This window comes from Phocoena sinus, chromosome 1, assembly GCF_008692025.1.
Source record: "Phocoena sinus isolate mPhoSin1 chromosome 1, mPhoSin1.pri, whole genome shotgun sequence".
Lineage (NCBI taxonomy): Eukaryota > Metazoa > Chordata > Mammalia > Artiodactyla > Phocoenidae > Phocoena > Phocoena sinus.
Genome location: NC_045763.1, coordinates 106,545,238 through 106,689,416, shown reverse-complemented (window position 1 = coordinate 106,689,416; position 144,179 = coordinate 106,545,238). Strand labels below are relative to the sequence as shown.

At 39.4% G+C, this 144,179-nt stretch overlaps 1 protein-coding gene across 2 annotated transcripts; it reads left to right on the top strand.

Moving 5' to 3' along the window:
* Positions 1 to 43,083: 43,083 nt before the first annotated feature.
* WARS2 (tryptophanyl tRNA synthetase 2, mitochondrial) lies at positions 43,084 to 130,486 on the top strand. 2 transcript variants are annotated; one of them, XR_004346080.1, is made up of 7 exons: positions 43,105 to 43,210; positions 84,617 to 84,874; positions 109,321 to 109,401; positions 113,027 to 113,112; positions 126,511 to 126,629; positions 128,357 to 129,101; positions 129,530 to 130,486. XR_004346080.1 is itself a non-coding variant. In XM_032607382.1 (6 exons), exons 1-6 carry the CDS (start codon positions 43,121 to 43,123, stop codon positions 128,803 to 128,805), a joined length of 1,083 nt encoding a protein of 360 aa, XP_032463273.1. In that variant the 5' UTR covers positions 43,084 to 43,120; the 3' UTR covers positions 128,806 to 130,486. The 2 variants fall into 2 exon arrangements, 1 of the variants encoding a protein (XP_032463273.1); XM_032607382.1 differs by having other exon boundaries at positions 43,084 to 43,210; positions 128,357 to 130,486.
* Positions 130,487 to 144,179: the final 13,693 nt, after the last annotated feature.

The window sequence follows — 144,179 nt, the reverse complement described above, 5'->3', positions numbered from 1 at the left end:
TAATGTATAAGTCACTTAACCCTCAAAACAACTCGATGAGATAGGTACTATATTTTATAGATATGGAGACTGAGGAAAAGGGAGGTTAAGTCCCTTTTAACTCTAAGATCACATAGTAAACAATGGAGCTGGGATGCTAATGCTGGCAGTCTTATTCTAGGGTCTGTGCTTTTAACTACTGCTTCCCCTAAATAGGTTTTTATTTGTCCCCCACTTCTTCCCATTAATTGGTCAGACCTTGCAATCTGGCTTCTTCTCTCTAGCTCAATCAACGAAATAGTACAAAAGTTTGTTTTCAAACTTTAGCCTACTAAATCTCTTTGTGGCATTAATTCTGATAACTCCCTCCCTCTTAAAGTGCTTTCGTTTATTTTTATAAGACACTCTTCTGTTTCTCTTCCCACTTCGTTTACTAGCCTTTTATCATTTCCTTTGCAGATTCTTCTTTCTTCAGTCACCCTTTCCAAAGGGCTGTTCCTGAAGATTCCATCAGTGATCCTCTTCTCCATCTCCATGCCCCTCCTGAAGTGAGGTCCCATTCCATGCCACTCATCTCTAACCCTGCTTATTCTGTGAACTCTAGGTTTATACTCTCTTCAGTGGATATCTACAAAGGGGTGTTTCCTGGTCACCAAACCAGTAACTCCAAAAATCTCAAACCGTATCGATCTTCCAGCTCCTCTTTTTGTCTTCCTTATACTTGTATTTTTATCAATTAGGTCGCTCAAATAGAAACTGCAGGGTCACCTTTTAATATCATTCTCCTCCTTCTTATCCACTTGCTTTAGTTCAGGTTGTCTGACTATACAACTATACTATGACAGTACCTTCATTATTATCTTCCAGTCTGTCTCACTTCCAAGATATACTTCACACTGGTGCTAGAATATTCTAAAAAAAAATCTGTTCCCTCTACTTCCATATTTAAAGTCCCTTGATGTCTATTCATAGTTAACAATGACAATAAAAAGCCAACCTCCCTAGCTTATCATTCAAAGAATTAAATTATCTGCTTCTACATACCTTTCCAGACTCATCTCCCATCAGTCCTTCTCACCTGCCCTAAGCTGCAGGTTCCTAGAACTACTTCCTTGTCGCCAAGCACATGTCCCCATGTTTTCACACCACTAGGCTCTTGCACTTGTTATTCCCTCTGCCATGAGTTGCTTCCATTCTTTTCATGGTTGGAAAATTCCTGATAATATTTTAAGACTGGGTCAAATGGTGCTTCCCTCATGAAGACTTCTTTAGATTTATTCGTCATTTTATTCTTTCATGTAAACCTGGCATTATATACATTTATCTATTATAACATTTGTTATAGTTTACTTAAATTACCTGTTTACATGTCCATCTCCCCACTAAACTCTGGACCCATTGTTGCTAGGCCCATATCTTATTTAGTTTTATATTCTCAGAACCAGGCACACAAACTTCTTTCTGTGATTTTGCAGAAATGGTAAATATCTTTGGAAAATATTCTAATTGCATCTTAGGTATGTCTGCTAAAATATGGGCTCAAGTCATACTCTATCCAATTTGTAAAAACACACAACCAAAACCTATTCATTCCCTAGAAGTGAGAGATCCATAAGTTCATTGGATTTTGAGTGAGATTTTTCCTCAGTTCCTATTTTATCTGGATCACTTTACTCAATAACCCACACTAACAAGCAAGTAATAAGCAATAAACTTGGCTTTGTCGATCAACAGCTTATTTTAGGTAGTCTTTGCAGGGAGGTAAAATTGGCAAAGGTTTAACGATAGATTAAACACAGCTGAAGAGAGTATTACAATGAAATAGAATCAAGGTCAGCAAATCTTTTTAATGAAAGGCCAGATAGTAAATATTTCAGGCTTCTTCATAAGTAGTATTCAACTCTGCTGATGTAGCACAAAAAGAGCCATGGACAATACAAACACAAGTGAGTGTGGCTATGTACTAATAAAATCTTTATTTATAGGTGCTAAAATTTGAATTCTATGTATTTTTCATGCATCACAAAACATTATCTTAAAAGTTTTTTCAACCATTTAAAAATATAAAAGTCAGTCTTCATTCATGGGCTGTAAAGAAAGAGGCAGTGATTCAGGTTTGGCCATTGGCCATAGTTCACTGACTCCTGAACTAGGAAAAAAAAAATGGTTCTTTGCACAATTATCTAGAAATACAAATGGAGAGACAAAATGATGAAAAAATACACAAGAGATGGTAAGATACATAGAGAACATAGTGAGAAGGTCCAAAAGATGTTAATTGTGAGGCCCATAAGGAAAGGAACGAGATGACTGAGATTTTTCTAGAACTGATAAAAACACCATCCACAGGTTCAAGAAGTCCAACGCTTCCTTAATGAAATAAGTTTTAAGTTTATATATAATGTTGATATATCATACTGGAACTCCAGACCATCAAAAAATAATGAAAAAAATCATTAAAGCACCAGAGAAAGACTTAGACTTACAGCTGATATTTCAACAGCAATATCAGAAACCAGAAACCAGTGAAATGATAACTTTAATAGGAGAAAACCAAATAACTGCCCACCTAAAATTATTTAGCCCCCAAATCCATCCTTTGAGAATGAAAAATAAATGAATTTTTAGACAAAACCAGAGTCTATCACAAGTTTTATATTTATATAAAACTATAAAGAAAAACAAGGAGGGGGAGGATTGTGATGAGAAAGGTATACACTGTTCTGCGGGCTGGTAATGTGCTATTTCTTAATCTGAGCAGAGGTTACCCATTATGTGCTTATTTTTATACATTTAAGTTTTGTACATGGTTCTATATGTGTGTGGCATTCCAAAACTTGAAAAGGACTTTAACAAAAAATAAGCCAGTCCAGCTAAATAACACTATCACTAAATTCTGCTTCACTTCATAAAAACATGATTCAGAACAAATTTTGCCCCTTTGCATCATATATTATTCTATAGTCAACACTGAATTCCACAGACAGGAATCACCCACAAAGCTGACTGATAAGGCCCAGACTATTTAGATTCTCAAAGAGTCTACATCCAATAAATAAGAAATGATAGGAACGGATGTTTCCTACAAAAATATCTGACTTTCAATAGTATCAAGCCAGTCTTTTCAACCTGTTTTCCAATATTTCAATCAATACTTTAAATTCTGTAATAGATGTTTAGATTAATTTTAGTCTTAATTTTTCAGATAAAGAACTTGTTATCACATAATAATAATGAAGATAATAGCTATCACATACTGAGTGCTTGAGTTTTTAATGAGAGTTTAAAATGCATTGTGTTCCTGCTATGTTCTTGTTGCATCGTATATGTGATCTCATCTAATCGCCACTGCAACCCTACAATGTAATATTCATAACTGTTTTGCGAATGACACTTACAGAGATTAGGTAACTTCATATATAGCTAATAATCTAATGACTCTTAACTAGGATTTGAATACAGATCTTTTATATTTCAAACACTCTGTCACGAACCCAGCACAATTGTACATATTGTAGAAAATGTAAAAATGGCACAACACAGTTGAGAGTGTTAAGAGGGTTACAGACATGATGCCATGCCTTGAGGAACATGTCGCTATCCCTTCAGGCTTGAGATGCTATTACTCAAGCCAGTGGAGAAGATGGTGATCACACCGCTGAACAGCTAGAGAACATGCCAGACACCATACAATGAAAATCGAAGGTGTGTGATACAGAAGCAATAGATTCCACCTCCTTCTCTTTGTTACTTTTAATTTTTTTTTTTTTTCTGGCTGCACCACACAGCTTGTGGGATTTTAGTTCCTCAACCAGGGATTGAACCCAGGCCCTCGGCAGTGAGAGCACAGAGTCCTAACCACTGGACCGCAAGGAATTCCCTACTTTTAACTTTTAAATTCGTGAGATTTCTATCTGTGACTGACTTCCACGTGTAGCTTGGCCATGAACTATGAATAATCATCACTTCCATGGCTACCTCTAGGCATTGTTTGTTCTTAGAACATTGGGCTTTAGCTATTTCCATTGTTGTGATTAGACCCAATAGTGTCTAACAGCGCAGTGGGTTAGGAGCAGGTGGAAATAATGAAGACCTTCCTTGGATTATGGACTAAAACAATGCTTCTTAATTAGAGGCAACGAGTAGAGGTAAGGAATGCTGCTAAACATCCTACAATGCACGGGACAAGACCTCCATCCCCACCTCCCCACCACCCCAGCAATGAGAATTATCTGGCTCAAAATGCCAATAATGCAGAGTGGAGAAACCCTGGCCAAGAAGAACCTCTGAAAGAAACTCAGACAGAAGAGAATTTGGGAATGTGCCTGGTGATTACAAAATTAATCAGGAGAACGCAAAGGCACATACACACACAATTGGTTAGAAGAGATGATAAAAGATTTCAATTTATAGTGGCAACCAAAAAGATTAAAAATTACCAAGAAATGGGCACAATTTTTTTGTTTTTTTTGCAGTACGCGGGCCTCTCACTGCTGCGGCCTCTCACTACTGCGGTCTCTCCCGTTGCGGAGCACAGGCTCCGGATGCGCAGGCTCAGCGGCCATGGCTCACAGGCCCAGCCACTCCACGGCATGTGGGATCCTCCGGGACCGGGGCACGAACCCGCGTCCCCCACATCGGCAGGCGGACTCTCAACCACTGTGCCACCAGGGAAGCCCGAAATGGGCACAATTTATAAAAGTAAAACTTTAAAGTCTTACTGAGAAACACACACACATGAAAAAGTATATCATGTTCTTGGAAAGGAGAGAGCAATATTGTAAACATGCCTACTTTACCTAAATTAATCTATAAATTTAACATGTCCCTGATTTTTTAAATGCCAAAATGATTTTTTAAACAACTTTATTGGAGTATAACTGCTTTACAATGGTGTGTTAGTTTCTGCTTTATAACAAAGTGAATCAGCTATACATATACATATATCCCCCTATCACCTCCCTCTTGTGGCTCCCTCCCACCCTCCCTATCTCACCCCTCTAGGTGGTCACAAAGCAACAAGCTGATTTCCCTATGCTATGCGGCTGCTTCCCACTAGCTATTTTACATTTGGTAGCATATATAACTCCATGCCACTCTCTCACTTCGTCTCAACTTACCCTTCCCCCTCCCCGTCCTCAAGTCCATTCTCTACGTCTGCGTCTTTATTCCTGGCCTGCCCCTAGGTTCTTCACAACCATTTTTTTTTCAGATTCCATATATGTGTGTTAGCATACAGTATTTATATTTCTCTTTCTGACTTACTTCACTCTGTATGACAGTCTCTAGGTGCATCCACCCCACTACAAATAACTCAATTTCGTTTCGTTTTACGGCTGAGTAATATGCCACTGTATATATGTGCCACATTTTCTTTATCCATTCATCTGTCGACGGACACTTAGGTTGCTTCCATGTCACAGCTACTGTAAATAGAGCTGCAATGAACATTGTGGTATATGACTCTTTGAATTATGGATTTCTCAGGGTGTATGCCCAGTAGTGGGACTGCTGGGTCGTATGGTAGTTCTATTTTTAGTTTTTTAAGGAACCTCCTGTTCTCCATAGTGGCTCTATCAATTTACATTCTCACCAACAGTGCAAGAGGGTTCCCTTTTCTTCACACCCTCTCCAGTATTTATTGTTCATAGATATTTTGATGATGGCCATTCTGACTGGTGTGAGGTGATACCTCATTGTAGTTTTGATTTGCATTTCTCTAATGATTAGTGATGTTGAGCATCCTTTCATGTGTTTGTTGGCAGTCTGTATATCTTCTTTGCAGAAATGTCTATTTAGGTCTTCTGCCCATTTTTGCATTGGGTTGTTTGCTTTTTAATATTGAGCTACATAAGGTGCTTGTAAGCTGCATGAGCTGCTTGTAAATTTTGGAGATTAACCCTTTGTCAGTTGCTTCATTTGCAAATATCTTCTCACATTCTGAGGATTGTCTTTTTGTCTTCTTTATGGTTTCCTTTGCTGTGCAAAAGCTTTTAAGTTTCATTAGGTCCCATTTGTTTATTTTTGTTTTTATTTCCTTTCCTCTAGGAGGTGGGTCAAAAGGGATCTTGCTGTGATGTATGTCATAGAGTGTTCTGCTTATGTTTTCCTCTAAGAATTTGATAGTGTTTGGCCTTAAATTTAGGTCTTTAATCCATTTTGAGTTTATTTTTGTGTATGGTGTTAGGGAGTGTTCTAATTTCATTCTTTTACATGTAGCTGTCCAGTTTTCCCAGCACCACTTATTGAAGAGGCTGTCCTTTCTCCATTGTACATTCTCGCCTCCTTTATCAAAAATAAGGTGACCATATGTATGTGGACTTTCTATCCTGTTCTATTCATCTATATTTCTGTTTTTGTGCCAGTACCATACTGTCTTGATTACTGTAGCTTTGTAGTATAGTCAGAAGTCCAGGAGCCCAATTCCTCCAGCTCCGTTTTTCTTTCTCAAGATTGCTTTGGCTATTTGGGGTCTTTTGTGTTTCCATATAAATTGTGAAATGTTTTGCTCTAGTTCTGTGAAAAATGCCATTGGTAGTTTGACAGGGATTGCACTGAATCTGTAGATTGCTTTGGGTAGTATAGTCATTTTCACAATGTTGATTCTTCCAATCCAAGAATATGGTATATATCTCCATCTGTTTGCATCATCATCTTTGATTTCTTTCATCAGTGTCTTATAATTTTCTCCATACAGGTCTTTTGTCTCCTTAGGTAGGTTTATTCCTAGGTATTTTATTCTTTTTGTTGCAATGGTAAATGAGAGTGTTTCCTTAATTTCTCTTTCAGATTTTTCATCATTAGTGTATAGGAATGCAAGAGATTTCTGTGCATTAATTTTGTATCCTGCTACTTAACCAAATTCATTGATTAGCTCTAATAGCTTTCTGGTGGCATCTTTAGGATTCTCTATGTATAGTATCATGTCATCTGCAAACACTGACAGCTTTACTTCTTCTTTTCCGATATGGATTCATTTTATTTCTTTTTCTTCTCTGATTGCTGGGGCTAAAACTTCCAAAACTATGTTGAATAATAGTAGTGAGAGTGGACAACCTTGTCTTGTTCCTGATCTTAGAGGAAATGGTTTCAGTTCTTCACCACTGAGAATGATGTTGGCTGTGGGTTTGTCATATATGGCCTTTATTATGTTGAGGTAAGTTCCCTCTATGCCTACTTTCTGGAGGGTTTTTATCATAAATGGGTGTTGAATTTTGTTGAAAGGTTTTTCTGCATCTATTGAGATGATCATATTTTTTCATCCTTCAATTTGTTAATGTGATTTATCACATTGATTGATTTGTGTATATTGAAGAATCCTTGCATTCCTGGGATAAACTCCAATTTATCAAGGTGTATGACCCTTCTAATGTGCTGTTGGATTCTGTTTGCTAGTATTTTGTTGAGGATCTTTGCATCTATGTTCATCAGTGATATTGGCCTGTAGTTTTCTTTCTTTGTGACATCTTTGTCTGGTTTTGGTGTCAGGGTGATGGTGGCCTTGTAGAATGAGTTTGGGAGTGTTCCTCCCTCTGCTATATTTTGGAAGAGTTTGAGAAGGATAGGTGTTAGCTCTTCTCTAAATGTTTGATGGAATTCGGCTGTGAAGTCATCTCTTCCTGGGCTTTTGTTTGTTGGAAGATTTTTAATCACAGTCTCAATTTCAGTGCTTGTGATTGGCTTGTTTATATTTTCTATCTCTGACTGGTTCAGTCTTGGAAGGTTGTGCTTTTCTAAGAATTTGTCCATTTCTTCCAGGTTGTCCATTTTATTGGCATATAGTTGCTTGTAGTAATGTCTCATGATCCTTTGTATTTCTGCAGAGTCAGTTATTACTTCTCCTTTTTCATTTCTAATTCTGTTGATTTGAGTCTTCTCCCTTTTTTTCATGAATCTGGCTAATGTTTTATCAATTTTGTTTATCTTCTCAAAGAACCAGCTTTTAGTTTTATTGATCTTTGCTATTGTTTCCTTCGCTTCTTTTTCATTTATTTCTGATCTGATCTTTATGATTTCTTTCCTTCTGCTAACTTTGTGGGGCTTTTTGTTCTTCTTTCTCTAATTGCTTTAGGTGTAAGGTTAGGTTGTTTATTTGAGATGTTTCTTGTTTCTTGAGGTAGGACTGTATTGCTATAAACTTCCCTCTTAGAACTGCTTTTGCTGCTTCCCATAGGTTTTAGGTCATCGTGTTTTGTCATTTGTTTCTAGGTATTTTTAAATTTCCTCTTTGATTTCTTCAGTGATCTCTTGGTTATTAAGTAGTGTATTGTTTAGCCTCCATGTGTTTCTATTTTTACAGATTTTTTCCTGTAATTGATATGTAGTCTCATAGCATTGTGGTCGGAAAAGATACTTGATATGATTTCAATTTTCGTAAATTTACCAAGGATTGATTTGTGACCCAAGATATGATCTATCCTGGAGAATGTTCCCTGAGCACTTGAGAAGAATGTGTATTCTGTTGTTTTTGGATGGAATGTCCTATAAATACCAATTAAGTCCATCTTGTTTAATGTATCATTTAAAGCTTGTGTTTCCTTATTTATTTTCATTTTGGATGATCTGTCTACTGGTGAAAGTGGGGTGTTAAAGTCCCCTACTATGATTGTGTTACTGTCGATTTCCCTGTTTATGGCTGTTAGCATTTGCCTTATGTACTGACATGCTCCTATGTTCGGTGCATAAATATTTACAATTGTTATATCTTCTTCTTGGATTGATCCCTTGATCATTATGTAGTGTCCTTCTTTGTCTCTTGTAATAGTCTTTATTTTAAAGTCTATTTTGTCTGATATGAGAATTGCTACTCCAGCTTTCTTTTGATTTCCATTTGCATGGAATATCTTTTTCCATCTCCTCCTTTTCAGTCTGTATATGTCCCTAGGTCTGAAGTGGGTCTCTTGTAGACAGCATATATATGGGTCTTGTTTTTGTATCCATTCAGCCAGTCTATGTCTTTTGGTGAGAGCATTTAATCCATTTAAGGTAATTATCAATATGTATGTTCCTATTCCCATTTTCTTAATTGATTTGGGTTTGTTATTGTAGTTCTTTTCCTTGTCTTGTTGTTTCCTGCCTAGAGAAGTTCCTTTAGCATTTGTTGTAAAGCTGGTTTGGTGGTGCTGAATTCTCTTAGCTTTTGCTTATCTATAAAGGTTTTAATTTATCCATCAAATCTGAGTGAGATCCTTGCTGGGTAGAGTAATATTGGTTGTAGATTTTTCCCTTTCATCATTTTAAATATGTCTTGCCACTCCCTTCTGGCTTATAGAGTTTCTGCTGAAAGATCAGCTGTTAACCTTATGCAGATTCCCTTGTATGTTATTTGTTGTTTTTCCCAAGCTGCTTTTAATATTTTTTCTTTGTATTTAATTTTTGATAGTTTGATTAATATGTCTTGGTGTGTTTCTCCTTGGATTTATCCTGTATGGCAATCTCTGCACTTCCTGGACTTATTTCTGTTCCCATATTAAGGAAGTTTTTAACTATAATCTCTTCAAATATTTTCTCAGTTCCTTTCTTTTTCTCTTCTTCTTCTGGGACCCCTATAATTCGAATGTTGGTGTGTTTAAAGTTGTCCCAGAGGTCTATAAAGCTGTCCTCAGTTCTGTGCATTCTTCTGTCTTTATTCTGCTCTGCTGGAGTTATTTCCACTATTTTATTTTCCAGGTCACTTATCTGTTATTCTGCCTCAGTTATTCTGCTATTGATTCCTTCTAGTGAATTTTTAATTTCATTTATTGTGTTGTTCATCATTGTTCGTTTGCTCTTTAGTTTTTCTAGGTCCTTGTTAAACGTTTCTTGTATTTTCTCCCTTCTATTGCCAAGATTTTGGCAATCTGAATTCTTTGACAACTCTGAATTCTTTTTCCGGTAGACTGCCTATTTCGTCTTCATTTGTTTGGTCTGGTGGGTTTTTACCTTGCTCCTTCATCTGCTGTGTGTTTCTCTGTCTTCTCATTTTGCTTATCTTACTGTGTTTGGGGTCTCCTTTTCAAAGTTTGCAGGTTTGTAGTTCCCGTATTTTTGGTGTCTGCCCCCAGTGGCTAAGGTTGGTTCAGTGGGTTGTGTAGGCTTCCTGGTGGAGGGGACTAGTGCCTGTGTTCTGGTGGATGAGGCTGGATTTTGTCTTTCTCATGGGCAGGACCGTGTCTGGTGGTGTGTTTTGGGGTGTCTGTGACCTTAATATGACTTTAGGCAGCCTCTCTGCTAATGGGTGGGGTTGTGTTCCTGTGCTGCTAGTTGTTTGGCATAGGGTGTCCAGCACTGTAGTTTGCTGGTTGTTGAGTGGAGGTGGGTCTTAGCGTTGAGATGGAGATCTCTGGGAGAGCTTTCGCTGTTTGATAATATATGGAGCTGGGAGGTCTCGGGTGAAGCAATGTCCTGAACTCAGTTCTCCCACCTCAGAGGGACAGGCTTGACGCCCGGCCAGAGCACGAAGACTCTGTCAGCCACACGGCTTTTGGTAAGTCTGAGGTCTTCTGCCAGCATTCAGTAAGTGTTCTGTGGGAGCTGCTCCACATGTCGATGTATTTCTGATGTACTGTGGGAGAAAGGTGATCTGTACATCTTACTCCTCTGCCATCTGAAGGTCTCCTCCGATTTCTTTTTTTTTTTTTTGAATAGACAACCTGATTCTAAATTCATTTAAAAACCAACAAGGAAACAGGAAAATTCTGAAAGAGAAGACTAATGAAGAAGAACTATTTCTATTAGATAATAAAGCAATTCTTAAAGCTATAGATAATTAAAATAATGTGATACTGGCATGACATAAATGGCATGGACTAGGAATATCAAAAGAGGTACAAATGCCATGGAGATTTTATATATTGTAAAAGTAACATTCAAATCTGTGAATAAAAGATATCTATTCATATTGGTAAACTTTCTTTGTGCCCTTGAAAATAATGGTATATGTAGTTTGGGATATAGTGTTTTATATATGTCAATTAGCTAAAGTGTGCTACATAAGTTTAAATACTCTCTTTTTCTGGATTTTTGTCTACTTACTCTTTCAGTTATATCGAGATGTATATTAAACTTTTACACACTAAAAAAAAAAAAAGATATGCACTCAATAAACAACGTTGGGACAACTGGGTAGCCATCTGGAAAAACAAAGTTTGATTTACTTGTCATTTATATGAGTACCAGAAGAAACCATGGAATTTCTTAAAAACAATATCAAAATAGGAAAAACTTATGTATGTATGTCACAAAACCAAAACCCAGAAATCATGAAATAAAAGGTGAATATATTAATATATGTAAATAGAAAAGAATGACAAATAGGAAAATATATTTGCAAATTATGTCACATGGATCTAATCTCCCTAATTTATAAAGGAAATTCAAATGGCTCTTAAATTTGTGAAAAGAAACCAACCTCACTTGCAATAAGGGAAATACACAAAAATGATTTACCTTTCCCACCATCAGATTATCAAAGTTCTAAAATTTCTGTATTTATGTGGGTATGGAAAAAACGGGATTTATGTGGGTATAGAAAAACACCATTTATAGTGATGGGTGTATAAACTGACAAACCGGCCAGCTTTGAGCTAGACAGCCTGATGCACGTACCTTTTAAACAGGGAAGTTCACTCTACATATCTACTCCCACATGTGTAAAACGTTTTAAGTTATTCAGTGAGTCACTGTCGGTAATTTAAAAGAATGGTAAGATCCCTAAATGTTCATTGATAGTAACCACAAAAAATCAGAGAGGGCTTCCCTGGTGGCGCAGTGGTTGAGAGTCCGCCTGCTGATGCAGGGGACGCAGGTTCGTGCGCCGGTCCGGGAAGATCCCACATGCCGCACAGCGGCTAGGCACATGAGCCATGGCCGCTGGCCTGCGCGTCCGGAGGCTGTGCTCCACAACGGGAGAGGCCACAACAGTGAGAGGCCCGCGTACCACAAAAAAAAAAAAAAAAAAAATCAGAGAGAATATAAATGTTCATTAATTGTGGTCTACAAAATTAGAGCACATTAAAGATACTTTGTAGCTATAAAAAGTACTTAAGGAGCTATTTATGTGTGAATATGGACCAATCTCCAAGTCTCCAAGATATATTGTTAAGAAAACGCAAAGAGGAGAGCAATGTGTGTAGTATATCACCATTTGTCTAAAAATGGAGGTGGAGAGATACATGGACACACAGATATAAATATATATTTGATCACGTGCATACAATGTCTCTGGAATTATACGTATAGAAACAAATAACTTTGGTTGTTTCTTCAGGGTTGGTGACTAGGTAACAGGAATAGGAGCAATACTTTCCGTTCATTTTATATACTTTTATACCTTCTAGATTCTGAACCAAATGTGACTATCACCTATAAACAATCAACCAACTAATCAGTCAATAAGAAAATTTAAAAACAAACCCAGCACAATCAGCATGGTCTTCCGCTGTGGCCAGCAAAGTTTCTTGCCCCTTTTTCCTACCTCCCCTGGCCTTTTCCAGGCTGTCACTGCTGAGGAAAACTGGGAATAGAGAGTTTAAAACATGGGCTTATCTTTCCTCTGTACGCACCAAACCCAGGCTAGAACTCTGCATGGGTTTGCAATAGCCTGCTTTTAAATCCACAGGGGTGGAGAATTTAGCTTATTTTTAAATTGGGTGGAATTCAGAGAAGAACTGCCAAAATGATTAAATAGACTGGAGAGACTGGTTCATAAAGAAAGATGAAAAGACCTAAATGTGTGTAATTTGGCTAAAGGACAGCAGGGCCAGGCCGTGGTTAGAGCATACAAGTATCCAAAGTGTTCAATCACCAGGAAACGAGAGGAATAGTTGAGGATGTTAATAGGAGAAGGACGAAAATATGAAAAGAAAAACAAAGTGTCTCCATCTTTCTGTCTATCTCCAGAGCAGCCTCTCCAGGAAAGCCATGGATGTTCCTTGGATAACATCCTAGGAAAGCTTTTCCTTTGCAGTTACAGGCCCACACCAGCTCCCAGACCAGAGGGTGAGATGTCACCGCAGAAGCCTTTTATCGCTAGCTAAGCTCCCCTTCCCCACTACCCATCTCCTTGAACCGCTGCTGTCCTGGATCCAAGTGGGCAATTTGCTTGCTTTTACTCTCTTCCCCATGCATACTCAATGAGGGTCAGTCTTTGGGGTGGGGTGGGGGGTCTGTGCAAAGTACATTAATCATTCATTCATATTTCAAAATCTTGCTGGGTGCCTATAATTAGGCTGGAGAACAAGATTGCCGTTCCTTGCTACTCTCAGGGAGTTCACAACAGCTTATGAGAATTCTGCCAACAAGAACTGACCAGTGAGATAACCAGGTTGACACAGACCAACTTAGCAACAGCACTGGGCTGTGCATTAAGCCCATCTCCTTAATCAGCCTCTTACTAAGCCTATCGCTGGAGTATATACAAAATTTACTTTACTGCAATGCCATTAAAATTAAGTACCATGGGTGTTGCTTTGCTCTTTTGTCACCTCCCTGCCTAGCCTTTTTAGCTGCTATATCTACTCCATTCCTTACTTTTCCTATTAACTAAACTTCAATCCATATTCCTTTGAGCTTGTGTATCAATGTGTCAGGGTGTATATATTGATGAGGGAGTATATACAAGCATCTATGTGTGCATGTATACTCATGCACCAGTCTGTGTGTGCATTTCTGGGCTCGTATTCATGTATTGCTGTGTATCTAAGAAAATGCACGTATGGGTAGGAAGAGCCAAAAATAAGATGAGTCGAAAATAAAATTCAAGAAGCACTCTGGTAGGGAGGGATCCCGAAACTAATACCTAAGAGGATATTTTAAAACCACTTGTGGTTTATATTTATTTTAAATGTTCCCCATTTATCAGATGAAGGAATTGAGCTGTGGCTGAAATGTGAGCCCGATGTGCTTATTACTGGCAGAAGCAGGCGAGGCCACACCCCTGTGGGCAGAAAGTAGGGTCTGGGGGAATAATCATTATAACTCAATTATCCTAGGAAAGAGGCAGCTTCTGCATCAGGAGAGGAAAAATTGGCAGTTGGGCCCTTCACTGTGGGTAAGGAGTTCTCTCTGGGCTCTGGTTCTCTTGGGAAGAGGCTCTGAAAAGTCTAGAAGTGCTGAAGCGTGTTCCTAAACAATGGAGAGAAACTGGACTCTGCCATATGCAACCAGGTCAGCAGCTAAGCAGCCTCGTAGCAAGGGAGGAAGCAGGCTCATCACTGCTGTGCCATGATTAGGGTTGCCTGTAGATTACAGAAAACACACACACACACGAAGAAGTACAGAATTAATTATTCCAAGGATTCTGTGGTGACTTCACCAAGTAACTGGTGACTCCACCTCCTTCTCTCTGCTCTAACATCCTCAGCATTTGCTTCCAGCCTCAAGACCACCTCATGTTCCAAAATGACTGCTATCAATTCTGTCCTCACATACTCAATTTCAGGTATCAGGAAAGGCAAAAAGGAAGCATCTCCTAGTTGTATCAGCTCCAGCAAGAAGCCTTTTCAGAATTCCACCTCTGTTGCATTAGCTAGAACTTAGTCTTGTGACCATACCTAGCTGCAAGAGAGGCTGGGAAAGATATCCTTTTAGTCTGGTTCATCATCATCTCAAATGAAATTGTTTTTCTACAGTGAAAGAAGAGGAGAGAATGGATATTGGATGGAGTTTTTCTGCAGTAGCTGGGCAGAAATGTGGCCTATAGCAAACTGCATGAGGATGTATAGTTGCCAGCTAAAGGATGCTTTTGGTGTATGCTTCCTTTTGGTTATACCCGAGCCTGTACAAAAAAAAGTAATATTAAGTTCTGTTCTTGGCCGCTCTGTGGGGTGTTAAAGAGAGTTTCTGTGTCCACTCTTGGGCAGAGGGGAGAGCAGCACTCAGATGCTTTGGTGGTGGCTGCAGTGACCACAGAGAGCTTTCTGGAGCAGCAGAGCCACTTCACACTCAGAGACAATGTGTCTACACTGTTACTACTGATGGCAGTGGTGGGGGGGGGGGGCGGGACACAAGCTAGACATCTCCTGGAGACTCCCTGAGACATACCAGAGGGTATACCACCTCAGAAGTCAGCTGGGGTCCTACTGTCCCACAGGTGAGGGTTACCTGGTTAATGAACTTTGTGCTGAACCACATATGTGACCTCATTTATAACCATGAGCAGGTGAGACCTGGAGGATATTTGAGTGACTTGAAGTAAAAGACATACTTCAAAATCATATGTTTTGTAAAGAAGGAATTGGTTAACAAAATGTGGAGGTATGCATTTTAGACTAAGTTCCGACTTTTTTAAGAGAGTGCTAGTTGGTGCTCACTTTGGTGATTGGTAAACTTGGTGATTTTCAAAGCACATTTCATGGAACCCTTGTTTCATGGAATACCTCAAAGGCCAGAGTGAGGCCAAATGAGCTAGGTATTGGTCCCCAACTCCTACCGCTTACATGATATTCATGTTTTTGCATTCCACATAACTTTGTATTTGAAAAACAATTTCCACTGCTCAAAAAATTAGAAACTACTGGCTTAAGTATTAAACTTATTAATAGTGATCATCAGTAAAGCTGGTCTAATTATCTTAAACACAGCAGTATTGCAGAAAAACTGAATAAAAGGACATGAATATACCTACTCTTCTAAGGAAAAAAACCCCAGCCTATAGCAACATTAACTGAGATAAGCAATACCAGTCACCATGATTTAAGTACTAAAATAGGTTCTGAACATCATCAACTAAAATATTTAGAAGGAGAGAAAGGGATTCTCCATGAATTCAAGTTTTGAAAATTCCTATTTATCCACCTGGGAAGATGAAAGTGGTGGTGGGGGGAATGGACAGATGAGTGGAATATATAATAAAAATCTGATTAAAGTTTTCCAAGTCATGAAGGATATAGAAATGGGGAACCATAGATTCTTTAACCAAATCCTGGAATATGAGAACTTGATGAAACTCCTTGAGTTTGAAAGAAGCAGATACACCACAAAGAAGAAGAAGTACTACCCTACAAAGCAGGTGGCGAATTTATGAATCCTATTATTTCAAGGGAGCATACAAGGTGAAAATAGAAATTGGATACAGAAAAGATTTAGATACACGAAGGGCCACAGCAGTTCTTCAGGTCCTGACTTCAGTGAATTGCTCTTGGAAACCTGAAACAGGAATTTGAGATAAGCTCGAAATGTCTTGAAGTGTATTCTAACCTTTTGGGGCCAGTATTTTGTAGGGTAATCATTACTTTCCACACACAATCCCATAATTCTACTTTCAGACTCAGATACTGGTCTGGGTGGACCACAGACTGACATGGATTCTTATGAGTGTTTATATAATGGGAAGTACTGGCATTTCCTCCATAGCCAAGTTTTGCTAAAGCAGTGGGCTATAACATCAATCAAAAACACAATTTATAATATACTGCTGTTACTCTCAGTGTAAGAATATATGCCTGATTTGTTCGATTGGCTTTGTGCTTTGTTTATCATAACATGGATGATAATTACGACAAGCAAGTATTTATGTCACACTATGTTAATAAGAGCGCTTTTAGTAATCACCATCGGCAGGTCATTCCTCCTGATTAAAAGTGAAATGTCACTGAATGCTGGCTTTGTACAGTGAATTAACATATTACAGCTATATACATATAGTTTTTATTAAAACTACTTTTGTTACTGAAATTCCAGCAGGAAAAAGATGAATTTTGTTACTGCAAATCCAAGCCTCTATCTTCTAGCACTGCATTTCCTTCTGAAACAATGGTATCTGGGACACACGAATATATAAGAATATAATTATTGCATGACAACAGAGCTGCCTGCAATTGGGACTTCGAGTAGGTAGCATATCATAATCAGCAGCAAGAGATAATGATTCATTAAAGAGAAGAGCAGGCTACTCTCTTCAGGATTCAGGATACTCTGGAGAGACATGAGTAAATCCCCTTAAGACGGACTTTGCTCCAACACTGGGAGAAGTGTGGCCCTTCACAGAAAAGAAGGGGATGGCTGCTGAATTTAAAAGCTGCAAGTGACCTTCCAAGGTCATCCAGTTCATCCCCTTCAGGCAGAAACCCTTAGATTCCATAGTAATTCGAGGATAAGGCAGCCTGAGAGAGAGAGGGCGCCTGCATTCCAGAATCACTCCAACATTAAGAACTTCACTGCCAAGAAATTCTTCTTGTATTTAAACATAATTCTTCATTTCTATGGCTAATTTGCTTTCATTTTTGTTTTCTCTTTTCTTCTCCTGAGAGACAAATAAGCTGGTCAAGTAAGAGTAAAGAACCAAAGAAGGACAACCTGCCTAGAGATGGTGAATTCAAAACTAGAGAACTCGCTATGTACCCATTCTTTCCCTCAGGTCTGAAGAACAGCAGATGCTTTTCTTGGCAGGCAGAGGGCACTGGCAGGGGGCAGCTGGTCTACCTGTTTCTAGATAACTAAAATTCTTTAAGGCTCAGGGTACAACACACCAGGGAATCATTTGCTAGTGCCTACCAAAAAGAAAAAGAAAGAAAAGTAGGCAGAAGGAGAAGGAGAGCAGCAATGTAAAAGTCTATAAAAATACTGAGCTCCATGGGTCTGAGCCTGGTGCTTGAGCATGGGGGTGAGCAGGAGGTCTCTTTTTCACCCAGGTAATGACTGTATAGGCCCCATAAGGAGATGGTTAAATCAAACACTGAGATGACTGCTCTTAAGAGGGGAAAAATATGTCAATCACACTTTGCCTTTGACACAAGGAAATTCCTTGAAACTGAGAATGGAGAGTGGAAGGGAGGGAGAATGTCTCCTGATGTGGGTGGCCAGGAAACCAGGGGCCAGGAAAGCATGAGAGGAGAGAGGGAGAGAGAGAGACAGAGAGGGGAAAAAAACACAAGATTGAATTCTAATCAAAATGCTATGAGGCGTTCACACCAGGCCTTGAGAGAATATTAACAAGGTTACCCGAGGGGGGGCCTTTAGCCCCAGGAATTATTAGTGAATATGGAATTATATTTGCACAAACATTACCAGATGCAAGGAGCTAAATGTCCTGCAGATGTGGAAGGAGCCAGCGTATGTTCCAAATAGGCAGCAACTTTATTTGCTTTACCCTTCTTACGAGAGCCTGGGCAGCACATTTCTGAGGGGTTACATTTCTGGAATGACCACCACGCCACTAGGCCCTGTTTTCTAATGGCTGCTTGCACCAGCCTTGAAAATACCTCTGCCCGGGACCACGTGGAGTGGCCCTGAGGTACAGCATGCCTCCACCACCTCCACGTATCACAGTGCTCCAAGGGGGTCATGGGGCTCTAAGAACGGATTTTCTGAAAGAGGGCAGAGTTCAGAGTCAGGTAAATCACAGCAATTTCAAAGAGGAGCTTTGAAATCAAATGTAACCAGCTGACATTGGGGTGAAAAAACAGCAAAATTCAAGAGAAACAAAGAGCTCCTTCTGATGTGCCACCATCAGATCCTCAGGACTCTATTTAATTTAGATTCCCCACTGCTGAAGGGGACACATCCCACATCTGTGGGTGGACAAGCTGTTGCCTTCAGGGAGTCTCCTGAATTTGTTACCCCAAGTCCCCACCACCATCTTGCTCACTTCGAGGAAGACTTGCCAGTAGGGGGGACAGAATTGTTCTGCACGTCGCTATCGCATGTAGGGGCAGTTGACCACGAAGCTAATGGCATGAGACCCTTCCAAGGCCCTGCTAGGGGCTCTATCAGTGTGTGGGCATGGTTATATGTTTTTATAAAGTTTACAAAATTAAGGTATTTAACGCCAACTAGTTAATACTGCTCTGACGTCCCCTCTGTCACACTTGCTTTTGTGTAAGTTGGCTTCAGAGTTCAGTTGAAGATACATTCAGCTTGAGTAGAGTGGGATGTATTATGTGTGATACACATTGCTTCTGTGTATAATTGACCCTAGCCACCCAGTTATAGGAGTGGAGTCCAGAAACACTCCTACCATTGTCTGTTCACTCAAGGAGCTGAGACCAAGGTATGTCATGCTGAGGTGTGAATGCATCCTATAATGACCAGCCTCCAAATTAGGAGGATAATGGAGGAGAAACAAGATTTGACACGTATAGTCAGAAGCTAGTCCAGGAAGACTAAATCTTACAACACTTTCATGAAAAACCTTCGTAGAAGTTTTCCCAAATTTGACAACAACCGTAAACTTTTGCAGACAGTAGAAGCAACAAGTTGTGCTGAAAAAACTTTTCCCAAACTATCAGTAGTTAAAAACAAATTTTGATGAATCATAATAGAGGTAAGTTGAAATGTTTCCATTCTCTCTATACAACGTATTACAAAATTTTGGTCATATGAAGAGGCCATCAAAATATATACACAGACATACAAACACACACATAGCAAATAGAGATATTTCAGGTAGTTAATAAGTTAAAACATCATGATGTAATGTTTGTGGATTCTGTGATATTTGTGGTATTTATTGGTTTGTTGGGGTTTTTAAAAGTGTGATTTCTTTTCTCATTCTAAATAAATATTTGCTTTGATTTGATAACCAGAATTGTGTATTCTTTTTCTTAAAAAAGGCCTCCAATATTGTAAAAGCTTCAGACTCAGTATAACCCAGATTTGCCTCTGGTGCCATGTACCATGTAAACATACTCTCTTTCATTTCACTCATCAACTTATAAGGTAGTCCTTGTTTGTACCATTTTAAAAAGGAGGAACCGGAGACTTTTAGTCATGCAGCTTCTAAATAGATTTGAATCCAAGGTCTGTCTTATGCCAAAGGAAGTAATGAATGCTAGTCCTAACCATATTCCCCACCCGGGGGCACACTGCTTCCTGAAGTCACCATTCTGGGCTTTATCTAGTCTGGTTTAAATGGGCTCTACTGACGCCTCCCCTGCCACCCTAACCATCTGCCCCTGAACTACCTCATTGTTAATAGATCTGAAAGATCTCACTGTCAGAAAACGTTTCTTCATTTCCTTTCCATTACTCTGAAACGTGCCCTTGTGGACCCCTCAGTCGAGTCCTCCTTCTTGTGATATTTGACAATTTTTTGGTAGTGTTTATGCTCCTTGGAAAGAGACAAGAAAGATATTTCAAAGATTCTGGGCTGAAGGGCATACTGTCTTTGAAATCTTTTTTTTTAATTGAAATTCAAAACACCGCCCCCCCTCCAGGAAGCCCACCAGATTAATTCCAGGCAGCAAAATTCCCCTGCTAACCTCTCACAGTCCCTTTATAACTTGCTATTGGCTAAACGCAACCACACTGGACGTGTTTGCTTATATTTTTTCTTATTAGAAAACTCAAGATTAGCAATGCCTTACAATCTTTACAACTTAAACGTAAACGCGTATTTGTTTTCCAAATTTTTTGTAGGAACTCAGTAAAATATTTACACTATATTAGGTAAGGAAGTAAAGCCTGTTTTTTTCTTCAGCACACCTCAGTATCCATCATGTTGCTTTCAAAATGAAAAATATGCAAATTCGTTTTGTGTAAAAACAGAAAACCTCACTTCTATGGTGGAACAAAAGTTCGTCAAACTCCCAGTCTGGTTTTCCCAAATTCTAATGTATGGCTTTACCTCTTTCAGTGTGTACTAGTGGCACTAGTGCTTCAGTATGTCTCTCTGTAAAATAAGAATTGTGTTATTTCTTTCCCATTTACTTCACAAAAGTCTCATGGGAAACAAGAGTTAAATGATTAATGACCGAAAGCTCTTGCACAAACACAAAATGCTTAATAAAAATAATCCCTCATTGCCACAGTGATAGGCACCCATGACCTGATGCTAAGCCTTGACTGAGATTGAAGGCAATTCAGATAAACTGTGGGCCCTGTCCATGAATCCAGGTTCCTTTTCCCTTTGTGAGGACACTCTGGGCTCATGTTCTTTGATCTCCTCCACGAACAGGCCCCTGTTCATGACCCTCCCAAGCTCAAACCCAACCCCCAAGTAACATGAAATCTGGCTTCCTGGTCGTGGAGAAGTAACATGTGGGGAACTGTAAAATGCATCATTGTGAGGGCAATATAATTTTATCCTCCCTTTCTCAGGGAACGCGCCTGCTCAGCCCACACCACAAGACTATTAGGAAAACGATGTGAGATCAGAACTCAATTTTTTGTCTAGTTTAGGCCCTTCCTGAGAGAAGGCTTTGCGTAGCTACGGAAAGAGTCTCTAGGTGAAACCATGTTCTCTGTCGTGACTGCAAGAACTGGGGTGTGCTTGAAGAGTAAATACATCTCTATGGGTAGAAACTGCAAAGGTTATTTTACAAGGGAACAAGGGATTCTGGCATATTCTTAGTTTATTGTCTTGAATGAACGTAACCTATTCCTGGTCTGCAGGTGTAATACAGCCATGTGAAATCGCCCCGGACTCAAATCTGATCCCTGAAAAATTCAGAAAACTCAAGATGCATACTTACTCAACTGCCTTGTCCTAAAACAACTTTCTTTTTATTCCCTTCCGTAAGAGAATGAAAGAAAAATGAGAGAGTTCCTGTTAGAGAAATGAACCACTAAGCTTCGTTATGCGTTATGAAACAGCGTAAGTAATATGAAGTAATACAAGGAGCTTTGGCTTTGGAATCAGATAGAACTGAGTTTGGAATCTCAATAGTGTCAGTTACTAGCCGTGGGATCCTGAACAAGTTATTTACACTCCCCTGAATCCATTTCCTTGTCTATAAAGAGAGACTAAAAAATCTCTCTATCACAGAGCAATAGTGAAGGCTGGATTAGATATTATATAAAGTGCCTGGCAGAGAGCCTAACGTAGAGTAGACAGTTAATACACAATAGCTAGTCATAATCCTAACAGTGAAAATAATACTATATTCCTGTACTACCAACAAATTTATTATAACAATTCAACAAATGATTTGGAAGATCTATGTGCCAGGCACTACAAGGGGAGGAAATAAAATGACTCACACAAAATGAAACCTACCCTCAAAGATCTGACCAGTTAGTTTCAGTTTTGAAAGTGTTAGTAAAAACATATCTTTTTGTATTTTCTGCTTTTGCTTAAGGTATATGCCAACCATAGCATATGTCCTTAAATTGTATAGGTTATAACTGTTATACTACAATATACTCATTCCTCAGAAACACTGTATACCATAAAATTGCAGGTTAAAATAGAAGGGAAATAGAGAAATAACATATTCAACTTTGTAACTAACAAAAAACCGTAATAGTCATGTGGGAGATAACTTGAACAGCTCAGGAAAAGCCGATCAGCTGGAGGTTGCCTCAGGGGAAATTTTAAAATGCATACAAATTTCTCCTGCTTCTGCCAAGATGAGTGTCAGGGACTAGGTTTGCTCTGCTGTGTAAAAAACAATAACAACAAAAGGCTTGGACAAATATATGAATCAAACAATAGCTCTCAAGATATTGGAAATAAGCAATGAATGTCAGTGATCTCTGAGAAAGCCCTATGATTGCCTAGCTTACTGTCTGAACAGAGTTTCCAGTCTGCGATGCAGAGAGAAGAGTTGAGGAGATAGAGCTGGGAGTTCAGGTAAGCCAATGTGGCTAGAATTCTCAGAGCAGAGAACTAGAGAGGAGAGAACTGCACAGAGAACTGAGAACTACAGTGTCCCTTTCGAGGTTTCAGTAGGTAACTGATTAAACATGTCAGTGGGTAAACTACCTGAGACTAGGAAATGAACCGCCTTATGAAATAAGAGCAAACTATTCAGGGGTTCATACAGGGTCAGGAGAGTGGCCATTCCCATCATCCAGAGTGGAAAATTTCATAATTCGTGAAGCTGAGGTTAGTAATAAGATTCTTGACTCAGGAATGGGCAAGAATTAACCCTAAGCTAAATATTGTTCTGGTCCCACCGAACAAAGCCTAGAAGCAAGACCCAAAAGTATCAACTGTTTCCAAATAACTTAACCATATGCCAGAACAAAGAAGGACAAATACTGTATGCTAACACATATATATGGAATCTAAGAAAAACAAACAAAAAAAATGTCATGAAGAACCTAGGGGTAAAACGGGAATAAAGACTCAGACCTACTAGAGAATGGATTTGAGGATATGGGGAGGGGGAAGGCTAAGCTGTGACAAAGTGAGAGAGTGGCACAGACATATATACACTACCAAACGTAAAACAGATAGCTAGTGGGAAGCAGCCGCATAGCACAGGGAGATCAGCTCGGTGCTTTGTGACCACCTAGAGGGGTGGGATAGGGAGGTTGGGAGGGAGGGAGACACAAGAGGGAAGAGATATGGGAACATATGTATACGTATAACTGATTCACTTTGTTATAAAGCAGAAACTAACACACCATTGTAAAGCAATTAGACTCCAATAAAGATGTAAAAAAAAAAGAACATAAAAATATCTGACATCACGCAAGATAAAATTCATAATGTTCATTACCTAATCAAAAATGTCCGGACATGCAAAAAGTCAGAAAAATAAAATCCATAATTAAGAGGAAAAACCAATCAATCAAAATATACTACAAAATGACATAGATGATAGCACTAATAAATAAGGACAGTGAAACAGTTATAACTGTATTCCATATGTTCAAAAAAAACTAAAAGAAAGATTGAACATATTAAAGATGTGGAATTTTTTTTAATTGAATTTCTACAGATAAAAACTAAAATGTCTAAAATGAAAAATACCCTGGATGGGATTAACAGCAGATTAGACATCATGGAAGGAAAGTAAGTGGACTTGGAAACATAGCAATAGAAACTATCCAAAATGAAGCACAGAATTTTTTTTTTTAAAGAAGAAAAAAATAAACCATGGGACAACTTCAAAAAGCCAACTATGTGTGAAATTGGAGTTATTAAAGGAAAGAAGGCAAGGAGGAAATACAAAATATCTGAAAAAGTAATGGCTAACGTATTTTTAACTTCGATGAAAAATATAAACCCATAGTTCCAGGAAACTCAATGGACTTCAAACACAAGAAACATGAAGAAAACTACACCAAGGCACATAGTCAAATTGTTAAAACTAGTGATAAAGGGAAAATGTTAAAAGAATCCTGAGAAAAATGATTCTTTACATTCAGAGAAACAGCAATAAGGATGACATAGATTTTTAGATAATGTAGAGCATCTTTAAAGTATTCAAAGGAAAAAAAAAACCTGTTAAACTAGAATTCTGTAGTCCATAAAAATTCCTTTAAAAATTAAAGTAAAATACTTTTTTAGACATATAGAGGCAAAAAAAAAAAAAAAAAAGACGAAAAAATGATCTATCGGCGCTTCCCTAGTGGCGCAGTGGTTGAGAATCCGCCTGCCAATGCAGGGGACGCGGGTTCCAGCCCTGGTCTGGGAAGATCCCACATGCCGCGGAGCAACTGGGCCGGTGAGCCACAACTGCTGAGCCTGCGCGTCTGGAGCCTGTGCTCCTCAACAAGAGAGGCCGTGATAGTGAGAGGTCCGCGCACCGCCATGAAGAGTGGCCCCTACTCACCGCAACTAGAGAAAGCCCACGCACAGAAACGAAGACCCAACACAGCCAAAAATAAATAAATTTATTTTAAAAAAATTAGGAATCTGAGCTAATGTTTAAAAAAAAATGATCTATCTATGATTACCTCAAAAGATACAGGGAAAAAACATTTCACAAAATCCAATATCCATTACTGATCAAAAAAAAAAGTTTCAGCAAACTAGAAGAAAAGAAAACTTTCTCAACTTGATAAATAGCATCCACAAAAACCTACAGCTAATATCATACTTAATGGTGAAAGACTAAATACTACTCCTCTAAAATCAGTAAAAAAGTCAAAGATGTCTGGGCCATCACTTCTATTCAGCATCATACTGGAGGTTCTAACTAGTACCATAGGGAGGGAGGGAGGGAGGGAGGAAGGGAGGAAGGAAGGAAGGAGGCAGGGAGGGGCGTTCCCTTGGGAAGAAGTAAAATTGCCTTTATTCACAGATGACATGATCATCTATGTAGAAAATCCTAGGGAAGCTACAAGAAAGCTACTAGAACAAATGAGTTTAGTAAACTTGCAAGATACCAGATCAATACACAAAAATCAATTGTACTTCTATGTACTAGCAACAATTAGAAATTTTAAAATACCATTTAATATAAATACAAAATAGTAATAAACCTGACAAACGATGTTTAATATTTATATACTGCAAACTGAAAAATATTGCTGAGAGAAGTTTTTAAAGACCTATATAAATGGAGCAATACACAGAATTCACGGTCACAAGATTCAATATTGTCAAGATGTCAAACAACAAGGTCCTACTGTATAACACAGAGAACTATACTTGATATCCTGTGATAAACCATAATGGAAAATAATATTTTTTTTAAAAAGAATGTATAACAGAATCACTTTGCTGCACAGCAGTAATTAACACAACATTGTAAATTAACTATACTTCAATTTTAAAAATGTAGGAAAAAATGTCATTTCTCTGCAAATTGATCTATAGATTCAATGCTCTCCCAATCAAAATACCCACAGGCTTTTTTGTAGAAATTGATAAGCTGATTACAAAATTTATGTGAAGTTGTACACCTGAAACTAACATAATATTGTAAGTCAACTATACTTAAATAAAAAATATAATAAAAGTTGGGTGAAATGACAAGGCCCTAGAATACTTAAAACACTTGGAAAGGCAGAACAAAGTTGGAGAACTTATGCTACCTGACTTTAAGACATCTTGCAAAGCTGTAGTAATCAAGACAGCGTGTGGTACTGGTGTCAAGGAAGATAAATAGGTCTATGCAACAAAATAGAAAGGCCAGAAATAGACCTACACGCATATGGTCCACTGATTTTTAAAGGTACAAAGGCAATTAAGCATAGAAAGACAGTCTTTCCATAAAAGCTGCTGAAACACTTTTATAGTCACATGCAAAAAAGTGAACCTCAATCCATAACTCACACCATATACTAAAAAATAACTCAGTATGGATTATACATCTAAATGTAAAACTGCAAGAGGTTATTTATTCACTAAACCATTTAAGTTACAGACACAAATCATGACAATCCAACCCTAAGTACTTCAGCAGGTATCAGAGAAATTAGGTTATTATTCTATGGGTTGGCCAAAAGTTCGTGCGGGTTTTCTATGTTAAAGAAAATCCCGAACGACCTTTTTGGCCAACCCAGTATCTTTCCATGTTGTTATCACACCAATAAAATTAACCCTGACACAATAATATTATCTAATCTACAGCCCATAGTTAAATTTTCTTAATTGACCTAATAATGTCTTTATCTTGCTTTTTTTTCAATCTAGGAAATCTAGGGTTTCAAATCAAGTCTTATGCACTGCATTTAGTTTTCATTTAGTTTTCATCTCCTATGATCTGAAAGAGTCCCCCTCCCCCAAGTCTTTAAAAATTTTTATGGCATTGACCTTTTTCAACAATCCATGCCAGTATCTTGAAGGATATTCAACAATCTGGATTTGTCTGACTGGTTCCTCAAGTTTGTATACAGGTTGGATATTTTTGGCATGTATCCTACATAGGTGATATACACTTCCCACTATAGCATGGTAGATATACCTAATGTCATTTGTCCCATTGGGCATGGTAAGTTTAATCATTTGGTTAAGAGGCATTTGCTGAATTTCTTCATTGTAAAGATATCTTTTTCCCTTTGTAATTAATAAGCAATCTGTGATGTGATATTTTGAGTTGTATGGATACTCTGCTCTCCAATAACAGTTTACCATTGGTGATCTTTTTTTGTCTATTTTTAAAATTGAGATATAACTGACATACAACATTATATTAGTTTCTGAGGTACAAAACAATGATTTGATGTATGTATATATACCGAAATGATCCTCACAATAAGTCTAGTTAACATCCACCATTGATGAGCTTCACCTGATTCAATTATTGCACTGATGGTTGCAAAATGATAAATTTGTACTTTTATCATCCCTTCTATATAACTTTCCTCCCACCTCCTGCCTTGCTTTTTTGTAGTATCACTATGGACATAAGGATTTTTAAAAATTCAATGTGTTACATTACTATATTAATGTGTTGTATGTTATTCTTTGGGATGCTCAAATTGTCTCAACTGTGGCCATTAGCAGTCCCTTCAAGACCTCGTCTGTGTCCTTCAGACATGTAATTTTTAGTCTTTGAGCACTCCCTTGATTTCTGGTACTATATATTCTGGGGTTATCTTATGCTTTCCCTGCTCCAAACCTAGACCTGACCAACGGCCCAAGAAGCCTTGTTGTTTTTTGACAAATGGTATTTAGAAACTAAGACCTAATTTCTAGGTGTGCTAGACACAGAGTTCATAACGGTGTCCTCCAATTTCAGGGTTCTTTCTTATCTTTCTTCACTGCATATTTCGAGTTCCCAAGTATCTCTACACTTTTTTCTTGCTCTGTCCTACAATGCAAATAAAATTATTTCAGTACTCCAATACCAATGCTAACAACAAACCTACTAAGTTCCAGATTTTGTTAAAGATCTTTAGACTGCATCCCATTCAGGTTACTGTGTTCAAAAGTTACCTTAGTTCTTTTTAGCTGCATGGTTATGTTTATCAACTTGATAAACAGGTTTATTTTTTTTTCTGATGGTATTCAATTTTAGGGTTAACTTCTTTCAGGCTTTTCTTTTTTTATTAATTTGTATTGGAGTGTGGTTGTTTAACAATGTTGTGTTAGCCTCCACTGCACAACAAAATGAATCAGCCATACACATACAGATGTCCCCTCCATTTTGGACTTCCCTCCCACTTAGTTTAGCACAGTGCATTAGGTAGAGTTCCCTGTGCTATACAGTATGTTCCCATCAGTTGTCTATTTTATACATAGTATCAACAATGTATAGGTGTCAATCCCAGTCTCCCAATTCTTCCCACCCCTCCCCCTTCCCCCCTGGTATCCATACATCTATTCTCTACATTTGTGTCTCTATTTCTGCCTTGCAAATAAGACTTTCAATCTTTTCAAATTAATTTATTTTTGAATTTGTAAAACACCTATGTAATTTAAAAATTCAAACTACATGAAATATATACTCAGGGATATCACACTCCCCATCCCTATCTTATTGAGCTCATTACCTACCCCTTACCCTATATCAAGTACCATTGCCATTTTTTAAAATCTTTCCTCCGTGTCTGTTTTGTGCAAAAATAAGCAAATACACATATTTTTATTTCTCCTTTCTTCTAACACAAAACGTAATATACTACATATACTCAGATACATCTTGATTTTTTTGTTTGTTTCACTTAAGAGTATATCCTGGAAATCACTTCATACCAGTTCACAGAGGTCTTCCTCACTGTCCTTTATGGCTGCATCATACTCCATTGTATGGATATACCATAGCTTACCAGTCTCTTGTGGAAGGAAATTATGATGTTTCCATTTTTTTTTGCTATAATAGATATTATCACAATGAATAATTTTAATTATATATTGTTTCTTTTTTTGTGGCAGTATATCTCCAGAGTATACATCCAAGAGTGTATTAGTTTGCTAGGGCTGCCATAAAAAAATACTACAGACTAGGTAGCTTAAACAACAGAAATTAATTTTTTCACAGTTCTGGAGGCTAGAAATCCAACATCAAGGTTTCCATAAGTTTGGTTTATTCTGAGGCCTCTCTCCTTGGCTTGCAGATAGCCACTTTCTTGCTGTGTGCTCACATGGTCTTCCCTCTTTCTGTTTGTTGTCTGTGTCCTAATCTCCTCTTCTTACAAAGATACCAGTTGTATCGGATTGGGGTGCACCTATAGAACCTCATTTTGCCTTAATTACCTCTTTAAAGGTCCTTTCTGCAAATACAGTCACATTCTGAAGTACTGGGGGTAAGAACGTTAATATATGAATTTGGGAGGGGACACTATTTGGCCTAAAATCAAGACTAAATGCTAGGTGCTGTTAAATGCCACTTCATTGGTTTATACAATTTTGTACTACCACCAGCAATCAAGCACTTATTTTTAAATTTCTTAAAATACAGCTGAAAGAACTATTGCTTAGCAGTAGCCACACTAAATTTTTTTTCTTTCATACTGAAGGTTATAATTTTATTCCAGCTATTCTAGCTCTCCTTCCCTAGGAAAATCAAGTTTGAGTTCTACAAATTCCACGTTATTTTCTTATTTATCAATTGCATATGAGATACTTGATGTTGTAGAAACATCTTTGGTAGCAGACCAGATTGGGCTTTAAATTGTTATGACTCAGATATTTTACCCTGAATCTGGATACTGTTCTACAAAGAATTCTTGCCCTGAAAAAAAAAAAAAACACAAACTCTTCTACTACAGTAATGATTCTAAGAGTGGGACATGTGGATTTTCTAAACTAAAGAAAATTTGTAAAGCTGGGGATAGATCCAAGTTTTCCAGTCTATGTGAGGAAAAGAGGAACTGAGCAGACTCTATTCCCAAAAAACTTAAAATGAGAAGCATAGATTGTATTGTCCTTAGACTTGTCCTTTGCATTATAGGTGTAGCTTGTAAAAATAAGCCCTCATTCCAGGGATTATGACCTCATGGGAAAGATAGTAACATTGCAAGAGATTTACAGCTATCTCTGGGCTCCTACATCTTGATACCACAGAGTTACGTCCTGTAGTTCTCACAGGTGAGTAGCTTATAAGGTGTATTCCCTTCCCCTCCATCAGTCTGCTCGTATCAAACAGAACTCTGCCTCTGACTGCTCCCTCCCATGGTCTTCTTTTGAGAATGGTCTCATATTCTGGGCTTTACTTTACAAGTGAAATTTTATCGCCAAACAGTTACAACCAAGTGTTCTGAATCTTTAATCTTTTTTAATTACAAAAGAAAACATCATCACTGTATTAAACTTACATAGTTCAGATGTCTATGAAAGCAAAAAGTAAAAGTCCTTTCTTGAACCCCAGATGTAACCTATGATAGTGTTTATATAGTTATTTCTAAAAACAAATTTCTAGTGATGAGAGCAGGTGGGAAACGCACTCTCATGCACTGTTGCTGTGTGTACATATAGGTTAACATCTTTGGAGATAAATGAGGAGATAGTTTTCAAGATGCAAATACACATAACCTCAGAATTCACTTTTGGAAATTAACCCTGTAGATATTATTTTGTCATGTGTACAAATACTTATTTACAAAAGTGTTCACTGAAGTGATGTTTGAAATAGTAATGATCTAAAAGCAATCCAAAATGTCTACCAAAAAGAGATCGTATAAACAAATAACGATACTCTCATTTAATGGAATACTATGAAGCATATCATTTTCTTTAAAACTGAGTTATAAACATTTGCTGACACGTTAAGATGCTCATGACACAATAAGGGAAAAAATGAAGTTGTAGAGCTTGTAGGGAAGAAAAGCATGCGGGTTTTGTGACATCTTTGTCATATGCACAGAATACTTCCGGAAGGATGCATAACAAACGACTAACAGTTCTTCTTTGGGCAGCAGGATTCAGGATCTGGGATAGGATATTGGAGAAGAGAATTTTTACTTCTTGTTTTGTATTTTCCTTACAATTTGAATTATTTTTGTTTACCATGTGCATGCATTCCTTTTAAAATTGAAAAAAAAGATATTTTCAAGAAGCCATTTCCATGTTCTTGTGCATGACTCTTACCCACAGTTCTCTGTTAAGTAGATCATGATGCATTTGTTTCTCACTGTTTCCTGAAAGTTTTCTTTTTTCTACATCTTTCCTTTTCAGTAGCCATTCTACATAATGGAAGAAAATGGCTGAGTTTTGTCTAAATTATAGTAGGACTGGAAGGGAAAAGAAAAGCAAGTTGGGCTTTGTCTCATGTAATTTTTTTGTGTTATAATAAAACATCTAAACTCCCAGGCAACACACCAAGATAAGCTTAAGCAAAAAGTAAAAAAGAGCAAGAAATCTGAGGTGGAGAGCTTGGGATGGAGATGCACAGAATGTCTGCCCCCCCGACCATGATTCTAACATTCCTAATTGTTTGTTATATGTTTACTTTCTATACTCTGGAGACCAGGAAATAGTTTTCTCATACCAAAAATTACAATACAATTGTAAAATGTGCTTAGTTATTTTGTTATTGGAGAAGATTTGACGATTATTTGAGAAACATTAAGAATTACTAGAACTCACTAGAATAAGGCTTTATGAAATAATATCTGACCATCTTGGACCTATAAAATTTTTTACAGCCACACGGAAAGATAAATATGGGTTAACCCGCACACTAGCCAAGGTGAAAATCGGACAGCACTGGACACAGGGCCATCAGCATCTTATTCTGAGAACTCACAGCTGTATTTCAGAGCTGAAACATATGACGGTTGGCCATGTCATTCCACAGTACTGACATCTTCTAAAAGTACTGGATGGCATATGTAAATTAAAATAAAATGAATATTTAATTTCATTTTTAGAATATTTAAAAGTATTTTGCAATTCCCCTGGAGAACTGCAGGCTCTCTGGACTGTCGCAAAGCCAGGGCTAGCGATCCCTGCCAGGGAAGACAACTGGCGCCAGCTGCTTCTGAGAAGTCAGGGATGGTATGAAATGGCACTGAGACGTGTCACTGTCACTTGTAAAAAAACGAAGCAAGCAGTTGACTTCTCCAAGTAGGTACCTGAACAGTGTTATCGTTCAAAGATTTCTTGAAGGCCTGCATTGCCAATTCAGTAAAAGCCATGCCTAAGCGCTTCCCCCACCATCCCTGACCAATTCCAGCAATGGAAAACCATCTGCATCCTGGCTAAGCCCAGAACAATTGAATTCTCTGTGCAAAAAGTAACCATTCCTCCCACCATTCCTGTATCCCATCCAAACACTGATGTCTGCTTCAGTCTGCAAGGGACTGAGGGCATAGGCGGTTTCTGCTTTAGTTGTGTGAAAACATAAACTAACATCTGCAACTCACTTTAGAGTTTTCAAAGCATTTTTCCCTCATATAGCCTATGTTTCTTCTTTACACACAGCCAAAAGTTAGAGGGCAATTAAAATATAATTTTTATATGTACGCAACCTACATTCCCTCCTCAGCCTCTCAAATCAAGTTGAAAATGTCACTGGTGAATATTAATTTGAGAATTGTGGGAACATTTTTGTTTTCTTAGAAATAATATATTAAAATTGAAAATGATTTTTCAGCCTTCCAAAATGAGAGCTTGACTTCAGATGTTTCAAAATTTGCCCAAACTAGTACCTACACTGTTTTATAGTATTCAGTACAATTAAGCAAGTATTTATTGAGCATTCCCTGTGTGCAGGGCATGTGCCATACAACCTCAGGCAAGGCTGGTGGATGCTCTAGAAGGATCTTAGGAGTCCTTAGGAGAACACAGACAGTCTTGGGATTGGGGTAGGGTATGAGAGACTCTATAAAATATGGGCGCACGTGGTGCTGAAGGAAGCACCAGGAGGGGTGCTAACCCCATCTTGGGAGAAAAACATGTCTCATGTGGCTTTACAATAGATAGCCACCACATCTTCACAGTATGTTAAGGAGAAACATACTGTTTGAATTATGGAAAGTGGTGTGAAAGCATCTTGTTTGGGTAAAGCAAATGAAAACATGCATATTTCCCCGTTGGCTTTGTCCACGTTCATTGTGTTTTCTTCCAAGTCCCTCCCTTATCTCACCATGAGCTGTGACTCCTCTTGAGCTGTACAGGGTGCTGGCTCTAAACAGATTCATGGGAAAGGGGCTGAAAATGCCTGTGTCATGCCAGGGCATGGGAGGCAGTGAGTGAAGGGACCAGGCAGGGACAGCAGGACAGTGGGGAGAAGGCATCCACAAAACAGCTGGCTCTGGTTAGCAAAACACCGGATGCCAGGGATAGGCAAACCTTGATAAGGATCAGACTACTCAACTGAGATATTACTTTTGGGATTCTCTACTCACCACCCCTCCACTGCAACGCTGTCCTCCAGGCAGGGTTGGATTCCCCCCTCTGGGCCTCCACCGAAACCCTGCTTCCCTCCCTGGTAACATTTGCTTGAGGTGGGGCAATCTGATTCTCTGTTCACTTGTCACCCTTATAAAACTTTAAGTGTGTGTAGTTCAAGACTTTTCTTTCTTTTTTTTTTTCTGTACGCGGGCCTCTCACTGCTGTGGCCTCTCCCGTTGCGGAGCTCAGGTTCCGGACGCGCAAGCTCAGCAGCCATGGCTCACGGGCCCAGCCGCTCCGCGGCATGTGGGATCTTCCCGGACCGGGGCACGAACCCGTGTCCCCTGCATCAGCAGGCGGACTCCCGACCACTGCGCCACCAGGGAAGCCCCGCAAGACTTTTGTTTTATCTCCAATATCTACCACAGTGTGTGGCTCAGAGTATCTCTCAGAAAATATTTTTTTTCTATCTTTTAAATTAAAAAACACTAGAAATCCCCAAAGTAAAATTCCATGGCTTAAAAAACACTACATAGAGATGTAAAAGTGACCCTTTCATATCCTCATTTTTCTTCTGCTAAAACAGATCTATCAATATATATATAGTAAATATTGGTTGAGTGAATAAATAAATCTAAGAGTTGAAGAGGCTGAGGGAAGGAATGTCAGAAGTTAAGCCAACAATCCAAAGGATCTCCCCATCTCAAGATCCTTAACTTCATCACATCTGCAAAGTCCCTTTTGCCATATGTTTCTGGGCTTTAGGATGTAGACATCTCTGGAGCCCATTATTCTGTCTACCATAGAGTCTGTGGAACAGAGAGACAGAAGATCTAAGTCTTACTAAGTCCAGACTCTCCTTCTAAGGAGCACTTTGACCTCATTCACTTTCTTTCTTTGGATCTTAGTTTCCTAAGCCACAAACTGGAGAAATTCATTTAGCAAGTATGTTATTAGTCATGCACTTTCTAAATTTTAGATACAGGATAAAACAGACAAAAGTCCCTCTTTTTATGATGCTTACATTCTAGAGAATGAGAAAGTAAATTAAGTAAAATATGTTAGATGGTGATAAGCATTGAGGGCTGGTGAGGAGACCAGAGTGTCCAGAGCAGAGCAAGGTAAAAGGAAGGCAATAGGCAAAGGAAGTCAGAAAGGGAGGCTGGGATGGAGAATACAGATCATCTGGGCCTTATAGGTCTTGGGAAGGACTTGGGAAGCCACTGGAGGGTTTGAGCAGAGGAGTGACCATGATTTACGGTAACACACAGTTTTTTGTTTTTTTGTTTTTTTTTTTTTTTGTGGTACGCGGGCCTCTCACTGTTGTGGCCTCTCCCGTTGCGGAGCACAGGCTCTGGACGCACAGGCTCAGCGGGCCCAGCCGCTCTGCGGCATGTGGGATCCTCCTGGACCGGGGCACGAACCTGTGTCCCCTGCATCGGCAGGCGGACTCTCAACCACTGCACCACCAAGGAAGCCCAATAACACACATTTTAATGGGTTGCTCCGGCTGCTGGTTGAGAATAAACTGAAGGGGACAAGAACAGATGCAGGGAGACGTGTTAATACCTTATGCCCCTATCTTCACTCCTCTGTACGCCTTTCTATTTGCATATCCATGCTTCCTTCACGCATGTAGCTATCCCTCTTAAGAGCATCCTGCTCCTCTTTCCAATTTGAAATTCCATTCACCAGTCAGCTCAGTGCTCCTCTCAGAGCTGTCGGGGCACTTGGGGAACTTGGCATCTTTGGGTGAGGAAAGTGGGGCAAATACCCTTCGGAAGCCTGTCCAAGGTCATCCAAATAGTAAATAGTGGACCCAGGGCTGTCCCTAAAGTGTGATTTGAAGGAAATTAAAAGATCTTCTTGCTATAAAGACACTTGCCCTGTAATAGTTTGTGTTTGCAGTTTCCCTCATTAAATTGTGATCTGGAAGAGCACAGATAGTGTCTTATTCGGCTTTGTGTACTTAGTGCTTAGCGTGGTGGCTGGCACGGGATAGACACCCAGTAAGTTTCTGCCAGATGAGTAAATAACAGAATGTCAAGCCCTGATGGGTGTGTGTTATTAGCATCGTGTTGTCAAACTTCACCCCACCGCCTCCTGGTGTTGAGTGTCAGACAAACGGAAATGTCTGAGAATCTATGAGACCTAGGCTGAGTGTTCTAGGAAGAGAGACTTATTAACAAACGGAGCCACAACAGGATGGGAGAGGGATCCTCCTAACCCAGTAAAGATCAGAGCCAGAGACCCCCTTCTTTACCTTCCCTCCTTGATTCCCTAGTGGTTCTAAGACAAGAGGGATAAAATAAGTTCTAAAGGGGTGTTATTCTTTGAGGAGGAACCACAGTCCTATTTTGTGTGACCTGTGCCCTAGGCATGTAGATTTTGTTTTTATTTAGGTGACTACAGTGACAATAGAATTGACAGGTGTAGCCGGGGCTGGTGTGGGAGCCGTGCATGTCGACCAGAAGGGATGTCCCAAGAAGTGCATCCTTGTTCTGTCAGGGGCTTTGTGGACTCATATTGAGTGATCTGGTTGCCACTTTTTGGAAACTGGGGGACCTGAGTTTACACTACCATGTCCATGCTCTAGAATGGCACCTATACTATTGTATTTTAGCAAGTTTATAAGAAATCTTCCCTGCAATACTCAAGCTTCTCCATGGTGGAATCCATGTCTTTATCCTCCATGGTTCCCCAGTAACTTAGACAGTCTCAGGTTAACAGCTGGTGGTCAATAAGTGTGGGAAGAAGGTAGGAAGGAAGGGTGGGAGAGAGGCAGGGAAAAATGCTGGCTTTCCAAGTCCTTTGTCTCTGAGGTTTCAGAGTGGGAACTAAGAAACTAGAGCCAAGAAAAGAAGGCGGTACATGTGATAACATAGAAGAAGCATTGCATGGTACCTGCAGTGACACAAAGATTACATTTTTAGTCCTTCAGTTTCATGGGCATGCAGTAAGCATACGTTAAATGATTTTTGAATGAGTGAATAGTATGAATCAATAAAAGTAACAGCACATTTGCTGGACAACCTTTACAGTTAAATGATCTCCCATCTCCTCCAGTTCTTCCTCTGCCTCTAGGTTCTCTCCCTGGTACCAGCTTCCAAACGCCATCTCCCCCTACTCCAATGCATGTGATAATATCAGAAGACTTGTTTTTCCACCTTTGTTTTGGATTTATCATCTAATGATTTTCTCACTAACAACACTCTTCAAGTTAGTCAGTTTGGTTCGATTCCTCCAACACGCTACTCAAGACACAGTTTCCGGATCTTACACAGATTTAGAATGGAATGATTAAATAGTCACCGAGGTCCCAGTGGGACCATCTGTCAAAATGTGAAGATAGTTCAGCCTATCAGCCTGTAGATGTATTTCCAAAGTGCTGGGAGATCTTTGGGTTAAACATGTAACACCTGCTTGAGTGTAAGCTTATATAGTTAAGGGCAGGAAGGAACCTTGAACATCATCTGCTTCAACCACTCCCATCTTTTCAGATAAAAAGCAAGCTGAGAGGTTAAGGACTTTTCAATGTCACTTTACAAGTTATGGCAGAGCTGGGACTGGGAATAAAGTTCAGTACACCCATTGCCTCTTGGGACACAATCTCTTCTCACACCATCTTTCCTCTCTTGCTTCCGGTTGCTTCAACCCTCCTGTCTGAAGTTTATCCTCTGAGATGCAAAACTGATATCGACAAATCCTTAAAAAGAGATGCCAGCAAACAGAGAACTTGATGATAAATAGGGAGATGACGCAAGCACAAGGACTGAACCCAGAAATAAATCATATCTTCACATAGTGTTTACTGAAGTTGCATTTTGAATAATTTCCATAGAAATTATTTTACCCACCACAGGAATGTTACTCCCTCCCACAGGGATTTGACCAGACAGAAAGAGAAGCAGAAGGGAAGAAGAGCGGTAATTTAGATTTATATATAAAACATTAGCTGGAACCTAAGTAATAAGCCTCAACTAATCAGAATATTTTATGCATTCTGCCTGTTAGTGGAAAAAGCAAACCACAAGAAAGCAAGCATATATCAGAGATTTAAAAAATGCTTCTAGGGCTGATTTTAGGCTTTACATTTTTTTCCTAATTCCCTGCACTATCTTTAAAATATCCCACTGCACACCTCCCTCCTTCTCCTCAGGTGTTCATTTGTTCATTTAATCAATCTGCCAATATTTATTGAGCCCTTTTCTGATGTCCCAAGTACTCTGCTAAGTTAGAGATGAAAACATGGTTTTCCATCAAGTTTAATGCCTGCTTAAAAGTTATCCTAAGAAGACTGGGAGTTTTTTCACTTTGTTTTACAGTTATATTTCTAGTTCTATAAATGGATAGTTCTGTACTGAATATTTCCATTTGGCCATCCAGATGCACTGTGTACCATTTTGCAACCTGTCGTGTACTTCTTGGGGAGTAGGGGTAAGGACTGACCCTTATGGAGCAGATAAATCATGTTCCTTTGCCCTGGAGTTCAGCAAATGAGAGGAACCAACAGGTCAGAAGATCAGAGTGTGGGAGGAGAGACAGGCAGGGCTATTCCCATTCCCCACACCTGCCAAGCTGTGGATGGACAGTGGCTACATTCCTCTCCTAAAGATCACAGCATCTGTTAGGTAACCCTTCCTAAAACTCTTGGATTAGCAACTGTCCTATAAATCATTGTGATTGACAATTACAAAATAATGAGTATATTTCTGAGAAACAACAAAAAGCAGTGTAGTTGGGAGGTAAGCAAGCTGCTACCTAAAGTAGCTACAGAGGATGAAAACAGGTCAAGATACTCTTCCCACCTACCCTTTGAAAAGTGATCTTCGAAAAACCACTTCATGTTCACAGTTGGGTGAGAAAAGGTTCATATTCTCTGTTTTTCGTAAACCTAACCCTGCCATGCCAGGATGACAAGTAGGCCCAATTTTATTCGGTTGAGAGTAGCTGCCTGGGGCACAGTCTTGAAAAAATTGTGAGGCCTGTTCTCAATATCTGTATGTCAGTATCTGCCAGGGACATGGGGTCAGGGCATATGCTTGAAATATGGATCCTGACTCTAATACCCATCTCTATACTTCTAAATGAGTCTGATTTGGGACAGTTAGATTCTGGGACAAAAACTAGTTTCTAGAATCACAAGAGTTACAATTTATGTCATTTAGCCCTCCTACTTTTTACTCATTTTACACAAGGAAAAGAGGCAAATGAAGATTAAACGGTTCACTGAGATCAGTAATGGAACCACCATACAAATTTTCTCCAAATTCATGCTCGGTTCTACTTATTAAGGACAAAAAGTGAAAAAAAAAATCACTGATTGCAACTGTCAGTTGAGTTTTGGAAAGTCCAACAGAATCTAACTGGTTAGAGATGGGGTTTGACAGAGACAGTGAGGGTAACACCCTCCCTGTTTTTAGAGAGATTAAGCTATCTTTTGGTGTTGTTTTTAGAAAGATCAAGACCTAAGGATTATGTCTGACTTTCAGTGGTCACAGCTAGGATCCTAGAATCACACCAGACAGGTACAGAGTGGGCAGGAATCTGATGTAGTTTGATTACATAGACAAAATAGAAAAGAGCTTATCTAAAGACACTCCAGGAAGCTTTTTGGAGACCTTGCTATAGTTCTTTTTGTAAAACATAAATCCAGAAGAAGGAAGCCTACTCACCCTAGTTTTGAAGTAGCTGAGAGCAAAGGGTGGTAATTTAAAAATAGCGTGAGTGTGCAGATAACATATGGATCTTGTCTTTAGGGCCATACCACCTGGAAAAGATATGGCATGCAAAGAGAGAGAACAAAGTAAGATGTCCCTTCTAAACTTTAATTTGCTCATTGCTAAGCTCCATTTCCTCCACGGAACATATGTCCTAAGACTGCGGGTAGACAGTGGGGATGGGGGACATCGAAAAAAATCTCTTACATTCCTCCAAAATTATGCTCTCCATTCTAGATCTATACTTAAATAAGGCAGCAATTCTCTGTCTTCTTTGAAGATCTGTATTCTAATGTTGAAAAGCAGTTTGAAAAAGAGTATGGAGAGAAAACATGAAAAATGAACAGGAATCCCAGGGCCTGCAACACCCCCATATAATCAGTCTTCTTCCTGGTACCGCACACGAAGGATTCTACAAGTAATGGAGTCAGTTGTCTGAAGATCAATAACTGTAAGTTATTCACTTATGTCTGCTCTGGCTCTGCCCATCCTCACCACCTTCTCCCAACCCTGATCAAAATGTCTTCTTTGTTGTGGAGTAGGAAAGAGTCCTTAAGGTAAGAAGGCGAATCTAGAAAAGACTATGGCATTGGCCCTTAATTTTAAGAAAAAGGTACTCCGAGAAAAATTTGACTTTGCTATCCACATCACCCAGCCTCTCCCTTGATTTTATTTTTTTACCTTCCAGGAAAAAAGTGATAGTAATGCCACCCTTCAAGCACCTAAGCAGCCTTCCCAAAGACCACATAAGCCTCTTGATTACTACCCTCATACAAAGAAGATGCTACAATTTGCGCTTCCCCAAAAATTACTAGGGAAAAACAGCATCTTTTAATGTTAGGGGTGGAGAGATGAGAGCATCAACCCTTTAAAACTCAGCCATTTAGTTGCTCTGACTTTGAAGCATGACAAGGATGTGCCCTTAGGTCAAACTGTTCCTTGCTTGGACCAGCCCCAGCCTTAGCTCCTTCAGCTTTACAGTGGTGTCACTTAAAGGAGAGCACTCATCTGGAGATCAAAGTCCTTCCTATTCCTGCTCTTATTTGTTGTGTGATTTTTCATTAAGGTACTTAATATCTCTGGACCAGTTTCATCAAATATAAAATGAGGGGTAGAACTAGAATTAAGCCAAAGGTGTAAAAGAACAATCTCCAAATCATTATTTTTGTTTCCCATGTATTTTAGTGACTCTTGGAAACTATCTCACTCTAAGGGAGACTCTGCCTCAGTTCGATTTAGGTCACAATGAGTCCAGCATAAGACAGTATGGCCAGAGAACTGTGGTTGTACCCCAGATTATGAAGCAAAAGGTTTGCCTTCATTGTGGAGTCTCTCCCTCTGTATTTGAAAAACATATTCAATATAAATGAAAGGTCAGAGGTGAATGGATTGTGCTTCAAGTAAGTTTTGAACATAGATGCCATCTAGTCTTTGCATTCTGCAAAATTCTTCTTTAAGTGAATAAATGTGTAGGGTAACTCTCCATTACCTTGATCAGCATCTAATACCAACCTGACACTTAGAATTAAATTAGAGAAACAAAATTGGATACTTTGAGACTGGAAGGCTGATTATACTACCAGAGCTAAGAGTGGATTTCAACTCTTTCCTTATCCCATTTAAATCTAACTAGATATAAACTCTCCATTACTGAGGAACAGAGGTGTGTCTGCAGAGGTGGAGGTTCCCCTTGATGTTCTTGGTCAAGGAAACCTAATCCTTTCTTCTGACACACATGGTTGCAATAGAAAGCGTTCTCCAACTGCCAGTCTGGTTTTAATCTATTGTTTCAAGTAAGATGGGATTTTCAGGGAATGTTACGGAAAGAGCAAAATTACTAGAACTTACTATAAAATAAAACTGTTGATGAGAAATCAAATTTTTAACAAGTGTTCAAAATTCTAAGCATGAACATATGTAGACATACAGTGCATGCTACAAGTATACGAAAATAAAAGGTTTTCATTTTAAGTATATCTAAAGTCTGCTTTCAATACAACACTTATATCTCATTTTACTAAAGCTCTTTGGCTTACCAAATGAGAGCCATGGTAAAATATTGCCAATAAATACTGTGGTGCTTCATTTAAACAACAATGTTGGACAATGAAATATTCCATAAGTGAACTTCCCATGTAATCAAACTAACCCTGCATTATACAAACCTTTAAAATGTTAACCATTTTATATGGAAACTTCTCAAAAGTTACAAATTTTTTCTTTAAAAGGTACACTGAAGAACATCTTTTCCTGAAGATTCAGGATTAACATTTACAATACTCATTAAAATATGCTGAATATACTGCACTTCTTAGAAGAGGAGAAGATGGTGAGCTTAGATGATGGTGAGCTTTTTCGTGATACTTTTGCCAACACCAAAAGGTTTCAGACCGCCATTGTAAAAAAGTGCAAAAGCAGACAAAACTAGCTTGCTTTTAATAGGTCTAGTGTCTTTTCTGCTGTCAGCTGTCCCTTCTGGCTAAAAGCATACCAACCTGTCAATTAATTGCTTACTTTGTCAAAATAAAATTTAGATTTAAAAGATGTGCCTACTTTGTGCAAGGTACTATACTAGGTGCTAGGGAAATGTAAGAAACGCAAAAGAAATCATCATGCTGGCTGAGTGACACTCAAGAGTCACCAGGTCACCACTGTGGTGGGAAACACAATTTATTCTAAGATTGAAAATAACTTTTTTTTTTTGAAGTACAGTTGATTTACAATGTTGTGTTAGTTCCAGGTGTGCAGCAAAGTGATTCAGTGTTATACACATATATATACCCACTTTTTCAGATTTTTTCCCTTATAGGTTATTTAAAAATATTGAGTATAGTTCCCTGTGCTATACAGTAGTTCCCTGTGAAAATAACTTACTTTAAAAAATATAGATATCGAAGTGATTACACACAGCTGTCCTGATATACCTTCTTCAATGGGAGTGTCTTGGAAATATCTCCCATGAAAATATTATCAGTCATGTAGGTGAGTCTTCGGAGATAAAAGACTAAACTTACTGCTCGAGTAAATAAAGTGCGCAGGCCCTGTGACAGCTTTCTGTCGAAACCCTCATATCATTGCTAGGCTTTATCTTATAATCCAGGTGGCTGAGGATGTCAGAAGTCTAATCTTGCTAATTCCTAGGGTCATCAAATCTAATTAATATATCTGTAAAAACTGTATTTTAATGCTTTGCTGTATATATGCGTGCAAAACATTTAGGCATTTATAAAACTGCATGTTTACAAGAGATACCTTCTATCTTTAAAAAGATCAATCATCACTTCCACTGGCAGGGTCTCTTTCCTGGATTTCAGTAATACCTCATTTTGGGGGCTTTTAAACATTATTTGGCTACTCCTTTCAATTTCCATCATCCGACTACTTTTATTCCACAAACTGTACCTTGTAGTCTCAAAAGATTTCCTTGGATTCAGTTACCATCTGTTTTGTAGCTCAGACCTCTCTCCTGAGGTCCAGACTTATCTAATTAGTGTCATATTTGGAAGTACTACAAGCACCTCAAATTTAAAAGAGACAAAACCAAACTGATTAGTTTTGTTGAAGAATGGCATTTGATTTCCTTAGTTTTATCCTTAGTTTTGTCCTCATTCCTACAATTCCTTCCCTGCTTATTTCTGTATTACATCACTTATGCTTGAACTTCACCAGTACTATGTGCCACTCTTAAGAGATTTTTACTGTATGTTTTTAATTGATAAATTGATGTTTTGTCTTACCTTGTTAGATTTCAATTCCATTAAGAGTAACAGCACCCTTACTGCATTTATCTCCTACCTCTTCCTAATGAATAAATACAACAAAACACATAAAGGAATTCTGACGAATCTCTCCCAATTATATTTTTACTGACAGATTTTTGGGTGCACTAACAGAAGTAGGAGTACCATGTTAACTCTTCTCATAATTTAAGGCAAAACTCTTAACAGTTTCTTCTATCAAGTGTCATCATCTTTCTGAAGCCTTCCTTGGACCAGGCTGAAGCACCACAGTCATAACCACCCCACCTCCCCAATCCCGGCATTTGCTTCTTTTAACACCTCAAACAGTGCATCATTTATTTATCTGCTATCCCATTAGCCCGTGCACAACTTGAAGGCAAGATTATCTTTCTTTGCACCTTCAGTACCTAGCAGATGGCAGGGTTCAACAAACGTTTGCAGATAGAATGCATTAATGAGGCCACATAGGTCTCAAAAGACCACTTACTGCCCTCTAACAGGATTGGGGAGGTCCCACTCCTAGAGAAACTTCTTAAAAGCTTGCCTCAGGACGGCCAGGATACGAAAGGCAACTCACTTGACTTTCTTCCAGTTTAAAAAACACTGCTACTAATATCCTCGTAGGAGACTGTCCCTTCACGAAACCTGCGCAAATATTAGGTCTCCAGGGCAAATGCTAAAGCCAAGCCCCACCCAGTTCCTGACCCCGCGACCCGCTCTGCGAAGACCGGACGCCCCCAGGCACTGGCACAAAGGCCCGCCCCGAGGGCAAGTGCGCATGCGCAACAAGCAAAAAACGCTGCGAATCTGGGACTTCCTCTCTGAGCAGATGTCACTCAAGTCTAGACGGCTCCGCCCTTCTCAAGATGGCGCTGCACTCAATGCGGAAGGCGCGTGAGTGCTGGAACTTCATCCGGGCACTTCATCAAGGACCCGAAGCTGCTCCCGCTCCCCAGGTAACCGAAGCTGGCCCTTCTTCCACTAGTTTCCCATCCCGCTAGGTCCTTCTCATCCCTCTTTCCTCCCTCCGTTTGCTTCTCCCTTCCCGTTTCCTCTGGAGACTACCAAACCCTTCGGTTCCTAAGGTCGATTTGCCTAAGACTGCCTTCCTACTCGGAGCGTGGCGACGTTGCAAGGATTCGCGGTGACGTAACGCGCCCCTGGTGGGAGGAACGCGCCGCCGCTTACCCACTTAGTCTCAGCCCCTCCCCCTCTGAGCACCCTGATATCGCCGCACCTCCGCTCTTGCCCGGCAACGCGGGGAGCCCAGCAGTGTGTGAAGTTATACGATACCAGAGGTCCGGTCCCTCCGGCACTGCACACCTTGTCTTGATCCCGTTGCTGCTTTTACTCTCCTTTCCCTAATAGCAAGCCAAGGGTCCAGCGGAGAAATTAGAGATGTCTCTTAGGAATCGACCCGTTTAAGTAGGTGCACCCTCTTGACGTTCTCCCTCAGGCAGTGCGGTACTTGAGCAAGTGTCAGTGCATCTTCCACTCTGATTTCTCCTCATTACCGCGAAGTAGACCTGTATCTAGAAGGTTCTATGAAAGAATTTCAGCAAGCTGCCAAAGGCGTCGTCCTGTCCTGGCAGCACTCCTGTTACCATTACTCTTTAGTGTTGAGAGCATGGACACGGCCTTTAACCCGTCCCGTCAGTATTTAGAATTTTACCCTCATAGCAAAAGGGAAAAACAAACATATATATATATATATATATATGTATATATATATATATATATATATATATATATATATATATACACTCTTTCACTTATTCAGATTTTTACTTCACCCAGACATTTACTAAACGTCTTGCAAGTGCAATCTCAGTGGTAGGCACTTTGCCATACATCTCTTGGGAGATAGCTCTTGGGTACTAGGGAGATCTTAGGGATTCTGTGACTATTAGGTGATTTCCTGGCATCCTGGCATATTCATTGTCATAATGTGTAAGTGTGAGGAGCATTTTGTATGGTAACTGGTGTATTAGAGCACTAGACTGAAAGTTAGGAAACTAGAAGTCAAGGGATTTGTCTGCCACTTGCTAGCTGTGTGGCATGACAAGTCAATTAATCCCGCTGGACTTATTTTCTTTAGCAAAATGGGTGGAGGAAAGGTTGGACTGATTGACAGTGTTCCTTCAAGCTTTGGAAAATCTATGGCTCCATGATTGTGAAGCCAAAGTAAAGCAGTGAGATTAATTATGAAAAACAAGATTTAAGTTCAACTTGTTGTTTTAATCATCCCATAAATTACTTAACTTTCTGTACCTAAGTGTCCTTCACTGATACGGGCCTCACAAGATTCTTGTAAGGATAGAGGATATTACGCTGGAAAGTTATTTGTCAAAACAACTACTTAAATGTTTGAAATTTCAGGCAGCATTGTTAGGTAAAAATTGATTCAAAATTAGATAAATACATCAAATACTCCTCTCTTTGAAGTTTGAGGTTGGATTCTACAGAACCAGAATTGGTTATTATATTTATGGCTAATAGTAGCATATTAGAACCTGTGGATTCAGAGTAACTAAGTCTTATTTTTTTTTAATTGGAGTATAATTGCTTTACAATGTTGTGTTAGTTTCTGCTGTAGAACAAAGTGAATCAACTCTATGTATATATATATACATCCCCTCTGTCTTGAGTCCCCCCCCCACAAAGTAACTAAGTCTTAGACCCAAACTTCCTCTTGTAACAAACTCAAGAGTTGAGGATGTCATAAGAAGTAGAGAATCAAAAAGAAAAGAAAAACAAACTACAGCCCACTAATGCTTGTCCTAGGAAGTTTAGGGCATTAAATCATTATAAATGCTAAAGAATAGAATTCTTAAATCTCTACTGTTATTTCAGTGGCATTTATGAATACAGTTGTCTTAATCAACTCTTAATCTAGATGGTATCAAGTTGTAGAATTTCCAGAACAAATTAGTGTTTCAAAACCTTTAATTTAGCTTTGAGTAGAATATGAATTAAATGTAAGCAAGAGCACTTCTTAAAGCATAGTTCTACATATAAATTAAAATTTTTTTTTTATTGAAGTATAGTTGATTTACAATGTTGTGTTAGTTTCTGGTGTACAGCAAAGTGATTCAGTTATATATGTATATATATTCTTTTCATGTTCTTTTCCCTTATAGATTAATACAAAATATTGAGTATAGTGCCGTGTGCTACACAATAGGACCCTGTTGTTTATCTATTTTATATATAGTAGTTCGTATCTGCAATCCCAAACTCCTAATTTATCCCTCCCCCACCCCCTATAATTTTCAGTCATTAAAAATGATGGTTTGAAAGACTAGTGCAGTCTTTTGAAAGACCAATTGAGAAAAGATATAAAATTGCATTCATAGTGTAATTATAATATTGGATTTGCAAATAAATATTTATATAAATATATGTACAAGAGAAAAAAAGACTGGAAGGAAACAACTATTCTTAACATTTTTTGTTTCTCTTTGGTTTTCCTAAATAGTGGATTAAAAGTGATTTAAGTTTTCTTCTTTAAGCTTGCTGTATTTTTCACATGTTCTAAGTTGAAGGTATATCACTTTCAGACCCAGAATAAAGTTCTAAAACATAAATCTTCAGATAAATGTATAGTCATTATATCATCTGTGATATTGTAGCTCTCTGAGAGTGATATTTACTTTCCCACAGTGCTGTTATTAAAATGGCCTTAGAAAAGTTATTAAAATGGCTTTGGAAAACTAAAAATTTATGGCCATTTTTCCTGTATGTATCTTCTTTTTCTCTTGAAAAGCTTCCTTTGAAGTCAAAGAGATTTTGTGAACAGATGCAGAAATATGTGAAGGAAGAATTGGATCCTTAAACCAGATGCATTAGACATTTTTATGATATCTCATAACCTTTGTAGAAAACAAAAATTATTTTGCAGGGGTGGAAAGAAATGTATATTTATCACATGAGTGATTCTATCAAAAACTAACAAATAGCAATTTGCTTGTTATTAGTTTTGGCTGCACCAGTTACTCCCTGAGGTGAAAAGCAAAAGCGTATGAGCCACAGCAGTACTTTGCTAGAGTAACGCAATTTCTAGGTTGTTTTAATGTTTCCTTAAAAAAGCAAAATCTTGGGTAATAAGCTTGGCATTGGGGACCTTTAGTTATCTCAAGAGCAGGCTTTTGCCCCTCAAGGCTAAATGTAGAATCAAGTTTAAAATAAAAACTAGAGAGAAAACAGAAATAAAAGTGTATCAAGGCATACTCATTATGAGATGTCTACAATTTATATGAAAGTGATTTATTTTGCCAGGTGTTACCTCACAGAAAACCGCTGAGGTCTGACAAGACGAGAGTAGTCACAGAGTCAGAGGAATGAAGATCTGACATGTTATGTTTAAACGATAATGGCGTTATGTAAATTTAAGCCTGTCATCATTGACCAAACACGGAATCCAGACTTCTTTAAGCACTAACTCATGATTGTATTGTGCAAAGAGTGAAATATTGATGATTAGAAGACTTTTGCAAGAATATTTGTAATCATTCAGGTGCAGTGTAAAGTGTCCACATTTTTATCACAGTTGGACGACACACTTCATTATTAGCTGTCCCAACCTGGGTTTGGCCAGTATTAACATACTGTTTCTACTGTTTATGGCCGCTAAATGTAGCCATTCAATGAAGGAATTGTGCCTGCAAAAAAATAGGCAATGTATTAAATTTTTTATCTTGTATTTAGTTCTCACAACAAGGCTTTTTAAAAAATTGCTCTCTTTTTTTAGCACTTTTTAATTTTAAAATAATTTGAGATACACAAAATTGCAAAATTAGTACAGAGTATTCCTGTATACCCTTCACCAAGCAGCTTCTTCTTGCACAATATAATACAATTATCAAAGCCAAGAAATTAACTTGGGAGAATTTCAAATTTCACAAGTTTTTCCACTAGTCTCCTCCTGGTTTATGATGAAATCTGGGATCCCATATTGCATTTAGTTGTCACGTCTCCTCCAATCTATGGCAATTCCTCAGTCTTTCATGACCTTGGCCTTTTTGAAGAGAATTGGTCAATTATTTTATAGAATGTCTCTCAATTTGGGTTTGTCTGATGTTTTCTCATGATTAGACTGAGGTTATGGATTTCGGCAAGAATACTCCAGCAGAGATACTGTTCACAACAAGGCTTTAAGGCAGGTGTTAAGACCTTATTTTAAACATACGGAAAAAAAGTAAAAGACCTTATTTTAAACATATGGGAAAAAAGTAAAAACATATTTTACCTTTAAGTAAAAGCTAATTAATTATGGAATTAGGATGGTAAAATTTACTGTTGGCATTTAACTCCATATTTTGCAATTATAATGTTATTATAGGTTTCTGTGATCTTACTGGCATTAAGCTGGGGTAATGTTCCCAGTGACTTTTCCCTTAGCTTTTCTCTGCCTTGTATTGTTCATCCAACGTGCAACATGAGCTACTCAGCCTGGAAAGCTATCAGGAGCTGCTGTGGCCATCTGGGAATTTTACTAGTTGCTAACTGTGCCAGTTTGATCAGGCTACCTCATCTCTCTGTGCTTTTCTTAAATAAGGTTGTTGCGTGGATCTACTCTAAAGCTCCTTTTAAGCTTAGTCTATGAGTCCATTTGTTTAAAATGCTTTTTAGGTTGATTTTTTCCTTGTGAACTGACTTAGCTCATTCAAAACAATAATTATTTCAATTTGGAAATCTCTTTGCGTAGCTGATGGAAACTACTGATGGTAACTGCTAAAAATATAGAGGAGGAACAGTCGATAAATGCTGAGCATTTACGCTAGCAAGTCTTATGGCAGCCACAGCCAGGAAATTATGAAGAGGGTGAGGCTGCTGACCCCCAGATCCTTTCTCAGTATACCTGTTGCGTGGCTGCAGGTTACAGAACAGTCCGCGGAGGCTTACGCATATGTATAGGACATATATATTTGTATATTTAAGCCTGTATGCATGCATATCCCTGTGTCTTTCAGAGAAGGAACTAACATTTAGCTAAGGCTCGTTATGTGCTAAGGCTTCTTGCTATGTACTATACACGCTTTATCTTATTTACTTCTCACAAAAATCCTGTGAATATTATTCTATCCATTGTATAAAACAGGAAACAAAGGCTCTGAGAGATTATTTAGTAATTATAAATTATTCTGGTAATTTTCCCAAGTCAGAGGGCTAGTAAATGGCAGTGCCAGGATTCACACTCAGCCTTGCCTGTGCTTTTCCCACTCGACCAGTAGTAGTCTCTTATCAAATAAAATCTTATGTGAATCCCTCATAGATAAAACAGATAAAAGTAGAGCTTTTCAGATTTAAGGAACAGAAAAGTAGCTGCAGCCCTGCTTGCTTGGCCCCTCCCAGCCCCGCCTACCACCTTCCCTCCACATACAACCAGGGACCACCGAGATGGTGCCACACAGTGTTGGACTTCTTAAGATGAAGTTTGAAAAATTTCAGCTTCCTTAAACATCCTAGTGAGCTTGTTGGCTTAGGACCACGTATGATGGATGGATTATTTTTAAGGAGCTACTCTTTAAATGAGTAGTTTGGGAGTACTTACTTTGGTATGTATGTATTTTATCAATAAAATGCAACCTTTCTTCGTTTATCTTAAGCTATGAGAGAACTTGAGATAATAGCAATCAGTTTTCTTTCCTTCCTTCCTTTCTAACTTATTTCTTTCATTCCAAACACAGCTTACTTCTGCATAATATGCTGACGTTTGTGCACAAAGATGATGCTATGGACCACTCCGTCACTATTGTGACGAACCCGGCCTCAAGTCTCCTCCCAGAGAGCACTTACTCCAGTTCTGCTCTTGACTCTGTTTTACCACCACCAATCAGGGGTTCAGGAATTTCTCTTCTAGAGACTGCAGCATGAGGCCTAAGCCTTCTTCCTGAATTTCCACAGGACAAATGTACTCGCATAGGATAGAAGCTGCTCTGGCCGCGTGAGACACTAGAGGCAGAGAGTTAATTTATAGGCACAGAGATGATACACCGACTCCAGCTTGACTGAATTTAACTCTGCTCAGCCATTTACAGTTTTCTCTATATATCATTTCTTAGCAATACCCTATCTTTTATTCCCAGTCAAAGGCTTAACACTTTTTCTTAACTTCCCTGCTTACTGAACAAAGCAAGGTCATACCTAGGTTCATACCACCCCATCACCTGACTTCTAACGGTCCTGTAATCATTTACCAAAATTCGTCTACAACTCTCTTTTTTCTTGGCGCTCAGCCTTCCTTGCGTTGAACCTACTTCTGGTTGGCTAAGAACTGCCTTTTTTGTTTGTTTTATTTTGTTTTTGTTTTATTGGAGTATAGTTGCTTTATAATGCTGTGTTAGTTTCTGCTGTATAGCAAAGTGAATCAGCTATACATATACATATATCCCCTCTTTTTTGGATTTCCTTCTCATTTAGGTCACCAGAGAGCACTGAGTAGAGTTCCCTGTGCTATACAGTAGGTTCTCATCAGTTATCTGTTTTATACATAGTAGTGTATATATGTCAATCCCAATCTCCCAATTCATCCCACCCCCCTTCCCCCCATGGTATACATATGTTTGTTCTCTACATCTGTGTCTCTATTTCTGCTTTGCAAATAGGTTCATCTGTACCATTTTTCTAGATTCCACATGTATATGTTAATATATGACATTTGTTTTTCTTTTTCTGACTTACTTCACTCTGTATAACAGTCTCTGCATCCATCCATGTCTCTGCAAATGGCACACTTTCGTTCCTTTTTATGGCTGAGTAATATTTCATTGTATGTATGTACCATATCTTCTTTATCTGTTCCTCTGTTGATGGGCATTTAGGAGAACTGCCTTTTTGATTGCCCTTTTGTCTCTTCAAAAGCACAGTCGAGCTACCCTGATTTCTAACCCACAGAGGTTCTCACAACTTCCACTTTTACATTCCCTGCCCTCTAGGCTGGGACACCAACCTGGGGACAGACAGAGATGTCAGTTTCTCCTCCACATTCCTGTCCTGGTGTTCTGGCTGTAACTCTATAGTGCCAGGCAACTCCATCATGGATGGAGCCCTAAATGACCTTGTTTAAGGTTCTTGGGATAATAGTTGTAGATTTTTCATCAAGGCATTCAAAAACATAAAATAAAAACAAATCTCACCTTGTAAAACATTTTTAAGTGGAATCTATTATTTCCATTAATAATAATGTTCTGTTCTAATACAACACTTTGTAGTTTTCAGAATGCTTCACATATTCTCATTTAATCCTGAGGACACAGTGTTTCACTATTTACCCATCTAAAACTTTTACTCATTGATTAAGTTTTCATTATATCTTCCCATGTTTTTTACCAGTTTTATAGTGATGATGAATCTAAATAAGTAAATATCAGTATTCTTTAAAGTTTTAGTTCAGTGGATATTATTTTCTTATACTAAAATTGAATTAATGTTTAATTCATTTTTGGGTCCTGGTCTGATAGGACTGTGATAATTTCAGTTATTACTAAATACGATGATGACGGGGGAGATGGTACTAGCACATATTTATAGGGTGCTTACCATGTACCAAGCACGGTTTGAAGCACTTGACATGCATTAGCTTATTTAATCCTAACAACCCAATGAGGTGAGTGTTCATATTAGCCCCATTTTATAGATGAGGATACTGAGAGGTTAAATAACTCACCCAAGGTCACATAGCAAGTATTAGAGCCAAGATGTAACCCCAGGTAGTCTGATTCCAAACTCTGTGTATTAAGTGTAATAAAATACATTAAATTCCGAAACAAATTACCCATGTTAATATGCTGATAACTGCCATGCAAACTTTCAAATCTGTTCCATGAAAGCCATTTATATATCTTGCCATGGTGACATGCAGAGTAGAAATTACAAATCATCCTTTGTTGTTGCTGTTCCTACAGTCTTGTTTGGCTCAATGAATTATGAGAAAGGAGCAAAGCTGCCTTGTAAATTTATCTCCGTGTCTCCATTTGGCTACTGCCACTAGGATTACCCTGCGTAAAATAAGGGCTTTTAACACATAAGTCCCAAGGTGCGTGCAGGAAGTTGTATTTATACACAGTCTATAGCTAAAAGGTCAACCTGTGCACCGCCTTGCAGGCAGAGGGAAGGTGGTGAGTGCTGAAGCTTACAGATGGCCAGGGGACCACTATCTAGGGTCTAGTTGGGATTTATAGCTAGAGTACTTTCTTCAAAAGTAACAGAGGTGCAAAGTGAGAAGATGGGAAAGATTAAATTAATTAGTGTTGTGGGCCATTTCAACAAGGGATAAGTAAGAATTTTATTCTAAAAGATTCTCATTCCAAAAGTTCTTAGAGGAGTCTGTAATAATTGAGTTAAAGTGAATTATTACCAATTAGTACATTAATTGGGATGCTGTTGAGCCTTTAAATTAGCAACAATGAACACTGAGTTTATTTTATACTCCAGACAAAGGGCTTCTCATGAACATTTCCTATACTCCCATGAACTTTGCATAGACCATGCTATTTTATATTCATTCAGCCTCACTCTTACTATATTACTTTGGGCCCCTTTGGGGAAAATAGGAGAATGTAATTGTGAAGGGAAATGGAGCTGTTTACTTAAATCCCTGATCTGAATTCCTGTCCTCCCATGGGGAGAATGGTCCTAGCAGCCAGTTAATAAATTTGTTGGAAGAGAGAAGAGCCTCTTGGGCTGGGGGTAAGTGTGTAGCATGAAAGTGGAGTCCCGAGGGAGATGTTAAGGACCAGACTACATGGAGCCCTTGCCAAATCCCGGGAGAGAGCCAGGTTGGCCCTCCGTGGTTACTGGGTACCTGGCCATCTTTGTTGTGAAGGGAAATCCTTCTGTGCAGGCAACGTTGGCTTCTCCCATGTCTGGCATGTTTCCAGACACCCCCATGCCACCAAGCTGTGAAACTCAGTAACCCAGAGAAGCAAGTGTCTAGAGGATCAACCATACTTGTCTTTTTATTTATTTATTTTGGCTATGTTGGGTCTTCGTTGCGGCGCGCAGGCTTTTGCTAGTTGCGGTGAGCGGGCTTCTCATTGCAGTGGCTTCTCTTGTTGTGGAGCATGGGCTTTAGGCACGCGGGCTCAGTAGTTGTGGCGCACGGGCTAAATTGCTCCGCGGCATGTGGGATCTTCCCAGACCAGGGCTTGAACCCATGTCCCCTGCGTTGGCAGGCGGGTTCTTAACTACTGTGCCACCAGGGAAGCCCTGTACTTGTCATCTTAAAGTTGACTGACTTCTTACTAAGAGAAAGTGTGTTAGAGCAGAAGGGGCATGGCTTTTGGGATCAGTCAGGCCTGGCTCCACTACATGCTAACTGTGTGATGTCAGGCAAGTTACTCAACCGCATTACGCCTCAGTTTTCTTGTCTGCACAGTATTGATAGTGATACTCACATGGTAAGAACTTCATGTGGATTCGAGATTCTGCCATATGTATAAAGGCCCTTGGCCAGTGCACAGCACCTAGTGAGTCCTCTGTGCTTGATGATGATTATTTCTTCAATAATATATAATTCTCCTCAGCAGCCTTTCTCTCCTCTACCCTTATCAATCTTAATAACCTTTGATTCCTCCCATGCCCACACTATCCTCCCCCCAACCTGCAAAATAAAATCAGTCTGACCAGATTAACCTCCCAAAAGCAGTGTGCTAATTATGTTGTTCCCTTGCTCAGAACCTTTGGGGGCTTCTCATAAAGCTTAGACTCCTTATGCCCCCACCTTCAGGACCTTCCACAGCCCAGATCCAAAATACTTCTCTAGGCCATTGCTGTCCTACATGGATCCTATGCCCTGGAGTTAAGAGAATTTCCAAGTTTGCTCAGAGCTGTTTCCTTTTGCTTCTTTGTTAATGTCACTGTCTCTTCTTGGAAAGACCTTTCTTCCCATTCTAATTTGTCTGTATGCCACCATTCTTTAAAATATAAAACAAGCAAACAACAAAAACAAAACTCATAGATAGGTTCCAGAAAACTTTGTTCTTAAGCTGGAAATGATTGCTCCCATTTTGAAATTTTACAGGACTTTGTACCTTTCTTATAGAAATTAACAAATCCTGCCTTATATTCTCTCTGTTTATAGACATTTGCTTTAGCACAGATGGAGAGCCTGGGTTTTTTTTGTTTTGTTTGTCTTTGTTTTTTATTTAGACCTTTTGTGAACACTGCAGCAGGAAGTAGCTTATGATACATACGTTGTTCCACAGGTGCAGCCTCAGGCTGCCACTCAGCAGGCCGACCTTACCAGGGGAATGTTCCTGGAGGCCACCCCCAGTTGTGAAAGACGGAACAGGAAGAATTCTTCCTGTTGAGCCCCGGCTATGATAACTAAATGTGAGAGAAAATGAGTTATCACTTAAACCTTTGGCATAATAATTCCTGTAACAGAAAGAGGTCAATAAGTATCTATTGAGTGAGTGAATTCAGTGAAAGATAAATCTAATAAGGCATGAGAAAGTTCATACCATTGGCATTTAGCCTATTGTTAATTTAAACCACACACTTTTGTGTATATTTTTATGTATTCAAATACAGAAGATTTTCAATGTTTGCTGCAGTTAATAAGCGATCTTCTTATTGCCTAAAGTATCCAGATGTTTATAAGTGACTGGGAGATAATACTGGTTTCATTTCAATAATTTTCCAAGTAGGCTGTGAATTTCCAACTTGTTGCTATAACTGACTTTTACAGTCACTCTGGCCCTAATTGTATTTTTCATAGGTGTATCTAACTATACTGGGGTTTGCTACCTCTATATATTATACTAAAGTTTGTAGACTGAGGATTAAGATGAGAAGTTTTTAGTTTGACCTTAGTTTTGCCTCAAGAGGCTGCCTGGTTCAATAAATGTGCATATTATCTATACAACAACCGACATCGTGCTTTATCCAGAGTATGCTTTCAACGCATGAAGGAAGTAAAAGGCTCATTTATTGTGGCAACATTGCCTTTCTTCTTAGTTGTTCATTTTAAGTCCCTTTAAAGCAACCTGTGAAGGCATGCCTAGGACCTTTGCTCTATAGGTTTTGGTATGCTCTGCAGAGATATAGAAAACAGCCCTAAGTCTCACTGCACTGTTCTACTGTGGAGACAGGCCATTTGTAAGCTTCCCATGTAGTGCTATTTCATTTTTCTTTGCACCGTGATAAGAGAAGAGTAGGATGATTCAAGAATTTATGTCTACAGTACAAAGAACTTACATTTTCTTCTTTTAAAGTGGCCTAGTGGCATTTTAGTAGTTAAGGAAAGTTTATTGTCATGCTTGTTTACCAATTTATCATTTACATGTTTAATAAAACCCGAAATCAACCTAGCCTAATCATAGAACAGTTACAGAATGTCATGTCTGTTAGACGGGGTTTGATTGCAGCATCTTCCTGATAAGTCCGTGACTATAGTGGCCAAACATCTTGTTAAACCCAGAACCAGTTGTACCCATCAATCTTTAAAATGTCTTGGAAATTCCAATGTTTCAGCATCCACATGACATCTCCCACATTGTTTTTCACATTCTAAAATGGAACAGAAATTCTTTAGCAGACCATGTGTCCTTAATTTTGATTGAGAATATATTAACATATCTATGACTCAAAATAGACACAGCTTATCCCTTCATCTTATTTTTCTGTCTAAATAGCAGACTTTTGGTCAGTCTTCCATGACTCCTGTCTTCCTGAGAGTCAGATGCCTGCCTTTACACGGACTGTGGAGGTAGGGTCATCCAGCTTCCATGTGGACCACATGTTAGAAGATATGGGGAGAGAGAGGAGTGGCTCTTCAAAAAAAAAGTAACAAAGCCAAGACCACTGAGGGGATTACTGTCAGCTGAGTAGCACTTAAATTTATGTCTTTAGAGAGATCATCAAGAAAAGCCTGTAAAGTGGGAAAATTTTTTAAAAATCAGGGAGTTTTAACCCTTTGTAATCTCAAATTGAGAGAGAGACCAGAGCTGAAAAATCCAACAAAGAGAGAGACGAGAGAAGAATCATTAGAGTGTGGACCTAAGAATCAAAGGGCTAGAGAATTTCAAAGAGAAAATGAAGAGCAAGATAGTGCTATAGTGGGGGGTGGGGGAGGGGTGATGAATTGGGAGATTGGGATTGACATATATACACTAATATGTATAAAATGGATAACTAATAAGAACCTGCTGTATAAAAAAATAAAAGTCAAAAATTCAAAAAAAGATAGTGCTATAGTATGATAAAGACTAAAAATTATCCCTTAGAGTTTATAATTGGTGTATCACTAATGACATTAGCAACAACAACAGCTTTAGAAGAGTTATTGGTGCAGATTAATGATGGTGAGATGAGAGGTGAGGAAGTTTGAGGAGCCTGAATGAGAAGGAAGTGCCAAGAGAGGGAGAAGGGAGCTTTAAAGAATGGCCTGACCAGGAGAATGTTTTGGAGGTAGGGTCTTTTAGGCTGGATCAGACTTGAGCATGACTATAAGAGCCAGTGAAGATGGAGAGACTGAAGATACAGGAAGAGATGGAAAGAAATGCAATCCAGAGCAAATGATTGAACACTAGGCGAGACAGATCAACTCTGAGACTAGGAGAAATGGCTGTGGGTCTAGATGAGTTTGCTGGGAATGGGATGGGAAGTTCAGGAACTCTAAAACCTGATGGATATAATTCTCTCAGGAGGCTTCAGTCCTGAGATGATGGAATAAGTTAGTGCTTTAGTAGATGGGTACTAAAGTCAGACTGCCTGGGTTCAAAGTCAGGTTCTTCTACTTGGTTACTGGAAGTCGTTGGGCAAGTTACTGAACATCTCTACCTCATTTTCTTCATCTGTAAGATGAGTTAAAAGCTTGACCTCTGTAGACAGACTGCCAGATTTGGAGCTAGGAAACTCCCCCACTAGCTAGCAATATGGCTTTGGCAAGTCACGTAACCTTTCTGTGCCTTAATTTCTTCATCTGTAAAACGGAGACAATAATAGTGTCTACCTCACAGAATTACTGTGAGCATTAAATGAGTTAATATTTATAAGTGTCTAGAACAGTACCAGGCATCTTGTGAGTACTATAAGTTTTTAAAAATTGTTCAATAAGCAGTGTTGAGAGTTGAGGGCCTAAGGAACTATAACTTAAATTTATAGGTAGATTCTGCATTGTTTTAAGATTTTTCACCTAAAGTGCTCAGCTACCAAAGTATGTAAGTGAAGAAGGAGCTTTCTAGCCTTGATCCAGGACTGGAGTTCTTTCATGGCTGTCAGGACATTATTTATGACAAGGGGAGTTGAGGTTGCTAATGAGAGCATAGTCCATGTGATTGACCTTGGGGCCAGGCTGGGTAGGGAAGAAGAGAGATCAGATGGGGACTGCTGCACCAGGAGAGAATGGAAAAATCAAAGGCTCTGATTTCTAAGTGAGCTTGGAGAGCAAGTATAGTGGGAATAAAAGCATGAAAGAGTTGAACGGCGAAGGTCGTAGACTGAGTAGAATATTGACATTTATGATTTCAAAAACAGAGGAATTCTGGGTAATGACAAGGTCCAGGGTGTGACCATGGGACCAGGTAGTTGAGGTTGAAGAGTTCAAACAAATGTTTTGAATGCTAGAATATTGGATGGGTAATCTCCCTGATAATTGAACTCTTTCAGATGATGGAAGTTAGGGTAGAAAGAGAGCCAGCTTGCTAAGCCTTTAATCAATTTAGGAGGTGGGGAGAATACAACAAAGTGCTGAGTAAGTGTAAACATCTATTCTTCTCCCATTTATATAGTCATGTCAGACATTTTGGACCATTTGTACCAATGTTTCCTGAACTATTAAAAGATTCTGTTCAGTATATTATTTGGATATGTCACCTGGTGAAATATGTCCTCATTTCTAATTCATGGAAGTAATAAGGTCATGAATATTGTACATATATTGATATATTAACAAATATTGAGCACTTACTATGTGCTAAGTGTTGGAGATAGACCAAGGAAGAACACAGACAAAATCTTACATTCTGGAGAGAGAGACAAGTAATTAAAATATATAGTATGTTAGATGATAATGGCTGATATGGAGAAAACTAAAGCAGGGGCAGGAGATGGTAACTGCCACAGGGTATTACAGTTTTAAATTGGGAAGTCAGCAAAGGTTTCTAAGAAGGTGAGATGTGAGAAAAGACCTGAAGGTGGTGAGAACATATACGAGGTAGATATCTGTGGGAAGATGGTGCCAGGCAGAGGAAACAAAAATGGAAAGGCCATGAGGTGGGAGACTTACCTGGCATGTTTGAAGACCAGCAAGGAGACCAGTGTGGCTTAAGAAAAATGAGCATTTTCTTTATTTTATGAACACTATATAGTACTTACTATGTTGGACACTTTTCTAATTACTTTGTACATATTAACTCATATAATGCTCAGAACAACCCTATAAAGCAGCGCTATTATTGGCCCCATTTTACAGATGACTATCTGTAAAACAGATGTTAAGTAACTTGTTACACTGACAACAAAATGCAGATAGTTAAAAAGGGAAAGGAGCCAGGGTCCTAACCTCAGGTTGGTTTTGCATTATGCTGTCCATTATAGTAGTAGGACATGGAGTCACGTGGCTAATAGGAAGGTGGAAGTAGAGAAGTCAACTGTATAGAATCTTAGAAGCAACTGGAAAGACTTTGTCTTTTACTAGGATTGAGTTGCAAAGCCATTGGAAGGCTTTGTTTGGAGAAAGAACGTGGGCTGACACAAGTTTTTAAACTTCACCCTGGCTGTTATGTTAAAAATAGAAGAGCACGATAGAAGCAACGTCTTGTAATTAGACGTTAGCACAAGATCTGAGAAAGGGATGATATGGTGGCTTGGACAAGGATGAGTAGTAAAGATGGTTTCATCAAAGGTGAGAAGTGGTCACATTCTTGATATTTATTTTAAAGAATATAGAGCCAATGAGATTTTTTTTTTGTTACTGATTAGATGTAGGATGGGAGGAAAGAGTCAAGATTGATTCCAAGGTTTTTGGCTAGAGCAACTGGAAGAATGAATTTGCCACTTACAAAGATGGTAAAGACAGCAAGAGGAGTAAGACTTTGGGGGTGGGAGGGAAGATCAGGAGTTGAGTTTTAGACGTGTGGAGTTTAGATGCCTAGTGAGCATTTAAGTGGAGAAGTCAGGTAGGCAGTTGGATGTATGAGACCAAACCTCAAGAGATGTCTAGATAGAGATATAAATTTGTAAGTCTTCAGACTGCTTAAAGCTATGAGATTGGGTGTGATCATTTAGGCAGTGTTTTTGGAAAGAGAAAAGATGTCCAAGTACTGAACCTTGAGCATTTCAACATTAAGAGATTGGGATGATGAGAATAACCAGCCAAGATAGTAGTAGCCAGGTAGGTAGGAGTCCAATTCACATGCGTCTGTGCATATGTGCACATGTGCACACACACGTGCTCGCAGATGCATACATGCACACCATATATCATACATGAAGATAGAATGATCAGGAGTACCAGCTACTTTTCTTCACTGATTACTTGCAGGAAAATTTAATTTCTCTACGTGCAGGAAAATTTAATTGGGAAGCCACATTATTAAATAAGGTAGCTTGATGGGTGTGGAATCAGAACAAGGTGTGGAAGGGTATTCATTGGATCACCTCATTGGCTAGTGTAAGTAAGGTATGATAACCCAAAGCTCCATCCCCATTTTGGAACATACATGCTTCTTGGGCAATATATTCCTGGCTGTTGTCATAGCACCATTTCCCTTGGACATCACTTTAAAACACATGGCCAAAGTTTTCCCAAAAGAACTGCTTTTTCTAAGCTTCCACCCCTCCAGGAGGCATATTCTTTCTTTAGATATGTTAATGTACCTCATCTTGTTTCCATTAAGTCTTGTCCTCAGAGTTCTTCTGCTTTTGGGGGGTCGTCACTATTTCCTTTCATTAAAATATGGACCTTCTGGGCTTCCCTGGTGGCAAAGTGGTTGAGAGTCTGCCTGCCGATGCAGGGGACGCGGGTTTGTGCCCCGGTCCGGGAAGATCCCACATGCCGCGGAGCGGCTGGGCCCGTGAGCCATGGCCACTGGGCCTGCGCGTCCGGAGCCTGTGCTCCGCAACGGGAGAGGCCACAACAGTGAGAAGCCTGCGTACAGCAAAAATATATATATATATATGGACCTTCTACCTAGCAAAATATGTACATAAATTCTCAAAACTTTGTGTACAGTTTTACAAGGCCATGAACCCAGGTGAAGCACTCCTACTTTAAGTTGACCTATCTGTTTTGTTGACTCATGGAAGGTAAACTTATTCTCTTCTTTCAAAGCCTGCTTCCTTATTGTCTCCTCTACCACTTACTAATTACAAAGCTGGTCTTATGATCTACACCATAGGACTTTTGTGTGAAATTGTTTCATAATGAAGTATTTCTGGTACTTCAGCAAGTGAAATCTCTTGTCTGAAGAGGGAGGTGGACTGTCATACCATATGCCTCCGTGTTTAAATGGCTTCATAGTGAGGTTCTAGTGTATGCTTATACAATAACACAAATGTGTAAGGCTCATGATAGCCAATTCTGAAATTCAGCCTTTAGTGGAGGGTGTGTGAATCTTACTATAAAATGCTGCTGCTTAAACATTTAAGTATATATATATATGTGTGTGTGTGTGTGTGTGTGTATATATATATATATATATATAATTAATGTTTGAAGGAAATAGAGGAAGATTGAAAATATTTGCTTGAAAGGTAAAAAAAAAACAAAAAACAACTGTCTAGAATATTAAGAGCAACACCCATCTGAACTTCACAGAAAGTGTCATCAGAGTGCCAGTGATTAGAACTGATCAGATATTTGGCTGTCCTTTTCAACCAGAAGATGGATTTAAACCAGATTACCACATCCACGGTTTAGTTTTGAAGAGAGGAAAAAAAAAAAAAAAGCCAATTATTTGTCTCTTTTTTCAAAGGCCTTTTTTGTATTGTAGATCCCTGAAAAGCTGGTAGAGAAGCCAGCCTTTCACATCCATTAAGGTTAGCTCTGAAACTGTTGAATTTGATCTCTTCCATTTGCCATCTGGATACAGTAGAGAAAAAGCTGTTCTGCACTGGGTTGCTGGACACCATCCAGAAAATAATATGTCAGGGGCATCAAAGGCTTGAGGCACTTGGTCCAGTCTGTCTAATGATCACAGGCAGGATCTGCTCTCCAGTTTTGTAGTATGTTTTATTTTTGCAGTGACAATATATATCCCAGTAAGATAGATCACAAGGATTACTGCCAACTTGTCAAAGCCAGGATTCTTCCATCAGACACTTCAAAAAAAGGGCCAGTTTTAACTGGGCAAAGCTTGATTCCCAAAACTGAGGAAGCTCCATCTCATCACAACCTATACCCTTTCTTATGGAGAGCACTTAATGCAAGGAGGATTTTAATTCCTAGATTGTTTCATCTCACACCCAAATGCCAAATTTAAAGTCTCCTTAAAATTGACCTCATTTAAAGTTGTATTCCTTACCCTTTTTATATGTGGGCCCAGTATCTGGCCAGCTAATGACCATGCTGGCAGCTTTCCAGGATTCTGACAACCACATCTCATTATTCACACCAACTGGAGCCAATTGTGGCTGGATTTTTTTTTTTCTTTTTATTCTGTTATTTAAAAATGTGGATAGGAAGCAACAGCAAGCAATGGCATGTCGTTTGGTCTCCTCTGGGATTGGGGAGGAGCCTTGCATAATAGGACCTGTAATATCAGGGAGCATATGGCTGTGTTTTAAGGTAGCTGCAGGCCATCTAACTCTAATCTCTGATACAGCAAGCTTAGTTTGGGTCTTTGCAGGATGTACTTAGGGATGAATTTATAGCTTCTACAGTAGGTAAAATCGTAGGGAATTGCCGTTTTGCCTCTTACGCCAGGAAGGGGTGGCAGGAGGAGTTTCAGAGCCTTAACCATGGACATTACTTTTCTTTGTGGACAGGAATGGTCGACAAGCTGACCCTAAATACTAGGGTCGCTCCCAAGTCTCCCATGCTGACCTAGGAAGCTGGAGAATCCCTGTCTGGGTTCTGGCCAGCTACTGAAGGGGGGTGTCGTGGACAGCAACACTCTGGTTGTGTGCCTTGTGCCCAAGTTATTATTTATTCTGCTCCGCACGCTCATCTTATCATCCAGGGACTTTACTCTCAGAATCTTCCTGTTCTTCTTTGCTCTCTTCAGATATGGTATTGAGAACAACAAATAGTTCTCCTACGCTGAGACCCACAAACGCAATCTCCAAACCATAGGTCAAGCAGAGCAGTGTTGATGACTTAGCAGCATTATCCCTGCTAAGCTTTGTGCTCGCGCTCACAACTTCTCGGCTTCCATGTGGTCACTCCCAGGCTGGACTGTCCCTTTCTGTAGTTGGCGAGTTGTTTTTCCTATACTTTTTGCCTGCTCTCAGATCCCCTTCCTGGCTCAAAAACAAAATAAGGGAAAGGCTGTGATGTCAAGTCATTATTAGAGCCAGACTTCTGGCTCTAATAATGACTTGACATCACAGTTATTTACCCGCTCTGTGCCTTAGTCACCTTCCCTGTAAAATGGGACTAGTCATAGCACCTGCTGTTTTGTTGTTATAGGTTTGTTGTGGCCGTTGAGGAATGTGAAGAAAAGAGCCTGGCACGGCAGAGTGCTCAATATTACGTTTACTACTGTCGTTGTTATTGTTATTATTATTTGACGTACTTTAGTATGAATGGACTTCATCATTTTGCCTCAACCAAGGATTAGCATTTTGAGCCCTTTGTTATCTATGGAACATGAAAAGAGTTTTGAGTTCCGCCAAAAGAATTTCAGGGATTTGCAGGCAGGACAGATTGGAGCAAGGGAGGTCCTTCAGGCCACATTTATTGCCCTGGTGGCTTTAAAGCTACAGCAGAGCATAGTGTGTTGGAGGAGCTGAGTGGCCCCATTCCCTGCTGGAAGGTAAGCTCCAGGGTGCAGGGATTGCATCTTTTCCTTCACCGTTGTCTTACCAGCATCTAGAATAGTGCCTGATCTCAGCTCAGGCCCTCACAGACTCCGGTGATTTTTTTTTTTAAAGATATTTATTTATGTTTGTCCTTAAAAAAATTGTTTTTACTACCATTATCTGTCTGGACCCCTTCTTAGTTTTAAAGAATCCCCTCTGAGTGAGCTTTGGTGGATATGGTGGCCTGTGAGAATTAAAATACTGTTTTATTATCAACTTAGCATGGGCCTGATACCCCAGTGTGTAGCTCTGGTAAACTTGATTAGGCCCGAGACTCTTTACCTAAATCCAAACCCAAAAGTTGGGATGTGAGTTACCAGCTGCCCATGATAGAGGGTGCAAGAGATCAACTTGATCTACCGAATGAGGGAAGAGAGAGTCTGGGGAGCCAGACCTGGCCCCCAGGCAGGCTTATAGGGATGACAGAAAGGGCAGGATTCATCTGGTAACAAACATGACCCAGGCACAGTCCTTGAAGCTGATCAATTCAATGAGCCGTTCTTTGACCCAAGTAGGGAACAAGAACAGGGGAAGAAGGGAGGCTCTCCTTTCAGTGAGCATTACCTGTCATAGCAGAAATAAGTTGAAACCCGCTGCTATGTGGTAGGACCCCATTTAGCAGGTAAGAATAGAAAATCAGGAGCCAACAGAGACAAAATTGGAGATACCAGATAGGCTAAAATATAAGCAACACTGTAGTTTTGTGGAAGTCAAGGAGTGTTTTTAAAGTATGATAATAAAGAGTGTCAGTTGGTAGATTCAAAGAGATCATTGAAGAACAACAAGATGGAAGGGGCTGTTGGAGTGAAAGATTAAGGGACCATTACTGGTTTTAGAAAAGCTTTAGTAACTTGGTGGGTGAGAAACCAGATTATGGGGAGTTAAAGTGGTGGTGGCAACAGGGTTCTCATGGCAATATTGGGGAAGAGTAGGGAAGGGAGAAATAACTCCAGATAGGGCTAGACCTCTTTTTATATTTCTACACGATAGGAAAGAATGTGTAAAGAGATAAAGATTTAAGATGGAAGAAAGCAAAAGAAAACTGGATGGAGAAATAGTCTTAAGAACACAAGAAGGGATAAAATCAGCACAGTGGGAAAAGGTTAATCTTAGAGGGATTTTCCTCTCTAAAACAAAAGAGGGGAGAAGATGTTTATCTACATGGAAATATTTGGCAGTACAGCGTAGAGAAGATGATGCCACATATTGAACCCAGTAAAGAACAGGAGTCATCTGATAAAAGGAAGGAAGCTCCTGGGGCTTAAGTAGACTAGAGGTTTAAAATCAGCTATAAATAAAATGGACCAGTGAATTGCGAGGCATGGGATGATAGTCATTGTACTGCAGAATTCTCAAGGGCAGGGACTGTATTTTATTACTCTTGTATCCCCACTGCATAGCACAATGTTTGGTGCATGGTTAGTGCTCAGTAAATATGTGAATGGATGGGTGCAAGGATGGATGGATGGATGGATGGTTGGAAGGAAGGAAGGAGAGATGGTTTGTTATCTAGATGTGCTTACTGAAAGTTTATTTTAATTGAATTTAAACTACTTTTGACCCCTAATGAGGGCCTAGATGAAATTAAATATAATCATTAGACTAAGCCCATAACAGTTTGCAGTTTGGAAACAGGACTGAATAGACGGAACCTTTTCTCTAAGCCCCCAGTTTTTTGTGTTGGTTTTCCTTAGGATGAGGGATGGCAGTGGTATTTTGTTTTGGCAATGCTGGCTGATAGGGTGAGTTGCTAGATGTAGCACACGTTATTCTGCTGCTTGTAGCTTCTGGCCCAAGTTCAGAAATGTCATATTTGGGCCCATATTTGCAGTTTCAGCCCCAAGGAACCTGCACCTTCCTGCTTTTGCCTCCTCATCCAAGTTACTAAATTCTGGTAACTTAGATAGTTCAGATGTCCTTATTTAAAACTGAATGACTAGCATGTGTGTTAGGGAGGCTTGGAACCCATGTTAGGAATCCTGTATCAGATGTAATAAGGGAAGATCCAGATTTCACATTTAATGGCTTGTGCCTTTACTTCAGTAGAAGACTGAAGGGAAAGGAAGGCAGGGACAGACAGCACTTGAAAAAGAAAAGAAAAAAGACTTCCAGTCTTTCATTTTTCTAAGAGAATAAGAAAGAAACTGGTGATGACATTCTCATGTAGTCAGTAATTATATATGGAGCACCTGTGGTATGCAGAGGCCATCTCCTTCAGATGAGGCTGGTAAAAGGTAACTTGTTCACTGGGAAAATTGTTTTATTATCCTTTATAAAAAGTAGCATGGGCTTGTTTTGATTTTAAATCAGTGAACTAATATTCCAAATTGATTATTTCCTAATAAAGGGCGGTTGAAATGATTCTGAAACATAACATTCCTCCTCCACTTGCCAGTTAACATTAGGATTTTGCTATTTCATTACTACCAGGGACACTAGTAGGACCAAAGCATTTTTCTCCACGTTGCTTTTGGTTGTTCGGAAGTGTCACAGTGGAAGCCCTGGCCCCTTGAACTATAGCAGGAGCAGGTCAGCAAAGGAGGAACTAGGTTTCCAAATATTTTGTTTTAAGAGGTTATTTGTCGTGTTGAAGTCATCATACAACATCTGATGTTGATTTTGAGATTGTTAATTTATCCTTTTTAAGGATTCAGATTAAAAAACATAGCCACATTTCCCCTCAGTTTTCCCATAAATCCCATCCCCTAATTCAACTCAAAACATCCTGATCCTGCAGCGTTCTGCTGTGTTTGTGCCCCTGCTGGATTAGGTGTGCTCCTGGGTGCCTGGTGGGGTGCACACAGTGCTTGTCTTCCAGAAAAAGGAAATAGCGCTGTATTATAGGTTAGACACACTCTACCTAAGGGCAGAACTAGTCAAAAATCAAATTGAATCTACACTATGAGCTCCCTGTATACTTGTGAATGCCTTCTAACTGCACCTTGTTAAAATAAAGTGTCAGGAAATTATCACATAAAATCTACTCTCAACCTTAAGGTAAGATTGCTCGCATTCTGAGGAGAGTTGAACAACTTTATAAGGGGTTCATAAAAAGAGTTTTATCAGCACATTTTATTCTAATAGTATTTTATTATAGATTCAACTAAAATTACAATACGTTAAGAATTTGGAGAGGTGTTCTGATGGTTGTAGGTATTGTTGACTAAAAGATGCCTGGCATTTACGTAGGTAACCTGGGAGGGGATAATTTGAAAATGCCCTGCTAGTGTTGTAAACATCCTTTCCTCATCCTCTTCTTCCCTGGGGCTACTGAGTGCCAGGGAAGGTGAGACCAGACTTCCAGCTCCTGCATTCTATAAGTGGCATATAGTTAGTATTCATTTCTACCTCATTTATATACATGTATAAAACCTCCACCCTGTTGATGTTAAGAATGTTAGGAAACATGGATCTTGCCCTTGAGGATCTCACTGACTGGTGAGGGTAGTAGACTTGCAGGAAAAGTAAATTACAGTACAACCACATGCTGTAATAGAGGGAGAACAAAGCACTCTAGGTACTTATAGGAACAAGTAACTCAACTTACCTTGGGAAGATGGAGAAGACTTCATAAATGTGGTGACATCTGAACTGGGTCTTAAAAGATAAATTGAAATTTGGCAGGTGGAGAAAGGCACACCAGGCAGAGAGGAGTGAATGGGCAAAGGGTTAGAGGTCAGAAAGAATATGGCTTCTTCAGGTAACTAAAAGGAGTATACAATTCATGGAGTAGAGCAGTGGAAGAAAAAGGCTGAAAAAGTACACTTGGGTCTTATTAACTCAGCAGAGCTGGTGGGATAGGGACCAGCAAAGAAGGCAAAATTGCTCGAAACATGAGAGAACTTGCAAAATACTTTGTTATGTAAATCATCTGATAGGTCATTGAGCTATTTTTTCTGCAACAGTACTTTTTTTTTTTTTTTTTGCGGTACGCGGGCCTCTCACTGTTGTGGCCTCTCCCGTTGCGGAACACAGACTCCTTACGCGCAGGTTCAGCGGCCATGGCTGCCGGGCTCAGCCGCTCCACGGCATGTGGGCTCCTCCCTGACCGGGGCACGAACCCGTGTCCCCTGCATCGGCAGGTGGACTCTCAACCACTGCGCCACCAGGGAAGCCCAATAGTACTTTAAAAAAAAAAAAAAATTAATTAATTGTTGGAGTTCCCTGGTGGCACAGTGGTTAAGAATCTGCCTGCCAATGTAGGGCACACGGGTTCGAGCCCTGGGCCGGGAAGATCCCACATGCCACAGAGCAACTAAGCCTGTGCACCACGACTGATGAGCCTGCACTCTACAGCCTGCAAGCCACAACTACTGAGCCCATGTGCCACAACTACTGAGGCCCGCGCACCTGGAGCCCGCGCTCCGCAACAAGAGAGGCCACCGCAATGAGAAGCCCGTGCACTGCAAGGAGGAGTAGTCCCCACTCTCTGCAACTAGAGAAACCCAGCACGCAGCAATGAAGACCCATTGCAGCCAAAAATAACTAAATTTATTAAAAAAAATTGTCATCAAGATGGAAAATAAAAAAAGAAAATCGTATATATATACATATATATATATAAAAAATACTTTAGTATAACTCAACTGATGACATTTCAATAGCATCATTTTTACCCAGTTGGAGTTCTGCCTGTCTACACAAAACAGCTCCGTTTCAGTTGGTACATATATTTCTTGCTCTTCTTCATTGTTTGATGGTTAAGACACAAGCATTTGCAATTACTTTCTCAGTAACTATGATTATTTAATAGTAATATCAAAAAATAAGTCAGTGTTATTTTTCACAAAAATGTCCAAGAGTTGAGGCAAGCAATAATGTCACTTGTGGTAGCAAGTATTTTATCATTAATCATTATTCAATATATAGTAATTTGTCATCTAAGTAGTTGAAAAATAGTGTACTACTTTCAAGATGTATTTTAAAGCCATATGATTGAAATTGTTGAAGGTAAGAGCAATACTCTGTTATTTACACTAATTATCTTACCTACTAATATTTAGTCATAAAGGAGAATTATGTACAACATAAAAAATTTCCAATTGGAGAGGGAAAAGGAGTCTCAAAAATGCAGAGGTAAATTGCATTTAAAATCATTACAGTTTGATGCTAACACATATATATGGAATTTAAGGGAAAAAAATGTCATGAAGAACCTAGGGGTAAGACAGGAATAAAGACGCAGACCTACTGGAGAACGGACTTGAGGATATGGGGAGGGGGAAGGGTGAGTTTTGACAGGGCGAGAGAGAGTCACGGACATATAAACACTAACAAACGTAGTAAGGTAGATAGCTAGGGGGAAGCAGCCGCAAGGCACAGGGATATTACCTCGGGGCTTTGTGACAGCCTGGAGGGGTGGGATGGGGAGAGTGGGAGGGAGGGAGACGCAAGAGGGAAGACATATGGGAACATATGTATATGTATAACTGATTCACTTTGTTATAAAGCAGAAACTAACACACCATTGTAAAGCAATTATACCCCAATAAAGATGTTTAAAAAAAAAAAAATCATTACAGTTTGAATGTAAATGCTGATTTTGTGGTGAAGTTGTTGAAAATTTTTCATTTTTGATCAAGGCATGTTTATCAAAATAGAATATACCCATATAAAGAGATAAAATATAGAAAAATAAAATCAGACTTGAAAGTTTATTGGAAAACAGTGTTTATTGTAAAAGGGACATGATAAATATTCATTGGTGGATAAAGGCAGGTTTTTGGAATTGGAAATCGAACTAAAATATAAAAGAGAATAATTATTTTGGTTTATATATTCACAACTTGATCAACACAAAAAAGCACAAATTCCAAATGAAACAATTGGAATTAGAGAAATGAAACTGTGATGCAGCTTTACCTTATAAATGAGATAACTGTTTCTTCAGCTTATTCAACAATAAATGATGAGACAATTTAAAGCAGAATCAAAAAATGTCATCAATTTGTATAAACAAATCAGAAAAAGCAAGGCTCCCTTAATTAAAGAAATATTCTTGAATATTGTTATGCACAATGGGAAAACTGACTAAGGAATGTAGAATTATTTTGTACATGTATACACACACACAGTGAGTGCAAATATGACGTTTCCATTAAACATGAATAGAAAATCAAATGTGGGGTGGTGAAGTTTTAGAGGAAGAGCTAAGTACTTGACTGTGCAAAATTCTAAGATTTATTAACAAGTGTGAGGAATTGGAAACTCTGAAATGACCCCCATACTGACACTTCTTTGACAACAATCTCTGCATCTACATAAGTTACCAGTTTTTTCAGAACTTAATAAGAGGCCCAAAGATGTGACAAGCAGAAAACTGTGTGGCATGTCAAAAATATGTTGAACTGTTTGTTCTCTGACATTGTGGGCTATCATCTATAACTTCCAGAGATCTTTCAAATATAAAGAGGGATGGTGAATTAATGATCAGCTGACACTGGTTTCCCAATGTGAATTTTTCCCTTTTTTTCCCCAAGCTTATTTCATACAAAGCATTATAAGAATTCTTTCTAGGGAATTCCCTGGTAGTCCAGTGGTTCGGACTCCGCGCTTTCACTGCCAAGGGCCTGGGTTCAATCACTGGTCGGGGAACTGAGATCCCACAAGCCGTGCGGCACAGCCCGCCCCCCCCAAAAAAATTATTTCTAAAGAGCTTCAAAGAAAAATTATAGACACGTTTTCTTGGTTTTTAAAATAAATAGTTCACTGTTTATTATCTAAGAAAACCTATATCTCAAAACCATTTGGACTGGAGTAATTATGCCAAAAAATAATCTCTTAAGGTTTCAAAGAAAAAAAAGTCCTTTCAGAGGAGAACAACAATAGATCACGGCAGTTCAAATAGTGTGTATCATACTACTTCATCAGAAAAATGGTGCACAGTCAATATTTTTTTGACCAAAGGAAATGGTATTTGCTGAGTGTAAATTTACATTTTTCTGAGTGATTACAGCACAGGGAAAATTTCAGAGGTACTTTTTAAATGGAAGGAATAAATGGAGCAAAGCTAGCTATGTACAGTAATTTTATGGAATCAGTGCAAATATGATCCTAGAATTTTGTTTCTCCCAGAACAAAGTAACAGCATCTCATTTAGGATTACATCCCTGTAGTTGATCTTAGCTGTTTGTTTATTTGACGTGCTCTAGCCAATAATGCTTCCTGCGCCTCAGCACACTACCTATGTATTATATATGTGGTTGTGGTTTGGCCAGTCATCATAGCCAATGCAGAATGCTCATGTTCTACTCTGCCTTGCCCCAGCATGGGCTTGTGCCGCTCTGGAGAAGATGCTCAGTAACCTGGCAAGTTACAGATCCTGAAAGACTCACCACATCAGTTTACCACGTTAGCCAAGTGTATTCTCTAAGGCTGCCATAACTAAGTACCACAAACCAGATGGCTTAAAACAACAGAAATTTATTCTCTCACATTTCTGGTGGCTAGGAGTCTGAAATCAAGGTGTCAGCAAGTCCATGCTCTTCTGCAGGGGCTCTAAGGAAGAATCCTTCCTGGATTCTTTCTAGATTCTGGTGACTCCTTGCAAACATTGGCATTCCTTGACTCGTAGCTACGTCACTCCAATCTCTGCTTCCTTCGGCATGACCTTTTTTCCCGCTATGTCTCTACTGTGTCTTCTCCTCTCCTTATAAAGACACTAGTCATTGGATTTAGGGCCCACTCTGATCGAGTATGACCTCATCTTAACTGATTACATCTGCAAAGACCCCATTTCCAAGTAAGGTCGCACTCTGAGGTTCTAGATAGACATGAATTTTGGGGGCACATATTCAAGCCACTATACCCAGCAATGGAAATGCTGTAAATTTAATCTGACCTAGAATAATATCAGTTGATATATAAATATTTTTTACATTTTGGGTTTTAAATTATAGATCCTAAAGATAACTCTTGTGGTTTTAGTTGAATATGATATTGGCTCTAATGCTAGGATGATGAATGAAAAATAGCATATTATAAAATATTAAACATAAGGGGCTTCCCTGGTTGCGCAGTGCTTGAGAGTCCGCCTGCCAATGCAGGGGACACGGGTTCGTGCCCTGGTCCGGGAAGATCCCACATGCCGCGGAGCAGCTGGGCCCGTGAGCCATGGCCGCTGAGCCTGTGCATCCGGAGCCTGTGCTCCGCAACGGGAGAGGCCACAACAGTGAGAGGCCCGTGTACCAAAAAAAAAAAAAAAAGATAGTTCAGGTAGTAGTATGGAGGATATAGAAGCCAGATAGAAGCTACTGATACAGCACAGGTGAGGTGATTGGGGATTAGACTATGTTGATAGAGAGGGAGAAGTGAAGTTTTGTTGGATAACATCCCTGAAGATTTAGCAATTGATTAGATAATGTTAATAATAATAGCTAATTTTTTTCCAGCTGAAGATATAATTGACATTTTGTACATTTAAAGTGAACAACCTAATGGTTTGTTACATGTGTGTATTGTGAAGTGGTTACCTCAATGAAGTTAGTTAACACAGCCACCACCCCATATAATTTTATATATATATATTTGTATATATGTGTGTGTATATATATATATGGTGAGCACATTTAAGACCAATCTTAGCTAATATTTATTGAGCACTTTCTACGTGCCAGGCACTACTCTAAGCACTTTTTATGTACTAATATACAATAAGTCCCCTACATAGGAACGGATCCCGTTCTGAGAGCGTGCTAAGTCCAATTTGTTTTTAAGTCCAACAAAGTTAGCCTAGGTACCCAACTAACACAATCAGCTATGTAGTACTGTACTGTAGTAGGTTTATAATACTTTTCACACAAATAATACATAAAAGACAGACACACAAAATAAAGAAAACATTTTAAATCTTACAGTACAATACCTTGAAAAGTACAGTAGTACCAGCTCTATCACAGCTGCTTTTACGCTTGCTTCCAGACATCCTGGGCTTGAAATAAAGATACTGTACAGTACTGTAATCTATACAGTACTGTACAGTAAAGTACACAAAAGCACAACCACTTGTAGAGGATGCACGCATGTGACTACTCCAGACACACAAACTAACTTATGTGATTGGACACGCAAACGCATGTTCACATCTTTGAAAGTTCATGACTTGCAGGTTCGTATGTAGGGGACTTACTGTATTTCATTCTTATAATAATCCTATGAAATAGTACTATTAAAATGTTGATTTCAGATGAAGAAACTGAAGCACAAATACTTGCCAAAGATCACATATCTAGTGATTGAAGGAGGCAGGATTTTAACTCACAGAATCTGGTGAGGGTAAGGAAAGAATCTGGGGTGACTCCTATAGTTGGGAGACTGTGGATGGTTCTCTCATTAGCCAGGATTGAAAATACAGACCAGCAGGTTTGTGGGGAGCAGACTGGAAGGTTATGAGTCAATAGATTTGGTTTTGGATATAGTATTAAGTTTGAAGAGCTGCTGGTGGGAAATCCAAATGGATATGCCTTGTAAGTAGTTAATAATAAGTACTAGAAATAATATTTAGTGTTAAAATTTATCTTTGCTCAAAAAGAAAATACTGTGTTTTAATGTATACATCGTGCAGCTGCGGTAAAACATGAAAAATTGGTGATACGATCTCCGAGCTCTAAAAAACTAAATGAGTGCTTTTATCCGGGTGAAAAATCTTTTTGGGTGTATTCTCATGTCCTTTTTACACTGTTAGGTAAGTAAATAGCTATTTTACCTGGAATTTTATGGCATTTTTCAGCCAAGCAGAAAGAGGAGAGGAATTCATTTGTTATGATTTGTACCCACCGATCACAAGTGAATTTACTTCATTACAAACTCCCCTTACCCTCTCACCCTTTGCTCCACACATTCCACCAAATACACCCCTGCCTGCTCTAACCACGGGATATTCCAGTTCAAACCCAGCAGTTTATGGGAACTGCTTTTGTTGAAATCATTAAAGAAAGAAAGGCCTGTGAGTTCTCCTTCCGAAGCACTGCCTGTTTTCTGTGTCATTTCAGTCTCATTAATCAGCGTTGCAGCAAGGTAGACATTGTGCTGTGTATTTTACTGTCCCCAGCACAGCAGCTCCTGCGTCTCTGCCCCCAGGCCGACGCATTGGGGAAAAAGAGAGAGGGAAACCATCAATCTTCCCAGTTGCACATGTCAGCAGTGATTCTTTCCGCCTTCCTGTTGGCTGTCTCTCTCACCACCTGTGTTTAGAATTAGCACTGAAGCTGCTGCCCAGATGAATAAGAACCACTGTCCCTGTCACCTGCCCTGTACGGGCTACCACTTCTAAATGAAAATAAGAAGTACACAGGGCAATTATCTTTACTGTGAATGGTGCAAGAGAAAGAATCACATGTCTCCTTAGAAGTTCATTATCACAAAATTAAAGCAGATTTGAGGTCGTACATTCTAGGAGGTAGCATCATTTATTAGATCAGAGGGGTAAAAGCAAATAATTTCTTGAGTGCCTTGCTGTATTCTCATAGTCTCCCTCTGAAGTATCTACAGAGAGTCTGGCTTCTAGGGGAGGCTGGATGCTGGCTCCAGGCGTCCACTTTGTCCTGCAGTGGATCCCTTGCCTTCACTCACCCACACCAGGTCTCTGGACCAAATGAAGTATATACAGCTGAATTTGATCTATTTATGTTCAGGTCCTGACCCCACTATTTATTAGCCATGCACTACTCACTGAACCCCTCTGTGCCTCAGTTTCCTCATCTATAAAGCAGAGTTGATAATACTACCTAACTTATAAGGCTTTTTGAGAGGATTAAATGAGATAATGCATTCATAGCTCTTGCTAGAGTACTTTGTCCGTAGTAAGCACTCAATAAATATTAGCCATTACTATTGTTAACCTCATTGTTCATATAATAAAACTGAGGTTCAGAGAGATTAAATAATTTGTGCAAGGTGCTAGGAGATGTAGAAGGAATTTGAACCTAGCACTGTCTGATCCGCAAAACGGATGTCTTTTCTATTACACTATATTGTTTCCGTTCTAGTTCCATCTTACAAATAACTTCATGTGTGAGCTTAATAAATCACTTCACTTTATTCATGTCTTTATTTCCCATTATGTAAAATGAAAATGATAATAACTGACTGACATTCCTGCTGGTATGAGACTCTTGTAATTATATGTCAGTTAATTATCATCAAGTCATATGCAGTAAAACTAGGCGTATTTTTTAAGTTTGGCTGCAAAAAATGTTCATGCCCTTAAAAAAAAGTTAAATAGTACAAAAGTGTCGAAAAGGTAGTCATTGTGTATTCCCAATCCTTGGGGTAAGTTAAATGTGTATTCTTCTTCCTTGTCAGCAGTCATCTGTTTAACAAATGTTTATATAGAACCACTGTGGGCTAAGCATTGTTCTCAGGCCTTGAGGAGGGTGCTATTATTATACCCATTTTACAGATAAGGAGGTTCTGTGACTTGCACAAGGAAACACAGCTAGTATGTGCAGAGCTGGTATTGGACTTGGTGCTCTGACTCCAGAGTTGGGACTCTTCACCTCCACTCTGCTCTCACTACTTACAGTCTTCTTATCTGCTGCATGGTATTCCATCATATAAAAAAATAAAATTACTATTTATTTTATATGTTCCCTACTAATGGACATTTAGTTGCTTGTAGTTCTTTTGTTATTAAAGAGTCATATGGGGAATGCCAGGTGTCCTTACATTCTAGTATGATTATTTCTGTAGGACAGATTTCTGTATGTTGGATGGTTGGGTCACAATATTTAAGCACTTAAAATTTTGACCCCCATAAATGATCAGATAACTTATGGAGAACATGCTAGGCACTAAGCACTTTACACGAATAAACTCATCACAATACCCCCCCACCTACCCTGTGAGATTGCTATATTATTATCCCCATTTTGTAGATGCTCAAGAACATATAAGTAATAGAGCCAGGACTTCAACCCAGGCAACCTGGTGCTAAATCCTGCTGCTTAAACATGGTAAATAACCAGACAAGTTATCACAGTCATATTTTACTGCTTGACTTTGTCATTTTTCTAACTTATTCTAAAGCTGACTTAACAATATGAGCTGACAGGAGGGTCTGAAAAGAAGCAAATGCTTCAGTTGAAACAACCCTGGGGATTGTGTCAGTCTACAGTTTGGATGATGGTTCACTGGAAAATGAGACTCCTTTCTCCTAGTAGTGGTCAGGATAGTCAACAAGATTTTTTTGGTGAAATATCTTTATGCCTGGAAAATAACTTTAGAATCTTTTTCTCTGTTTTTAGTATTAGTACCTTGTAAGAAATTCACACTGTGTCTCTCTCAAAGGTTCAGAACACTTGAGAAGTCATGGAGTTATTTCATTTGTTGGGTATAAAAATTTCTGGCAGGGTTCCCTGGTGGCGCAGTGGTTGAGAGTCCACCTACCGATGCAGGGGACACGGGTTCGTGCCCCGGTCCGGGAAGATCCCACATATCGAGGAGTGGCTGGGCCCGTGAGCCATGGCCGCTGGGCCTGCGCATCCGGAGCCTGTGCTCTGCAACGGGAGAGGCCACAACAGTGAGACACCCGTGTACCGCAAAAAAAAAAAAAATTCTGGCATCTCAGCTTTGCCTAGCCAAGGCCATCAGTTGTTAGTCCAGGTTTTCCTCAACCAGCTGAGCTGACCATGAGACCTGCCTACAGCTGCTTGAGTGTTGAATTCAGACTCTCTGTAGGGATTGGAGGGAGTTAGAGAGTTTGCCACACAGGGAGATGGGTAGAAAAGAGCATCCTATGCAGAGAGAATTTTGTATTTTATCCATGACAATTCTGATGTCAAAACCTTCTTAGTGGGATCATTTTCTTAGTGCTGTCTGAGCCATAAGGATTTATGGAACTGGGCATTGTTAAGTCAATTTACCTAACGGTGGAAGATGGCGTGCTTACTTGTCGCAGGTGTCTTTTCTCACCAATGTAGACACACTAGCCACATCTTCATAAGCTGTTGACCATAACAATCTGCTGACCTTCATGTGATACTAGAACTGCCTGAAGTCAAAGGGGCCTCTGACCATGCATTAATACATAAATGCTCAGGGATTTTATTACCTTGAAATGTAAATTATAAGCAAGTGAACTTTTCAAATTTTTACACTCTATTTGTGTGTGTGTGTGTGTGTGTGTGTGTGTGTGTGTGTGTGTGTGTTCCCATGTTTCCAGTCAGATTGGCAGTTTGGGAGAATAATTATGTAGTAGTTGGCTTGGAACAGTGGTTTTTCAGTCCTGGACACACAAAAAATCCCGATGCTCATGCCAAATCCCAAACTGCTTAAATCAGAATTTCTGAGGATGGGACCCAGGCATCGGTATTTTTTTAAAACTCCCAGGTGATCGCTGTACAGATAAGATTGAGAACTGGTGGCTTAGAAGGTATCTTCTATTCTGTATTCATAGTGTTTTCATCTGTACCTCATTTTATATAGTTGAAGTGAACTTTAAGACTAGATATTGGTGTCCCAAAGCCCGTCTCAAACTGGAGCAGGCATCAGAACCCCCTGCAAGGCTTGTCAAAGGACAGATTGCAAAACTCTTGTCATTTCTTTTCCTGGGATAAGTCCACCCATAGAATTTCTGAGTCAGTAGGTCTGGGTTGGGGCCCAGGAATCTGCATTCCTAACAAGGTCCTTGTTCAGGTGATGTTGCAGGTACGGAGACACACTGTGGGAACCCCTGCTCCAATGCCTTCCTTCCACCTTCCTTCTGTGCCTTTGTTGCCAACAATGGCGGCTGGGGCAGCCGCCTCCAGGACAGTCCATATACACACACTTCGGTGTTAGGAGGGCTAATCATGCTGAAGGAAGTGCCCACATGTTGCCCCACCTCCAGATTATCATACATCTAATTTTAAAAGTCTGTATGCAAATACAAGCTGCTCTTCCTACCAGATTGCTCCCCTTAAGCACTTTCTGCTTTAAAATCAGAGCCACCACAGGGTAGGTAATTCTCTAGTGTCCCAAAATAGAACTTGGATTTCACTTTCCCACAGAAACAATTTTATGAATGGTGTTTAGGTGCAGCTGAAATGGTGCTGTTAAAACCATTCTTCAGAAATACTGTGGGTTCAATGAGGCTTCCACGGGCGGCCTTCCAGGACCGTAACTGCCATGTAAAGAATTGAGTGTCTGAGTTTCAGAAAACCAATTTTCAAACGAGCTCTCAGAACATAATTTGTTTAGGAACTGCCTGTAACTGGAACATCTGGTTCATTTTGTGTATAGTTATTTCGCCCTTTACATGGAGCCAAAGTGGGGAGTAGGAGTGGGAGATTTGTCATTTATTCCACTAACATTTATTAGATCCTTACAATGTACCTGACACTGCTATATACTGGGGATATAAAGATGAAAAAGGCAGCCCCAGCCCTAGAGAGCTCATATTCTAGGTGGGAAAATATTTCCTAAGCAAATAAGAAAATATTTACCAAGTTACCCGTGTGATATGTGCAATAATGAAGAACCGATGAAAGAGGGATCTGTTCTGCTTGGAGAGAGAGACAGACTCAGTGTGTGTGTGTGTGTGTGTGTGTGTGTGTGTGTGTGTGTGTGTGTGTGTGTGTGTGTGTGTGTTTGGTAGGGAGAAGGCATGTTTAAGAGGTTTAGAATCAAGGAGAGATTGTTAGGCCTTGAAGACCACGGGGAGTTCTCCAGGCAGAGAAGGGGGCGAAGGACATCCAGGATGAGGGAACAGTCTGAGTGCAGAGGGGAATGAGCGATAGAAGAATGGCAAGTAACTAGGTCAGCTTCTCGTGGAGGATGATGGAGGACAGCTGGGAAGGGGATTAACTGCCACATAAACTTTGAACCCTAACCCAGAGGAAGAAATGAGAAGACTTAATGCATAGAGCTAAGTCTGTGTGTGTGGTATGTGCATTTTTGTCCCAGACTTTTTTTTTGAGAACTTTCTTCTGTATTTCCCACTACCCTGAGGAAGAACATTTTTTTTTCAACAAACTATTAATATTTTTTAAATGTCCTGAATCAAGTTGTTTTCAAACCTGTGCTCCAGGAAGCCCCTCAGAGGCTGGCAGGGGTGAGGGCAGACAAGCCTACAGGGGGCTGCCTACTGGGGCTCCCTCACTGACTCTCCTGTTATCCATACACCAAGCATTTCTTTGGGCTCTTCTACATATTAGACATGTCTGGTAAGAATATTACATTTGAAAATGGGCATGTAACTAAAAAAGAGACATCTTAAAACCACACATTTAGTAACAGTCTGAGGACTTAGGTGTGGAGAGCCAAATCTCTCAGCGGCTGTAAAAGGATAAATGTTCTCAGATAGTCAGCTGGAGATGGGACCACCAGACAGGCATGGATCTGTGACCAAAGATAATGGGTAGGATATACCTTTATTTGGCCACAAAAGGCAATGATAAAATCATATCTTTCCAGCATGATCTCTCTAACACTTTAAGATCAATGTTCATATTTTCTTATGAGGAAAAACTAGTATTTTCATAAGCATTTCAGATCATTCTTTATACTTTAAAAATTTTAGTACTTCTTGATCTCTTGCCTGTATTTACTGTTCCATCCAATATAAAAATAAATTATGTAGTGGTGGTTAAGATGTTTATGTCAAGAATTTGACCCTGGATGGTTTGGTTTAGGAAGCAGTATTGTCATTAGAAATTAAAAGTGTTTCTCACTACATATCATATTATAATTATTTATGTTGTGTTTAGATAATATATTAATCTAGTTTTAGTCACTTTTCCAATAAAAACTAAAAGGACTTGCCAGTTTATTCTGTACCTACATATAAGCTTTGCATTTAAACATAACTTAGCTGCCCTGAGGTGACAATGCAGTCTTTCCTAGGAGGCAAAGTTCCCAGATTTTGTATTTCATCATCTCTGTGTGATGGGGAGACATTCACTGAGGTGCTATTTGACAAGTAAGAAAGAAAACCGGAAAAAAAGGCCTGGAGAAAATAAGCCCACAGAGATGCTGAGGTACAAAAGAAATAGCTGCAGAAGAAAAGAACGTGATAAATATGCAAAAGCGTCATGTGGTCTGGTGAGCAGAGCTCTGGAGGTCTGGATTCTGGTCCCAGGTGTGCCACCAGCTGTGTGCCTGGGCCTTCCAGGAAATGACTCTGTGGCACACCTTCCCTTTCTGAGAGCGTGTGTGTGTGGAGGGGAGGTGCGGGTGGGAGTGAGGATGCTTAAAGGCCAGACCAACCATGAGGTCAAGAAGTTCTAAACTGGATGCAGCCCTGTGCACAGGAAGGGGACAGAGCTCAGTGTCCAGGGCTGAGAGCTGGGTTCCAAATCTAACCACCTGCCTGTGATCTTGTGAGGGTTACTTAACCTTGCAGTGTCCCTCCCTGGAAAGTAAGGCCAGTAATTCCTACCTCCTTCACATCCGATGAGGTCCATGCAAGTGCCAGGGAATGTTTCTGATAGCTAAAGTTCAGCACAAGAATGAAAATCCATCTGCAAAAGCATTCTACTGCATGATAGAAGGATAGCTCAGTGCACCGAAGGAAAATAGATGCACAGCTCTTAAACTCTGGAAGTGGCTTAAATAAGTCTGTAAAAAACATTTTTAGAAAACCAAGTTTATTCCTTTCAAATTATTTCACTGACCTAATAATACGTTGCTAAGTACTTCTCATCTATGCTTTTATGGAACTCCCAGTCTAGTGGATTAGTCACTCCTTTCTCCTTTTTTCTTTTTAAAAATAATTTTTTCCTGCAGTTTTAATTGTTGGCCGACATATTGCTTCTTGTTTGAGGGTGACATAAGACCTGCTTTCTCTTACATTGAATTAATATTTACTGTGTTGATTCCTAGGTCTGAGCATCTGGTTTCATTTCTAAGCAGAAATGAACCCAGTTTTTTTTTTTTTCTTGGTGCTGAGTCAGCTTTTTCTCTCCAGACCCAGAGTCCTCTGTACTTTCTGGAAGAAAGAGCTGACTGTAGCAGAACAATGCTGAGCTGTGGCCAAAGAAAGCTTCAGAGAAGCACCTGGATCCTCCCAGCCAGGACCGAAGTGCTATTTTTCTATGCCGGGCCTCCTGTGTTTCAGCTCTTATATCACTAACTGGTGGTATAGCCATTTTCAAGAAAGTGTTGAAGACAGATGCGAGGGGCCTAGGATTGAAATAGTAGGGTGACATACATGATAGAATTGAGAAGCACCAACAGAGAGCTTCTTAAGCTGTATTTTTTATTTAGAAGAATAAATAGACTTACAAAAAGAAATTTTCAACGAAATTAGTTGTTAATGTTGTTGATTCCTCTTTTATTGCAATCCATGATAACATGCCTTTCATGGAACCAATTAGACATAGTGCTTGCTCAGCCAAGTTTTTGGTCTGCCGTCGACTATAGTTAAAACAGGTGTGATGAATGCACAATTGATGCTACAGCTGGACACAAGCAGGACTTTGTAACAAGAATCTTGAAATCTTTAGTTGAAGTCTTTGGTTCCCACCACCATACCAAAGTTGAAAGTGTTTCAAAGCTAGTAGGCAGCCTTCTTTTGATGTATTTTATTCACTTGGGATTAAAATCAGAAGCTCTCTTTAGTTAATCACAAAAAATATCTTTTGCCATGATTAGCAGCTTGGGAGTTTTTAATTGCTTTTGGGTGCAATAATAGAAATTACGATAATTATGAACTTGGGATATGCTCAGTACCTTATGACAGGAGCACTTTTAGCTACATCTGTCAGATTGATAAGTTTGTTCTCTCTTTGATACAAACTCCCACCCTGTCTTCTGGAATATATCAAATCCCAGGGCTGAAGCTGTCCATTGGTAATGCTGATTCTGTTACAAATTGAGCCAATGCATGTATTGATTGGAAGTGGCGTTTGCTAAGGAAATACACCTGAAATAAAAATGAAGCCCTATTTTGTAAAATGCGCCTTTTTTTATTCTCTGTGCATTGCGATGGGATTCAAGGTTGATGCTCTAGACTTCCCGATGAGCGAATGCCTGTGGGCTAGTCTTGAAGCTGTTTTTTTTGTGGTTTGCCTCCTGTCCACTGGGAAGCCCATGCTCCTTTCATTTTCATTCTTTTCCAACTCTAGTGCTTTTGAACACAGAACCCCCATCCTCCCACCACCCAAACTCCACATTCCAGCCCCATGATTTCATGGTACCAGGCATATCTCCCCTGCCATGCTGTCAGGCTGCCTGCTGACTCTTGCAGGGGGAACAGACGGGAACATAAACTCACCGCAGAAGTGCAAGACACTCTCTGTATATTTTTAAGACCAGGAATCCAGTTCTCATTTAGATCCTGTATTTTTTTAAAAGCTCCTTGAAAATTGAACAAAACATTTCTTGTTGCTCTTACTTCTTGATAACATCATTCCCTCTGCCTGGATATATAGAATCACAGAAACTAGAGAACGAAAAAGATGTATTAGATCATGTCTAGTTCATTCCCACCGGTCACAATTCTTTTTTCTCATAGTCTGTCCTCTAGTGCTTTTCTCTTCTAGTTTTCCCAAGAATTAGTTTCTCCATTTCTCTCAGGGAATAATTCCTTAGTTTGAACATGGAGGAATTTGTGTGGACATATTCATATTTTTTTCTCAGCTTGATATTATTGGCCCTTATAATCCTTTATATGACCATAAACAGTCCCCTTTCATCCTAGGTCAAGCATTTCTGGATGGCATTTTTTTCCTCTTCATTTATTAAGTTCAGAGCTTGTTTTTCTGCTTTGCTTTCTCTCTTCATCAATCAGTCCCAAAAGCCCATTAATCATTTTTTACCTCACTGAAAGCTCCTTTGCTTATTCCCATATCAGGAACCCAGGGCTGGTTAAGGTCCTAAGGTACTGAAGGAAGCCTCACTGATATGTACTTATTCTATGCTAACTCTTCTCTCTCCCTTTCTTTCTCTTTCTCTCTCTCTCTCTCCCTCAGCCTCAGTTCTCAGCTACAAACTGTTTTTAGAGTAATATCTCTGAATTATGATTTGGGGAGTTAGTCATTTGACAGCCTCATATGTGTGTATGTACATGTGTATGATTTTAAGTGGTAATATTATATTTGTTCTCAGTTACTTAAAAGGTATTTTTCATATTCTCAGAGCCACAAACCTCTTAGGTCTCCTGAGTGCTTATATCAAGTACAATTGTAGATCATGGAACTATGATGTAGCATTCTATTTTAGGGCTGTTATCTCAGGAATAGAGAGGAAAATAAGCAGGTATAGGAAAATAGACTGTAGGATTTGAAATTCTTGGGAAAAGGGAAGGGCAAAATATAAGTAGTCTTGGCACTCACACATCTAAAGTAGATTAGCTCTTAGGAGCTAATATTAGATATAAAGATAAAGACTTTTTTAAATGTTACATTCTTTTTTTAAAAAAATTCAACTTTATTGATGTATAATCGACAAATAAATTGTAAGATATTTAAAGTGTACATATACCATGGTGATTTGATATACATTGTGAAAAGATCCCCTCCACCTAGTTAATTATTAACACAACCAACACCTCACATATTTGTCTTTGCGTGTGTGAGAGAGCATTTGAGTTCTACTCTTTTAGCAAATTTCAATTATACAATGCAGTGTTATCCTATAGTCATCATGTTTTACATTAGATCCTCATAAACTATATGGTTTTCTAGATGAGAGGACCCAGTATTATAAAGATGTTGGTTCTCCCCAAAGCAATCTATGGACTCAGTGTAATCCCAATCAAAAACCCCAACGGGTTGCTTTTTTTTTTTTCTCTTGGAACTTGGCAAGATGACTCTAAAATGTATTGAGAAGTATAAAGGACCAAGGGTGGGTTAGATACTCTTGAAGAAGAAGAAGAAGGTAGAAAGACTTGCTCCACCAGCTCCCAAGACTTATTAAAAAGGCAGCTGCGGTACTGGTGCAGACATAGACAAATAGACCATGGACCAATGAGATAGAATAGAAAGACCAGATACAGACTCAGACATATAGAGATAATTGGTTTATGCTGAAGTGGCATTCCAGAGAGCAGTGGGGAAAGGATCTTTTCAATAAATGGCGATGGAAAAATTAGGTATCCATATAGGGGGAAAAAAAGGAGAGAAAATAAAGTAGATGTCTACCTCACACCATATGCAAAAAACTCCAAATGGATACAGACTTAAATGTGAAAGATAAAACTTTAAAGCATGCACATACATATGCTTTATATATGTATGTATGTATATACACACACATATCTTCATGAACTCAGGATATGAAAAGATTTCTTCTATGACATAAAAATCTGGTCAAAAATTATATATTTGAAGAACATCTCTTCATCAAAAGGTAACATAAAGGCAAATAGCCGCATAATGAGAGAATATATTGGCCACACCTATAACTGACAAAATATTAGGATCCAGAATATACAAAAATTCTTAAATCAATGAAAAGATAATCCAAGCTGAGAAAAATAGGCAAAATAACTTGAATAGCCTCTCCACAGAAGAGGAAATAAAAATACCAAAAACCATGAGTTCTCAACTTCTCTAATAAATAATCAGAGAAATGCAGTTAAACCATAATGAGATTCTACCCTATATCGTCAGTTAGCTAAAAATAGAACTACTGGCAAAGTGTTGGTGAGGGTGTGGAACAATAGGAATTGGTGGTAGAAACTGAGAATTGTTATGTACTGATACTTAGGAATAGTTTAGCACGCTGTAGTACAATTGAAGGTACATATGCATACCTTATGATCCAGCAATTCAACTGCTAGCTACGTACGCTGGAGAGACTTGGCACTTAATACACAAATATACGTGTAGAGAATATTCTTTTTTTTCCCCAATAACTTTTTTTTTGCAACAGAAACGTTGCAAAATAATGCAATGAATGTAATGAAGTCTTAATAGATGGTGTTTAAGCAAAACATGGTAGCTAGTGGAAGGAGCATACATGAGCTTTGAAGTCAGTAATACCTGACTTGAAATTTCAGTTCCACCTATTAGTTGTGTGGCCAAAGGCAATCTATTAATATTTGTGAGCCTCAGTTTTCTCATCTGTAAATTAGAGGTAATCATATGCCTACCATATTATATATTATAAGGAATAAATACATTAATGCATTAAAGCACTGAGCATAAATGCCTGAAACATAGTAGTTGTCCAGTAAATTATGGTTGTTATTAGTAATTTTTTATTATTGTTAAAAATGATAATGATGTATTTTATCATTTATCTGTATTAAAGACAGAAAATATTTTTTAAAAATTTGTTGCACTGGGCTTCCCTGGTAGCGCAGTGGTTGAGAGTCCGCCTGCCGATGCAGGGGACGTGGGTTCATGCCCCGGTCCGGGAGGATCCCACATGCCGCGGAGAGGCTGGTCCCGTGAGCCTTGGCCACTGAGCCTGCGCGTCTGGAGCCTGTGCTCCGCAAGGGGAGAGGCCACAACAGTGAGAGGCCCGCGTACCACAAAAAAAAAAAAAAATGTGTTGTGCTCAAAAGCTTACAAATACAGAGGCACATTTTTTTCTTCTCATTTTCTATTATAACTTCAATAATAGACAGTATAGACCAATGGGATAGCATGACCATGTCAAAAATGATTTTATAATTTAAAAAATTATGCAGAATTAAAAACTTCGTTTGAAGAAATAAAAAACCAACTATGATTTTATCAAAAGTAGATGGATACTGAAGCGTGAAAAAGTTAAATAACTTTTTCAAGAAGCAATATCAGAAATAGAATATAGGTTTCCTAATTTTTAGCCCAGATCCTGTACATTAAATTATAATATCAGCAATTATTTTTATTTTTTTATTTTATATTGGAGTACAGTTGATTAACAATGTTGTGTTAGTTTCAGGTGTACAGCGTAGTGATTCAGTTATACATATACATGTATCTATTCTTTTTCAAATTCTTTTATTTTTAAAGAAAACTGAATTAAGTAAGAGTAGCCTTTAGCCCTAATGCTAAGGCCTTCATTGCCTTGACTGCAAAATGAATGAAGTCATGTGAAAAACCCCTGGAGCCCCTTTAATCTCCAGTGAAATTTGATTCTATGTCTGAAGTCTCTGCAACTGACCACCAGAACCACAGTCATCTTTTCCTCTTGGGAACTCTTTTCTGTACCCCACTATTTACCTTTCCAAACCAGTCACAATTGTGTTGTAATACTGTATGGTTACTTTTATTTTCATAAGCATATCCTCTATCTCCAGTTAGATTGGAGATACAGACCTTTTCTTACGTGCCTTTGTGTTTATAAGCTTTTGAGTGCAAAAAAAGATTTTTTTAATATCATTTCCGTCTCCTAATAGCACCTAACATAGTGCTTTACAAAATAAATGCATTTAAGGATGATGACTGTCAGACTGCAGTTAAAACAATTGCGTAGCCATCAAACATGGGCATAGGATTCATGGATTCTGCTTCAAAAGCAATGTCGTTTGTTTTCCTTTGTTCCAGAAAGATTCCGTGAAGCGAATATTTTCTGGCATTCAGCCTACAGGAATCCCCCACCTCGGCAATTACCTGGGAGCCATTGAGAGCTGGGTGAGATTACAGGATGAGCATGACTCCGTGCTGTACAGCATCGTTGACCTACATTCCATCACTGTCCCCCAAGACCCAGCCATCCTCCGGCAGAGCATCTTGGACATGACGGCTGCTCTTCTCGCCTGCGGCATAAACCCAGAGAAGAGCATCCTTTTCCAGCAATCTCAGGTCAGCTTCTCAGATTAGAACCGAGAAAACATTTATTTTCAGATTGAAGAAAAAATCGAATGGTTTATATAACTCCTGTTTTTGATTCTTTTTTTGACCCTTCAAGTGTGACTTCATCAAATGCGACTGTTTCATTTTCATGTTTTCCCTATATTCATATCATTGAGTATTATTATAATGCAATAGTATTTTCAACTTTCCCTCCACTGTACTAGGTAAGTTTATAATGCTTCATAAACCAAAAAGTTGTATCCCATTAGTACTTCTAACCCTGGAATTGTTTTTCTGTACTGGGTTGCATTCAAACAGATGAATTCATGCTGTTGACTAGCCTCCTGGTGATGAGGGATAGAATTTAGCGACTGATGGTTTTACGTAACTCCAATGTTGCTTTATTGGGTATTGCATTTGGAAGGTCTATTGGATAATTCCCATTGTTCATTCTTCGTATAATAACTTTTGAGAAGATTTGAGAGAACTAGCTGGGAAATTGGAAGACAATGTCCAGTGTCTTGAGTCCAAGCCAAGAAAGGCTTTAGAACAAAGCCAAAATATTTGACTCATATCTTTACTATGGATGAATCAGTTTACTCTTGGACAGGCAGATAGCCTGGACTAGAGACAAGGCGCTTAAGAGACTCCCTAGCAAAGAAGGTGAAAATTTTAACTGGATCGTGCCCTTATTACATGTCTGCTTTAACCTGGTGACAAAGCCCCAGCCAAGGAATGGTATGTTATACATGTTTTGGCACATGTTAACATGTATGCATGTATGGAACATGTTATACATGTGTACAACTCCTTTCTTGATCATAAACTTCTGACAATCATTATTTTTGTATATATTTAATCACCCACAGAACTTAATGTAATGATTTACACAGAGCAACCATTTAAAAATATGTAATCAATGAAGAGTATCTTCAAAAAATAAATGCAGTTATCAACTTAAACTTGTTACCAGCTTAGAGATAATGTGATAGAATAATAGAATCTAATCATTAAAATGACCATAAAAGCAATTTACCTCAATTTCCTTTTTTACAGTTGGTCAGGAAGCATTTCCTTACGTATGGCTTTTCAGATTCAATCTTGGACAGATGTAATTGTTATCAAGTACTTGCTTATATTGAGCAAACACCCGCCTCCCTGTAACTTCTAGCCACTCATTTAACTCCTTGCTAAAAATACATAATAAATCAACTCTGTCTTCCACGTGACTGCTCTTCCAAACTTGGAGACATTAATTGTGCACCATCCTTACCCTCCAGGTCCTTGTTCCACAGGCCTTACCTTCTTCAAATTAGCTTACCCTAGATCTCTCACCCTCTTGGTTGTCCTACCTCAGAAGCACTCCTACCTTCTCTCTGAAAGGAAGGTGCCTCTCATATTTCATGAAGCAATGTTTATCTAAACTCTTCACATCCATCTCTGAAATTATAATGCTGGTCATCTTTAGAGCCAGTTTTGGAGTCACCTAATGCATTTTCCAAAGCATACCATCTTCACTCCATCTTAACTGTTTTTGATACAAGCTCTCTTTTGATCCTTATGTGATATTCTTTTTAAAAATTGTATTCTCAGTACTTATTTCCGTACTTCTTGTAGGTGAAAATGTCTAATCTCCACAAAGTAACCACTTGTCAGTTGCTTTTTAAAGTGACCTTTAAAATTAAAGGCTTATTTACAATCACATCCAGTACTTGCACTTTGAGCTCATAGCCCCAGAAATGATTACCATATTCTAAAACTGTTCTCCTTTGTGAAGGATTTTTGTGACCTCCATAAATGTATAAAATTTGCAGTAATTGAGGTATCTTCTTCCACATGGTACATTGTTGTTCAAAATAGCAATTGAAAGAGTAACCCACAATATGGGAGACTTTGTAAGAACGTTCTCATAAGTGAGGGATAAAAAAATTCACCTTCCCTTTGGTTTTTTTTTGTTACAAAATGAGCTCACTGGTTCCCAAACTAGTGAGCTCATTATGTGGGTCTAGGTCAGAGAGTGGAGGCAAATGGTGTTGCCTGTTTCCTCAGTGGCCTCTAAATTGGCTCCCAGTTCCCCCTCCTACCATCCCTGACTTCAGCTCCCTTGGGGGAATTTCGATAGTTTGCCAGTAAAATTTGAAGGAAGTACTCATCAGCCCACATTCCACAATTTGTCCCACAAAGACAGTATTAAAGACTTCCTCAGGTGTCTTTCTGTCCTCAAGACATGCTTGGTCTGGGCCATTTCCTTCTTTAACTCGGGCCACCAACCTTATTACAACTCAGTGGATGGACTGGATATTTTATCAGATTTTCTTTCCTTTTTAAAATATTTAATAAAGAAAACTTTAAATATATGCAGAAGAGTAGAGAGAAGAGTATACTCTACCCCCGTCATTTACTCACATTTTGTGATTTGTCTCGCCAATGTTGTTTTCTTTGTTGAAGTATTTGATAGCAGATACCACACATCATGACATTTCATGCCCTAAATATTTCAGCATGCCTGTCTATAAACTAAGGAAATTTTCTTACATAACCACAATACTGTCATCACACCTAACAAGTTAATGATAATTCCATATTATCTTCTAATACCCAGTCCATGTTCAAATTATGCTGATTCTTCCAAAATGTCTTCCAAAATGTTGTCTTGTTGGAATGATGATCCAACCAAGGTCTGTGCATCACATTTGATTATGGATCTTAAAGTCTCTTTTTATTTCATGCCTTTTGATTTGTTGATCAAGTTTTATTTCCTTGAAAGTTAATCCTTCTGCACTTAAAAAAAAATTTTAAACTTTGGTTTTTATGCTCCCACTTTTTTCTTTTTTTTTTTTTCCTGATGTGGTATGTATTTTTTTAATTGAAGTATAGTTGATTTACAGTGTTGTGTTAATATCTGCTGTACAGCAAAGTGATTCAGTTATACATATATATACATTCTTTTTTATATTATTTTCCATTATTGTTTATTACATAAATATTGAATATAGTTCCCTGTGCTGTACCATAGCACCTTGTTGTTTATGCATTCTATATATACTAGTTTGCATCTGCTAACCCCAAACTCTCACTCCATCCCTCCCCCACTCCCCTTCCCCATTGGCAACCACAAATCTGTTCTCTGTGACTGTGAGTCTGTCTCTGTTTTGTAGGTAAGTTCATTTGTATGCTCCCACTTTTTTCATGCCTTTGATATGTTAATCAGGTTTTCATTTATTTGCTGTAAAATTAGCTCTTTTGGACATAAAAATAAACCTAATTTTTTGTGCTTCCTCTTTTCACTAATCTGTGTTAGCTGATGTTTAATGGCTATAAACTGCCATCCTACATAGTTGCTTATCACCATTTATAATAGTTTGACTAGAAACGATGCTTACTTAGTGCCTATGGAGTGCCTAGAAAGGAGTGCCTAGATATCAGTTCCTCTAGAATGCTGTAAAGCTTCAAGCTGTTCATGGAGGATGATGGGAAGTTCTTCCTGATGCTTTATCTTGAAACTGTGAAGGCATGTGTTGGCTTTTGCTTCTTAGGACCATTCTCAAGTAGAAGTATATTAACTAAGCTAGTCGCCTTGAAACAATTATTATTTTAAAGACCTGGCCCCATATTTGCCATGTTCTAGTAGGTGAAAGAATCATCATGGTGTTTGTATTTTATGTCTTGCTCTCCAAAAGTCAATTAATTAACAACTGTCTTTATCAACCTGTGGAGTTTTCAGTAGAGGGGGGATTGAAAAGAAAATAGAGCATCTTTAAACGTGTAAGATTTACCAGCCGTTTCATGTATATGACCTCTCTTTTAATCTTCAAAACAGTGCATGAGTTAGGCATTACTGTTTTTTTCACAGATGAATAAATTAAGGTATAAAGAGATTAAGTAATCAGAAAATCTCTGAGAGGTGCCTGGTACTTAGTAAATGCTTAATAATATCTTCTTAATTAGCTACCTGAGGTCATAACAGCTTGTAGGTGGCAAATCCAGGACTCTTTTTTCTTCCTAAGGCACTACTTTTAGAAGCTATATAGACAGTTTCTGACTTACAGTGGTTCAACTTATGATGGTTTGAAAGCAATATGCATTCAGTAGAAGCTGTACTTTGAATTTTGGATGTTGATCTTTTTCCAGGCTGGCAATATGTAGTATGATATTCTCTTGTGGTACTGGGCAGCAGCAGGGAGCTGCTGCTCCAGGTCAGCCGCGAGATCACCAAGGTAAACAACCGAGACACTTACAACCATTCTGTTTTTCACTTTCAGCACAGTATTCAATAAATTACATGAGATATTCAACACTTTATTATAATATAGGCTTTGTGCTGGATGATTTTGCCCAACTATAGGGCTAATGTAAGTGTTCTGAGCACGGTGAAGCTATGATGTTCGGTAGGTTAGGTGTATTATATGCATTTTCAACTTACAATATTTTCAGCTTAACCATGTGTTTATCAAGACGTAACCCCATTGTAAGTTGAGGAAGATCTTTACTCATGGGGAGAGAATATTTTTCGGTCTCCCACCATGCCTTTGCCTCAGGAGCTGATGGCAGAGGGGCAGTGCAGAGCCAGAGCTGACCTGAAGACCCTGGACTACTAAATTACCCTCTCACTCCTGCTTCAGTCTCACAAATCGATGGTCCATTCCCCACATTGTAGCCACGGTCATCTTTCTACTTAAAATACATCAGCACCTCTCTCCTACCCTCAAGGTAAAAATTTAAACTCAGTTTCTAGAAAGCCCTTCAAGCATGAGGCCGCTGAGAACATCAGGTCAGTGTTTCTTCCACTCCACCACTTTTTATCACAGGTTATTTTGTGTTCAAATGATCTGATTAACTTTTACCAATAATTTTTTAAAGCAGAAGTTAGAGTATTTTCTTCTGGGTTGTTTGTTTGTTTGTTTGTTTTTACATATTTATTTTATTTATTTATTTTTGGCTGCGTTGGGTCTTCGTTGCTGCGCGTGGGCTTTCTCTAGTTGCGGCGAGCAGGGGCTACTCTTTGTTGCGGTGCGCGGGCTTCTCATTGCAGTGGCTTCTCTTGTTGCGGAGCACGGGCTCTAGGTGCATGGGCTTAGTTGCTCCATGGCATGTGGGATCTTCCCGGACCAGGGCTCAAACCTGTGTCCCCTGCATTGGCAGGCAGATTCCTAACCACTGTGCCACCAGGGAAGCCCCTCTTCTGGTTTTATTTTGAGAAAAATTGATAAATCAATTCTTAACTTATAAAACATAAATTAGAGGTTATCTGTGTAATTTTAACAAGGTTTTTTCATTAATTTCTTTATATTGGGAATTTTGCAGTACATTTAAGCATTTAGTTGATCACTGAATATGATAGGAATTTAGAAAATAATTAGAATTAAAATGTTGGGAGCCAATACCAGTTAAAATTAGTTATAACTACATCTCCTCACAGACAATTATTTCCAAGTAAAATGAAGAATTTTTGAAATTGTGAGTTAGAGAAAAATACTTTTTATATTATGTAAGGGCTCTTTTCATGTATATCCACTGTGTTAAGCGAAGTACTTACAGATAAATATAAAGACTAGTTCCCCAGGTGCCATTGTTGGACACCAGAGTAAGTTCTAGTAATTATTTGAAATAGGGAAAGAGTTTAGCTATGTTATAATGCTGATTTTACCGATAATTTTTATCTCCAGTGCTTTGCATTCTTTCTCAGCGGTCTGACTGGAACGATTTAGACTTACTGAAGATTTTTCTCATTATTTTCTTTTTCTTTCTTTCCCACCGGCCCCTAGTCATGGTGCTTCCCCTACAATATGTTTGCCATATGTGGAGAATTTTACAGAGCCTCTCCTCTGAAAGGTGTGTGTGTGCACGTGCACATGTGTGTGTGAGTGAGTGAGAGAAAGAGAGAGTGGGAGGGAGAGGGAGAGGGATCACCTGCTTATGTGTGTGCTTGGCAGAGGTTTCCATGCCAATACCAAAGTCAGTGGTCTCTTATTTCTAGCAGGCCCGAGTGCAGATCCAGTCTGATTCCCACAGCTGCCTCTGAGGTGCATGTTTCCACATCTTTAGTTGTTACTTTGCTTGGGATTGAATCACTCTGCAGATGGAAGATAAAAGCTGGAGTTCATAGCTTTAGGCACTGGCTTTCTGCCAAGGCTGGGAGAAAAGGACAGTTTTCGACCATCAGACATCATGTTACAGAGGGTCCAAAACAGTCCAGGGAAGAGTCGAGGGAGAAGAATGGAATATGCAGCTTTGGAATGTGGCCTCATTCTCTAATTAGAGGTAGGTTTTGTTTCCCAGGAAACTAAAATCAATAATAACAATAAAGGAAAGGGGGCTATGGAGGAACGAATTTCCGAATAAGGGCCAAAGGAACTGACTACTTGAATCTTGGCTCACTGAATACAAACAAAAGTTGTACCTGACCCATTCATTGTCCCTTATCTTAGAGGTAAAAAGCCAAAGCCTAAACTAGGACAGAGAATCTTTTGTGTTTTCACTTATTCTGGTAATTTTGGAAGCATATTTGAGTACATATTTGTATTTGTTAAACTCTCAAGCTGTTAGGCTACCAACAACAGGTGTACATTCAACTCGTAATAGGAAGGAAGCAAACAGACCTCTATGTAGGTTAATGGTCTTGAGGAATCTATTTGTAAAATTGGTGTCACTTCCAAAGTTTCCAGGGAGAGACAAAAGTTCTAAATGGCCCATGGCATAAATAATAAAGAGAAGTTAGGAAAATTATTATATAACTCAAGCTCCTCCTGTTATATTTCCTTCTCTAAAAAGTTTCCACTAGTACCACTTCCTTGCCTAGATCTATACTCATGTGTGACTTGATGAGAAGCTGTAGTATTTGTGCTGCTTGCATCCTGGACTACAGGGTTAGGTCGTATCTTAATGACACCTCCAAGAAGAGTTATTTTTTACTATCAGGGCAGTAGTGGAAAGAGTATGGGCTTTGAAGCCAGATACAGTTTGAATCTCACTGTGATCTCTTCTTGTAGTGACACACTGGGCAAGTTACTGAAGCTCTCTGAACCCCCTTTTTAATGTCTATAATAGGGATATTTAAATAATATGTATAATTCCTGGCAGATGTTAACTTTCTCTCTCACCCTACATCACCACACACATATTGTCCCCACCCCAGGCTCCTTGATTTGTTTAAGGGTAGAGCGGATTTGGAAGGTGGAGATCAAATTAATGACAGTGCCTGTCTTTATACTCAATAACAAACTATTTTTACAGGCGTTTGTTATCAAAGGTTTTCCAGGACTTTTTAAGAAATATTTCAGACATTCAGAAAAGTACGAAGGCAAATGGCTGCTTTTTGAAATGCTAACCTTTTGGCATAGTTGCTGCATGTAGTTTCTGGGGTTTTTTAAAATTAATTTTTATTGGAGTACAGTTGCTTTACAATGTTGTGTTAGTTTCTACTGTATAGCAAAGTGAATCAGCTATATGTATACATATATCCCCTCTTCTTTGGATTTCCTTCCCATTTAGGTCACCACAGAGCACTGAGTAGAGCTCCCTGTGCTATACAGTAGGTTCTCATTAGTTATCTGTTTTATGCATAGTGTCAGTAGTGTATATGTGTCTGTCAAACGTTACAAGTACAGTCGAAACTTTCTATTTAGCTCTCTCTAACCCCATTATGTTTCCTGCCTCCCCAGAGGTAACCACTATACTGAATTTAATCCTCATCATTCCCATGTACGTGTTTCTATTTGTATTGCATATAATTTGGCCGTAACAATCCATATCATTTATTTTGTATGTTTAAAAACTTTATGTAAATAGCATCATGCTGCACAAATCTTCCTGCATCTGTATTTTTGTGTGCAACATTAGTTATGTGTTCGAGATTTATTCATTTTGACTGCTCTACAATATTCCATTGTCTGGCTCTATCACAATTTATTTATCTATTTTCCTGGCAAAGCGTATTTAGATTTTTTCCAACTTTTTTGTTACTGCAAATAATACTACAGTGGGCATACTTCTATATGCTTTTTGTGTACATCTGAAAGGCTTTTCTAGGTGTACATACATAAGAGTGGAATCATGAGGATATATGACATGTATATATATCATCAGTGTTAGTGGATATTGCTAGATTGCTCTCCAAATTGGTATTCCAATTTACATTCCCAACAAGTGAAGAGTTCCTTTTGGTCTATGGCAATATTTGGTATAATTAGACATTTTACTTTTGCCATTATAAAGGATAGAATATGCTATCTTGTTTTAATTTGCATTTTTGGTTTTGTGAGCCTCTCTATCATACCTTTCTTTTCTATTTCATTAGTTTCATTGTTTCCTCTCTTGCTTCTGTTTTCTTTGAAATTACTTTGTTGTTATTTTTCTAACTTCTTAAGTGGACCTCATTAATTTTTAGCCATTCTTCTTTTCTAATCTAATTATAAATACTCATTTCCTTCTAAGTACTGTTTTATCAGCATCTACAAAGTTGTGATATGTAGTATTTTCACTATAACTCATTTGTAAATGATTTCTAATTTCTATTATTTCTTGTCTGATCTGTGATTTATTTAGAAATATGTGTTTTAATTTCCAAACGCATGACTCTTTTTCTAAAACCTATTTTACCCACTTGAATGACTAAAATTAAAAATACTGATAGTGCTAAGTTTTGGTAAGGATGTGGAACAACATGAACTCATACATTGCTGTTAAGAGTATAAAATGACAATTTCTTATAAAATTAAACATACACTTACCAAGTGACACAGCAGTTTCACTCCTAGGTATTTACCAAAGAGAAATGCAGACATTGCCTGCAAAATGACTTATACGTAAGTGTTCATAGTGTTTTTGCTCACAATAGTTCCAAACTAAAAACACCCAAATGTCCATCAATGAATGAATAAATAATTGTAGAATATTCAATCAATGGAATATTATTAAACAGTGAAAAGGAGTCTGTAACAACATGAAGGAATAGCAGAAACATTATGCTGAAAGAAGCCAAGAACAGAAGAATTCATATTATATACTAACATTTATATGATATTCTAGAACAGGCAGAACTAATCCATAATAACAAAAAACAGATCAGTGGTTTCCAGGAGCAGGGATGAGGGAAGGGTGAGGAATAAACTGCAAAACTGTGTGAGGGAACTTTTGGGGGACATTGAACTGTTCTATATCTTGACTGGTGTGATGGTTACACATGTATAGATTTGTCAGAACTCCGTGGACTGAGCAGCTAAAATGGATCCATCTTATTGTTTGTACTTTATGCCTCACTAAAGTTGACTTAGTATTAAAAAAATTTTTTTAATGAGTAGGCACTTAGGATATATAAGTCACAAGAAAAGAAGAACCCACAGAACTGTGTGAGAACACTACAGGTATTTCAATATAGTTGTCATTCAAACATTTAAAATAACAAAGGCAAAATAAATATGGCATAAAAATTTCATCTGAGCTTTGAGTCACCCATTCACAATGAAACCAAGAAACAACCTGCTCGCAAGTTTAGTCAGTAAACTAATTATTTTGTTTGCTGTTGTAACATGTTCCCTAAACTTCTTGTAAAACCAGCAAAAAGCCGCATGAAACCAAGTGTTACAACTGTTGACCCCACTCCAAGGAAAGTATTAAAAAAGAGTAGCTCTGGGACTTCCCTGGTGGCACAGTGGTTAAGAATCTGCCTGCCAATGCAGGGGACATGGGTTTGAGCCCTGGTCCGGGAAGATCCCACATACCACGGAGCAACTAAGCCCGTGTGCCACAACTACTGAGCCCGTGTGCCACAACTACTGAGCCCGTGTGCCACAACTACTGAAGCCCATGCGCCACAAGAGAAGCCACCGCAATGAGAGAAGCCCGCGCACCACAATGAAGAGTAGCCCCCGCTTGCCGCAACTAGAGAAAGCCCGTGCACAGCAACGAAGACACAACGCAGCCGAAAATAAAAATAAATTAATTTTTTAAATAAAGAGAGCAGCTTTGCCGAGGATAGTGCTTTGAATTAGACTGAAGGGATATTTACTGCCAAGAATTTTAGGGAATTTTATTCAACAGTTGAAAAGAGTTTAAAATAAGAATATGAAAATCATCTTATGATTTAAGACTTCCATCATTTTTGTTTGTTTATAGATGATTTTTTAATTCATGTTTTTCCTTGTTTAAACATTATTTATCCAAATCAAAACAATAACAAATATATGTAGGGAGAGACATCATTTACAAACATATTTTGTACTTATTTGTTATATACTACAGGATAAAGAACACAACCCAGGGTTGTGTTGTTTTTTTTTTTTAAATGAAACGCAATGTGACCTCTAATTTACCTGTGCTTAGTCTTTTCTTCTTACACTTCTTTACTACTCTGATTCATTGATATATTAACTGCTCATTCCTTTTAATCTCCAGAATTCTGTCCTGAGGTAGGTAGGTAGGTAGGTAGATAGATAGGTAGATAGATAGATACATAGATAGATACATAGATAGATCTATTCCATATTTTTTATTTTTTCTGCCCTCTTGAAGTCTCATCTACTTTTGTAACTTTCAGCCATTTTCTCTCAAATCTTGTCTCTTTCCCTGACCTTTCTTCCTAGTTTTTTGTGTTTCTAGCAGTCTTCTAGACTTCTCTCTCTGGATATCTTTCCAAAATCTCAATTTCAACATATCTGAAACCAGATCTTTCCTTTTTACCTCTAACCAGCCCCTCCACTTGAATTTTTAAAATAATTTGGGATGAAATTCACATAACATAACATTAACTACTTTTTCCCAACCTTAGATATATGTTTATAGTTTTTCTTTACACAGACTTTTTTTTTAAACTGAGGTAAAATACATGAATATAAAATGTACCATCTTAACCATTTTTTAAGTGTACAATTCAGTAGTGTTAAATATATTCATGTTACTGTGCAACCAATCTCCAGAACTGTTTCATCTTGCGAAACTGAAATCCTGTACCCATTAAACAGCTATTTCCTCCCCTCCCCCCAACCTCCAGACCCTGGCAACCACCATTCTGCTTTCTGTCTCTATGAGTCTGACTGTTCTAGATAATTCATATGAGTAAAATCATACAGTATTTGTCTTTTTGTGACTGGGCTCATTTCACCTAACATACTGTCCTCCAGGTTCATCTATGCTATAGCATGTGTCTTAATTGCCTTCTTTTTTAAAGCTGAATAATATTCCATTGTGTATATATATCACATTTTGTTTATCCATTCATTCATCTGTCAATGGCTATTCGGGTTGCTTCTCCCTTTTGGCTATGTTTAATAATGCTGTTGTGAACATGAGTATACAAATAGCTCTTTAAGATCCTGCTTTGTATTCTTTTTTTTTTAATCAAAGTATAGTTGATTTACACTATTGTGTTAGTTTCAGGTGTACAGCAAAATGATTCAGTTATATTAATTCTTTTCCATCATAGTTTATTACAAGTTATTGAATATAGTTCCCTGTGCTATACAGTGAATTCTTGTTGTTTCTTTTGTGTATAAACCCAGAAGTGATATTGCTGGATCACATGGTAATTCTATTTTTAACTTTTTTAGGAATCACCATACTGTTTTCCATAGCAGTTGGACCATTTTACTTTCTGACCAACAGTGCACAAGGGTTCCAATTTCTCCATCCTCATCAACAGTTGTTATTTTCTTTTTTGTATGTGTGGGTTTTCTTGGGTTTTGTGGGGTTTTTGTAATAGTAGCCTTCCTAATGGATATGAGGCAATATCTCATTTTATAGTTTTAATTTGCATTTCCCTAATCACTAGTGATGTTGAGCATCTTTTCATATGCTTGTTGACCATTTGTATAACTTCCTTGGAGAAATGACTCTTCAAGTCCTTTGCCCATTTTTTAATCAGGTTGTTTTTGTTGTTGTTGAGTTGTGGTAGTTAGTTCTTTATTTTCTCCCACTTCACAGGTTGCCTTTTCACTTTGTTATGTCCTTTGATGAACAACAGTATTTAATTTAATGTAGTTCCCAAAATCTTCATTATTTTTTAGGACCTAAGTTTTGGGGTCTATCATATATACACACATGAAAATTTAACATAAAATTTACTCAAGAAATAAATTTTATAAAAACAACAATAAACTGTCTGCCATCTCGTCCTCTACAGGATAGCTCTCTTATTCTTCCTCAAGGTAGGAATTGCTGGGGGGGGGGGGGGCGTGTTTATGGTAGATTGTTATCATTCCTAATTATTCATGTTCATTTCCTGTAAGGACAATGATCAGCAAACTTTTTTCTGCAAGAGCATAGATAGTAAATAGTTTAGGCTTTGCAGGCCACATGTGCTGTCACCCTCTTCACCACCACCTCTCCTCCTCCTCCTATTCTTTTTCCTTCTCCTTCTTCTCTTTTTTATATTTGACTACCCTTTAAAAATGTAAAAACCATTCTTAACCCATGGGCTGAATAAAAACAATCCACAGGTCAGATTTGGCCTGTGAGCAGCAGTTTGCTAACCCATATGTATGAAGATTATATGTCCTCATCCATTGCCACATGACTGACAGTGCCTTCGATAGGAGAAGCATCTGTTCCTACTCCACTCATGTTGGGCTTGTCCACGTGACTTGCTTTACCCAATGGAAAGTGAGTGAGCGTGTTATACACCATGCCCAAGCAGGACCTTTACAAGCCATTCCATGTTCTAACTCTCTTGCTCTTCCTTCCTTCTAACTCCTTCAGTTTGGGTCCTGGAATGAGAAGGTATGTAAAGCAGAGGAAAAGCCAGCCTACAGCTACTAATATGTGATGTGAATGAGCAAGAAGCCATTGCTGTGGGCCGCTTATTTAGGGTTGTTACCCAGTATAGCCTAGAAAAAGCTGACTAATATACTGCTATAGGTTAAGAGGTACATATGTGTACACATACACACACATATACACACTAAGCAATAGGACTTAGACGGAGGTGACTTTTAAGTCTGGAGCAGGCTTATAGAAGCTACTTATTTAGCTTTGGAAATATTGAACTAAGAAAAAAGCATAGAAGAATCCAAACGTGTACAGATAGATATTCATTGGCAAAGATAATACTGACAGGAGGCAGACCAGTTGAAGAGAGTGAGTGAGAGTTTATCATTGATAACAGAGTTCTTTTAATTTAAGTTGATCCCCAAACAAGGTTCCTGTTAAGGGGATTTGTGATGAGGATGATAAGAGTCTAATAAAAATAACTCAGCATGAAATTGCTAGTTTCCGAGAGGAAATGATCAATGGGAATTTGTGAGTCTGAATAGTCTTCCAGGTGTCCTAACCAAAACTTATAGTACCTGATTCCTGGGAAGATAACATTTATATAGGAAGTAGTAAAATCCTAAGGGACACTTAGACATTTGATCTAAGATTTACTGAATCAGGTAATTGCTTGAATGGCTTTGATTGATACCTAGCAGCTGTATTTTTTTGGAATCATGCTATCCTGTACTCTCCTTGCTAATTAAATGTTTCTGAAAAAAGTTTAAATTCAGCAAAACACAGGGGCTAATATAACAGACATTCATGTTCCCAACACCAAGGATGAATATTGTTGACATTTTGTCATATTTGCTTGACTTCCTATATTAAACAAAGTTGAAGGACCCTTTAATTCTTTCCTTGCCCACTGCTTTCACCCCTCCTCCCTACATCCCTTTTCTCTATCCCCAGGCAACCAAATCTTGGACTTGACCTATATCAATCCAGCCAGTTTTTCACACTGGTTTTCATGTGTAATCCCATGAGTAAATATAATATTTTTAATTGTGTGCTTTAAAAAAAAAATGATACAAGTGGTGCCGTATTGTAGAACCTTTCTGCAATTTTCTTTTTTCACACAGTGGTATGTTTTTGTGATCTCATGTTCGTACATCTAAATCTAGTTCATTTCTTCTATTTGCTGTATAGTGTGCCATTATATAAATAGGCCACACTTTATTTAGACATCACCCTATTAATAAACCTTTAATTTCATTCATGCATTCATTTAATACATATTTATTGAGCACTTACCATGTCCTAGGTCCTGTGTTATGTACTCACGTTACATCAGTGAAGAAAACAGACAAAAATCTTTGCCACCATAGTACTTACATTCTGTTGGGGTAACACAACATAAATAATAACTATAAATAATAACTATAACTAAGCCAAACATAAAGTATATTAGAAGGTGATAGGTTATATAGAAAAAGATTAAGGGGAATTGGGAGTGGCACTGAGGGAAACATGTTGCTATTGTAAACAGCATGGCTTGGTGAACCCCCTTGATAAGATGATATTAGAGCAAAGACTTAATGTGAGGGAGTTAGTGACCTGAATATCTGGGGGAAGAGAATTCCTATCAGAGAAAAGAGTCAGTGCAAAGCCCCTAAGGTAGGAGTATGCCTGGTGTATTCAGGGAACACAAGGAAGTCAGCATGTCTGGAGAAGAGGGAACAAAGCGGGTGAGGAGGAGGGTTGGAATCCAGACGTCACAGGGTTGAAAGGGATGAGGTGATCATGATAGGCCATTGCAAGGACTTCGGCTTTTACTCTGAGAAAATGGGAAGTGCAGGATTTGGAGCAGAGAAGTGACGCAGTCTTATGTTTGTCTTTTTGTGTTGTTTTTGGGGGTTTTTTTTGCAGTACGCGGGCCTCTCAGTGTTGTGGCCTCTCCCGTTGCGGAACACAGGCTCCGGACATGCAGGCTCAGCGGCCATGGCTCACAGGCCCAGCCGCTCCGCAGCCTGTGGGATCTTCCCAGACCGGGGCATCAACCCGCGTCCCCTGCATTGACAGGCAGGCTCTCAACCGCTGCGCCACCAGGGAAGCCCACCGTCTATGTTTTAAAAGGGTCACTTTGGCTGTTGTTAAGAATAGACCGCATTGTAGCTAGGTTGGAAGCAGGGAGACCAGTTAGCAATCCAGGTGAGAGTTGATCGTGCCTCAGACCAGAGTGGTAGCAGCAGAAGAGGTGAAAGTGCTAAGAGATTCTGAATATATTTTGAAGGTAGAAGCAACAAGATTTGCAGATGGATTAGGCATAGAGTATGAGAGAAATAGAGGAGTGAAGAATGAGTCCAAGGTTTTTGCCTAAGTAACTGCAAGGGTAGAGTTGCCACCAACAGAAAGGACAGCTGTGGTAGAGCAGGTTTGGGAAGGAGGGGTCAGGAGCTCAGTTCTGGGTAGACTGAGTTTGAGATGTCCATTGGATATCCACACAAATATGCCGAATGGAGAGTTGGATATATGAATCTGGAGTTCAGCAAAGAGGTCTGGCTAGAGTTATACATTTAGAAGTCATCAGTTACACAGATCGTAGTTAAAGCCATGAGATGAGATGAAATTGCAAAGAGAGTGAGTGTAAAAAAGAATGTAAATAAAGAAACAAGGACTAAAACCTGGGTGTCTGCAATATTAAGGTCAGGGAGAAGAGAAGGAACCACACAAAGAGACTGAGAAGAAAAAGTATTGAAACTGGGAGAAAAACTACAATAATGCAGTGTCTGGGGAGCCAAGTGAAGAAAGTGAATCAAGGTGGAAGAAGTAACTAGTTGTGTCAAATGTGTTTAGTATGTCAGTAAGATAACAACTTTATCTTAACCATTAGCATTGCTGACTGGTGAGCGGTTGTAGTGGAGCAGTGGAGGTGAAACCTGATTGGAGTGGGCTTAAGTGAGAAGGGGGGGCTCGTCAAACACAGCAGCAGCTCTGGCCTCTTTTTCTTCATTGATGAGAACCCATTCTCCCCACTCATGTTTTGAAAGGATCTGGAGTTGGCTTTGATTTGAGGGCCATCTATTCCTGTGGGGAGAAAAATTCCTGTCTGGAGGAAAGTGGAGATCATGCCAAAGATCAGAAAATCAGGACTACTCAAACTACATTATCTTTATTGCCACGGAATAAGTAATGGATGATGCATCAAAGAACAGTTGTGATGAATTCCACCTGCATAGTTTTTTAAACAGCCTTATTGAGATAAAATTCGTACACCATACAATTCACTCAAAGTGTACAATTTAATGACTTTTGGTGTATTCAGAGTTGTGCATCCATCGCCATAATCAAGTTTAGAGCATTTTCATCGCTCCGTGATGAAACCCAGTACCCATTGCCCCTCTCCCCTCTCCATGGCAACCTCCAATCCACTTTGCTTCCTATGGGTTTGCCTTTTCTGAACATTTCATACAAGTGGATTTTGTGATTGGCTTCTTTCACTTAACATAACGTTTTCAAGGTTTGTCTATGTTGTAATATTTATCAGTACTTCATTTGTTTTTATTGTGGAGTAGTATTCCATTGTACGGCTATACCACATTTTGTTCATTCATTCAGGATGAGTCAGTGAACATTTGGGTTGTTTCCACTTTTCCAGATGTTTTCCACATGAAAATGCTACTCTGAACTTGTGTATAAAGTTTTTGTATAGTTACGTGTTTTTGGTTATCTTGGTATACATCTAGGAATGGGATTGCTGGGTTATATGGTGACTCTATATTTAACATTTTGAAGGACTGTTAAAGGGTTTTGAAAGTGGCTGCACTACTCTGTATGAGAGTTCTACCACCAATGTACAGAGGGTCCCTAACTTAGGATGGTTCAAACATACGATTTTTCGACTTTACAATGGTGCAAGAGCAATAAACATTCAGCAGAAACGGTACTTCGAACTTTGAATTTTCTTTTTGATTTTCCTGGGCTAGCGATACGCAGTTTGATACTCTCTGATGATGCTGGGCATCAGCGGCAAGCCACAGCTCCCAGTCAGCCACAAGATTACGAGGGCAGACAACTGACAGACACACTTACGACAGTTGCCCATACAACCAGTCTGTTTTTCGCTTTGAGTACAGTATTCAATAAATTGCATGAGATGTTCAACACTTTATTATAAAACAGACTGTGCTAATTTTGCCCAACTGTAGCTAATGTAAGTGTTTTGAGCATGTTTAAGGTAGGCTAGGCTAAGCTATGATGTTGTGTATGTTAGATGTATTAAATGCATTTTCAACTTAGGATATTTTCAACTCAATGATGGGTTTATCAGGAAGTAACCCCATTGTAAGTTGAGAAAGATCTGTATAAGGAGTCCAAGTTTTTCATTTCTTTCCCCAAATTTTTTTTGTTGTCAGTCTTTTTTTAAGTATCCTAATGAGTGTAAAGTGGTATCTCAATGTGTTGTTTTTCTCAATGTGGTTTTGATTTGCAATTTCCTAATGACTAATGATGTTGAGCATTTTTTCATGTGCTTATTAGTCATTTGTATATCTTCTTTGAAGAAGTGTCTTTTCAAATCCTTTGCCCATTTTAAATTGGATTATCTGCGGCTTCCCTGGTGGCGCAGTGGTTGAGAGTCTGCCTGCTAATGCAGGGGACACGGGTTCATGCCCCGGTCCGGGAAGATCCCACATGCCGTGAAGCGGCTGGGCCCGTGAGCCACGGCCACTGAGCCTGCATGTCCAGAGCCTGTGCTGCACAACGGGAGAGGCCACAACAGTGAGAGGCCCGTGGGAAAAAAAAAAAAAAGAAAAATCAGGGTTTAAATTGGATTATCTGTCTTTTCATTGTTGAATTATGAGTTTTTTACGTAGTCTGGATACAGCTACCTTATCAGACATGATTTGCAAGTAACTTCTCCTATTTTGTGAACAGTCTTTCACTTTCTTGGTGGTGTCCTTTGAAACACAACATTTAAAAAAATTTTTTTTAACATCTTTATTGGAGTATAATTGCTTTACAATGATGTGTAAGTTTCTGCTTTATAACAAAGTGAATCAGTTACACATACACATATGTTCCCATATCTCTTCCCTCTTGTGTCTCCCTCCCTCCCACCCTCCCTATCCCACCCCTCTAGGTGGTCACAAACCACCTAGCTGGTCTCCCTGTGCTATGCGGCTGCTTCCCACTAGCTATCTATTTTACGTTTGGTAGTGTATATATTTCCATGCCACTCTCTCACTTTGTCACAGCTTACCCTTCCCCCTCCCCATATCCTCAAGTCCATGCTCTAGTAGGTCTGTTTCTTTATTCCTATCTTACCCCTAGGTACTTCATGACCTTTTTTTTTTTTTTCCTCAGATTCCATATATATGTGTTAGCATACGGTATTTGTTTTTCTCTTTCTGACTTACTTACTCTGTATGACAGACTCTAGGTCCATCCACCTCACTACAAATAACTCAATTTCATTTCCTTTTATGGCTGAGTAATAGTCCATTGTATATATGTGCCACATCTTCTTTATCCATTCATCTGTTGATGGACACTTAGTTTGTTTCCATCTCTGGGCTATTGTAAATAGAGCTGCAATGAACATTTTGGTACATGACTCTTTTTGAATTATGGTTTTCTCAGGGTATATGCCCAGTAGTGGGATTGCTGGGCTGTATGGTAGTTCTATTTGTAGTTTTTTAAGGAACCTCCATACTGTTCTCCATAGTGGCTGTATCAATTTACATTCCCACTAACAGTGCAAGAGTGTTCCCTTTTCTCCACACCCTCTCCAGCATTTATTGTGAAACACAACATTTTAAAATTTTGATGAAGACCAGTTTATCTGTTTTTTCCTTTCGTTGCTTGTACTATTGGTGTCATACGGACTAACAAATCACTGCTTAACCAAGGTCATGAATACCTACTCCTGTTTTTTTTCTAAGCAGTTTGTAGTTTTGGCTGTTATACTGAGGTCTGTGATCCATCTTGAGTTAAGTTTTATGTATAGTGAGAGGTAGGGCTACAACATCATGCTTTTGCTTGTAGATATGTGCCTGTAGATGTTCAGTTGCCGTAGCATTATTTGTTGAAGAGACTATTCTTTTTTTTCTTTTTGCGGTACGCGGGCCTCTCACCGTTGTGGCCTCTCCCGTTGCGGAGCACAGGCTCCAGATGCGCAGGCTCGGCAGCCATGGCTCACGGGCCTAGCCGCTCCACAGCGTGTGGGATCTTCCCGGACTGGGGCACGAACCCGTGTCCCCTGCATCGGCAGGCAGACTCTCAACCACTGTGCCACCAGGGAAGCCCGAAGAGACTATTCTTTCCCCCAATGAATTGTCTTGGCGTCTTTGTTGAAAACCAATTGACCATAAAGGTAAGGATGTACTTCTGGCTTGCACAGGGCCTCAAGGTGAGCTAGAGGTAAGAGATTAGGGTCTTCTTAGATCTTTCCTGGACCTGTGCACAGCCCTGCACATACTTGTGGCCTGCTGGAGGCCCAGGAATGTGTCAGGTCTTTCAAAAGTACTCTATAAGCATATCATTTCCCAGCTTTCCTCCTTAAGTTTTCTAGACAGCCTCTTGTTTTCTCCTACTGGTATCAGCACCTCAGGCAACTGTAATATTAAATCATTGCTGATGATTATATTTGAAAAGTGTCTTAGGGCTGGGGCTTTTCCCACTGAGTGAGCGCTAATCAGGTCAGATAATAGCCAGCCCTGCAAATGGGGCTTTTCCCCATTTTCCAAATGGAGAGCTGTCAGACAGGTCGAGTAGTGATGATTCTCTGGGGCTGGATCTTTATGAGCTCCAAACCCTCACATTCCCTTCCAGTGGCTGCTAGGCTGCTGTTTTCATGGCTACCACAGATATGGGGAGAGGCTAATGGGAATCGAGCAAGTTAAAATGCCACAAAGCTCTCTGTTTTTACTGGGATTTGGATGTTTTTCTTAAATAAATACTCTTCAGATTATTGCAAGCCTTTGGCTAATTTTCCAGAGTTTTGTAAAAGTTGACTTTGACAATTCTTGCTTGTGTTCTCATTGCTTTTATGGAAGAACAGATTTTCAGAGGTTGTTGCTCTGCTATTCCAGAAGTCCCTCCACCTTATTTTAAACACCAGAAATGTTTTAACTTTTATTCAAGGCCAAGTATAGTTAGATTTACAAGCCTTTTACCTATTTTCACAAACTGAATACACCCATGTACAAGTTACATGAGTAACTTGCATTTCTCTTTATGCCCCTTTCCAATCACTAAACATCCCTTCCCTAAGATAACCTGGTTTTAAACTTAATATAATTTGAACCATTTAGTATACACTCTTTTATGTCTGTCTTCTTTCATTCAACATTAAGTTTGTGAGATTCTTTCCTGTTAAATGTAATTCAGTCTTCCTCATTGCTGTAGTATTCCGTTGAGTGAATATACCACAATTTATACATTCTCTGTAGGTAGACATTTGGATTACTTACAATACGGTGCTGTTACAGCATACTCTTGCACAGGTATTTTTGTGAACATACGTAAACATTTCTGTTAGGTATATACCTAGAAATGGAATACCTGGGTCATATGTTATAGGAATGCTGAGCATTAGTGGATACAGTCAGTTTTCAAAGTTGGTGGACCAATTTACATTCCCACAGCACTGTATAAGAGTTCTGTTTACTCAATATCCTTGCCATACTTGGTAGTATTTTGGGTTTTTCATTTTAATCATTCTGGTGAGAGTGTAGGGGTATCTCAGTATGACTTTAATTTGCATTTAATGCACTTGGCCAATTTGTATAAGGTTATCTGCTTTTTTCTTATTAATTTGTAGGTATTCTTTTTTTTTTTTTTTTTTTTTTTTTTTTACGGTACGCGGGCCTCTCACAGTTGTGGCCTCTCCCGTTGCGGAGCACAGGCTCCGGACGCGCAGGCTCAGCGGCCATGACTCACGGGCCCAGCCGCTCCGCGGCATGTGGGATCTTCCCAGACCGGGGCACGAACCTGTGTCCCCTGCATCGGTAGGCGGACTCTCAACCACTGCGCCACCAGGGAAGCCCTGTAGGTAATTCTTTACATAGTCTGTGTACCAGTATAATCTGTATAGGTTTGCAGATAGCTCCTCCCACTCTGACTTGCCTTTTTTCCCTCTTTTAATGGTGGTGGTTGATAAAAAGACATCAGTAATTTTAATGTAGTTTCATTTATCAAGATTTTTGCTTTATGTTTAGTACTTTTTAGATCGTATTAAAAATCCTTACTGACCAAAGGAAAGATGGAATCAACTGATTTAATTTTTTCTGCAAATTTTTAAAAATTTTAAAATATTTAGGCAGAACATTTTAGTCTACCCTGAAGAATACCAGTATTTCCCCATGAGTGTATTTTACAGATGATTGTCCTCTTTCATTCACAAAAACACCAGCAAAGCATCGTCTTAGACAGCTCTATTCCAAAATATCTTTTATTCCTTCCTTTCAAACCCAGCAATTCCACTGAGTATATTTCTTACCTCATTTATTTCTAATCACCCTGTCTTCTGTTTTCAGAGATAACAGAACTCATTAGAGTTGAAGTTCTCTCACTTTCTGCTCTCCACTCCTATCCCACAAGATAGATCCTCATCTATATTTATTTCTCCTCCTCCTATTTCAGTGGAAGATGTAGGTCTATCCCACCTTAAAAAACAAAACAAGGGCTTCCCTGGTGGCACAGTGGTTGAGAGTCTGCCTGCTGATGCAGGGGACAAGGGTTCATGCCCCGGTCCGGGAGGGTCCCACCTGCCGCGGAGCGGCTGGGCCCGTGAGCCATGGCCGCTGGGCCTGCGCGTCCGGAGCCTATGCTCCGCAACAGGAGAGGCCACAACAGTGAGAGGCCCGCGTACCGCAAAGCAAAACAAAATTTTTATTCTTAATCCTTACTAGTTACCTTCATTTCTATACTCCTTAAAAAAGAAATGTCTTACACATGTGATAAAATTGTATTGAACTAAATACACCCACACAATGAGTACATGTAAAACTGGTAAAATCTAAATAGGGTGGATGGATTGTATCAAATTCAATTTCCTGGTTGTGATATTGCACTATATTTATGCAAGGTGCTGCCACTGGGGGAACCTGGGTGAAGGGTTTACTGGATCTCTCAGTATTATTTCTTACAACTATATGCAAATCTATAATTATCTCAGAATAAAAAGTTAAAAGAGTCTTTCTAAAAGTTATCTATAGTCATAATAACTACCATTTATTGAGTGCTTACTGTGTGCTAGGTACTGTACTAAGCACTGTCAGGTGGATACTGTTGTTAATCTCATTTTATAAATGATGAAACTGAGGCACAGAGAGGTTAAGTCATTTACACAGGGTTACCCAGCTACTGAGTGGCAGAACTAGCATTCAGATCCGGTAGCCTAAGCTCAGAGAGAGAGTTCTTATCCACTCTGCTATACTTCTTGTACGTCTGCCTTCATATTCTGCCTCCTAGTCACGCTTCAACCCACCCCTCTATAATAGATTTAGCATTCATCCCAATCACTCCCCTGAACCTGCTTTTGCCTGGATCACCAACACGTCCATTGCTAAATCTAATGGATTCTTTTTGGTCCTAACCATTCTTTCTGCAGCCTTTGTTATTGTTCATACATTCAACAGATATTTACTGAGCACCTACAGTGTGCCAGATTCTTGTTTTACAACAGTGAACAAGATGGGCAAAACTGCTGTTAACTGAAGAATACATATGTCTTTACTTGTTATAATTAGGAGGTCAGAAACCTTTAATCACTGCTGACTTACTTGTGGATGGTCAACAGACCACCTTATTGTTCCATGCTTTTGTTTCTCTGTGGCTAAGCCAGATTATATTGTTATTTTGTTTGTGATTTCACAACATAAGGCAGAATGTACTATATTTAATACCATTTTCACTTTTCTCCAAATAGAAATCTGACCTTTTCCAAGCAGTTGCCATGAATATGAATAAATTAAGAGAGCTAAATCCTAAAGTATACTACCTTCTTGTGTAATTATTAATGGTATATTAATTTATGTTATAAATTATAATATTATAGATAAATTGTGAAAATTAATTGCCTTTGACCTTTTACTTACTTTTTCCAAATAAGGATAATTGAATTAATTAATACCACATTATTTGGAAACACCAGGAAGATCTCTGCAGAATATTCAATAAGTTTCATTCCATATAGCCAAATAAAAAGCTACTGGAAAATACTTGACTTCGTGGAGACATCATGGTAGCTGTTTGCATATCACCAAAGCTGAGCTCTTGAGCCCTAGTTGAAGGAAAGAAATCATCTTGTCTCTTTCCACATGTCCATGGTTATATTCTGTGTTTTTATTCCTTTCCCAAATTCAGTAAAGAAGCAAAAAAAATCTCTCCTACTTCTTCATGTCAAAAAACAGCTCTTGTTTTATTAGTTCTAATGGGAATGTGTTTTGCTTGGTGATTGGACGCAACTATAATCCTCTTGCTTCCATCCAGGGTTACTGTTTCTGTCTGATAGCTGTTTGTTTACAGCAGCAGTTAGCAATTTGCATGGACAGTGCTGTCAAAGTCACTGCCCTCAATGAATCCCAAATGCCTCTTGGAAGAAAGATGACAGATTCAACCCAGCGACTTGCAAAACTTTAAAAGCGATTCTTTGTCAAACATGTGAAAAACAGCTCTTCCCTCTCCATGACTTGAGGAAAAAAAACGAGAAATTGTCTTATGCCAGATGGCGATTCCTTGCTAGTAAAATAGGCCTGGGCTGATTCAGCTTCATTCCTTTATGTTCCATTTGCAAAACCCACAAAGAACACATTTGGGGCCACTTTTCAGAGCTGGCAACAGCCTCTGCTTTTTAAGGAAATCAGATGGGCACACACACAAAAAGCCACAATGGATGAAGGGCTCGGAATCCCCAGGGTCCAGAAACAGGATGCATAGACCTTAAATTCTAGGTCACCAATTAGAACCTGGCCTGGACCCAAGGATCATCCCAATTGTTGCCAGATTTGGTGACTTGATTGAATTTGGTTAAAACAAAAACAAATTGGGAAAAGGTTATATTTTCTTGTTGACTAAACCTCTTCTTAAAAGAAAAAAAAAAAAGGAAGAAATAGAAACTATCTAAAAACATGCTTTCAGATGATAAAGTGATTCCTAAATTTCAAATTTCTCTGGGTCTAAAGGACTCAGTCTTTAAGTCCAGTACCTTTCTTTGCCATTTACATGTAAGATATTACAGCTGCTTTCATATATTTAGAATTCGTTTAGAGAGGATTTGACCAGTGTGCATGCGTGCATGTGTGTGTGTGTGTGTGTGTGTGTGTGTGTGCATGTATGTGTCTTCTTAATTACATTGGCTTTTTAAATTGACATATAGTTGACTTATAATATTATATTAGTTTCAGGTGTACAACATAGTGATTCAATATTTTTATAGATTACACATCATACAAAGTTATTATAAAATATTGACTAGATGCCCTGTGCTGAAATAGATGCCTCAGGACATAATGAAACCCTCTCACTGTCAGCTGCTTGCTAGGGATGTTGTGAAGAGGATTTAAACACTAGAATAGTAATGGTATTGGGTAGTTTTGAAGATGTCTTCTTCATCTAAAATTCTATGCATTATGAATTAGCCCCCTTAATTTTTTTAATTACCCTCATTTGGGGTACTTTTAGCCAAGGTAATACCTGTTGTCTGTTTGGTTTTGCCTTATATGCAAGAAGATATTGACCACCTTTGTTAATGTTCTATTTTATTTCTTCAGGTGTCTGAACACACACAATTAAGTTGGATCCTTACCTGCATGGTCAGACTACCCCGATTACAACATTTACACCAGTGGAAGGTAAATGCCAGTGATCTGATTAATAAACAGAAAGAAGTTCAGTTCCCAGTGCAGCTATTTTTCCTCTTTCTGTTTATTTTTGTGTTAGGCTCTGGGAATCCTGAGTTTGCTGGCCTCCCTGGTCTGTTACTCTAGCAGCTAGCTAGACCCTCACCGCCTCAGGGTATGAAACAGATAGTAAGAGGGTTCTCTAAGATTCTTTCCAACTGAAAAACTGGATGAAAATATCCAGCTTATTAATTATTTGATTTTATCTGTGCATGGTCGGTCCTGAGTGACCTTTACATAGACTTGGTAAATGACTTTGAACGTGCCACATTCTAATTAACAAACAATCACCATTTCTGGATTACTGGACTCTGAAGTTGCCTCCACCGGAATTAACTGGCATTAAGGCCAGAATGTTTTCATTGTGGGGAGAAGAGACAACATATTTTATTTAATATTTAAACAAGTTGAGTCCAAGCAACAATTCAAACCCACAGAAAAATTAAGCCTATTCTTTTTCTAAGAAGTTCAGCAGAGAAATATAAATTGGGTAATTCAAAGTACTTTACTCCCATGTATTTTTGCAATTGGATAACCTGAGGGTAGGTGGCCCGCCACTATGTCAACACTGATATCAGTATCAAGCGTATTTCCAGCATATTCTCAGGGCCATTGATTTCCTCAAAAGCCTTTGATTTCCTATTTAGAAGGCTTCACATATGCTGCAGAGAGAAACAGACAGAGCTTTAATGTGGCAGTGTCTAACTAGGAGGTACTGGTGATGCTGCAGAATCGTTACCTGCCAGGAGTTAGAAACAAAATTTTGTAATGTTCTCTACCGTATTTTGGTTTGGGGCAAGACTTTCCCATTTTATCGTAATATGGTAATGCTAAGCTGAACACTGAACGCTGAAATCCTTTTATAAGAACTGATTTAATGGGAAATGCTCCCACTTTTTTTTTTTTTTTAATTGGCTGCATTAGGTCTTCGTTGCTGCACACAGGCTTTCTCTAGTTGGGGCAAGCAGGGGCTACTCCTCGTTGTGGTTTGCGGGCTTCTCATTGCGGTGGCTTCTCTTGTGGAGCATGGGCTGTAGGCATCTAGGCTCAGTAATTGTGGCTCATGGGCTCAGTAGTTGTGGCGCACGGGCTTAGCTGCTCCGCGGCATGTGGGATCTTCCTGGACCAGGGATCGAACCCGTATTCCCTGCATTGGCAGGTGGATTCCTAACCACTGCACCACCAGAGAAGTCCCTCCCACTTTAAAATAGCGTCTGAGGACCTCCTGGTAACACGTTACTAGTGAATGATTCTGAAGAAGGCTTCTACTAGTCCGTGACTTCTTATCTTTGGGGAAAACATGGATTTCAAAGCCAGTCTTAACTGTAGAGCATGGTATACTGTCTTCTGTGGTCATTCCTTCATTAACAAATACTGGTGATGCCTTCTGCTAGTCTCATATCACACTAAGGGCTGGAGGTATTACAGTTACCAAGATGGATGGATGCAGCCCCTTTCATGAGGCTTATAGTTTATTTGGGAACAGACAGTTAAACAAACAATCAAAGTGTAAAAAGTTTTAGGAGGGAAAGGTTCCAGTTCTATGGGAAGAGATAAGAACCCCTAGGTTGGTTTTGATTGGGGCAGTGAGGGACAAAACAGTGGGGAGGAAGGGTAGGGTCAGGGCTGGAGAGGTCAGGGTTATTTGGAGGATTGATGAAATAGCACAGTTGTGAGGCATCTGGGGCCCATAATAGGCATCCAATAAGTAATAGAGCTCTCCACACCTCCCCACTTACTTTGTAGTTTCAAGGTCCAGTATTCTAATATAAAAAGACTATAAATCTAATACAGTAGCAATTTTTTTTTTTTTTTTTTTGAGGTACGCGAGCCTCTCACTGTTGTGGCCTCTCCTGTTGCGGAGCACAGGCTCCGGACACGCAGGCTCAGTGGCCATGGCTCACGGGCCTAGCCGCTCCACGGCATGTGGGATCTTCCCGGACCGGGACACGAACCCGTGTCCCCTGCATCGGCAGGCGGACTCTCAACCACTGCACCACCAGGGAAGCCCGACAGTAGCAACTTTTAAAGACTGGGTTCTTTTCCCATTTGCTCATTTCCAAATTAAATTTTTTTTAAGGGAATTCCTTTATTTTTATTTATTTATTTATTTATTTTTGGCTGTGTTGGGTCTTCGTTTCTGTGCAAGGGCTTTCTCTAGCTGCAGCAAGCGGTGGCCACTCTTCATCGCAGGCCTCTCACTATCGCGGCCTCTCTTGTTGCGCAGCACAGGCTCCAGATGCTCAGGCATGTGGGATCTTCCAAGACCAGGGCTCAAACCCGTGTCCTCTGCATTGGCAGGCAGACTCTCAACCACTGCGCCACCAGGGAAGCCCCCCAGATTAAACTTTTATTATAATTACCCTATGATCATTGCAAACTGGCCTTTATCATGGACGTAGTAATAAGGTGTACTGAAGGAATTGTATGATCAAACTTTCAAATTTCCTATGAATGGCCTATAGCATTAGTAGTGCTGTAAGCCAGAGACTACTTGAAGTAACTAGAAAAATTTGTAACTAAATTATGGAACGTTAAGATGATTAAAGAGAGGAGCTGTTGTTTTCAGACCCAGTCTCAAAGGTTGTGTCTGCATTTTGGTTGGGGAACCCCGAGTTGTGAGCATGTGAGTTTGGTCCTCAGAATCATGCACATTTATAAATTGAGTTGTTCATTTCATTCAGGAATCTTTGGATTTCAGGGAAGTGATTCATATTAACTCAACAAATAAAACTTATCTACACACCAAAATATACCAAAATATCCATTTATCATTTTACAAGATATGATATACCTAGGCCTTAGAAGCAATTACCAGTGAACTACACACAATAGTCCCTGCTAATAAGTAGCTCTGCTCAGAAAGCCAGATTCCCTGCAGCAAGGGAGTTAGTATCACTAGGGCTCACATTCAGCACCCAGTGCTCGCCAGTTGTTAAATATTTCTAGTATCACCTCCAGTGTTTCCATCAGCTTCCCTGTTAAGGAAATATTTTGATTTATACCACCTGTACTGTTTATTGGATCACTTTACTCTCAGGACAGATAATTAGGATGGGTTAGATGAAATTTTCTCTTAGTTTCATTGTTTTTAATGCCATGATTTTCTGGTTTTTTGTTTTGTTTTAATGTGATTTTAAGGGAACATTACAGTTTTGTCAATAGAGCGTGAGACTTTCTGGGAAGTTTCCACAAACAATTTGATGTTAACTAATGTTAATTTATAGAAATTTAATTTCATGGTATTTTCTGACCTTCCCTGTGAAATCTAGAATTTATCTGATTTGGAACCTAGAAAATCTTATGTCCTTACTTTAATAAAATGAAAAAGATATAGTGGCAGTGCAGGATCATTTCAAGGGGCAGTGGGGAAGCGGATTCACCTTATTCCTGCCCAAGGCTGGAGCATGGAGACAAGCCAGCCAGAAGATGGCCAGAGTTACTAACAGGAACTGAGATAGAATGTTGTTACAGGTGGCTTCAAATCACCCCTTGCTTGCTTTAAAGATTTCCTAATTTAGCATTATAATTAGGTTCATGTCGGATTTGTTTCCCTCCTCTCTTTCCACCCCCGCAGGCAAAGACTGCCAAGGAGAAGCAGAATGGAACCATGGGCCTGCTCACCTACCCAGTACTCCAGGCAGCTGACGTTCTGCTGTACAAGTAAGGAGCAGAGTTCACCCCTCGTCCTAGATGTAGTCATGCTGACAAGAGAATGTCTCACCTATCTCAAGAAGATTCGGTTCACGGGGAAAGATGGGTACAGAAAGGATCAGACACATGAATCTATTTGTGTCTATTCCCTGGTAATAATACTAAATTATAGAAGTATGTTTTAATGTGAACCTAATAATATTAAGAAGTAGCCCTTAGGGCTTCCCTGGTGGCGCAGTGGTTGAGAGTCTGCCTGCCGCTGCAGGGGACACAGGTTTGTGCCCCGGTCCGGGAAGATCCCACATGCCACGGAGCGGCTGGGCCCGTGAGCCATGGCCGCTGAGCCTGCGCGTCCGGAGCCTGTGCTCCGCAACGGGAGAGGCCACAACAGTGAGAGGCCCGCGTACCGCAAAAAAAAAAAAAAAGAGAAGTAGCCCTTAAATAGCACTTGCCATGTGTTGGAAACAATTATAAGTGCTTTACATACATTAACCCATTTAATCCTCACAACAACCTTATAAAACTATACCATCATCATCCTTAGTTTACAGATATGCAAACTTAGGCTCAGAGTGGTTAGTAACTTGCTCGAGGTCATGTGCTAGCAAGGGTTGGACCCAGGATTTGAATCTAGAAAGTTTGGGTACAAAATCTGTGCTCTTAACCACTATAGAATATATCCTTCCCTAGTAATAATTACACTTCAAGAGTTTTTTTTTTTTTTTTTTTTTGTCGGTACGCGGGCCTCTCACTGTTGTGGCCTCTCCCGCTGCGGAGCACAGGCTCCGGACGCGCAGGCTCAGCGGCCATGGCTCACGGGCCCAGCCGCTCCGCGGCATGTGGGATCCTCCCGGACCGGGGCACGAACCCGCGTCCCCTGCATCGGCAGGCGGACTCTCAACCACTGCGCCACCAGGGAAGCCCACTTCAAGAGTTTTAAATGTTGATTTCTCGTATAATCTAGACTCTCAAGCAATGCTGTCCCATAGAATTTGCTGCAGTTACGGAAATGTTCTCTACCTGCGTTAAGACCATAGCCGGTAGTCACATGTGGCTATTGAGCACTTGAAATGTTGACGGAGGAACTGAATTTTAACTTGTATTTAACTTTCATTAATTTCGATTTAAATAGCTGCCTGTTGTAGTGGCTGCTATATTGGACCTGCAGGTTGAGATCAAGTTTTTCAACATGGTATAGGGTGCCCTCACTTTTCTCGGACCCATAATCTATAAGTCAGCTACTGCTGCTACTTACAGGTCTCAAAACTATACAGCTAGAGGATACGTGCACTCTCTGGAGGGTTCTGACCCCATTCGTCTCCCGATTCTTCCCTCCTATCTCCACATCACCTCCCTCGGCCCCCATTTGGCCTTTTAGAGATAAAGCCTCCCAGTCAGCATACAGTCATGGCCAAACCTTGCTACTGTGAAAGCTTCTGAGGAAAAAGAGAAACTATATGGGTCTTTTTTACCCCTTTCCCCTAAAACCTTGAGCCCATAAAAGTGATTCTTCTGGGCTTCCCTGGTGATGCAGTGGTTAAGAATCCGCCTGCCAATGCAGGGGACACGGGATCGAGCCCTGGTCTGGGAAGATCCCATGTGCCGCGAAGCAACTAAGCCCGTGTGCCACAACTACTGAGCCTGTACTCTAGAGCCCGTGAGTCACAACTACTGAAGCCCGCGTGCCTAGAGCTGTGCTCCGCAACAAGAGGAGCCACCACAATGAGAAGCCCATGCACTACAACGAAGAGTAAACCCCGTTCACCGCAGCTAGGGAAGGCCCGCGCGCAGCAACAAAGACCCAACACAGCCAAAAATAAATAAAAATAAAATAAATTTATAAAAACAAAATAGTGATTCTTCTGTGGGAAAACTAGAATTCTTTGCATGTAAATGTGATAATAGCATGGAGATGACAGTATATGTACCTTGTGACATGACCTCAGAGCCCTCGTGCAATTATGATGGAAACAGCTAGAAGAATAGCTGCTTACCTTTACATATAAGGAATGTCCATTAGTACATGCAATCTATCTTTAATTCTGATTCAAACTTATGTGTTAGGATTATGTGTCTGTTTGATATATTAACTTGAATGCTGGACCCCTGATAGCATTTATTATTTATAATAAGTAACTTTTGACTTATCCTGGGAAATCTAGAACACTTTTCTCCAGGAGCAGCAAATGAAAGTCTAATGAGGGTCTAATAATATATTTCCCAGTGAAGTAGCATATTTACTTAGAAAGGTTCTGTAAAGAACTTTGATTTTGTCACCTGTAAAATGAGAAAAATCATTATTAAAGGATTAAAATGAAATCTGTCACTTGGCTATGATTGATGATGATGTCTTTGACTATTACAATCTTATGTCTAGTTTCGTTTTCAAGGGCTACTTCTTCATAGAACCAAAGGCTGATTTTTCAGCGCCAGGATTTGGAAGCACACAGCACAACAGATTTCTTCAGCAGTTCAAGAGCTATAATGGGGGAGTTCTCTGAGTTCAGGGCTGTGAAAAAGAGTAAACTTGAACAAGAATGACTGCCCTCTGTGATACCATGGAGCAGAGTGGGAAGGAGCTTTAAAGGGCCTCTTCTTCGACTGCCTTGCTTTACAAATGCGGCCCAGGCAGGTTAAGCAATCTGCCCAAGCCACACAGCCAGACAGTGGACAGAGGAGCCTCAGAGCGTGATTATGGTCTCCCGAGGCCAGTGCTCACCTTCCTTAAGGAGCCAGTCGTTGTGTTAGGAAACAAGATCATCACATGAACAACCAGAGCAATATAGATAATATATAACAAAGTGATGATGAATATATTTTTATCAGGTGCCCGAAAATACAATTGTCAGAATGATAAAAATCCTGCAGTTTCTTTCATTCATAAAGTGCATTAATGGGACATAGCTCAGGGGGTTATTAAACAGATTATGTATGAATTGATATCACCTAGTATATAAATACAAATATTTTAAGAATGCAAGCAACATTTTAAAAGGCTGATATTGGCAGAAATATCTCCTTAACATCCCCAAATCGGTCATATCATCTACCTTTCTTTCAACCCAAGCCTGAAGTTGAGAATGTCCTCTTTTCTTACACAAAACAATAATTATTTCAGAGGGGGCAGGTAAACACCAAGAGCTTTCCGATAGCTTCCTGTCTGTCTTACTCTGCCCAACATCAGCAGGTTCTCACAGTCGGTTAAGGCTTCCAAGGATAAGTAGTACTTCTCCAGCCTCAGTAACCCCAGCCTACTCCCAGTAGCAAAAAAATTCCCATACTATAAATATTCCTTCTTTAACGCTTACTGATCTATTTGGTGGTTGGAATATGTACTAAGAATGCCATAAGATGCCTTTCTTTTTCCTATTTTCTGAAAAGAAAATTTTCATGACATATGTTTTTCTATCCCCATCAGACTTCTGATATTTTATATATAACTTGTTAAACAGACAAAAGTATTTTTCTACAAAACTAGGTAATTATCAGTATTCAAGATGATTGTCTCCTACCTTAGCCTAGAAACTAGAAACTACCTCCCTGTAATGCCACGATTAGAACAAAGATGTGGAGCTGGTACCTGCATGCTCCTTTTCTAAAGAGAGATAGCCCTACATTTCTTTCCTGTCTGGTCTCAGGCTGGACATACTGCTACCAGCCACCATGCTCCATCCCATAGACTCTGTTCCTTTGAGCTTTTTCCTCCTGCCATCTTCCTTCAGACTATTCCCCGGGGCACCACTGCCACACCAGGGCATATGTGTCATTTGGACCCCTGCAAAGTGTGCAGACAAGTACAATAAAATCAGCTCTGTCTACTACAACATTTATTCTGCTAACATAGAGTTCTCATCTGTATCACTGTGCTTCCTTCCAAGTTTAGAAATTTCCTAATTGCTTGATAATAAGTAGCAGAGGCAGGACTCAAACCCAGGTCTGATTTTTAGCCTGTACCATTGTTTTGCCTATAACAGAGCTCAAGCACTTGGGGTTACTTTTTGTTTGGTTTTGTTTCAGATATTTCTGGATTTTGAAAAATATCATAACTAGAATGTCTATGAATATATACATTATAAACATAGATAAATACAAAAAATAAAAATAGATACAAAAAACATTCATATTTTCTCTCACCAGAATATGTATATGTGGCCTCTTCATAAAATGTTGATGTGCAGGGCAGTTATAGATTTCATGTTTGCTTTTGTCAAAATCAGCATTAGAATTGAGTGGTACATGGTGGGGTGGAGAACAAACAAGAGGGAAGGGAATGGAAGAGGAGCCTTCCAGATAAGTGTATGAGAGATTAATGTAATTGTTTTGGCAGAACTTCGTAAGGAACCCAGGAATGGAGACCTGAGACCATCTTAAGCTTGAGAGCATAATAAAATAGCAGGTATATGAAGAGAGACAAAATACTCAAAAATAACAAGTGTTTATAATTTATTTTATATCTACATTATTATTCTGAATATCTAAGTTCCAATAGCTAGATATATATATTAAGTAAATATTTCTCTCTCTCTCTCTCTCTCTCTCTTTCTCTCTCTCTCTCTATATATATATACACACACACACATATATATACACACATACATAGTTTTTATGAACATACAGCAAATACTTGTTAAGTAACTGGAAGGCCACTAATCTAGAAAAATGCACTATGCATGGACTTGAGGGAAAGGGAAGAAGGAATTCACATGTGAGCATTATTTGCTAGGTGCCATACTGGCTGCTACACATACATTATCTATTCAGATTCTCACAACAGCTCTGTAAGACAGTTAAGTGGTGTTATTCCCATTTTACAGATAAAAAAATGAAGTTTGGGCTTCCGTGGTGGTGCAGTGGTTGAGAGTCCACCTGCCGATGCAGGGGACGTGGGTTCGTGCCCCGGTCCGGGAGGATCCCACATGATGCGGAGCGGCTGGGCCCATGAGCCATGGCCACTGAGTCTGCGCGTCCGGAGCCTGTGCTCCGCAACAGGAGAGACCACAACAGTGAGAGGCCCATGTACCGCAAAAAAAAAAAAAAAAGAAGTTTTAGAGAGGTACCACCAAGTCTGCTCAACTAGAGATGAGAGTGATTACCTGGGCTACTCAGTTTCTCTTTCTCAAGAACTAGAACAGAGAAATACAGGAAGAGGATAAGAAGATAGATAGTGAAAGCAAAAGCTGAAATGACAAAGGAAAATGTGGAAACAGAGGCCTCAAGGAACTATGAGTAAGCAGAACCAAAACCAACCCCAAGCCAAGAGTACAGAGAGTAAGATGATTGGTCAGAAACGTCAGACTTGGTAATTCCAGAGAGAAGCCGAGTTGCTGTAATGTCTGAGGATCAGACCACTGCCATTGAGAACAGTTGAGATAATTCATTCCTAAAACTGCTTTGGAGACATCTAGTTTTTGCATTACATTCTTTCTTTGCGAAGTCAGTGTGTCCTGAATGTTTATGAGATTCTGAAAGCTGCTGGCCAAATGTCATTTCAGTACTCTGCTGAGGTTCACATACTTACCCACAACAGCCAAAGCAATCATTTCTTCTCTTTCTCTTTCACTTTTGAGCTATCAGACAAGCGCCTGCAGTAAACCAGAACCCTACTGGAAAGCAGTCTGAGAAATGTAGCTTACAGGCTGCTAGCCCCTGAAAATCAAGAAATAACGTAGAAGGAAACAATGATGCTGAGAGGTCAAGAGACAATCCAGTACACTCTCCTAAAAGCAGGGGGAAGCTATTTGTGCACTTTGAAGGACAGAGGGAAATGATTTGATTTGTACTTTTAAAAGAACTAATTAAAATACACAGAATGAGTTATAGGGGCATAAGAGCAGCCAGGGTAGTCTATTAAGAGGCTCTTTCGTTAGCCTATTTAGACCATGATGGTGACAGTGAAGATGAAGAGAAGAGACAAATTTAAGAGATTTTAGGATGTAAAGTGGATAAGATTTCATAATGGATTGGATGTGTATGAGAAAGAGCTATCAGGGATGTCCCCAGGTTCCTGACTTATGCAGCTAGGTTGATGGTGTTGCCATTCATTGAGATAGGGAATACTGTAAGAGGACTAGCCAGAAGAATTTATAGCTTCAGTTGGTGTTCTCTCTCCTCTTGGAAGCTAACTCCCTAGAAGTTAAAACCTTCTTTATATCTCTCATAGTACTGGCACCAGGCCTTGCATAGCATAGGTCTTCAATAAATAATTGCTAAATTAAAGAGTCATTACAGAATAGCCAACAAGCAACCAGTGGTGGTGAATTCATCCTTTACAAAAGGAAAAACGGCACCAAACTCCTATCGCAGCCAGGCTGGTTAAAGGCAGTAGCGCCGAAAATGCATAAACACAGCCAAAGTAGTAGGAAAAAAAATAAGAGAACAAATCTCTGTGAGCAGATATTTGTAGGCAATGATTATTCATCTGGACACTAATTCTGCCAGAGGGGTGGGGTGGATCCCAAGTAAACGTAGATGCCACAAGGAACTAAGCAAAAGAAAAATGGTTTAGTCACCAAGGACGATGATCAGACGCATTATTGTGTGACAGAAGTTGTAACAATCAAAATTATGAAAGACTTTTGTTTTATGTTGTGTCTAAGAAAGTACAGTCAGGGTAAGTAAAAAAAAAAAAAGAAAATGGGGAAAAAGAGAAGACATATTAATATGGAGATCATTATGTAGGGTATAAATTTTAAAAGAACAGCACTAAATTATTTGAAGTGAGAGGAAGAGTGTGAGTAGAGAGGTTGAAATGTGAAGAGAATCAGCCCCATAAGTGAGCAGAATCAAAGACAGACTGAATTAATGTAGAGTGTAAACTCAATGGATGAGAAGTAAGGGCCAAGATAAATTACAGGAGGTGAAAGGACCAGCTGGAGCAGAGGGAGGAAAGACTAGAAACAAACAAACTGAAATCAGATGAAAAAGCCAAGTGGAGCAATAGGTCCAGGTGAAAAAAATTAAAATTTTTTTAATCCTTTTTTGAAAAAGCAAAACCTCACAGAATTGTAAGAAAAGAGGCTAGGATCCGACATAAGGCAAAGACACATGCAGAGTCATTATGAAAACTAAATGTGTTTTCTGTTTAGTTTGGTTGCTTGGTGAATCTGGAACCATTTTGACATGTGGAAATATTCATTTTGATGTGCTTAAAGTGTATTGATTATGGTAATTGTTTTTTCTGTGTTAGTTGCAGTCCATTGTGATTTCCTATGGGCTACTGTAATTGCTTTTTAACCTGCCCTGTTGGCTAATTTGGTTTGGGGGAGTCAAGGTAACCTCTGTGTGTCAGCCTCACTATGATTACAAGACAGGAGTGCAAAGTCCAGTCAAAGGACAGGAATTTAGGAAGGTGGGCGTGTGCACGTACATCTCAGAGAGGAGCATGTACAGGGTTGTGGACAGGAGGGAAACATAAAAAGGAACATTTTTGTTTTTGCCACTTGTCAAGCCAGTGACTTTCTTCTCCAGGCTGTGTGGAAGAGAGCACTGGACATGGCCTAACAATCATTTTGTAGAATTTCCTAAATTCATTTACTGACCTTAGAAGAAGAGAAACTACTTCCTGATCCTTTGTCATGGTCCCTGGATTTTCCCTTGCCCTCATTATCCTGTCTCTGTTTTCCTTAAATTAAAAGACTCCTTAGAATTCTGTAACATGTTACATTTTCATATAACATTTGTATTTGGGTATAACCTAATCAGATATATGAACTATCAGTTTGAAATATTTCTTCTTCCCAAATCAGGATTGCTGCCCAGGTCTGTGACTGTCTTTGGGATTTTATGTTGATATTTATGTTCGTGGTATGAGTCAGCTATCAAAAAGGAAAATGGTCCTGGTTTGAAAAAAGCCACAAGGTACCTCACATCAAGGTCCCTAATATACCTTTCTTGTATCATTTTGTCCTTCATGGTATCAGATATTAATGAATATATGTTATAGCCAGTGTTGATTGAGCTCTTACTATCAAGTATTGTGCTATGCTTGGTTAGCTCATCTAATCTTTGAAACAACAGTAAGAGGTAAGCACCATTATGATCCTCATTTTGTCGAGGAAATGGAGGTTTAGGAACAGTAAGACACTTGGCTATGGTAACTCGCTAGTAGCTGTTGGAGCTATGATTTAGATTCAGTCTGATCATAAGCTTATTTTATTATAATTTTTCTCGTGGTATATAACTATATACATTATACTTACTTCCTCTTAAGATCATTCATTTATTGAAGAAATATTTGTTGAGCTTCTCCTACCTACCAGGCAAATCTAGTAGGTGTTAGAAATAGATTGAAAAGCAAGACAAGTTCTCAAAAAGCTTATTTCATAGCAGGAGAGAAAACAACATACAATTAAATAAACAAACAAATGAAGTAAAATAATTAGACTAGGGTTAATACTATAAAGAAAATAAATAAGATACTGTGAAAAAGAATAAGAGGGGAAAGCCAACTGTGGAGATGGTAGTCAGGAAAGTCTTCTCCAAAGAGGTGATATTTAAGCTTAGACCCGAAATCAAGGCAACAATAGGCAGGATTTAAGGGAGGAACATGCTGGTAGGATAGAAGAGCAATATGTTCAATAGATCCAGCTCCCTGCCTTAAACATTTGAACTGTAAACTTTCCAGGATACACCATTTTGTTTTCTGTCTTTATAGGGTCTAGTAGTAGGAGAGTCCACGGTCTCTCACAGGTTCATTTCAATGTTCTATTATAATTTAAGCATTCTCTATTCAACAGGAAAAAATTAAAAATCACTGCTACTATTTCTGTTCTTTTTAACATATTGGTGCATTTCCTCCAGACCAGTTTTTGAAGTTAACATTCCTTGTTTGCACACTGTCTACCAGGCACCAAACTGTGAGCTTTGTGTGCATTATTTTACTCACTCATCAAGTAACCCCATGAGTAGGAACTTATTATTAGTCAGCTTTAAAAATGAAACAGATTTAGGTTGAATACCTCTCCCAGGAACACGCAACTGGTGAGTGGCAGAGCAGGAATCTGACCCCAGAACTGCCTGACAGCAGAGCGCCCCCTCTAACCGCTGTGGCCTGTCCTTTATCTGAATGTACATTATATGTATTTTCCAAAAAGCTTGCATCCTGGGTTTTTGTTTATTTTTTTTTGGCTTATATTTTCCCACATCATTAAATGTTTTCTGTTTTTATTGATTTTAATGTTTTCTTTGTTTTCTGCCTTTTGCTATATAGATTGTGGGTTTTTTGCTTTTATGTATTCCAATGTTTGGAAGGTGTGCTTTCTGTTTTTAATTCTAGCAGTGACCATCTTTAAACAAAGACCACCCAAATGAGAAAACAGCCTTTCAGAACTTGTCACAGCAAGAGACTCAGCCACCATCACTTGTGTTCTGCAGGCAAGCAGGGGAGTACAGAGGCCTTATAGGAAAGAAAGTCTTCAGGGTTGCTCTGTTTAGAGGTTGTTGCCACGGGGAAGCTGGAGGCTGACTAACTAGAAATGGGGCATCTTACGTGATTGGTTTGGGAAGCATATTTGACTTTCTCTGGTTGGTCCTGGGTTGGACAAAGCTAGGACAAAGAACTGGGACATTGGCAGTCATTGACCATGCTGGGCCCATTGCTGCAGACTGTGGTTTGGCCTCCTGAGCTAGTTGCTCCAGAGGTTTTGGGTCAGTTTTTTGGCCATATAATGTCTGCCATTGTCCATTTATATGCCAGTTTCTCTCTTTTCAAAAATGTGTTTTTGAATCTTTTGCTAATCATTCCAAATAAATGTTATCGTGATATCATGTGGTAAGATGGGTTATTAATCACACTTGTAGATCCTCAGTCTATACTCACACTTCGTTTTGATTTTGTAAACTAACCTGGGATTTTCAATAGATTGTTTTTATTTAAATGGCTTGATTTTAGACTACATCATTTTCTATTTCAAATTGTAACCAAAATTTAGACTTTATGTTTTTAGTCTTTACAGCCAGTCCTTATACCTTGGCATCTCCATTTCTGAGTTCTTCAGTCAGTAGATTTGCTTCAAATTTTTTTCCAGTCCTTTACATGCCTGAGAATTTCTTTCTGTTCAGTTTGCCTCATCAGTAAAATGGGATTAAGTACAATAATAATACATTAAAAGTGCTTAACAAAGTGTACAGCATATAGGAAGTGTTCAGTAGCTATTAGCTACTTCATTATCACCATCATTATTATAGTTCACATATAAAACACAGCTTGGCTAGGTTTTTAATACTTTCTTCTCACAACCCTATAAACATTATTCCGTTGTATTATCAACCTGATTTCTCTTATTTTTGTCTTTATTTTCTGACTGTGGCATATAGGATTTTTTTCTTTAACTTGTCATTTAAAATTTCTTCTGGGTTGTGTTTTGGTGTGATTCTCCAGTGTTTTTTTCCTAAAACTTGTTGAGTTCCTTCAATACTCAGTTTTGTCTGCTTACTTGTTTATTCTTAATTCAGTAAATCCTCCTTCTGTTTGAGGTTATTGCTTCGTTCATATGATCTTGATGTCTTCCTGAGGAGGACCATAATCTTAGATCAGAGGATGGTCCTCCAACCTGTCATTTGCTCATCACACTTCTTTTTTTCCTCTTGCTCTGAGTCCCTGAAGAGCCTTAAGTTTCTTATCCATGTCACTGATATGACCTGTCCTTAGGATTCTGCTCCTACTTCTCCCAATTCTTCTATTATGTGTTTAGTTTTATTTCATCATTTCACTTTCCCTTCATTTTATTGTGTTCTATCACCACGTATATTTTTCCCCTTTTGTGATTTCTTGCTCATGTCTCATAACAGCCATGCGTCTTTTAATCCTATTGAGGTCACCCAGCAATTTTCTTTAAAAAACAAGACAGAACTAGGGGCTTCCCTGGTGGCGCAGTGGTTGAGAGTCTGCCTGCCGATGCAGGGGACACGGGTTCGTGCCCCGGTCTGGGAAGATCCCACATGCCGCGGAGCGGCTGGGCCCGTGAGCCATGGCCGCTGAGCCTGCGCGTCCGGAGACTGTGCTCCGCAGGGGAGAGGCCACAGCAGTGAAAGGCCCACGTACCGCAAAAAAAACAACAAAAAAAAGAAAGTCAATGATAAAGAAGCCTTTTAGTTTGATGCAGTCCCATTTGTTTATTTTTGCTTTTGTTGTCCTTGCCTGTGGAATCAGATCGAAAATAAATATCCCTAAGACCAATGTAAAGAAGATCACCACCTATGTTTTCTTCTAGGAATTTTATGGTTTCAAATCATACATTCAAGTCTTTAATCCCATTTTGAGTTAATTTTTGTATATGGTGTAAGTTACTGGTCCAGTTTCATTCTTTTGCATGTAGTCATCCATTTTTCCCAACACCATTTATTGAGGAGAGTTTTTTTTTCAATTGTATATTCTTGCCTCCTTTGTCATAGATTAATTAACTGTACATGCATGTGTTTATTTCTGGGCTCTCTATTCTGTTCCATTGATCTGTGTGTCTGTTTTTCGGCCAGTATAATCTGCTTTGATGGTTGTAGCTTTGTAGTATAGCTTTAAGTCAGGGATAAAGTAGCTAGTCTTTATGATAGTCAAAACTATCTCCACTTCCTCATGCTCTACACAACTATTTTCAATAAACCAGTAGCCTGTGGACAGTAATTCACAAGGAAAATAATATCTCTTCCAGTTTTTCAAGGACCACTAATTAACCACGAGGCTAGGAAGTTCTCTCTATAACAAAGTACCATAGTTTTCTAGCAGTTTTTCTTTTCTGTGGTTGTTTTGAAAAGTTGCTATTCTCCTCATAGGTACAATTGTCATTTAAATATTCAAGTTTACTTTAAGGCTGCTGCTTTCACAGGCAGAATATTAAACTTCCTTGATCAAGATACTACAGCACTTTATTAACTATACTATCAAATGTCAACTCCCAGCCAAACATTAAATACTTAAAGTCACCTGTCTCCTTCCCCACTAATATTTCAGTATAACATTTTCCCCGTCAAGACTTCTCTATAATGGTTAATTCTTCCCTTGTTTGATGTACCTCGTCATGATTCAACACTGCAATCTTTATATATGGGACTAAACTAATTATAAATAAAGTCCTTATATGTTGATAATTTTCATTTTACATCTTCATTTTTTTTTTTCTTTTTTTTTTTTTTTTGCGGTACGCGGGCCTCTCACCATTGGGGCCTCTCCCCTGCAGAGCACAATCTTCGGATGCGCAGGCTCAGCGGCCATGGCTTACGGGCCCAGCCGCTCTGTGGCATGTGGGATCCTCCCGGACTGGGGCACAAACCTGCGTCCCCTGCATCGGCAGGCAGACTCCCAACCACTGCGCCACCAGGGAAGCCCCATCTTCATTTTTTAATAAAATAAAATATTGCAGCTAAAATCAAGGTCTTCTTTGTTCCTTTCCCCCCGACCCATTCTCTTTCCTTCTTTTTTTTTTTTTTTTTTTTTTTTTGCGGTACGTGGGCCTCTCACTGCCGCAGCCTCTCCCGCTGCGGAGCACAGGCTCCGGACACGCAGGCTCAGCGGCCATAGCTCACGGGCCCAGCTGCTCCGCGGCATGTGGGATCCTCCTGGACCGGGACACGAACCCATGTCCCCTGCATCGGCAGGCGGACTCTCAACCACTGCGCCACCAGGGAAGCCCTCTCTTTCCTTCTTTAGAGGCAGCTATGATCATGAATTTGTAGAGGAGCTTCCAGTATGTTTTTATACTTATGTATGCATCTATAAACAATATATAATATTGTCATATGTACTTTGAAGAGAAATGTTCATGTACTCTACATGTCTTCTGCAACTTGCTTTTTTCATTCAACATTGTTTTGGAGATCCATCAACATTGTACTAATAGATGTTGTTCATTTAAGTTCCCTGCAGTATATTAATTGTTCTGTGATTACAATTTACTTGAAAACGAAAGAGCATATTCCAAAAAGATCTTGAGTTACTCGCTGTGTGACAGGGAAGGAAAACTCTTGCCCAAAGAACTTTCTGCCATCTTTGATTTGAAGAGCGGGCTGGAGTGTCTTTCAAGTGTGAGTGCAAGCTCTGAAGTAAAAAGCATCTGGTCAAAGCTAGGATAATATGTGCTAACCGGGTGAGGGAAAGAGGAGTGGTTTAAAATACACTTAGGCTTGGAACATATGCTATATAAGATACCATTCCTCCCTCCCAGCAAGATCCTGTCACCCTGCTGTTGAAGGCTGTATTCTTCTGCTATGGAAGAAACAGAACTAGAGTAGACAAATGTCTCCTTGCCATTTGTCTGATACACAGATAAAGACTTGGGTCTCAACACTCCCTCCGTAGCTGGTGAACACTTGTTGAACATGAGCAGTGAAATAGGCATGGGAAATGCAGCTGCTTGCAATACCATTTTAGTATAAGCAGGAGCCTTGCTGAGTGTCTCTGTCTGTCTTTTATTAAAGGTCCACACACGTTCCTGTTGGGGAGGATCAAGTCCAGCACATGGAGCTAGTTCAGGATCTAGCACAGGGGTTTAACAAGAAGTACGGGGAGTTCTTCCCAGTACCCAGGTCCATTCTGAGTAAGTAACAAACATACAATTTTTAAATCAGGATGCATTTTGAAGAGAGGATTGGATAACGGACTGAGAAGCTTGGAACTTTCTTGGGACTAAACTTGGCTTCGTCGTGCACAGATTTCAGGATTTATAATGAGAATCCCATCTTTTTCTGTAATGTAGGACTAGTAGACCTCATTGGATTATTGACTAAAATAACCAAAATTTTGAAAAGTATGGGAGAGACTAGAAACTACAAATAATCATTTTCATTATAGAGTATCATATATATATATATGTATATATATAAACATATCTCATTTGATAGAGCAGGTATCTTTCCCTATTTCATAGATGAGTAAACTAAGGATTGGCAAGCCTGACTTTGTATCCAAGTCGCGGTGGCAAAGCTGGGCCCTACATTGAGCTCTTCTGGTTCCAAAGCCAGCTGACCTTGCCTTCTCTATTCACAGTAGAACAAAAGTCATAAGAGTAAGAACTGCTGGATCATAATCTAGATAAAACAAGAGGGCATTGATCATCCTCGCACTTTGCCTTCTTAAATATACAACTGAGATAGAATGTACAATCTACCTACTGAATCCAAAACCTCATCTGCTTGCAAGGCTATGCTCGTCTGGAATCTTCTCGAGAAAAAAAAGCTGTAAATCTCTATCAACATTTTGGTAGCAGTGTAAACTTGTGGCAGGGGCGGAGATCACTGAACCTAAGCTCTGCCCATCTTTATTAAGGTGGCTGCATTTCAAAGAGTATAACATGTGCCTAGTGTCAATTTAGAAACATAAGGTGGATATAAATTACTAAGTTATTCCAACAGTTCACACAAATAAATTCAGGGCACCCCATGCATTGAAATCAACCTTCTTTTAGCAACGGGGACTATTTTAATGCTTTGGCTAATTGTTATTTTACCTATTTCAACTTTATATGTTTCTGTAATAGCCATAAATTAGGCAATTATTAATAACACAGGTTTTATGAAGCACAGCTTAACATCTTGATTCTATCAGAGCAATAAACAAGTCACTTCTCTCACTCTTGCATGTGTGTGTGTGTGTGTGTGTGTGTGTGTGTGTGTTGGTAATTACTTATATAATCATGGGTAAAGAAATGGAAAGATGCCACAGGTTGTGAAAACTGGCATGGGGGTAGGAAGGGCAGTGGTTGTGGGCAGGGGGTGATTAGCCAATAAGGAAGAGCAGAGAAGAAGGAAATAGACAATACTTTTTTTAATAGGTATGCACAGCAAAAACAGTACGATTGATACAATTTCATTTGTGTAAGATTATATGTTTTTATGTTTATATATGCATTAACAGATGCATGAAAATATCAAACAGTACGATTGATATAATTTCATTTGTGTAAGATTATATGTTTCTATGTTTATATATGCATTAACAGATGCATGAAAATATCAAACAGTACGATTGATACAATTTCATTTGTGTAAGATTATATGTTTCTATGTTTATATATGCATTAACAGATGCATGAAAATATGATCAAAATATTAACATTTTATTACACATTTCAGACACCTTTACTTTCATGCTTATAGAAATTGCTAATTTATTACAATGAGTATAATCAGATAAAAATAATAAAGTTATTTGGTGTTCTTGGCACTTTTTAAGATCTAGACACTGACATTCCTATTGGTGTTTTATTGTTTTGTTTTTTTGTTTGATTTTTGTCTCTGGTACGTGTGTGTTGGTGCTTTTACCTAGCGTCAATGAAGAAGGTAAAATCCCTGCGAGATCCGTCTGCCAAGATGTCAAAATCAGACCCTGATAAACTGGCCACTGTCAGAATAACAGACAGCCCGGAGGAGATAGTGCAGAAGTTCCGCAAGGCTGTGACGGACTTCACCTCGGAGGTCACCTACGAGCCAGCCAGCCGAGGGGGCGTGTCCAACCTGGTGGCCATCCATGCAGCAGTGACAGGGCTCCCTGTGGAGGAGGTGGTCTGCCGCAGCGCTGGCATCGACACCGCTCGCTACAAGCTGGTGGTGGCAGATGCTGTGATTGAGAAATTTGCTCCAATTAAGAGTGAAATTGAAAAACTGAAGACGAACAAGGACCACTTAGAGAAGGTTTTACAAGCTGGGTCAGCAAAAGCCAAAGAATTAGCATATCCCGTGTGCCAGGAGGTGAAGAAATTGGTGGGGTTTCTATAGGAAGGTTCAACGAGTCACAAAAAGTCTTTTCTGTCTTGTGGTCCACGCACTCCTATTAAGGCAGCTTTCCTCACAAGTGAACAATTATAGTTTGGGGACACACAATTTGGTATACCTGATCATTGGCTTCATTTGATGAATAATGATTTGTAGCCTTCAAATAGAGCAATGTTCTAAATCCCATCAGCGAAATTCTGTGGGGAAAAAAAAAGAGCAAACAAAGAAGGCATAGCTATCTGAATCCTCAATTATGTGAGGCACACTCGGCCTCATTTATTCACACAAATGTGATTGAGGTAAGTAGCAATTTGGCAAGTGGGTGTTTCATTTTTGTCTCTCTGAAGTCCTTACTGTCACAGGTGCTCACTTTCTCTATCCCACCCCTTTTAAAAAGTAATATGTAGAAGTTTTAGGCTTATAATCCTTGGGATGCCATTTGAACCAATTTGTGTTCAGATCTCATAAAAATAGGTTGATGATTATCATTCATTTGTCACTGAGATGGTACCTGCTTTATTGTATTTAATCTATTTATTTCCCAAGAGACCACACTGACTATTCTAGCAAGTATTATCTGGGTTTTTTGTTTGTTTTTTAAATTCAGAGATACATGGTATGACCTTCTGAGAAGGTTGCATTATTTCAGCTTGATTTATTTATTGTACAAAAGCCCGAGTCCATACATTACGTTCTTAATAAGTACTTCCTTGCATTTGTCTCTCAGTTTAACGTCACCAACCCACTGTGAAATCTATAGGAGAGGAATTGCCGTTTTACACCTGAGGAGCATGAAGCTTAGAGAGTACAGTTAGCTTGTACAATCTCTCTCCGTGAGTAAGAAGCAAATCCAAGATCAAAACCTTTACTCCTTATTCCTAAGAATAGTGCTTTTTTCATCAGCACAGAAGTCAGAAGTCACAGAAGCCACATGTTTGAGACTACAAGCATTCTTGTTTTGAAAGTGGGTACTGGAAATATAAGACCTGAACTACTGACACTGTTTATATCAGCAAGTCAACCACTAGCTGCCAGCTTTAAACCTGGATTCAGCCAACCTTGGTCACATTTGTTACTCAGAATCCCCAAGGCCGGTCCCAAGTCCTGTCTCCTATGCTTATTTCAGAGACACTTCAAAGTATATTCTGCCCGACTGCAAGAGTAGTTGGCCTGACAAGTCAGCTTTTCCCAGTGAGCGGGAGCTTCTCATCTTACCTTTACCTCAGTCAAAGTAGTAGCAAGTCACTCTAAAAACTACCTTCTCTGCACATCCCTTTCCCACACCTGAAAGTGGAAATGATAATTGTGACTCAGCACACCAGGGCCTGATTGATTTTGTAACAGAAATTACTTGTAAGTTTTTTGCCAATCGTCACCATTTATATATATGAGTGACGAGCATGTTGGGCAAAGAATTTTTACTCATTTCCTAAGAGAAGAAAGTAGAGTGGTCCTTTTACCAGAACAGATATAAATACACCTAACACTGCATCCCAGAATCCAAATTAAAAGACCCTTTTTGGATCTTTTCTTGGAATGGGTTGTCTAGAGTGGGCTCTAGGGAGCTTCTTTGGCATATTTTCTGCAAGCCTCTTTTTTTTTGTTGTTTGGTTGGTTTTTTCCTTTCAAAGAAACCCTAGTATGAATACTGGAAAATGACTAAATTAAAGGTGGATCTATCAAACTGTCCGTGTGTTTTCTTTACCCCCTTGCCACACCTTTCATCCGAAGAACTAAAGGCACCATGGAAAGAATCTCAGAGGAGGAAAACCAGATGACTTGTGGTAACTTCTAAGGAGCAAATCCCTGTACAGAAGAGGTTGGCTTGTGAGAATCCTGTTGTTGTATGAAAGTGACCTGAGGACTCATCAAGTCTAATATCCAAGTCCATAATGATTGAGAGAGGTGTCCCTTGATCTCAGGAAGCTGATCAAAGAGCCAAGGCTAGAACCTAGATTTGTTTTTACACCCCTAAACTTGCCATTTACAGGACTCAGCACAGTCTTCTTACTGAGACGAAAAATTGAAGAGAAATCCAACTTGTGGCTTACCTTCTAGGTGATTTTGTTTTTTTCTGTATGTTTTGTGGAGAGTTGAAATGAAAAACACTTGGTGGTAATAATGCTCAGGTAACTTGGTGCTCTGTAGCTCCACCTACTGACAAACCATACTTCAAACCCACCTTGACAGACTGTCACTCAAAATAGAGTGGAGGTATCTTGCCCTTTGTAGGTGCCTCACAAACATCTATCAAAATAATGTCAGAACATGGGCTAGAGAGTCCTAATGAAGTATGGATTTTTTTGTAAGAAACCTTCTTGATGCAGACCATAAAGATGCCAATCAGGAAACAATAACTAACACCTGAGTCCTCACTATGTATCAGGCACCATTACTCAATATCTTATAACAGTGTTTTTCAAAGTGTGGTCTCGCAACATGAGCATCACCTGGGAACTCATCAAGGATGCAGATTCCCTGGCTCTACCCCAGACCTACTGAAGCAAAACTTGGCAGATGAACCTAGCAATCCGTTTTAACAGCCGTCCAGGTAATTCTAATGCATGCTAAGTTTAAAGAACCACTGCTTTTATATATAGTCTCTCATTTAGTCCTCATAACACAATAAAGTGAAACTATTATCAATCTCTTGTTATTAAGGATGAAACCAAGGCTGAGGGGGTGGTGAGTAATTTGCCTACGATAGTTCAGCTTCCAAGAGCTAGTCAGGTCGTCTGATCCAGAGTCCCACTAGGCCACAGTGTCTGCACAATGTCTCCTGCTGTATGTGGGGTAATATGCTCTGAAGCGGCACTGTCCAATATGGTCTGTGCTCATTTAAATTTGAATTAATTAAAACTAAATTAAAAACTCATTTCCTCAGCAGCACTTTCAAGTGCCTAGTGGCCTCAATAGCTATTGACTAGCGTATTGGACAGCACAGACGAGAGTATTTCAGTCATCACAAATGTCTCTTGGACACTGCTGCTTTAAGGCATTCAGCTTATTGATTTTGCTTATAATAGGTCAAGCACATACAGTTGAGGAATCTCCTTGGAGAATTCTTTTTTTTATTTTTTTGCGGTACGCGAGCCTCTCACTGTTGTGACCTCTCCCGTTGCGGAGCACAGGCTCTGACGCGCAGGCTCAGCGGCCACGGCTCACGGGCCCAGCCGCTCCGCGGCATGTGGGATCTTCCCGGACCGGGGCATGAACCCGTGTCCCCTGCATCGGCAGGCGGACTCTCAACCACTGCGCCACCAGGGAAGCCCTCCCTGGAGAATTCTTCAACTGGAGAATTTATGAAGGTAGTAAAAGGATTAGTTGAGAATGACAGACCTTATAGTTTCCCAAAATTAGTATCTGTAGTTTCTTAGATAATAAGAGCACATATTACATACTTGCTATATGCCGGGTACTTTGTGTGTTTATATGTGATATCTCATTTACTATTTATATCATAAGATAGAAACTATTAGTGCTATTTCTTCAAAAAAGTAAAGAAGGACTCAGTAACTTGCCTAAAGCCACACGTTATTACTAGTCTGTAGTTTCTGCTAGTTAGGAACCCAGTGGTATCTCTTAACTATAAGTGTGCCCAAGGAAATGGTGTGCCCCTTCTTGACTAGTCTAGATTCTGTTCCTCTCCTGCATGTCCCATTGTCTTAGCCCTCACATCCCCCTCCCTGCCTTCTGTCTTCCTTCAATGCTCTTATAATTATTCCCCCAAAGGTCTTGGTTTGTGCACACAGCACAGTCTTTAGGCTGCTTTCTCCCAGGCTTTGTTTCCTGTGGTTCACTCTGTCCAGCACTGTGTGCCTGTGTTACTAGGTAATGGGACTGTGCCATGGGATAGCGCTTGGTCTTCTCTTTAACACGATGACTGTGTCTGTTCTCATCGACTCTGTGTTTTCCCTGTGTGACCAACATTCTCTTTTCACTCTGTCAGCTGGAGGGGCCTTTTGAAATATTTTTGGCTGGGAAGAGTCAATTCCTCTCTAAAATGGAGCTGAAAACAGATTGCCTATTGCTAGCACGTAACATTTTCAAACACCCCCCTAGACAGACAAGCTAGAGGCTTCACCGTTAATCATTTAAGCCCTCATATGTTAACTTTCAACAGTTCTGTTATATTGGCTAGGCTGGGATTATCTTATTTCTCTAGGAAGGAAACTGGGGCTCAGAGCATTAGTGACTTATCCTCAGATATGTAATTCAGCATTATGACAAAAGTTTACGTAGGGCCTGCTTTGTGAAAAGCACAGGGGAAATGCAATATGCCTGTAACTTAGAGGAGAGCACACAGAGATACTAGCTAGCACATGTTGGTCGAGCACAGGAATGAGCAATTAACCAAGATGTTTAGGGAAGGAATAAGACAGGTATAGGATAGGAGAAAGGGCTTTCCAATCAGAAACTGGGACACAGAAACATGAAATTTGCATTTAGGGCAAAGCAAATCCATACAGTATGTGAGCAAATTGAGAATGGAAATATTAGGTTGAACCATATGAAATTGTCAGTATTTGATTATTTTTTACCAACAAAACTGGCAGTTCCATGTGGATCCACCTGATGTATCCAATGAACAAGCATTTTGTGGAGTGCCTGTTTTGCAGGCACCATCTAAACACCAAGAATTAGAAATGAGACACAGTCCCCAGCCTCAGAATCCTCCCTGCCTGTGTGGAGATGAACATGGAAAGCCAGTGAGAGGTAGAGTAGCAACTAGAACCAAAGTCTTCTGAGTCTTGTACCTCCCCGGAATACATCAACTCAGGCATTCACTCTTAATTATTTGAAATACAGCTTCTAAATGTTGCACTCAGTGGCTCTCGAATAGAATACTTAGTGTTGGGTATAACCACGTTGGCTCTGTGGAATGCAACTCGTTTCTTTTAAATGTTCCTTCCCCACTCCTACCCACGTACACACGGTAAAACAGGATGACAGTCATCATTTTCTAGAAGTGTTTCCGAAAAGCAGATGATGACATGACTTTATGTGACTATAATAAAGTAATCTACTTTTACCTAGTCACTGTCTTACTCATCATATCCACCTTAATCCCTTTTTCAGTTAAGATGTTCAGATACAGAGTCTTCCTGGGAAGAAAGTCACGTCCCATGTCCTATCTGTGAGTGCAGGATGAAGAAACACGTGTGCCTGGCATTTACCACCACATCTCCCTGCACTTGCCTGGCCCACGGGGAAGCTCACTGACAGCAATGGTTAGTTCAAACACATAGTTTGAGGATCAGTAGGAATAAGGGTGAAATCTTTCCTTGAGTGCTTGATCTGAGAAGAAGCCAGGCCTGTTCAAGGACCAGAGAGAGAAAGGCCCTCATTTCTCCACTCTACCCCCACCTTCTGAGTTAGACCCTACTGTTGGAATGCGTTCTGTTTGTTTATTCCTGTGGCTATCAGAATGACCTTGTCATTTTTGTGCATGGCTATAACTCCTTTGTCTATCTAGTACATTGGCAACAAATAAATGCTCAATAAATAGCTGAATGATTAAAAAAAAACAGCAACATAGTTTGTCCAGAGTTAGCTTGAGTTTTCAGCAGCCTCCACCACAAAAAGGAGCTCCTGTGATAATTTTTTTTTTTTTTTAAAAACTGTGTGGCTTGTCCAGATACGACCATGGGAGCCAGATCTGGGGAGAGAAGTGTTCCCACCATGAACCAGCCAGCCAGTGAGCAAGAAAGGCGTTTTCTAGAGAAACAAAGAAAGAAGACACCTTTCAACTTTGGCATTCTTCTAGCTCAGTGCTTCACAACTCCCACCCCTGCTGTTTCAAGATCTTCCCTGATGCCTGTGTAGGTTTCATTTCTCTTCAAGTCTCCATGTCTCACACCACGACAGCCAACATAAGCTACCTCCGCTGGTTCATATTGTGTCTGGGCATCTGTGTATTCCTTCTTATTTCCTTCCCACTGTTCTGCAATAACTACCACTGTGTTATCACTCCTACCCACTCTCAGCCCCACTCTCCTTTCGGCACCAGCCACTATCATGACTTCAGTGCCGTTCTCACACCTTCCAGAATTTCATATTCATCAAACCACCTGTTCCTCCATATTCCTCCTTTGAGGAAAGAACATTCTGGTGTCCCTTTGATGTACTGGCATATTGACGTGTCAAGGTAAATGGAAGAGTTGTTGCCTCTTGATTCATCTTAATTTCGAAGTAACAACCTCTGTATCAAGCATAAATGCTTCTCCACCCCACCCCGTCCCACCACCCCTCCCAGAAAACAATATGTGCAGATACACAAAGAACTCTTATTGTATTTATGGTTCAGATTTTTGTCACTTTATATGTGGGTTTGCCATAAAGTTGTGGCAGAGACTGGTAACTATGCCCCAGTATCCAATCTCTGCTTCTTCCCTTTTGGAATGGAACTCTCACCCTTAACTTTAGTAGAGCACATAGTCTCAAATGTAGAAACTACATTTCCCAGCCCACCCTGTAGCAAGGTATAAATTTGTTCTAGCCAGTGGTACGTGGGCAAAAGTGATATGTGCAATTTCTTAAGTCACATCTTTTTTAAAGGAAATTGCTTCCCCCTCCCACTTCCTGGAACAGCCCATTGATGAAAGCCACAAGAGAAACATGGGGAGGGTCAAACCCCAGCTTGGGTCCCTGAACTTGGCAAGCAGCACTGCCTTTTGTCCTGGATTGCCCACCTACCTCAGGACTGTTATGTGAGAAATAAACTTTTATCATATTTAAGCCACTTTAACTTGAGATCTCTTTGTAATAGTGCCTTAGCTATTATCCCAACTAATACGCTAATTCTTACTGGCCTGTTTGTCTAATGTCTTCCTCTGACTGGATTACTTCAGTTCAACAAGCATTTTGTGTGAGCCTTCTGTGTGGTGAGGCGGTGGTTTCCAAAGTATGGCTCCTAGACCAGCAGGGTCATCCTCACCTGGGAACTTGTTAAATATGTTGACTTATTAGATAGTCCACAGACTCCATTCCAGATTTGCTGAATGAGAAACTCTGGGGGGTGAGACTCAGCAATTGGTTGTAACAAGCCCTCCAGGTGACCTGGACACACACTAATGTTTGAGAACCACTGTACTGGGGGGATAAAAAAGGAATAAAACCCGGCCTCAGTCAAGGAGTTTACATTGGAGTGAAAGGGGTGCAAGTAGATAGTCAGCCATAAAAACATAATTATTGTCTTGACTTTCTGCTATTTCCTGTCTGCTCACCTTTTTCATCAGATTAACTCAAGATAATTTAACTCAGATGATTTTTTTTATATATGTGATTATTTATAGACAGCCTAAACATTTAGGTCATTTGGGCCTATGCAAATCCTAAAAGGGAAAATAACTGAAGTTATACTTGTAGATAAGTGTAGATAAGTTACTCTGTAGAGTAAACAGAGAATTGGTCATCAATATTAGAAGCAATGAGAATCTCCTGAAGGCAAGAGAGACATAAGAAAAGGGAGTTATTTTACACCGTGGGTAGTAAAATCACACTACTTATTACCCTATAGAGGGTTATATGGCCTAGAAATAAAAACAGTTGAGTGTGGATTAAATTTATGAGTGACAAAGTCATAAAATTACATTAAGCACAGGTTAGGAATGTTTAAATTGTTTCTGAAATTATCAGATGTCAGTGTCATAAAAGCAAACTACCGTGTTTGCTGTCACCACTCTTATCATCCTATCATCCATGTCCAGAACGCTAGACTAGACCAGACTAGGCCATTGTGGTATCGGTGGTGGGCTGGAAAGGCGAGCGCCTGAGAGTAAGGACTCCTGTACTTAGCACGTTTTGTATAAAACCCGTACACACTTCAGACCTGATGGGTGATAAAGGTGGAAGAGATAAGGGAGACAATTGATGTAGTTCATAAAAGAATTTGTTATGATTTCAGATGAAAGCCAGTTTGACATTATTCTTATTAATGAGGGACAATCCATGGGAATTCCCTGGCAGGCCAGTGGTTAGGACTCAGCGCTCTCACTGCCGAGGACCTGGGTTCTATTTCTGGTCGGGAGCCTAAGATCCCACAAGACCAAGCCACGCAGCCAAAAACAAAGAGGGAGGGGGACAGTCCAGATAAATCTGTAGATAATCCAAAAGCTAAATAAAGTGTTATTACCACCATACACGGCAAACTGATCTTATGTTTTTGGTGCAGGAGCTAAACACTCGGGATAATGCACTGATATTGAAGAAGTGTGAGCACATCCCCACACTAGCCAGTCTTGAGACTCAGGAACTCTAGACTCTTTGTGATAATGAAGAGGTGGCAGTTAGCGTTGCCCAGCTTCCCCAAAGTTATTTGAATCTTTAGAAGAAAGGGTTTAATCTCCCCACCCACTATTAGGAACACAACATCATTTGCTGCTAGAAATTATGTTAGCCCTGGCTGATACGTTTTCAAAATCTTGCAGTGTCTTTCAACGACCATCCAGTTTGGTAAAATACAGCCATTTTATTTCCTTCATTTCCTCCTTTTTCCCTTTAAGGATATTTCATCCATCTTCTTCCCCTAAATACTGTCAGTCAGGATTTCTATTTCAAATAATTTGGAGTCAAAAGCATTCAGCAGTGTGAAGGCAAGTGAGCTTTTTACCGCATTTTTATAGAGAGTTTATTGAACTGCATGGGGCAGGCTAGAGAGGGGCTCCTCTGTGAGGCTCCAGCATGCCCCACCGGTGCACCCCAGCAAGGACTCATGTTACAAGAATTACGTCACTGTAATCTGCTTATATTGGCTGACCAGACCCACCAGACCCCTGTGCACTGCCAGGCAGGTTAACTCCTTCTTCATCCAGAAGAGAGAGTTTATGTGACTCTAGAAGTCTCTTTTTTCTTGTGAGTTTTCAGTCTTTTCCAAATTTACCATATGAAGAAGTGTTTGATAAACTATAACCATATTTCATCTTCACAAACCTGTATCAAGCGTAAGAACTGTTATCCCCATTTTACAAATAAGTTTTCCCTGTGTACTTTGACACCCCCTAGTCTATTTACTGCACTTGAAGTTTGTGCCATAAATTACTATTATTTTTATCTTATATGTACTTGTTTGTAAGTGCCTTTCAGTGCATACCATTGCAAAAATATTGGGTTTTTTTTATTATTGTTTTTGTCTTGTAAACTACTCATAGTTTGGAGCACAGTACTGGGCATAGAGTAGATGCTAAATAAATGCTTATTGATTGAAAACAACCCTGGGAAGAGAGAGAGAGTTTAGGGGCTGCCAAGTTCAATGGCTCCATGAGACAGATAACTAAGTAAATTCATTAACTAATTTAACAAATATTTTTTCCTTACTTGCTATGTCCCAGGCACTGCCCCAGACACTGAGGATACAGTGGTGAATAAAATTAACAAAAATCCCTACCCTCTCTGAATTGACATCGTAGCAGAGAGAGACAGACAATGAACCAACAAGGAAAGTAAATGGTAGGTCATAAGGTGATGAGTGCTATGTAGCAATATAAAGAAAATGGGGGTGGAGTGTGTTATGGATTGAATTGTGTCTTTTCCCCCACCCCCTGAAATTCATAGGTTGAAGCCCTAGCCCCCAGCACCTAAGAATGTGATTTTATTGGGAGATAGGGCCTTTAAAGAGGTAATTAAGTTAAAATGAGGCTGTTAGAGTGAGTCCTAATCCAATCTGACTGATGTCTTTATAGGAAGAAGAGATTAGGACATGTAAAAAAAAAAAATCAGGGATGCTCACACACAGAGAAAAGACCATGTGAGGACTGTGCAGGGGTAAGGTGTCCATCTGCAGGCCAAGGAGAGAGGCCTCAGAAGAAACCAAACCCACCAACACCTTGATCTTGGACTTCCAGCCTCCACACTATGAGAAAATTAATTTTTGTTGTTTAACAGTCTGTGGTATCTTGTTATGACAGCCCTAGCAAACTAATATGGAACACTTCTTTTAAATAGGGTTATAAAGGATGGTTGTGCTGGACTTAAATTTAGGCAGAAAACTGAATGAGGTGAGGAAGACAGCCATGTAACATCTGGGGAAAATCAGAGGGAACATCAAACCCAAAAGGCTTGATACAGGAGCCTGCTTGACGTGTTAAAGAATAGCAAGGAGACCTGTGTGGCTCCTTGATAGGGGATAGGGGTAGATGAGGTCGAAACTGTAGCACGGTCAAGGTCTCACAGGTCATTGTAAGGATCTTGGCTTTTACTTTAGGGCAGTGGAATTGGGAAGCCATTGCAGGTTTAAGTTATAAAAGTTTCATGTTGGCTACCATGTTAGGAAACAGACTACAGGGGTCAGAGATGGAAGTGGGGAGACCAGTTAGGAGGGTATTTTAATCATCCCTATAAGAGGGAAGGCTTGGAGTAGGGTAATAATGATCGAAGTTGTAAGACATGGTCAAATTTGCGATATTTGTGAAAGTATAGCTAACAGGATTTGCTGATAGATTGGTTGTGATATTTGAGAGAGAGAAAAATGTCAAGGGTAACTTCAAGATTTTTGACCTAAGAAGTTAGAAGGATGGAGTCCCTGGTTACTGAGATGGGACAGACTGTAGGAGGAACAAATTTGTAAGGATCAGGAATTTTGTTTTGGACACGTGGAGATGTTTAGTGGGCAGTTAGATATTTAAAACTAGAGGTCAGGGAGAGGTCCAGGCAAGAGATATTAATTTGGGAGTCTTCAATATACAGGTAGCATTTAAAGCCAAGAATGTTGATGAAATCTCTAAACAAGTAAGTGTGGACAGAGAAAAGGGGAGGTCAAAGGACTGACCCCATTTCAAGGTAGAAGGAAATGAGAAAATATGCAGCAATGGGACCGAGAAAGACCAATATGATAGAAGGAAAACTAGGAGAGAGTGTTGCCTTGGAAGACAAGTGAAAGAGATGTTTTCTGGAAAGGGACTAATCTGTGTCAAGTAAGGTAAGGACTGAAAAAACACCATTGGATTTAACAATTTGGGGGTCATTGGTGACCTTGATCAAAGCAGTTTATGTGGATGGTGAGGTCAAAGTTGAATAGGTTTAAGAGGAAATGGCAAAAGAGAAATGAGAGATGGTGATCTTGACAGCCCTTGCAAACAGTGATGCTGTAACAGGAAAAGGGAAATGGAACAGTATGATATTGATACGGACTCAGGAGAGCATTTTGTTACTTTTTAATTGTGGGGGGCGATAATTTCATGAGTGCATGTTGTTGAGAATGGTCCAGTGAAGAACAAAATTTGATGATACAGGAGTGAGTGAGAACAATTACTGAAGTCCTTGAGTGAGAAGGGATGGGATCCAGAGCACATGAGACCAGGTTGGAATTAGATGGGAGAACAGAGAAGAGAAGGAAGAATATCTGGATGCACATGAAGGTGGACTTTACATGTGGTAGAAAAGCAAGTAGAAGGTCTCTTCATTGCTTCAATTTTCTTAGTGTAAAAGGAATCAAGGTCTGCAACAGAAAATTAGGATGAAGGAGGACATCTTGGAGGTTTGAGGAGAGAGAAGGGGGAGGTGTAAAATAGTCACATAGACAAAAGGAAAGGGAATGGACCAGAGAAACGTAATAGAATTGCCAGGCCATATGTAAGGGCTCTCTTGAGACTAGGGAACATGAATTCATGAGAGCAGCCAACATAGTTGATTGTTTTGCTCCAGCCTCATTCCACTGTGTGGGTATAGGTGGGGTGTAGGAAAACTTGGAATTAACCTAGAACTGGGCTTTGCTAGGTAATTGCAAAAATAGGGCAAAGTGGCAAAGGACCTAAGTATGTATAACAATTAGCCATGGCACCCAAATTGGGCAAAGGTGAAAGTGAGAGTGTGAGGGATGTGGAGATGGTGAAAAGAGGGCAAGATCAGTTGATTGAAGGTCCCGGTGATGTCAAAGAATTGAGGGAGTGAGCTGGAAAGACAGGAGATGTTGGTCTGAGCTTGAATTCAAGATTATGGGCAAGCAATTCTTGATACTGACAAAGTTTGAGGTATGGCCTGAGGAATGATTGTTGATATAGGGAGGAAAATATTATCTCTGCATAAGAGAAGGTCAAAACTGCAATATTGCAAAGATCATTTACTTCACTGTGCAACCACAAAGGCTATGCCCAGAGTAGCATGGAAATAGTGAGTGTAAGCCAGGAATTAAATCTTTAAGAAATGAAGGAGAGTGGTCTTAGGAGGCTATAAGCTAATGACATGAGTTCCAAAACCAGGGAGTTGGGGAAGAGAGAGAGATAATGATCTTGAAGTATCTATGAGAAGCAAAGGGGATACTTATTCCACCTCCAGCTGCCAATATTGCATATAGGCTGTATCACAAGATTTCCTGTAACTCCAGCACCTCCTAGGTAAGAGGCCTGGGCTGGATAGTGAGCATGAAGTTCTTCCTCAGTCTGCACTTTGGAAGATTATACTGGGCACATTCAGAAACATGTGGTTGGCCACTGGACAGTTATTTCTTAACCTGTAGATGATCCATTATCATTTAAGCCATCAGCAAACTTCTGTAATTCTGCTGTTTGGCCCTACTAGTCTGATTCCTAGTCTAAATGCTGTGTTTTTGTTGTTTTGTTTTGCTTGTTTTTGTTTAGAGGGGTTGGTAAGGTGAAGGGCCTGACAGTCAATTAGTCCAATTCCTCTGAGACCATCTGAGGATAATTCAAAATAGGGATGCTGTCCTGGAACAAGCTCTCTCTCAAATAAAGGGACCCTTGAAATATCTGGAATATCCAGGCACCCCCATAGGAATCTGCTAATTTCCTGCAGCTGCTTTGTTCTGGAGGTCTAGAGCCACTGGATGTAGTTGGGACTGGCCCACAGTTGCTTTATGCCACCACTTTGCTTGCTGTGTATGTCACAAGGACACCATCGAAGTGACACACTTTCTCTAGGCAAAGATGCTGCTTTGCACTTGACACTCCTAGCTTTTGTACTCATCTTAGCCAGCAAGGAGGAAAATAGTATCGGAGTAAGTGATGATGCCATCTTTCATGTGGCTGGTAAGCTATCCCTAAAGACATTTCCAAGAGAGGCATCCAAAAATGTTTTGAACAATCATTTGAATACAGTGTAGAATCCCAGGGTTACTTCTTTGAAGGACAACTCCAATTTGAATAAATAAATTCTGGTACTTAAAAGAATAAATCAGTCCCATTGCTTTCTAGTCAGCTTTCAATCCTTTAATCCTTTAGAAAAATTTTAACTGATCCAAGGAAAGAGCCCTGCCTAGTGACAGTTGCTATTCACCATTATGAGATAACAGGCAGGACCTGTGGCTGAGACAGAAAACACTTCTGACTTGGTAGATTTAGGGTCAAACTCAACACTGTTTGGCCTCCAATTTAGCCAACATTCAATTCAAATATTTGAGGCTTTTGAACATGCTAAAGCAGAAACACAGTGAGAAATCAAAGGATGAACTATTCATGGTTAGGAAGGCCAGCATTTTAAACGTTTGTGTACTGTGCTTTATGTCTAAGTGCAGGGTGATAATGAGATGGCTCCTCAAGAAAGCAGAAAGTCTATTTGGAAAGCCACAGGGAATGATGGACAACTTGACCTTGAGTGCCTATGCTTGCCATGGAGAAATTTTAAATGAAAAATATAAAAAGAAGTGAAAAACAGAAAGCTCCTTGAAAGTATGTTTTATATATATATATTTTTTATTACATAGTGTTACACAGGCAGATAAACCTATGTGATACATTGGCTCCTATGGGAAAATCCAGTTGATTGGCATACCTTTTCCAAACACAAAACCTCCTGTAAGAATATATTAAGGGTGGCACTTTCCTAGTTTCCTTTGGCCCAATAGCATGAATTTATAGGAAATGGTATCATGGATGTGCTTGGAATAGGCCAAACTAACTAGGGCCCAAGTGGATGGAAACTTTGTGATGGTTTCATTAGTACTCACACAAACCTATTGAGCTTACAACAGAGAAACTAAAATAGCTATGGGTGGTGGGGGTGAGGTAGGAGGTAAAACAGAAAAGTCATTCTCAGGTCAACACATCTGCTTCTCTGTGCTTTCATAGCCTAATGTGGGAAGGTACCAGAGGAGAGGATATTGGTTCTCGAGAGAACCTGGGCAAGATAATATATGGCCCGATTGAAGAAGCAGTCTCAACTGAAATTTCCCTACCCCTGAACCACTATTGTCCCTCTACCTGACACTGCCCAGAGGGATGCCTGCACATTAAATTTCTCTTAACATTTTTCATCTTGAATCTTCCCCTTCACCATATTTTAAGATGATTCATAATGTGCCCAGAAATATGAAAGACATTGTATATAAGGAAAGTGTTAGCACTGAGTTTCTGATCTTGTACATTACAGTTTAGTCAGTGAGATAAAACTTAAACCCATTAAACATGGTCAGTCCCTCACAATCCAACAAAAATAGTTTTGCTTTATATGACACATTCACTCAAAAAATGTGTCATAGGGCTTCCCTGGTGGTGCAGTGGTTAGGAATCCGCCTGCCAATGCAGGGGACATGGGTTCGAAACCTGCTCCGGGAAGATCCCACATGCCACGGAGCAACTAAGCCTGTGCACCACAACTACTGAGCCCGCGTGCCACAACTACTGAAGCCTGCATGGCTAGAGCCTGTGCTCTGCAACAAGAGACGCCACCTCAACGAGAAGCCCGCACACCACAACGAAGAGTAGACGCCACTCACCTCAACTAGAGAAAGCCCACGTGCAGCAATGAAGACCCAACACAGCCAAAAGTAAAAATAAACAAAATGAATAAATTTATTAAAACAAACAAACAAAAGAAATGTGTCATAGAGGGGTTTTTAACTGAATGAAGTTAAATATCCAATCCCTTTTGTGCTCCTTTGCTTTATACTTCTTCATTTGTCCATTCATTCAACAAATATTCATTGACACTTGTTATGAGAAAGGCAGTATGCTGGGCACAGGGAAAACCTTGGTAGACATGATAACATATTACGGATTTAATACGTATCAATAACACCCCCGAGAAAACATGATTCATTGTGATGCATTCTAAACAAATGATTTTTTTAACTTGGTTTTTATCTTCACTTTCCCTTCCTGAGGTAACTTTTCTTTCTTTCTTTTTTTTTTTTAACATCTTTATTGGAGTATAATTGCTTTACAATGGTGTGTTAGTTTCTGCTTTATAACAAAGTGAATCAGCTATACATATACCTATATCCCCATATCTCCTCACTCTTGCGTCTCCCTCCCACCCTCCCTATCCCACCCCTCTAGGTGGTCACAAAGCACAGAGCTGATCTCCCTGTCCTATGTGGCTGCTTCCCACTAGCTATCTATTTTACATTTGGTAGTGTATATATGTCCATGCCACTCTCTCACTTCATCCCAGCTTCCCCTGACCCATGTCCTCAAGTCCATTCTCTA

What these genes read in the sequence shown, in the direction of transcription:
- WARS2 (XM_032607382.1), top strand. Translation starts at nt 43,121, where the DNA reads ATGGCGCTGCACTCAATGCGGAAGGCGCGTGAGTGCTGGAACTTCATC. An exon ending in AAGCTGCTCCCGCTCCCCAG is followed by an intron (nt 43,211 to 84,616) that starts GTAACCGAAGCT and finishes CCTTTGTTCCAG; the next exon opens with AAAGATTCCGTGAAGCGAAT. An exon ending in TCCTTTTCCAGCAATCTCAG is followed by an intron (nt 84,875 to 109,320) that starts GTCAGCTTCTCA and finishes TTATTTCTTCAG; the next exon opens with GTGTCTGAACACACACAATT.